This window comes from Setaria italica, chromosome VII (assembly GCF_000263155.2).
Source record: "Setaria italica strain Yugu1 chromosome VII, Setaria_italica_v2.0, whole genome shotgun sequence".
Classification (NCBI taxonomy): domain Eukaryota; kingdom Viridiplantae; phylum Streptophyta; class Magnoliopsida; order Poales; family Poaceae; genus Setaria; species Setaria italica.
This window is the reverse complement of record NC_028456.1, coordinates 33,545,762-33,659,073: the sequence shown is the minus strand read 5'-3', so window position 1 is coordinate 33,659,073 and position 113,312 is coordinate 33,545,762. Positions and strand designations below refer to the sequence as shown.

The following is a 113,312-nucleotide window of genomic DNA, read 5'->3' as shown; positions in this document are numbered from 1 at the left end:
TTCAAAAAATTGTTTCCATATTCTCAAGTTTTCAACCGTCTCTGACTTGATGCATCACCGACTCAGCTTTCTCTGTAATCTGTATGACAATCTCTTCACCACAGGTGCGTTTATTTCTTATTATTAGATTAGATGGCAATCACGGCGTGACTCTGCTTTCTGTGTGATGCCTATTTCAGTTCCAGCTTGTTGAATCTTGTTTTTCATGAATAATTCTAGTAGAGCCACGAGAGAAACAAGGTTCCTCCAGGTCGATGCTCAATAGTGTGGTATCTCTCTCTCAGTTCCTCCAGCTGAAGATTCATGATGGATGATCATTTTTTACAACGAGAGTTGATTTCTCAAACCAAACTCCTCCCGTGCTGTGCTCCGCCTTGGCCAGCTTCAAACATTTCTAGACATAGACATAGACATGGTCACATGGATGGATTATAGCACGTGAAAATGACCCTATTTTTAGGTCAAATGTGGTTGTGGTCTACTAACAAACCTAACCTATTGGTGATTGGTGGTTCAGCTGCAACAACCCACAAAACCACAAAAAAAAAACCCACAAAACCATATGGCTTCCTCCTCTTGTAGACTGATCAATTAGGTATGCATATGGATAAGAAAGAAGCTGCATGTCCTTCCTATAATATGTATGATCCTATCCACCATGCATGCTATTCGCATGTGCACAATCCTAACCAGAGTTAGGACAGGCAGAGCTGAATGGGAAGCGTACGATCACAATTATTTTTCTCGATCACACGGATTCATAACCAAGTTCGTACGATCTTGATTATCTTTTGCAGAAAGGAGTGTTAATTGGGGCCAACCAAGATTAGACAAACAAACATGGGGGGTAGAGAACTAGAAAAGGCTGCACATGATTGTGCAAGTTGACTGCAGAGCAGCAGGCCTCTCTTTCACACACCCCTCAACCTTTGGAAAGCTACTTCCATGAGAACCCTTCCAAATTCCAATCTTCCCCAACTCCCAACCTATTATAAGCTGCACAAATGGATAACTATGGATGGCACTCACACTGCTCTATATATTTCTTTGCATATATACTATACTATATGTTAAGCTGTGACCTGGGTAGGACCAGCACTCCACTAGTAGATTGAAAATGTACCAGCAGCACTTGTTGCCTCACTCAACAAGACCACATGCTTGAAGCTTTTACCTTTACCAATGAAAGGGAAAGGTTTGGAAAAGACTTTTGTAGCATTCGGCAGCTTTCGTGCATAGCTTCTCACATCGCAAGTGCCTTGCAGCCACGGCAAGGCAATGATGTCTGAACTTCTTGTTGTTTCTTTGATGATTGCTCAGAAGACCCTAGTGTAGTTGGCATTCCTACACCTTGTGGATAAGGTTAATACTATAACACTGTATGTGCGCGCGCGTATTGACTATGGTAGTGCTACTTCTTGATCTTTTTGTAAGGTGTAATTGATGTTTCACTTTTTTTTTCAAACCAATCAAATTTATGCATATCTGATGAGGAAACAAATTATTTCCTTCATTCTATAGATTTTTTAAGCTAATAAAGTGGTTCTTCATGGTGCAAGAGATACCCTTTTGCCCATATTCGCATTTATTAGTTGATACATTATCATTTGTTTTTCATTCCACTGATGTCCACTTCCACATTCGAGAAATACACAACAGAACTAATTGTTCTACATCCCTAATAGTAATACCCCCGTGATATATGAGGTCACTTCTCCAAGAAAATGGCTGCCCCTCAAGTGCACACCAAGAAGGGTGGCATCCCTTTTTGCCCAATCGGCTAAAAGGAAGGAACAGGAACGGATGAATCAACTAATGGCCGACAGCAGTGCCCCTTGAGTTCCAGGCTTACGTAGCCTACTACCCAGCCATCAACCTCGCGATAGAGCTTTCTTTTTTTGAGCAAATTCTCGTCGGCAACGTGATGTGCGTCTATCCAGTCCATCGCTGCAGCCGTAAGCCTGACCCAGCGTTGCGTTGCACGCTGCAAATACATGCTTCACTTCACCAGTCAAAAGATAAAGTGAGTACTTTTTTATTTCATTATGTGTATTAACTTCCGATCATAACTTTTCTTTTTAATATAAAGATATGCAGCATCCTAGGAAAAAAAAACATCGCATGCTCACATATACATAAAGTGGCAGCTTACTTAAATGAAAAATATATACTTAGCCAATTATGAGATAGAAATATAGAAGCTGCAAGCATTCAATTCGTTAAAAAGGTTTAACTTGATAAGAGGAGGCTATACAATACACAAAAAGTTCAAAATGTGGAAAACAAATGGTTTTTAATCAGTATCCTACTCCATCTATTTTTAAATATATGTTAAACTAATTAGCTTGTCCTAAACATCATATATTAAAGTACCAACTCATCAAAAGTTGAGCTAACCACAAAAAACGTTGGGCAATATATACTTCATCGCAAGTTCGTATATACAGATGCAACGAGAGCTACAAATTATACCTCTCTTGCCTGCGATCAGTAATTTTGTGTCATAATTACTACTCTCCACTTTGTGCTTATATATGTTGTGCTTGTGCAAGAGATAACCACGAACATTAGAATTGCCTTTTTTAATTAGTTGATCGTTGCACATTGAACTGCAATCATCACTTTCGGTAATGGACTAAAGTATCTTGCTTTGATGCGATTTGTCAAAACGAGATCTTGCTTTGGTGCTAAGAGTATATATGCTTGATGATGTCACCGCATACAATATAATGAAACATCATTAGGACTAATGAGCGAGTAGGTAGCCTGCACGCGTACATGCTGCATCGATGCTAATCATACTACGCTGCTCACTCGAGTCCCTTATTAGGCATTGTTTAGATACATGGTAGTCACCTTGAATCCATACTTTTTAAGAGAGGGATTAATGAAGAAATTAGTTTATTTTCCATACTAATTCATGCGCATTGGAAGATAATGGTGTCATCCAAACAGACCCTTAAAAGTACTCCCTATGTCCATAAATATATGACGTTTAGGATAAGCTAGTATGTTAAAAAATGAATTGTCCTAAACATCATATGTTTATGGACAGAGGATATATTAATGCTCCTTTGTCCTTAAAAAAACAGATCGTGTTGCAAAACGCAAACATTATGAATATTTTTTTGCATCTGGAAATAAATACGGGTTTACAAATTCTAATTCCTGGTCACGAAATCTAGACAACGAACTTCTCTCAAATTGGTTGAACCGAGATAGTCTTTGACACCCTGTCTAAGTGGGATGTTTTCGCTGCAGAACAAACCATACAAAGCATAACTGAAAGATCAACTGCTATCTCTAAAATTATAAACAACCTACCTTTCAGTGACAATAAGTAGATTTTTATTATCGTTGAAAATGTTGGAACAAGATTATCTGTGGAATCATTGGAGCTTGTGCAAATCTTTGTGCACTTACGGTGACGAACGCAACAGGGGATGCGACATGCTTGCATGAGAATAAGCATGGACCCCAAAGTGAGATCCATCAGCTCAGGTTCTCCCCTTCCCTCCCACTTTAAGTAGATTCCATCCAGCACTACTATGGCCTGGTTCTAATCCACATTTTGGATAAAGGCAAAGAACAAGGTTTAGAGCCATCAACATCAAGGGCATCTTTGTCATTTCCTTGCAAAATTCACATCGACCAACTAAAGGACTTCTCCTTCGTCTAAGGACTCCTCCTTTGTTTAGTCCTTTCGGCTGAACAATTTCACGTCGTGAGTGATGTAGGAAGCATGAGAAAATGGAATATACTAGGTCTCAATGCAACTAAGCTAATGCTGGGATCTGGTGCGAGAAATTTCAGCTGTACCAATTCCTAGAAGCACTTTGTCTTTGAGATGGGGTCGGTGATTATGGGAATTAATTAAACAATCCCAATCAAACCCTGTCCACTCCTCTTTGTCGATCCCAATTGTTGTCATTATTGACTTATTGTACGACTATTACAAGCTCAACTTGAGGATCAAAGAATGTGCTTAGGATCAACCTCGAGGAATACATGCAATTTCTTAGTTTTAGTGAGGTGGTCGATACCCGTCTTATACTCCCAAATTAATGTGCAAATATTTATCCGACAATAGCCGCGAAAGACAAAAATAATAATAACAATGTAATAGGACTAATTACATAAAATTCACAAACACTATTGTTATGGTACAACTATTGCGATAGTAAATCGCTGAATGATTGGATCAAATAATGATGCTTAGGATCATCTTCCACGAGGAACTAGCATTTTCCAACTTCTGATGAGATGTTGATGTTTGGCTGAACCATTCAACAAAATGATTTGACAGCCTGATACCCATAAACCAAAAACTCAACCATAATAACAACTAGTAATAAGAGGTTGAGTAATAATCTCACATCAATAATGTATTACTTATTTGCAACTAGTACGATGACGGTTTGACCAAGTTATTTTACTTAGGCTACTTTAGGACATATTTCGTTAGGATGTTGGTTGCCCAAATCTAGATTCAGTGTCGGTGATCGTATGAGTAGGTTTCACGATCAACTTATTCATACACAGAAAGCCGGTTTCCTTGCTAATTAAAGGTAAATGTTTATATCAAATACAATGTACCTCATTTTTGGTTATGTTAGGCACTAATTTATTGATACCACGGCTCATAGTGTTCTTGCAGTATGATAAATGATATAGTATGTCGACAAACCTTGGTTATAATAAATAGGCTATGAAAATGACTTCACTTAGTCTAACACCGGCGCTCTTGGAGATTGTCACTTGATCTACTTGCTGCTAAAATATTACTGGTACCAGTAGAGTGCCAGCACTGCTTAATGATCCATTCAGACGACGTTCTTATCCCATCTCATCATACTAAATGCACGGGCCCACCTGTCACCTGTGCAGAATCTGCGAGAGACCTTCGTGGAGTGCACGTAGCACACACCCGTTCAGAAAACCACATTTCCACGTTCACGCAACCTGCCCACTCCATACACCACGTTCACCATTCTCCTCCCACTGACATCCGGATCCACACAATCTCCTAGGCAAGGACCAAGCCCACGGCCCACAAAGTAATCCTGCCACGCGGCCGCGCATTTCGCAACAAGGCCCCCGTGGTCCAGGACATCCTCGGCCCGCAGCGATCTACGAAAAGACGCTTTTGCCCCTCTAGCGCCCACGTATTCTCTTCCTCATACCTCGCGCCTGTCTTAAGAGCTCTCTGTCCTCGTCTTCTCGCACTCCTATCCTTCTCGCCTTCGACTGCCCAGCGACCCCACCGCCGCGAACCTTCTGGAACACGCGAGCGAGCTGGCGGGCGGGCGAGACTTCCGTCGGCGAGGCGAGGCTAAGGAGGAGGGAGGGGCGGCGATGCGGGGCAGGTGACGTGCTGCGCGGCGGGGGAGGCGGGGATGGTGGCTGCGGCGGCGGCGGCGGAGGGTGGGCTCGGCGGGGGCGTGGAGGAGGGCGTCGGGGAGAGCTCGTCCCCGCCGCGCGACGCGGCCCCTGTGCCCGCCGGCTCCGGCGGGAGCGGAGGTGGGGGAGGCGCCCGCGACATCTGCGGCCAGGTGCTCGACCGGCTCGTCGCCGACGGCCACGCGGAGGCGTCCGACCCCGAGTTCCGCGACAAGCTTGTCGCCCATTTCGGGCGGCTTCCGCACAGGTGATCCATTAGCTCGGCCTGCTTTCAGCTGCCACATCTTAGGTTTGCTGTGGTTTAGAGCTCGTGGTTGTGGAAATCCGTGCCCATTGTTTCGATCAAGGAAGGTAGCGTGGTCGTTTGGGCTTGGGCTTTTATGTGGGCATCGCGAAGCTTAGCGGTGAGCTTCGTCGTTAATTTGTAGCATGTTTGACCAATTGACCTTTGAGTTAGCTCCTACTGGTGCTCGATAAGCTAAGGGAGTGTTGTTTGACTCGGCCATGGAATTGGAGTTGACTCGGTACTGTTTGCTTGGGGACTGGATGGAATTGCACTACTTTTATGTCGGATGGTGCCTAGCAGCTGTGTCTTGTTCAATTTTGATCTAGTGTGTTCTGGGATTAAGCTAAGGTTGGAAATGAATGGAGTGAACAGGTTTATTAATTTCACTAGCAGGGTGGGCTCATTCTGTTCCAAAAAGGAAAGCTTTGATCCTTTGCCTGAATTAGTGTTTCACTTGCTGCTTGCTGATTTTGATTGAATGATTGTTCTTCTGGGAATCTGGGTGTCTTTTTTTTAAGAAAAAGAAAATTTTGGATTGAGTTGAGGCATAATTGGCTGAGTTTTGTGCTAGTTGAAAGCATCTATTTTAGATCTATGGAAGCAAAACGTTCTGGAATTAGCAAATATTCTTAAAATGGCTAGATTCCAGAGAGCAGCATGGCACTACAATTGCAAACTAGCCTTTAGTCTTGTTGTTTACCTTTGTATTGAGCACAGTATTCAGAAACTGGTCCCTTAGTCTTGTAGTTTACCTTGTATTCTTCGCTTGTGGGGTACTTCACTTTTATGATAGTCATATCTGCAAAGGAAGCTGGTAGCTGCAGTCACTATTTTTGGATTAGCATTGCTAGGCCAATCAATTAATTCTTTCATTGTCTTATTTGTATAATCCTAAACTAACATTGTCTCTTCTTTTGTTTTCTCATGCTGCAGCTATCAGCTGGATATCAATGTTGACAAAGCAGCTGATGTATTGGTCCACCAGAACGTCTTAGCAGAAGCAAAGGATCCTGACAGGCGCCCCGCGTTCTATGTCCGTTTCTTGAGGGTAAAGCTCTTTCTTATGCTGGTTGAGAGTTTGGACAGTTCTACAAGCAACTATATGTGCTATATAACAGTTTTGCCTACTTTTAGTGGCTAGTGGTTGCAAATTTATTTTATTGCTGCCGAAGTTAGTTGGGAAAAAACTAGTAGCGCCAGTTATTGGTTACCATATTTCTCACTCTAGACGAACAGTCAACACCTTACCCTTTGTAGCAGCCATTTTCTGCCAAATGAATACATGCTTGGCAGTAACTATAACTCAGCCTGTGTGGTACAACTGGTTTGTGGAATAGAAAGTTCAATGTGTATTCATGTTGTTGTTTTCTTTTTTTGCATAGAGCAAAAGGGTGTTTGATATTTTGAAGTATGAAGGATAGTGGATTTAAAATGCAATACTTACCAGTGGTAAGTTATATATGGATGATTTTGTGGAAATTTAACTACAGTTAGATAGTTAATATGTAAATGAGTAGATTCGCTTGTTTTGTTGGTGCTAAACTGCTAATTTATATTTACAGTACACTTAATAACTTGCTTGCAAAATGTGAACAACGTAGGGAATGACTGGTTTTGACTAATATTCATACAGGCTAACAGGCCCAAAACCTACCTTGAGCTGAGCCCAGCCTGATACTTTTTTGTTCATGTGATTTTAGCTTATATATTAAGAATCTTCACAACCTAGTATATTAGGGATTTGGAAGAGAGGTCTGTTAGCTTGCGATTTTATCTTTCCCTTCATCTCTTATCGAGGCTAAGTGTTTTCCAGTGCATTAATGATTGCTTGTCTTTAGTATCACCAATAGAAATTGGAGTTGTCAAATTGACTCTAAACTTTGATCAAAGATTGAAGATGCGGATCAAGCATATGACTCCGATGCATCTGAAGAAGGGGATGATGATGGTGATGATCTCTCTGTAAGGTAGATGCCTATGATATGTGCTGCTTCGATAGATTTTAAGGATCCCCAAGTTGGATGCTACGTGACTAGTAACATGTGGTTCATTGCTTTTGTAATCTGCACTAAACAAATGTCTTGCATTGTCTTCACTAAGCTTATGATTCTTCCACATGCTGGTTGAGTAGTTGTACATCTTATGGAATATCTTTACATCCTTGGGTAATTGTAATGCATTGTATTATTGAGTAACAATTATGTGCTTCACAAAAATGAAAATCAGAAGACATGCTAAAGAATTGATGAAAAAAAGTGTAAAGTGTATATAATAATAGGTGGTGGAAATAAGAAATTTCCTTATATGTTAGGCTCCATGTTTGCAGTGAATTTGGTGTTCCAAGTCTTGGAGGATCAGAAGCCCTTTTTGTCTTTTTTTGGGTCTGTGCATAGAAAAAAGTAGCTTTTAGTTAATTTGGTCTGATCAAAGCTCTGTATGAAGGTACAACTCAAAAACCCTTGCATAACAGTTAACTTGGTCTGATGAGCAATGAGCAGCCTTTGTATCACATAGTTGCCTGTTTCCTCTGCCTTCCTTCTAAATATTGCATTGCATCTTAAGGGTCGCGGCCCTTTAAATACAAATGCATTAACATTATAGTTGTCTTTGATTTGACTGTATGTTGGAGTCACACAGAGGGATGTTGGCCTTTGTACAAAGTGCACATTTACTTCTGTAGACCCCCCCCCCCCCCACCACCACCAAAAAAAAAAATACAACTACTCATGCATTTTCAATTGCATGAACAACTATGACATGCCCAAGATGTATTTAACAGAAAACTTTATTTTTGAATGTACTAATCTTTACTGTCTATATTTCACAGGCAGGACACAGAATATACTCACATTCATGAGATTGTTTTCTCCACAATTGACAAGCCTAAGCTACTTAGTCAGGTCAGCAGTATTATGTGCCTTTTAAAACTATCCTCAACTCTGTAATACATTTTTACAAGTAATAGCATTTTTCAATAAATCTACAAAGCTTTACCACTGATTATTTCATGCTCAAGTTGTTTGATAATTGATATCTAGAATCTAGTTGGAGTACTTCTGGTTATATTATATCCATGAATCCATGCTTACAGCCTTACACCCAAGATATCTTATTGAAGGACTTTTTTTGGCATTCAACCATGTATTACTGTACAAAATATGATATTAATAATTGGTCATTTTGCTCACAGTATAGCATCTAACGAAACATGTTTTGCAGCTGTCTGCGTTGCTATCTGACATTGGACTGAACATCAGAGAAGCACATGTTTTCTCAACCCATGATGGCTATTCTCTTGATGTTTTTGTGGTTGATGGTTGGCCTATTGAGGTGATATGTTATGTCCTTATCATGGCATTGGTTGAATTGCTGAGGGTTGAGGGATTGATGCATTGGGATTTGGGAGTTGTTCCTGGACTTAGCCCCCATCTTGCTTGAGGCTAGAAGGATCTGTTGTTCTTGTTAGCACTGTGACACTGTCCACTGCCAGTAATAAGATTCATCTTGAGCTATGGCAGCCTTAGCAAATAGCAATGTTCACTGGTGCACATTTAACTGGGATATAGTTTATTCTGAATAGTTATATCTGCTACTAAGTTATCACTTTGTGAAGTAACAAGCCTCATGAAATTTCCAGTTAGACCTTTGCAATTACTTCCTGAGGCATTAGTCCTTCTTGACATCCAACTTCTAAATTTGGTAGAAATTTTCTGAGGCCTACAGTGCCTCTATGTGCATATAGAAGCAACTCAACATCCATGTTAAGTACTGTTGCACTAGATGCAAGGGTTTGATCAGAAATCTGCTTCCATAGCTCATGGTGTACACGTAGTTTGTAAATAAATAAAACTAGGATTAGTCAAGGGGTCATCCCAACCCAATCTACTAGCATCCCTTATTGCTTGGACATACTTAATGTAAGATTACCTCATTGAGTTGTTTTGTACTAGGTGTACAAAACTTTGCCAAAATATAGTGATTTGTCATCAACTCTGTTTGAGATTGTTTTCCTAGTTAAATATGAATCTATCTGTTGCCTCCCAACACCAGGGGGGTTCTGGCTTATGTCAATCGATTAGCTAAGGCATTCTGGTGCTCTATTACTCTTGTTTTCACAATATAAACCCGAACCCATCATACGTGTATACCAGGGAGGCTCCAAGTCTTCGAAAGTTTGATGGGAAATGACCACAAATACCTCTATTAGCTACAATTATCAGTGCTCTTTCACACTGTTAAAATAGGGTTAATGAGTGGCAAGGTAGCACTAACTGCAGCCATGTTTTCTTCCCTGGACTTATGTTTTGAAACAGCAACTCCTGGTAATATGACTTGTATTGTGAAACGAAGGGAGTATCTGTACTTCTCAAATTTCCCTCCAATGATGCTAACTTCATAATTTTATGATCAGGATACTGATGGCTTGCACAAAGCACTGGAAGCATCCATTTTAAGAAATGAGGTGATTTCTGAATAATTCATGTAAATATGCAATTTATGATTGGCAAAGTATTAGGCAGGCAGGCCCTGCCTTGCTTGTGGTTGGTGTGGGAGTCAGTATGTATTGTTCCTTTGTCCAAAAGACCAAAACTAACAACACATTTGCTGGTTCTTTCTGCACACAGGGTTCATGGTCTGGTGGTTCATCTCATTCCTCGGCAGCTGAAAGAACACTGCCCTTCCAAGTTAAAGGTGGTGAATGGGAAATCGACAAACGACTTCTTAAGATGGGAGGGATGATTGCTTCTGGTTCTTGTGGAGACTTGTGAGTCAAGTTTATACTAATAACAACTTAGTTGCTGTATTCAGTGGTGCTTTCTTTTTACTGTCTTATGCCTATGTGAAGGTATCATGGGACTTACCTTGGTGAGGATGTAGCTATTAAAGTTCTAAGGGCTGAGCATTTGAATAAGAATGTTTGGAATGAGTTTACGCAGGAAGTATATATTCTAAGGTATCTAACATATTGTTGGATCACTTATGACTTATGTGATGTACTTAATATCTTATGTCCTACTAAAATTTTTTGTTGAAATGATTTAATGATGTATGGCATGGCTTCACCTTCCACACTTTTCAGAGAAGTTCAACATACAAATGTCGTGCGATTCATTGGTGCGTGCACAAAACCACCGCAGTTTTGCATAATTACAGGTGAGATTTATGTAGCATCTACTGGATGTAATAGGAACCTACATTGTTTGTCGTACAGAAAATCTGACCTGAATATGTGCAATGCAATGCCCTACTTTTCATAGCATTGGCCTAGTATAACTTGCAGCTTTCAAGGATTGCTAGTTACTTGCTGAAACCAGATTTTCCCCTCACTTCATAACTGATGCCCTTGTAGGTTTTGGCATTTTAGTAATACTAACAGTTTCTTAATTACCTTGCAGAATACATGTCTGGAGGAAGCCTGTATGACTTTGTGCACAAGCATCATAATGTCCTAAACCTCACAACTCTCTTGAAGTTCGCAGTTGATGTATGCCGAGGGATGTGCTACTTGCATGAAAGGGGCATCATCCATAGAGATTTAAAGACTGCCAACCTTTTAATGGACAAAGATCATGTATGTAGCATTGAACTATTTACTTTTGCATTTGTGATGGAGTTGTTTAGGGGAGAAAAACGGGGTAAAAAGAATACTGGTAGCGAAAATTTTGGATTTGTTGATGTGCATTGTCTTTAGCTGTGTATCATCTGTATTATGGGGCTTAAGGCTATGCATCATACAAATATTGTAAGTTTGTGACAGAGACTAAAGACTACTCTGACTGATGAATGATTTTGTTGCTTGTTTCTCTAGGTTGTGAAAGTGGCTGATTTTGGTGTAGCTCGGTTCCAGGATCAAGGAGGTATCATGACAGCTGAAACTGGAACGTACAGATGGATGGCACCTGAGGTACAGCTCTATTTGCTGGAGTAGTGTGGTTGCATATTACAACTTACCTGACATAGAAATTCAGATCTTTTGAATCTTGGCGTTCTAAAAGTTTCAGAGCAAGCTGCTGATAGAAGCTTTTCATCTCAAAATACACTATGTTGCTTAGTTTGAGATATCTATTGTTCATATTGCTTTAAGTTGAGAATTCATATTGCTGATAGAAGCTTCCCAAATGATTAGATGTTTAGACTCTTGTTCAACAGTTTATCTTGACTAGTAAAGTGATGAAAATGTTGAATTCCTATCTGATAAATCTTTGGTGCTACGTGCTTAGGTTATAAATCATCAACCCTATGATAATAAAGCAGATGTGTTCAGCTTTGCTATTGTTCTTTGGGAGCTGATAACGTCTAAGGTAAAGTTGTGCTTATTTCTGTGACTAGTTATAGTTGCCTTTCACAAATGATGCAGTTATCACTGCAATTGCTGAATCTTGTTAATTTTTTTTTATTTCTGGTGTTCCCAGATCCCATATGATACCATGACCCCACTCCAGGCGGCTGTAGGTGTTAGACAGGTGGGTAAAAAAAAAGATTACTTGTTATGGCATACTATTTGCTTTGTGAAATGCGCTAAATGTACTGTCATACCAGGGACTGCGCCCAGGACTCCCAAAGAAAGCACATCCAAAGCTGTTGGACTTAATGAAGAGATGCTGGGAAGCTGATCCATCGAACCGGCCTGTTTTCCCAGACATCCTAGCCGAGCTAGAGGATCTTCTGGCACATGTTCAGGTATGTCGAGAAGCAATCACATTTGTTTCTCCTTAGAGAGAGGAACCCTAGCCAAACCCTGTCCATTTCTCTCATGTAACACTGTAATGTTTTCCACCTCTTGGACTTGGACAGGGAGCTTCAGGAAAGACGGTCCAAGATCCAGCAAATAACTTGAGCACGAAAGATTGACTCCCCATGCACATACCTGACATTTTTCTCAATTCGGTGATTTGGCATATTTAGGATTCGGGTCACTAATTATGAGGAATGTAGCATATCTTTTTTTTGTTGGTTTTGCTTTGTTGTACATTTGAACAAGCATCTTGGGGCCTAATTTTTTTGGTCCCCTTTCTCATTGTTCTTACATAGAGGAAATTGGATCGGCCTATCAGTTTACCTTGCCTACCTATGACTGATAATTTACCTCATATAATGAGGGTCAATGTTTGACCTTGAGCCATTTGCCATTTCCAAGAATGCATAATGTGCTATTCACGTTAGTTTGCAGCTTTGGAATGAAAAAAAGGCATGGGAACTACTGTTGGATGGGAGAATCGTTGGTCAAAAGTTTACCATGTTGTTCAAATGTCGGAATTTTTGGGGATTAGAATGTTCATCTGAAGTCCATCCTCGGGCAACTGACAATAGACGATATAGTTGCTGCAAGACTTATCTAACCTTTTGGCGGAGTCACTCGTCTATCTGATGCATGCACAAGCATACACAAATATTATCACAAGATGACAAGATACTGAAGCAACGCGTTTCAAGTTTCAGAATTGGTGCCATAATCTGCTACTGTAAAATTGAATTGAATTGCTCGTATTCATTTCAATTTTACCAAGTCGCAGAAGCTCCAACTCAAGCAGATGTTTATGCTACATTTCTTCCTATAATAACCGAACGTGCAATGTCAATTGATTTGTTTGGCTAGAGTTTCATAAACCGGTTATAAATGACCATTTCCACCGTTACTCTGAATGGTAACAGGCTTGAAATCCAATGAGTAAATGCTTTTAGCTACCAATGCCCTTAAGGAAACGAGTCTAGCAATATTTGAGAAAACAGAGGAACGTGATTCCTCTTGTACATGTAAACGCCTGCACGAATTAGATGATAAGACCCGTTTAAATTCAAGCACCCATCCGTGTTTGCTGTGCTGCTCGAAGAGTTAGACAAAATAAGGCATCCTGTTACAGGGTCGGCAAATAAAAGCAGAGGCACGACAAACAGGTCAATTTATTTAAGTTCATGAGAACTGAAATGGGGGAGTGCGAGTGTCCAACGAAGTCACACGTCAAATGTAGTAGCATGCCATCATCACTTGAGCTTGTCAAGGAGCTTTGGTGCCACCTGTAACACAAATCACAACATGAGTTGCCGACAGACTGATCAAAAGTCAAGAATGTTAATTTGTAACCATTCAACGAGCAGGCGATACTTACACACTTGTCAACGCATGACCAGTAGTCGAAATATTGGCCGGTGCAGTGCTTCTGCCCACTTCCATCGTTCTCGACTCTCTTGACACACCTCTGCGCACAAGAAGGCTAGCATTAACACCAAGCACACGAGCTTAGCAAGTAAACATACTTCACAGGAAAAGCCTCAAGATCACGCTTGCCAACACTAACATAAAACAACACAGTGGTTCAAAATTCTAGCACCGTGTTTTGGCTATAGAAGACTGGAAGATGAAAACCAAACTGGTATATGGTAACCACATCCTATCTTCTTTCATGATTCAAATAGCATGTTTGTATGATTATACCATCCGGAATTCAATCTTGCACCATTTGACTCGGAACATATTATTGACAACATAATAACAGAAACTCCTAATTAGTCTGCTACAGGATGACTAGACAACTGAAGTGGACTCTGGGAATGCAAAAAGAATGCCAGGAAATGTAGATGGTAAAAGGATATGTATGCACACTTTATAGCATACTAAGTTATAGACTTAAAAACTTGTAGCTTCTAGCAATATTTTAAGTAAAGCTTTGTCATGAACTGATGCGCAAGAACAATGCCAAACTTAGCGCTCGCTCTGTGGTTGGAATTATTGAATTGGCCTTCTAAGTTCTCTAAGACAAATATATACACACCTCATACTCATACAATGATTTTACACATAGTGGCTTGCAACGTTCCTCGAGTTTATTCTTCTGATCAACAGGCTCAGCGTCCGCCCTGGAAGAACATAAACCAAGCTGTTACAAAACCACATGGAGAAGGAAAAGATTGTTTTTCAAGCATTTCAAGCATAATCCAAGACATTGTGCAATATGATTCAGAAACTACAGACTACATTTAATCAGCAACAGGTGCAATTTGAAATTCCAAAGACATTAAAATTTGGTTCCGTCCCCTTCCTCTTTTTTCTTGTAAAACAAAATGTCAAATTGTAAATGAAACGATATATCTAAACTGAAAACATCGTCAGATAAAATTCCCTTCCCAAGATTGAGAACAATAGATACACTGATCACATGAAAACGTTACAAACACAAAAAAAACCTACATCAACAATTTGCATTTACATATAAAAATTCCAATTTGTTGAACCTTCCGAAGGTAGCTTATCTGAAGTTCTGAACCCAAAGAACAAAGCATTTGCATAATTTGCCTCCTTTGGATTGGAGGAATTTTGGAGGAAAAATGGAGGGTTCCATTTCCTATAGGATTGAGCACTGTTCATGCCTTTGGAATGAAGGATTGGAGCATAGGAAAACTGAAGGAAAGTTTCCTATGCTGCTCATTTCATCAGAAAACAACAGGAAAAAAACATCCAGTCAGACATCTTTTTTTCTTTCCCCTTCACGTGGGAATGAGGCAAATGACCTTGGCTGCTGCTGATAAAGTCTCTGAGCAGCACCCATTAAGGTTTCCATTCTATTAGCTTAGCTACTGCTATTGGGGATTATACACTTCATAAGATTTCCATTCCTGTGAATTTCCCATGCCCATCCAAACACCTATCTTAGGAAAAACTCCTACATTTTCCAATCCTACGTTTTGTAGTTGCATTCCTATAGAACTCCTACGTTTTTCCTATTCCTATGTTTTTGCAATCCTATGTTCCAAAGGGGGAGTAAAATCTAGTAGCAACATCAGCAAGCCCGTTACACATGGCACACTAAATTTATGCCGTGACTTGTGGCAGATGTTCACTGAGTAAGCGGTCACACACTTAACTGACTTTATTCATCTCAGTAGGTCACAGTTGGTGGAACAAAATTATCCCTATCTCAATTTACGAAAAAAACAAGAGAGTTGAGAGTACGGCTAACATGAACACTGACCAGGCACATATACCACCACCAAGTCCAGAAACTGAATCAGTTCAGAGACATCTTGAGAAGGAAGGAATGTTGAAATGGCACTCGTAAGATCTTGATTGGATTTTGTGGGCTAGAACACTACAGAAGAAAACGTCCAGTAATTCTAGATTTGCTGCTGACACACACAGCGCAGACCGTGGGGATCGAGGTTTGAACCAATCAGGACACGCTCCGAGGGGATGAATCCGCTCGCGGGGATACAACATCTATACGAAAGCACAAATTTCTCTATCCAGCTTCACGAATGAATAGAAATGCCAGCTGAAGCTGAACATACTCTCTCCCTAACACGATCACGGATCACACACACTGATACGCAACCAATCTGTACAGGGAGGAACAATACCGACATGGCACTCGTAGGATCGCGAGGGAATCCCTGGTCTCGTGCGCCCAGAGATGCTGAGACCCGATCCGGTGGGTGGGTGGGGGTGGATTGTCTAGGGTTACGAGAGGGAGGAGGAGACGCCGAGGAGGAAGAACTGGGAGAGGGGAGAAGGACGACGACGCAGGAAAGGGTTGGTCGTTTAGCTGGGCCTGTCTTGAGGAACTTGGGCCAAATATTGGGCAGACCGGATCATCCCGGCCCAGATGAGGGAATTGAGCCCGTATGATCCCTAAGGTTTCACAATTTTTTAGGCGAAATGGATGGTTTTGTCGTCTCAATCATGATTCTCATCCCGAAGGTTCTAGCTGCTGCATTGTTACTGCTCCCTTGACACCTCTGTCAAGAAAAGAGTATAATTCTAGCTATAATAAGTGTTTGATATATATATATATATAGATCTATTTATCTATATATAATCAGAAATGCATTTTTTAGGATGGAAAAGTAGGTTGGAATCCTCGCGTGGTGAGCGTGAAGCATCAATGGTGAAGAAGCACTTCACGAACGCACAATAATCCGTGAATTAACATGAGCACGAGGGAATCGATCGAGTGGGCGGCGTACTCATTAAAATGCGCGCAGATCGGCTAAAGATGGGCGTGGTTCACCCGTGAAGCGAACCGGATGCGATCCGTCGATCCATTATATTAATTTGGAGGCACGTATGTGCTATGTTCTAATTAGAAGGATTAAATATAAACTAATTATAAAACTAATTGCAGAACCCATGTGCTAATTTGTGAGATAAATCTATTAAACCTAATTAATCCATCATTAACAATGGTTACTGTAGCACCACATTGTCAAATCATGGACTAATTAGGCTTAATAGATTCGTCTCGCGAATTAGACTTCATCCGTGCAATTAGTTTTATAATTAATCTATATTTAATACTCCTAATTAGTATTCAAACATCCGATGTGACAGGTGATAAACTTTAGCCGGAAGTATCCCGGTTTCGATACCTCGTGCTACAACTACTCCCACCCCCGCCACTGCTGACGCGAGCTGTCTTGACCGGCGGCGGTGATTTCTTTCCTTTTCTCTCGATCTCCTCCCGTGCTTGCACGAACCTTAAAACTGCTACGATCGATCGATCGGGGGTGAGCGAGAGAGGAAGGTTCCAGTCCTTCGCCGCACCATGCCCATCTTTAATTAAGATCAAGCAAACTATTTTCGATCGACCGATCAGATCAGCCGCAAGCTCTCTAGCTAGCAGGCTAGCAGCTTTCTTTCATGCGTGATAATGCCGGCCGTAAAGCAAAGCATCGGTCGTTCTGCTGCATACTTGCATGCGTGCACATGGGACCTACTACATTACCTAGCAGGGCCTTGCAATGCGTGATCCCACGATGGTGAAGATATCGTTCCAAAGGAAAAGGAAAAGGATCGAAGATTCAGTTTGGGTTCTGTAACGACCTCTTGTATCTCACAAGAAAATAACGACCATTCATCGTGACGGAGAATTTTTATTTAGGAATTTATTTATCATTTTTAACAACAACGCATAGTACATGGCAGTCTCAACTCTCGACGCTTCTTCTCACTTCTCAACTCTGTATTTTGCATTCTTGCCAACACCACAAGCAAAGACACCGTCTTGGCGCCTGGCTTGCAGGACAAAGAGGTGACGAGCCATGGGATCTCTCTCGGACACTGTGTTTGTGCCGTGGGGCAGGGCATGGACGTGCTGTCTGAACTTGCTACGCACAGGATCCATGGGACGCGAGTCCTGCCACGTGCACGCGCGTGCAGCTTTGTCGATCGAACGAACATGGCACGCACTACTCGCCACAGTACGCAAGAGACCAAGAATGAAAAAGGCGGTGGTGTCGTGACCCCCAACTCCCCTGGCAACGCACGCACGGACGCAGATGTCTTTTTTTTTTTGTTTTGCGACGTGGAGTATCCGGGATCTGCCTGGTTTTATTTGTAGCTACTCCGTAGGCGAGAACATGCCCGTCAAGTTTTGTAAGAAAAGAAACAAGCATCGTCAAATTCGCTGGCTTAGTGCCATCCATCGTGCAGGAGACTTCATCATCAAACCCATTGCAGAACAGCTGTGCCATACCCGAGTGGCCATTATATAAATGTAAACTTGATTGACGAAATAATTCAGGCACAAGCTGGAAAAATATTATTTAAATTTTCGATCAATCAGGGCATCAGGTACAAAAGCTGGACAGTTGATCGAAAAGGCAACACCTGGAATGGGGTGTTCGTTCGGTTGGGTGAGCGCAGCAGGCCCAAAAGCCGACCCAAGCAACATCCAGCGAAGAACCAGTTGGACTTGGACCGACCGATTGGCGGGCGCGCACGTACTGATGCTGCCGCACGGGGCCCACCTAGGCAGATCGGACGGCGGGTGCGCCCTCCGCGTCGCCCATCGTGCGGTCCAGGTTGTCTCAGCATCTCCAGCTCATTCCAGCCTCAGGCGGCTCTTTGGGGGGCCTCTATTTATTTTTTCTCTCCTTTTTTCGACTCGCTCTCATTTTTCTCCATTTCTTTTTCTTTGGTACCGGACCACAGGTACATCCAGTGGAAGGAATATAATTGTAGTTTTCTATTGTGTAAATAGCATTGTCTCTGATACACAATAGACATGAAATACCTTGGTGCCGGGGTTCTCACTCTTCTAGCGATGCTGTTTGATTCTTAATCCAAACTCAAGATGCTGAACTGAAATCATAAAATTTCATTATTACAAATTACCCTAAAGGAGTTGTTTTTATTTCGCTTTCAATTAAAGTTCTTCGCCTTCAACGGTGTGGTTTGTTGGAAGTTAGAAGCATTGGCTTCGTGGCATGGACCTACTTGCAAATAATTTCCTCCCAATTAAAAGTTTTTTTTTTTGCAAATAATGCCTCTTTTGATGCCATCGCCTTTTCTAGCCCGTGACAACCGGAGTTCAGGAGATGCATAACTGTCTTTGAGATCCCCTTTTATTTATTTTTATTTGATTGCAAACTAATTTTAGTTGGCACTAGCCAGGATGGGCTAAATAATTCTTGAGATGTTGGCCTAAATAATTTTCAGAAATGAAGTGTCCTCCACGTCTCCATGACAAAAAAAAATACTCCATGTTGGACTACAGTCTAAAAAAAGAACAGAGCTGTAACATGATGATTTAAAAAAAGAAGAACATTTGAGACCTCTCTTTCATGCTGAAATTATACCTTGTTTTTTTCCATTCTTGTTACCGTGGTCAAAAGGAAATGTTAGATACTAACTGATAACTGAAAAATAGATGCATATCCTTAAAAAAGATCTCCATTTGGAAAAAATATGATAAACACGAAATTCGTAGACGCCGAACATCTGAAATATTATTCAATTTTTTGGGGGAAAAAAATACACGCCTCGTATTTCAAACCGTATCTGTGTCACGGACCACGCATCAATCGAGTCCACGTACCACCCATCCCTTCCCCTCCCCTTCCCCCCCGCTCTTGTATAAACTCCACCACCCCAGTCCTCGGGGACGAGCGCGCCGCCATCCAGATCCAGCCGCCGGAACTCCGCCCCCTCCGCCGTCGGCCCCGTCGCTCCGACCGGTCGGCTTCTCCCTTGCTGGTAAGGAAGCCCTACCTTTCTATGGTTGTTTTTTTTATTTCATTCTGTTCTGCGGTGGATGGATCTCCTGTTCGCTGCGAATGAGCGCTCCAATCCGAATCCTTGTTGTTGCTGGTATGGGTGCTCCGATTCGTCTATCTCGTGGCGGATTTATTCGCTGCGCGGCGGAGTAGTAGTTGGATCAGTTTGTTTCCCAGTTTTTTGGTTAGGATTATGAAGAAAGGTTTATGGGGAACGGAAGGTTTACGTGCCACAATAAACTGCAGCAAGCAGCCTCACTGGAAGTGGTAGCTTGCCTGCAGAATTTATTTGATAGGATTACCTTTCACGGGCTAAATAAGCAGATTCTGATTAGTAGGAGTACCCTTCTTATGCTTGAATCTGTTGATGCAACAGAACAACTGACCAGATGGCTGACGGCGAGGACATCCAGCCCCTTGTCTGCGACAATGGCACCGGCATGGTCAAGGTTTGTGCTGCTGCTCCTCATCGGTTCATACAAATCTGTGGTCGGGCATTCACAGTACTGACCGTAAAGTGACGCCTGTGTTCTTGGTAGGCCGGTTTCGCAGGGGATGATGCGCCGAGGGCTGTCTTCCCGAGTATTGTTGGACGCCCGCGCCACACCGGCGTGATGGTGGGAATGGGGCAGAAGGACGCCTATGTTGGCGATGAGGCCCAGTCCAAGAGGGGTATCCTCACCCTGAAGTACCCAATCGAGCACGGTATCGTCAGCAACTGGGACGACATGGAGAAGATTTGGCATCACACCTTCTACAACGAGCTCCGTGTCGCGCCCGAGGAGCACCCCGTGCTGCTGACCGAGGCCCCCCTGAACCCCAAGGCTAACAGGGAGAAGATGACCCAGATCATGTTTGAGACATTCAATGTGCCGGCCATGTATGTCGCCATTCAGGCTGTGCTTTCCCTCTACGCCAGTGGACGCACAACAGGTGTGCAAGTGATTATCCATTTTCATGAAAGTGCATTTTGAGATGTATAAGGTTCTTCCATCTCAGCTGGTAGTATGTTGTTGTTCCTGCAGGTATCGTGTTGGACTCTGGTGATGGTGTGAGCCATACCGTGCCAATCTATGAAGGTTATGCCCTTCCGCACGCCATTCTCCGTCTTGACCTTGCTGGACGTGATCTCACTGACAGTCTGATGAAGATTCTTACTGAGAGGGGTTACTCCTTCACCACCACTGCCGAGCGGGAAATTGTAAGAGACATCAAGGAGAAGCTCGCCTATGTGGCACTTGACTATGAGCAGGAGCTTGAGACTGCTAAGACCAGCTCCTCTGTGGAGAAGAGCTATGAGCTGCCTGATGGGCAGGTGATCACCATCGGGGCAGAGAGGTTCAGATGCCCTGAGGTCCTTTTCCAGCCTTCATTCATTGGTATGGAGTCGCCTGGAATCCATGAGACCACCTACAACTCTATCATGAAGTGTGATGTGGATATTAGGAAGGACCTCTATGGTAACATTGTGCTCAGCGGTGGCTCAACCATGTTCCCTGGTATTGCTGACCGCATGAGCAAGGAGATCACTGCCCTTGCACCAAGCAGTATGAAGATTAAGGTGGTGGCACCACCTGAGAGGAAATACAGTGTCTGGATTGGAGGGTCCATCCTTGCCTCCCTTAGCACCTTCCAACAGGTCAAGATTTACACTTCTCTGTTGCTCAACTATCAGATTTTCCTATGTTGCAGTAGTTGCACTATGCTTTATTTTTGTCAGTATACTAACAGTATGCTCTGATGTTTATATGGCAGATGTGGATCTCGAAGGGTGAGTATGATGAGTCAGGCCCAGCAATTGTTCACCGGAAGTGCTTCTAAGCCCTGGATTCACCGTCTTTCTGCTTTATTGGGGCTGTTCTTTTGTCGAGTCCTTGCCATGTAAGCTACTGTGTTTGAGATTGCTGGGGTTCCATTGAGCTATATTGCCGGATTTGTTGGTTGGGTCAAAACCATGTACCTTTTAGACTCTGTTCAGTGGCTGCTATATTCAACCAGTGCTGAATCATACATTGTGTGTTCAAGTATCGCTTTGATGGCAAATTTGGTGCCAATGTTAAAGAGTATTGAACTATCTACTAGCATGTTCTGTAATAGTTTTTGAATGACTCATTATCATTTCTCTTGTACATTCATTCTGGTTATGACCTAGCGGTGGTGTCGCCCAGTTAGTGTTGCCGATTTCTGATGTGGTTTTCCATGTGTTTTGGAGTTATATTAACAGTGTCCCCATTGATGCTGTGGCTCCTAGAATAGACTCATTGGTGTTTCGTTACTTTTGAGCATACACAGATGCATGGAAATGATTCCTATCATTGGTTCATCTGCCTGTTTGGCTATTTGCTGTTTGTAATCAGTGTGCTAGATTTGCTGCAGATTTCTGAGTGCACATTCTGCTGCTTTGTTCATCTGGTACCGAAAAACATGGCATGTTGGTGCCACTGATTTCTGAATGCACATTCTGCTGGTTTGATTCGTCTGGTGGTACCGAAAACGTGGCGTGTTAGCGCCACTGATTTTCTGAACGCATCAAAGGCAGGAACATGCGCCTGTACTTGGAGAACATGGGGTGTTGCTTTGTGAAGAGTTGCTGGCTGTAACTTTTTCATGTGCAACCATTGATTGCATCATGTGGGTTGTGACTTTTGTTCAGATCTGTAGCAGTGTAGCCTTTGATCTGCTTATATGTAGGAGTTGCCCCCTCTTTTCCAGTTCATGTGAATTGTGATTTGTGATGAGTCATTTTCAGCTCTCCTTTCCGTGTGTTCTTTTCGACTGTTTTTCGTGGATGGTACGAGTTCAAGGGGCTTTGGTTGCTATTGCTTGATATTTGTGGTGCAAGTTTACTTGAAGTTGCACACCACAAAAGCAAGTGGAAAGCATGGATATGTGTGGATTGGCTCATGCCAGAACTTGTAACGAATACGTAGCCTGTCGCTGTTAGGTGTACGGTTTGTGTGGCTTGGCTGGCTATCTTTTATCGATCAGCCAGCAATGTGTGGCTGAAAAGGTGAACCGTATTTGCTTTCTTCTCCAAATCGGAAACGTGAGGTCTAGTTTGGATTGCACCCTAGCCAATTCAAATAACAAACTCAGTCCCTTTAGAAATTCAGATTTTTGTCCCCCTTTATCCTAAATCCAACGCAATAAAACTCCTACCAAATTCTTGCACCCCAAAAGCAGCTCACCATAACTTATGTTGTTTAAAACTTTGAATCTGATGTTACCGGGAAATAAGAAACGAATACGAATGAAACAAGGCAAACGGTATTCGAGAAATTATTTAAAAATTTAGAAGGTCGTGATCATTACCCCAAATGGGCCAAACTGTAGCAGTCTCACTTGTATGTAACGGGCTCTTATCTCGCGGGCCTAAACAACGAGGCCCAAACTCTTCAAAATTGAACCCGGTACGCGTAACAATCAACTGTGCCAGTGCGAGTGTCTTTCTTTTCGGCGCCGCCATCGCTGTTGCCTGTTGCTCACCGGCGGGCGGCGGCGGCCGCGCTCACGGCAAATACCTTGCAACTAGGCTCGCTCAGAGCAAATTCAACACATCCCTTTCCCCTTCCCACTTTTCAGCCATAAGAGCGCCTTTAGAAGCATAGGGTTGATTAGGTCGGGGAAGAAATGCTCCTCCAAAGATTTTTCTTGATTTTCAAATCTCTTCCACCAACGGTTTTTCTAGCCCCTCTCCCCGTCACTGTTTGGAAGTTCTATCCCGGTCGCTCCTTGGTATAAAAAACCCTGCCACTGCAGCTGCTGAATAACACGCGTGTTACCCGTTACTGAGCATAGCAATGCATTTTCCAACAAACCCGATCGCTCATTGCTGCTACAACCAACACGCCAAACAGAAAAAAAAATCTCTCTGCAAAGCAAGGTATGTACAAAATTGGTACATAGCAATCTAGTATAAAATATCCCTTTGCGACCAGTGCGATCGGACACGTAACAAGGTACATAGCAAGGTACGTAACATATGTTATCGACACTTAACATAAGTTTTTTTTAAGCAAATGAAGCGAAGGACCTTCCCCAACCATTCTCTTTGTGCCTCATGAATCTCTTCAATATTAGATTTAGAAAGCTGCAGCACTGGAGTTAGGAAGCTGCAGAAAAAAATGAGAAAAAAATGTAAAATCAATGACACCAGTAGGGAACAAAATTTTATGTTTTATATATGCAAATAGAGGATTCAACCGATACTTGAGCAAGGGTACAAAACTGAGAAAGGGAACATATCCGAGCAATCTTTTTCTTCGACCAAATCAGCCGGACACTTGATTTTTGGTGCCCACCAATATTTTTCTGATCGTTTCACTTTAGAAAACTTCATTTGCATCAACCTTTTGTTCATCCGATAGCCTTTCCATGGCATCCACAATATCAATACATTTCTCGATTGAGTAGTCTTCTTCACGTCTCTTCTAATTTTCTAGAGTTTTTTCAATCTAATCCTTTCTAAAGTCAATGTAATCCCCAAGTTTTGTTGCCATCTGACTTTGTTTGCGTTTCTTTCCACCTGTAACATCTTGGTCATCTGAATTACGACTGGCTGGAGCAGATTGAACTTCTATGCTTTCTACACCACCAAGACCAACATTGAGTGGATTTCTATCTATAGAAGCCATGCTATGATTGCTTTGCTCTGAGATACTTCTTTGTGGAGTGGGTTCAGCTCGCAGCTCACTTCTTTGTGAATTGGGTTTAGCTCGCAGCTCAGTTCTTTGTGGAGTGGGTTCAGTTCTTTGTGGAGTGGGTTCAATTGATGCAAAATTTAAATCCCATGTGGTCGCACTTCCTATTAAATAAAAAATTAAGGTAACAATATCAACATCTTAGCATCTACAATAGCGAGAGTTGAAACTAGGAACATGATCTTATAGGATAGCAACTTCATCAGGTTAGCATCAACAGGTTATAATTAAATTCAGAAAACAGTTGTGCATTACCTAATAAGCAACATAGTCTTATAGGATATTATTTGTTTCGACCACTTAAGTTGAAAAACAACAAAATCAGTAGTTTTGACTCGATATTATTTATCACAGTTTTGACCTTGGCAACTACAACATTAGAATTGTAAGGCCTTAACTCAATGCTAATAGTCTAACAAACTTGACCAAATCAGCCTAAGTTAGCTGACAGACTGAAAGCATATGATTAGATGAAAGCATTACCTTCATATGATTAGACTGATAGCTTAATCACTACTTTATCAGAGGACATTTAGAAAAAAATCAGTTCTAATTTCACGGCAATGAAAGCATTACCTTCATAAAATAATTCCAAGCTATTATATAAAGGAAATTACTTCTTGCGGAACTTGACAACTTTATGGTTATCCTATTGAAGTACAACAATAACATATAATTAGATGGTTTGTATAAAGATTAGCTGTTATATAAAGGGGTTGATTCTCCATTTAAGAGATCTAACCTTAATCAATTTTTCCCAACCTTTTGGTTCTGCAATGATTATACCCAAGGTATCGTTCCAGCCAACACCACTTTTCCTCACTTCTTTTATTATCTTATAGTTTCCTTTTAGCTCTTTCTCCTTTTCTTGCACTTGCTGCTTCGTGAAATATGCCATTGGAAATATATCATTGAATTTGTTTGTGATATTCCTCCAACTTTCTGTTGTCTACCCACTCCTCCAACCTTCTGTTGTCTACCCATTCTGTCCCTTAAACATTGGGATGTTGACAAGCTCTTTCACAATATCCACAAGTCCCTTCTCATACGTGTAGCTCCATGTAGCCCTTTCCGTTGACATGGCTGGCTCCACGTAGCCCTTTCTGTTGACATGGCTACAAGAAATAAACAAGATTAGATAAATGCTGTCATGAAAACAATACAGAAATAAGCAATGAAGAAAAAAATAATACAGGCTGTCATGAAAATATTTATGCTTCACCTATTTATTACGGGCAGCCCACATCTGAAGAGCAATTTGGTCTCGTAGGGTGGTTCCTTCATTTGATTGCAGTTCATTTGGGCTGTTGTTATCCCCCTTTGGCAACTCAACATAATCAGATGGGTTGATATTATTTGGTTGGTGATCTTAGCCCTGTAATAAGATTGTGAAAGACTACAGCTCCTGCTGGAATTTTAATTTAATTCTCTACTGAATGAAATGCCCCAACTTTCAGAATTGGAAACCACCTTTTTAGCACGCCAAAGGTCCTTTCAATATGATTGCGTAGTTGCGCATGCCGATGGTTGAATAATTCTTTGTAATTTGCATACCGATTTCCATGTCTCCAAAACTCACTAAGTTGATACTTAACTCCTCGGTATGGAGCAACGAATGAGGAAGTATTTGCGTATCCACCATTTACAAGGTAGAACTTCCCCACAGACACATGAAAACCCTTCGTATGTGAAGACCGTAGGACCCTTGCATCAGATGCAGATCCTTCCCAACCACATGAGATGAAAGTAAAATTTAAATCAAAGTCACATGCACACATCACGTTATGTGACAAGGTTTCTTTCCTATTTCTGTAGGGAGCAGCTCTTTCTTGTGCAATGGTGATAGGAACATGAGTGCCATCAATGGCCCCAATGCAGTTCTAGAAGAAAGGCATGAAGCGAGGGTCTGATGCAATATTCACATGTGTATGGTTCACATTTGGGAGTTTCAAAAATCTATGAGTCAGTGCTGGAATTATATCGAAGAACTCTGTTATTTTCCTATAAATTGTTTCACCACTGTGTTGGAATTCCTTTTTTTAGCCTATCGGTGCTTGCATCATGAGAGAGCATAAATATAAACATTCCCAGCTGCTCCTCAACTCTAACACCACGGGTGTCACGTAACAAGTTTTCCATTCTAAGATAATTTGTTATAACTCTAAATATCTCGGGCTCCATCTTGAACTTCAGTTTGCACCAATTCTCGTGACCTTCCAAGATTTATCTGACCTTTTCAGCACCAGGCAGAGTTAAGGTGTGCTCCAACCGTTTCTCCTCATATAGACACTGCTGAAGTGCGGGGACCATAACTAGGAATAGCTCGTCATCCTCTTCTTCCTCCTCTAGCATGAATCTTCTAACTTTATCCTCCCAAGATTCCATTATCTATATGTATGTATATGGTAAGGAAAGTAAACTATGTCATATGAGATGAAAGTGAAAATTAAATCAAAGTCACATCTCACATGCAACCTAAAAGTGTTTCTCTGCCAATATCTATCAGATTTCTAGTTCTTGTTATTATCAATAGAGTGATCACACTACAAGGGAGCCATTAAAATTATCTAAAGAAAGTTAAATGGCAAAGAAAACTAAACGCCAACAGAAATCAGATGTAAATATTGAGCTAAAATCAGAAAGTTGAGAGAAATAGGACTTTGCAATTATATTCTACAGATCAGCCATAAAGGCATATCCCAAATGTGTCAGAGAACAGGTTATGATCGATTTTCCGATACATTGTACAACAGTTTCTCCAAACAACTAAACATCAGCTTCCACAGAACACTGGAATATAATCCTAAAGAGGTTCTTTTTTTAGAAAGAGAAAAGAGTATTCAAATTTATAGTTATAGGAGCAAAGTTTAAAATACATGTTTAGTTACTCGGAAATCTATGATGAAATCGCAGAGAAAAATAACAAACATAACCAGACAACAGATCATCACATAAATTGTCTTCAGAGATATACCAAATGATCTATCATTAATGAACTAATCAGAGTGTAGTTTGGCCTATTTACAGAACAGTCAGTGCAATAAAGAAATGATAGCTTATTTTGTCTACGAATCTCATGACTAGTTTGAGCTACTATGCGAACATTAGTTACCTTAAATTGAAATAGTAATACATGCTAATGCATTGGTACTTGTTATGAGTAATGTGACCACTAGTTTAAGAATATCCCCGTCACTGCTTATGAGTTTAAGAATATCACCATCACTGCTTATGAGTAATGGTTGAGCTTTCAATGTAACTCTAGTGCACCAAACAACATCCCAGACCAACATATTTAAAAAAAATCTAGTTAAAGTTCAATCAGGAAATGGTTGATTAAATTTGCAGTTGTACCTCAAGGCATGATGGTGGTGTCACCACAGTAGTAACATCACTCTAGGTATAGCTTGTTCTTGTGGTAGAACTTAGCAGATCCTGTTCAAAAAAAATCCTTATTTAGCTACTACATTTCAAAATCTAGTAGAAACAATACAGTCCATGACTTGAGTCCATATAGAAACAATACAATCATGAATGGAACTATGAAAAATGACAGGCTTATAGAGTTTGACATGCATTTCAAATGATTGCAGATTCAGAATAACCACCCTAAAAAGTAGAACAGCAAAGTTTCCAAAACAATCTGGGGAGCAAGCCTTATTATGATAGCAAATAGAAAGCTTATGAACATATCATCCTGACCTAAGCAAGTCAGCACTGACAGGGGCACTCTACACAACTACTAGCTAGCGAGGATTCTTCAAAACATGCCACACGAACTGTACTGTACTGCTATAAACCTGCTCCTTATGATTTATTTCTATGACAACCACTAATGCTCAAGTTTTACAATCTTACTATACGTTGGAGAATCATACTAGCCAACACAAGATTGGCCCCAAGAGAGCATATAAAACAGAAATTCAAGGGACAACACTGAACTCGCAATTCAAGTGACCACACTGAACTGAACCCGTGAGGTGCCATGGATCACACGATTACGACAGAATACTTCAATCAATTAGTAAAGAGACATTTCACGCAAGTACAAACCGCACTACTAGCATACTAGATGCACGAGAGGCTTACCTAGGCCAAGAATGTCCGGTGAAGAGATGAACGGATCTTGGGTCTAGCAGCTTTGAGGTCACCAAGATCTACAAGAATTCAAATCAGCAAGAGGAGTATAATCCCTAGTAAATAGAAGAGGAGGAGAACTCACGGGCTGAGGAGAAAGACGTATGGCACCACCATGGTGGATGCGGAGGTGGAGGCGTCGCTGCAAATCGGAGGTGGAGAGGCGGCGCCTGGACAAGGAGACAGAGCAGCCGCGACGGCGGCGACGCCTGGTCAGGGAAGGCGGAGGGGCGGCGCTTGGATGCGGAGGGGCGGTGCTTGGATACAGAGGGATGGCGACGCCTGGACGAAGGTAGGGGCAGCGGCGCCTGGACGGAGGCAGGACGAGGGGGAGACGACGCGAGCGCTCAGAAAATGCCGCCCGAACCCTTAAGGTGGGCAGGAGCGGGCCCGTGAAAAGGGAAGGGATCGGTCGAGCTCCCCCGGTCCCCTGGCGGATGGATATTCAAAAGGCACGGTTGATTGGCCCCTTTCCTCTCCCTTTCTTCCCTTCTCTCCTCCAGCTCCTCTCCCGCGCGCGCCCGTCGCCTCCTCTCCCGCGCGCCCGTCGCCTCCCGTCCCGACTCCGGCCGTGCACCGCCGGTTCTTGCACTCGTGTGCGGCCGGGGCCGCCACCGTTCCGTGCGCCGCCGGGGCCGTCGCCCGTTTCGGCCGCCTTCCGGGCCTCCGCGGCTGGACGGCGCGCGCCACCGGGGCCGCCGCGGCTGGCACGCCGCGCGTGGCCGGTCCCTCCGCAGCTGGGAAACCGCTGGCCTCCGGGGCTGGACACCGCGTGCCGCTCGGGGCGCCGCGGCTGTGCGCCGTAGCTTGGGAAGAAAGCCAGCAAAGTTGAGGGACTTCTATGCATGACGCAGCCATAACAACCCATCCCCATGGCAGCGCCCTCATCCTCAACTGCCACGCTCACGCCGGTGCTGATCCACCTCCTGCGCGGCGCCTCCGACCTCGCGTCCGTCGCCGCCACCCACGCCAAGCTCTTCAAGGCCGGATTCTCGTCCACGCTCGCCTCCTCCAACCACCTCCTCGCTGCTTACTGCCGCTGCGGCGCGATGAGCCGCGCCCGCGACCTGTTCGACGGAATGCGGGACCGGGATGTCGTCTCCTGGACGACGCTCATGTCGGGGTACGCCGCCTCCGGCAGGCCCCGGGAGGCCATCTCCCTCCTCCGTGACATGCAGTTTAGCGGCGTGCAGCCTAACGTGGTCACCCTATCGACGGCCACCAGCGTGTGCGCGCGCCTCGCGGATGAAGGGCTAGGCAGGCAGGTGCACGCCCGCGCAGAGGTCGCCGGGTGCGCGCGCGACGCCGTCGTCGCCACCGCACTCGTCGACATGTATGGCAAGGCCGGCCGCGTTGAGGACTCGCGCGCGGTGTTCGATGGCATGGCGGCGCCGGCGAGGAACGCCGTGTCGTGGGGCGCGATGCTGGCTGTGTACGCGCAGAATGCGCTCGGGAACGAGGCGATCCAGCTCTTCGCCGAGCTCAGGATAAATGGCAGTGGTCTGGCGCCCAACCACTTCATGCTGTCCAGCGTCGTGAGCGCGTGCGCCAGTGTGGTACGTCTCAGCATTGGCAAGTGCGTCCATGGTGCAGTTCTCCGGCTTGGGCATGGAAACAACGAAGTGATTGCGGTGGCTCTGGTTGACATGTACTCCAAGTGTGGGTGCTATGAATACTCAAGGAAGGTGTTCGACAGGATTGAGCAGCCATCCCTCATCCCGTACACCTCCATCATCGTCGCAGTAGCAAAGTACGGCCTTGGGAGGTGTGCACTTGCTTTGTTGGGTGAGATGGTCGATCGAGGTGTGCAGCCAAATGATGTCACTCTGCTTGGCGTCATGCATGCTTGCAGCCACTCTGGTCTCGTTGACACTGGCCTCCAGCTCCTCCACTCCATGCAGAGCAAATACGGCATTGCTCCGTGCCCCAGCCACTACACATGTGCGGTTGACATGCTCGGTAGGGCAGGGCGGTTCGAGGAGGCATTCGAGCTGGCCAAGGAGGCTCAAGTTGCAGGCAATGAAGCCCTCCTTCTGTGGAACTCCTTGCTTTCAGCTTGCCGGACACATAAGCGCTTGGACCTAGCAACCTTGGCTGGCCAGAGGGTGTCAGAGTTCAACCAAGATGTAGCAGGTGGACTGGTAGTGATGTCAAATGCATACGCTTCAGCTGGTCAGACTGACAACGCTGCTGCTGTCCGGTCAAGCATGAGGCGACGCGGCATACGGAAGGATCCCGGGTGCAGCTGGATTGAAGTAAAGGATATCCCCTATGTGTTCTATGCTGGCGCAATATCATGTGCTGGTGCAAGGGCAGATGAAGTGCTGATGTTGCTAGATGAGTTGGAGTGTAAGATGAGGGAGAAGGGTTACAAAGGGAGATTAGGGAGTGCTAGAGTATCTGATGCCCATGAAGATGATGGGGATGAAGGGAAAGGTGTAATGGTTGGAGTGCATAGCGAGATTTTGGCTTTAGGATTTGGTTTGCTGGTTGTCCCAAAGGGGATGCCCATCAGAGTGATGAAGAACCTGAGGATGTGCTGTGACTGCCATGAGGCGTTCAAGCTCATCAGTGGCATTGTTGAGAGGGAGTTTGTGGTCAGGGATCTGAATAGGTTCCACCATTTCGAGATGGGTTCATGTTCTTGCAACGACTACTGGTGATTGAAGTTTGCAATTGAAATGGTTCCGATCTTTCTGGTAGGAAAGGAGAACGACATTAACAGATTATCTTGGTGATTATCGTTTGAGGGAGAGGAGTTTGAATTGATGTAAATCCAAATTACGCGTAGGCATCATGCGGCGGGATGAACAGTAGTTGCCGGATGTAAATCCAAACCCATCACAATATTACATTAAAGATGTTGCACATTATTGCCGGTGCTGTATCACGCACCAATCAAGGACAAAAATCATTCTGGGGCAACAATAATAATCCCAAAGACAACCGCGAAAACAAAAAAGCCTCGCTACATAATGTTTCGGAAACAAAATGGTGAAGACAGGAAGAACGCCGCAACACGAAACGACGATGAACGAAATCCATGTAGTAGCTAGAACGAGAGTGGAAGCCTCTGCAGACATGGAAACAGAGGCGCAGCAACGTCAGTACCAACCTGAAGGAGCCTGATGGAGACGGCCACTCCCAGAAATAGAACCCAGTTTTATTTGTCTCAACTGAAAGGGGAAAAGGAGACGAATAAACACGGTAAGCAAGCAAAACATTTTAAGGGCAGCTGAAACAATGGAAACGCTGATCTCCAGCCTGCATTTGGAAGGCACGTTGGCTGCTTTTGTGACGGCAGCCACGGCGGCCTCCACTTCTGGATCCGCAACGCCCTCGAGGTCCATCTTGACATGGACCTGCTTCAGGCTGCCGAGGTTTCCGAGGCCAAGCTCCGGACCTGCAAGTGCAGCTCCCAGTCCCAACGCGTTGTACTTGCACCGGAGACGGAGCTTCCGGAGCTTCGGCATGGCCCTCTCCTTGAATGACAGGCCGGTGACGGTGATGGCTCCGTCACGGCGCTCTAACCAGAACAGCTCCAGGAGCGGGAACCCAGCTTGGCCACCGATGACGACCCTTTGCTTGTCGCTGTCTCCGGAACGTAGCTTGAGGATGATCAGGGCACGTAGGCCCCCGAGGATGTCCAAATCCTCGTTGCTTACCGTGGCCATCCCAATCTCCAAGTAGGTGAGCCTGGGGAGTTCTGCTCTCGCCATCGTCTTCGGGACATGGGGGAAGTAGTAGTGTGAGCAGGCCAGCTTGAACTCCCGAAGTTTCGATGACGGGCACCAGGACTCCACCAGGAAATCGAGGGAGCAGTCCTTGTCAGCATCGAGGCACAGATGCTGAAGCGTGAGCTTGTTCAGAGCATCGACCAGGTTCTGCTCGCAAGCTGCGCAGTCCTTGTCACCCTTCTTTAGGCTCCACTTGAGCCCAAGGATCCTTAGCTTCAGCAGCTCGCCGAGTTCCTCAACTGCTGCTGCGTTGCTCTTGCTTACGTCCACCATCGACAGTTCCTGCAGGTTCTTCATCTTGCCCACGCCGCTCGGCAGCTCGACGCCTGTCACCAGGAGATGCGCCAGCCTCTGGAAATCACCATCATCCACCGCCAATTGCCGGACCCTCGTCGGCCTTATATCCAGGGTCTCCAAATTCTCCAGTTCCTCAATCTGTTTCGGGAGCGCAGGTACCCCTCCTCCAAGCCCCAGGTACTTGAGCTGGAACAGCTTGTGTATGCCCTGGAGCTGGTGTTTTCCAACGGGTCAGCGTACGTCTTCCAGATCCAGCACCCGCAGAAAGCGGAAGTTGCCAGGATCATGTTTCTCTTCATCGCGCCCAAAGACGGTCAGAGATCGGACGTTTGAGAGGATGCCACTGCTTGGCGTTGTGGGTTTCACTTATAACTGGTCGTCGTACTGGAGAGACAGCCGCCGAATCTTGTCATGTGGCACGACGCCGACCAACTGAAGACGACAGGGTCACAAAGTTCTCCTTGCCCAACAGTGAGATGATGAGCTCACGGACGGAGTCGTGGACAATGTAGCATCTCTCCCCATTGTCTTGGGACAGGCAACGGCTGGATCAAGCTGCTGAGATGCTTCATTTCGTGGACATAGCTAGAATCCATGCAAGATGAAGCGACTGTCTCTTCCTTGAGAGTTGTTACGATTACCCGGCTCCCTTTGTTGTCATCAGGGAATGCACATTTGATGACCTGCCATCTGTCTTGAATCACATCATCAATTACAATCAAGTACCTGCATCAATGACACGAGAACACGGGTTAGCATGGGCCAGGAGGTTGTGTACATATAGCCATTTAATTACGGCGCCCTTGCCTCAACAAACGCATACAGCCGCCCGAACCCTACTTCTTAGTGTGTCTGATCTTTGGAACACAAAAGGAGAAACAAAACAATACCAAGGTTCAATTTCTAAAAACAAATCCTAGAGTTCTTTGAAAAAGAACATGACATGCCTCCAAAATATATCTATATATCTGTATATTATCTTAATAAGGGAGTTTTGAAATATTCCGATAGCAACAAAAAAATCTTCGTTTTTTCTATGAAATAAGCCAACATGTTCACCGAGAGGAACTATAAATCATCATTAATAAAAAAAAGAAAAATGAGCATATACACCACTAGATTTTATGATGATCTAATGGTCTATATTAAACCAAAGAAACCATGCCTAATACAATTAATAAATAATAAATTCATATGGAAAAAATAACATTTCAATTTTCATTTGAAATTTAAAGTAAAGTACCTAAATAAAGTGTCCATGTAAAACACAATTAGCGTAGCCCAAAATTTGAAGTAAAAAGGTATTAATTTTATCTCCATACAAATTGGGAAGTAAAATACCTCTATCATGTCAATGTTTAAAAATAAAAATCGCCATCAACCAAAATAAAGAAAATAAGGAAAATGAAGTGAGAGTGATGGACTCGGCCATCATCTATGGGAGAGATAACGGGCTGGGCTTTCCACGTGGGTTGATATAGAAGGAAGAGGAGATTTCGGCCCATGACGAGATTTGATCGAGAAATGATTTGTCAATTTGGAAATTAACATAGTGAATACGGTAAGTGAACTGAATACGTGAGTTACACGTCATATTTTGATTTGAATGGTTTTGGAAAGAATATAAAGATTTGATTAAAAAAGATCAAAGAATTGAGTCTGACTCGACGACAACCCTATCGAAAGACGGGATTAAGAATACACTAAATGATTGGAGGCTATATTATATGAGACTTACACTAATCTTTGTCCATAGCAATGCACCAGTATATTTCCTACTTATAAACCTACAAATTGAGAATCAAATCAATAATTTAGTAGATACTTAAATGCAATTGGAAGCAACGGTGAATGTAGAAACTTACCTTTCGTCAATCATAACTACTATGATTTTCATTTCAAAGAAATACTTGCAGTGGATTATTATAATCTTGTTCATGATTTCTTTGTGAATAGCAACGCTACCACAAAAATGGATCTATATTAACAGAACATTACAAATAGTGAGCCAAAACACGTAGTAACAATACTGCAAACGGCTAACATTCTGACTGTCAGATATAAATGCTCCAAATTCACTGTTTGGGCAAGCACCGTATATTATTTTTTTATAGGCGAACAAACTATATACACAATGCAAAAAAAAAGTTAGTACTAAAAATAAAATATAAAGAAAAGAAAAGAAAAATCAGTATCACCAAAAATAAAAAGAAAAGAAAAGGAAAAAGAGAGGAAAAATTAGAAATAAAAATAAAAGCAAAAGATAAAATAGGAAGGGAAGAAATAGATTTAAAAATAAAATAAAAGGATAAGGAAAGAAAGGAAAAATGAAAAACGAAAATAAAACTACCAGGTGCTCGTCTCCGCTGCTCTTGGGCCTGCCGGTAAGTGATGGTCCAAACCGAGCCGGCCCACGTACTCATTTTGTCTTGGGGGGCGACAAAATGACGACAGGCTAGGTGCGGCACCTTCGCGATTGGTTTGATGCCAATAGGGTTTTGGCAAGTTAAAAGTTGGGTAAAAATTTGTCAATATTTAAGCAGAATAAATGGAAGATGTGGCAAATTTGTGTACCAAATCAAGTAGTGGCCAAAATGTTGGTTTGCCAAAATTTTAGCATGCCAACATTTTGGTAGCAAACCAAGGAGGCCCATAATTTTTGTCCGCAGCACGATAAATTTTTTCAACTGGTTCGCCTTCTGCATCTCACTCCCTTAGATCGTGCAAATCACCGCCTGACCCGCCTAATAATCACTCACGCGATGTATGCTGGCTTGGTGCATTCTTCAATTCGTATAGTACATGCAACGAGATTTTTGTTTACTTTTCTTTTCCTTATTTGCTTGCCTTCTTTTTGAAATAATCTTTGCTTGCCTTCATCGACGCGTGATTGAAGCCATCCTTCAGCACATGTTCATTCTGTACTGCTCTTCCTGCATCCATCAACGTGATTGCCCACTTCGTCCCTTGGAAAAAAAGGGAACAGCTGGCCGCCGGGATCTATATATGATCGGCTCCCGGTCGGATTGTAAAGCCGCCGACAAGATCTATATATGATCTATATATATTTTAAAAGCCTGCAAAGTATCCTGTGGACAAATCTTTTGTTGTTATTCACTTGTTACTTTTGTGCAAGCAAGTACATAACTCTGATTATTGATCGCTTCTTATCTCGAAGCCTTTGATAAAACTCATGTTTTTTTCTTAGCTATGCCAAGGATATATGCAAGCTATATATAAGTGAAGTGAACTTGGAGCCAAACTGCCAATTAGAAAATAGAAATACTAGATCGATACTCTTTTCATCTTTGTTTAATATTCAGCAGGCACTGAAGCTTCATACTATTTGGTCAAGGCTTTGGTAGCTTCTCATTGTATTATGCGTCAAAAAATCCAAAATGGAATACATCTAGTCATGCAATTGTCAGTTTTGGTAAAATGTCTCTCGATTAGCTAGATTATTCACCTATTATTCACCTTGGGTGTCTTGAGACGGCCCCGATCACTTCGGGCACCATTCATATGTTACAATTGAGAGCATCATTTTTTTTTACTCTATGATCCTCAAAACATAAGGTTGCTTTCTTATATTCAGACAATTTCTTTGTTGTTGGAACTGCACTATACTTTGCTATCATAAATTTATGGGTGATGTGAGATTCATGAGCTACAACCACAAAGTCCAGAAACTTAACCCTGGTCATTTTGAGAATCGATCAATGTCTTGTCCAGAGAAAGTTTTATACATTCTAATCGTCATATCTATTGGACTGTGGATTTCAATTTTAAGTGTAAAGCTGAGTGATGCTTTGAAGAAGTTTGAGAAGAATGTTGCAACTAGAGATTCCATACCATTTTCCTCTTCATTTCTTAAAGTTCACTAATCATTTCCATAACTTTATATGGGAGCTATAGTGTATCGAATTTGAACGTCCATTTCCAACCTTGCTTTTAATTTGCCTTGTATGGTTTATGGGCCGAAAACGTCCTTCTTGATATGTAGAGTAGGTACTGCAATTATGCAAATATGTAGTATTACAAAATTAGGTAAATCTAGTGGGAAAAGAAGAAAAGAGCCTAGCCTTCCTCACGCGTTGGGCCAAACTTGGCTGCTTTGCTTTGCTGCCTGCTTCCGTCTAGCTAACTCTTTCTTCTATTCCTCTCCACATGCATTCCCCCCCCTCTCTCTCTCGGCCTTCCTTTCCTAGTGGTGACGGCAGGGCGAGTAGCGCCGCCCTTGGTCAGTTCATCGTCGGGTGGTTCGCCGCTGACGAGCATTCGACGTAGGTATAGTAGTGGATGCAGAATTTTATAAACATGTGTACATAGATATTCATATTTTATTTCTAAATACATATAGTTTACTATGTGATTTTACAAGCGAAATGTCTTTATTTTAAAGAAACTAACAAACTTATTGAAGCACACATGCTTTATATGCTTTGAGACCACATGTTCAGTGGTTTTGTTGAGCTGTCTCATATGGGTTACAAGTCATGACACATCTAAACAATTCTCCAAATATTAATAATTGATCATAATATAATTGTGCTAACCAAAATACAAAGTATGCTATTGCTCCCACATGACCTTATTTATTTTGAACATATACACATCCATTTTTATATAGAAATATCAATATCTTTTCTTTATAAAATCTATTATCTAGAAGCATCTTTACAAGCAATAAGCTTTACATGATTTCTATATTATTTTTGAAGAATTGTATATCTATTTAATTTCAAAGATATTCTAGAAGTATTCTTTGCGAGGTAAATATTTGACATTCGGCATGTTATGTAAAAATTCTAAATATTTTTATCAAATAAGGAATGATGACCATTTATAATTTCCATTGGAACAAATGATGTGTACATATGCTGAAATATTCTATAACTTTACCGGTGTAACATACAATGATACATGGGAAAATCATTTTTAATGAAGTTTAATTTTATGATTGCTTCTCTTAGGTACTGGTACATGTGTAGTCAGCCTCCATCTTTTGCAAATCAAGGTGCTAAGATCATCCGATAGCTGCATGATCAATGGTGTTATTTGCGTAGGCACATGTAGAGCAACCGATAAGGTATATACTTATGGTGTTATGCAGACTCACGGTGTTGATGAATGACAACATTAGGGTACCCGGCTGCCCGGCTCCATGACGGAACATGGAAAGATAAATAACGTTACATTAGGGTCATACAAATAAGGAAATATAAGAGCATGAATGAATGAATTTATGTGAAATGAATCTTGTGTAGTCTACACCGCTTCTTGCACCCTCGTGTGGTGACGAAATCCATCTCATCTCAAAATTGGATGAAAGAAAATTGAACACTGGCGGCGCGCAATGATAGGACATGTTCCAATTTTTTTTTGAAAAATCCTCTACCAAGAAAATTTGCCAAATTTCTTAAAACCCCAAATCCCAAAGTTGATGGGTTAAGACTGTGGGGATCAATTACCTTTAGGGTCTTGATGCTATCGTTGTTGTTGATGTGTGCATTATGGCTCCACAACTACAACTCTACTCGACGAGCTCTCTCGTATACATGTTCTCTGTGATCAACCTTGCTACTATGTGGCATGCTCCATTGCACGACAACCTTGTGTGCACTTCCGGTAGACTTTAGGTTATCGTCGTTGCATATGGATATGCATCCAATCTCATTCATTCACTGCCATTCGACAGCTTCCATCGCTCATACACATAGTAAGAATGGACGAGAATTCTAAACCCTAACAAACTTTCCTCTTCCTCCAATCCATTCGGCTCCCTGACATTTGCCAACATCGCAGATGCATGCATACTCCTTCGATGGGATCTCTCGTGGCACCAAAATGTACATACACATGCATAATTTGATTTTTGGGTCCAATGGTTTTGAATTTTGAGATTTTCTTAAGTTATAAGGTTTTACGGTTCCTTGAGTTCGTGTGTGTATTGATCTTCATGGTTTCTTTTGAAAAGTTTTAGAAATTTAATACATTTTCTAAATACAAATTGCTTTGATTTGGTGTTCCGTTCTGTGCTTGCCTTGTGTGTGGCTCGCGAGGTAAATGAGATGACTTGAGCTGCTAACAATCTGAGCTGAGATAGATTTTTTTTCTTATTTTATTAACAAGCTAAGTCGAGCCGGTTGTAAGTCTAACCGCGAATCACTAAAAAATTACGTCTTTGCTGGAAGACACTGAGGGCTAGTTTGGTAAAGTTCTGATTGTGGCTAAAACAGCTTCAACTGTGGCCTCTCTAGTGAAGCCGAAGTCATTTTGAAAAATGTTTAGCAGAATGACCTCTTCATTTTCCGTTTATAGATATAAAATGTTAAATGTCCAATATGCCCTTACATATTTGATACAAATGAGTTTTATTTTTTTCTTAATCTATAATGCAATTTCATATGTGATAAAAAGATTAGTAAATAGATTGATGAATATATTATATAATCCTTTGTTTACTTGATTCTATTTACGTATGATACCTTTTTATGTTTTTTCTTTTTCCACCACATTTTTTTTCTTTTTGACGCTCCATTCTATTCATGTATGCTACCTACCCCTGACTTGACTCTAATCGGCTCAATCATAGTTATTAGAACTGGACCGACGGTTCAACCGGTAAAAGATCGATCAGGCGGTTTGGTTCGCTTAAAAGACCATCTATGCAATCAGACCGGTACAAAGCGGTTGAACCAGCCTGTTTTTAACCAACCGGCAAACCGGGTGGTTCTATACGAACCCGACGGCTTTTGCTTCCTCTCCAGATTAGTGTCCCTTTGGTTAGGCTTTTGAAAGTGCTTTGGCTTCCAAAAAGACAAAAGCTAACTAAAGGGGTGGGTTGCGAACCACCGACTTCAACAAAAGCAGCTTCTCTTTAGTTCAATTCTCACAGCACCTGAGCCCCTGCTTCCACCAGGCTGTGGCGTCCAAATTTTCCTCAAAATTACCCACTGCCATCGGTTATGAGCGTACCGATTCGTCCTCCTCCTCCCCGCGACAGAACACACACGCGCGCACGGGGATGGACTGCGGGTTCACCGCCCCACCGCTGCCCCACCGTCGGCTGCCCTCCCCACCGGCGGCGCCCTCTCCGACCGCTTCCTCTCCTCCCGACGGCGATTCCAGGCGGCGGCGGTAGCCCTCCCCACGCTGCCCCACCGTCGGCCACCCTCCCCACCGGCGGCGCCCCTCTCCGGCCGGTTCGTCTCCTCCCAGCGGCGATTCCAGGCGGTGGGCGGCCCTCTCTGACTCCCTCCTCTCCTGGTAGCGGCGCAAAAGGGGGTCCGCGGCGGTGCTACCTCCTCCCGATGATTGGTCACCGGCGGCTGTCCTCCCCACTCTGGTTTGCGGCCGCCGCTCGCGAGGTCGCTCCCTGATTCGCTCCGCCGCCACTCACGATTTGCTCCTGATTCGCTCCGCCACCGCTCGCAAGGTCGCCCCGCCACCACCAGGGTCTCCGCCGCCGCCGTGGTCTCTGTCCCGGTCGGTGCGCCCACAAGGAGGCATCGCGCCTAGACCGTCGAGGCCCGGCCGATGCGCCCAGGCCGGTGAGCCCCTGGCCATCGCTGCTCCTTCGCGCCTTGGCCAGGGAGAGGAAGAAGAAGGGACTGACGAGCGAGGTCAGCTCGTCAGTGAGAGAGGGAGAGAGTTGAGTGAGGAGGGCTTAACAATTTCTCAAACAATTTCTCAAAAGCCACAACTGCTCAATCAAACAACTTTCGGATTTCTCACGGTCCACACCTCACCACAGTTTTTGTATGATTCACATCCCACGACTAAGACACGGCTCAACCAGCCACATCCTTGTCGCTCCCACGTCGGCCCAACCAAAGGCCCAGGCGTCCAGCCCAAGCACCCTTCGGCTCCTAAAGTCCGCTCCGCTCCGCTCAGGTGCCGCAGAAAAGCGCCGCCGCCGCCGCAGTCCGTCTTCTCCAACCCCGACCGGCCGAGCCGCCCTCCCCCTCCTCCCTAGCGCCCGCGTGCGCCTCGCAGCTGAGCCCCCTCCTCCCCGCGCCTGGACTCCGGCTTTCGTTTCCCAGCGGCCAGTTTTCCCTTTCCTTTCCCTTTCTCCGCTCCACCCTCTCGGCCTTATTTCCTAGCGGCGACGACAAGGCGAGCAGCCACTGCCAGGTCTTTTGTCGCCCGACCATCTGACCTTCGTCGGGCGCCGGCGACGAACATCCGACAGGTACGCCCACCTATTCCCTTCCTGCGGTGCGGAATCGAACCTCCAAACCCTGATGTATGCTATTTATATTTGGATCTGACCATGTATTCTTCAAAACTTCGATTTTTTTTCAAGCAATTATCGGGTGTACACATGTACACCCATGTCCTAAACTGGGTCCGCCCCTGCAGAGGTATGCCTTCCCATCCCCTTTCCTTCTGCTGTGCGGAATCGAACACCCAAACCCCATGCTATTTGTATTCGGATCTGACCATGTATTTGCTTACTACCCAAACCCCATGCTATTTGTATTCGGATCTGACCATGTATTTGCTTACTGACTTAGATTTTTTTGCAAAAATTACTGGGTGCACATGCGTTGGTACCCATTTCCCATGTCCTATACTGGCCCCGCCACTTTCGTAGGACTTGTTGGTACCCAATTAAGGCGCGCGCGCAGCTTATTTTGCCTGTAGGGTTCGGCTGAATTCTGTTGAATCTTTTGCTAGTGCAAGTAGCTTTAGCTCCTCTGTTAAGTGTTGCTTAATTTGATTCTATTGAATCTCTTGAAAGTTTTTAAGGAAGTCTCGCTGTATTTCAATATGGTACAAAAAGTAATTGACTAATTAGTAGGCGGCTGTGTGTTTGCTAATGGTCTGCTGAGTGAGCCCATGATTTCTTAACTGATGCAGAGATGGAATTGTGCTGTATGTGTCCATTGCTTATACCTTAAATAAGTGGCTCTAATAGATTAATGAACCATTTAACTCTTGAAGCATAAGCAGATGATTTTGATTACAATGATCTCTAGGTTCATAGAGTTATTTGTGACCTTTGTGGTCTTGTTGGAGTATTCATGTAGTCATATCTCGTACGTGTATTTTGCTCAACACTTCACCTCAATTATTTTCTCAGGTGGGGCTGCAAGACCAATAAGGAGGTGCTTGCGCCAATCTCTTTGCTTGTATATGGTAATAGAAGGGAGTATTAATGACTGCATGTTCCTTTGGTCAAAATGGAAGGAAATAACCTACCCTCTGGAAGCTTGATGCAAGGAACAAATTATGGTAGTTTAGACTTGCATCACAACCACATGCAAATGCATGCTCCAAACTCTGGAAACCAGGGCTTCAACCACTCTCAGATGCCCAGCAATTTCCCCATTCATCTGAATCAGGTTACAGATTCTGATCAGCTGTCTGAATTTCAATTTGGAGAACATGGCAAGGCCAACCACCATCACCAACACCACAACCAGCAGCACACAAAGATTAGCATGAGCGATGATGAGGAACATGGTGTCAATGAGGATGCCACTGATAGCCAGACCGGCAAGGGCAAGAAGGGCTCGGCATGGCATCGGATGAAGTGGACTGATTCAATGGTTAAGCTTTTAATTACTGCAGCATCTTACACCGGGGAGGATCCAGGAGCTGATTCAGGAGGTAGGAGGAACTGTGCAATGATGCAGAAGAAAGGCAAGTGGAAGGCCATATCAAAAGTCATGGGTCAGCGAGGTTGTCTTGTATCGCCACAGCAGTGTGAGGATAAGTTCAATGACCTCAATAAGAGGTATAAGAGGCTTACAGATCTCCTTGGTCGGGGTACTACTTGCAGAATTGTGGCGAATCCAGAACTTCTGGATAGCATGGCTAATCTCTCAGATAAGACAAAAGATGATGCAAGGAAGATATTGAGCTCTAAGCACTTGTTCTATGAGGAGATGTGCTCCTACCACAACAATAACCGGTTTAGTTTACCTGAAGATCCTGCACTTCAGCGCTCATTGCAGCTTGCTCTGAAGTGTAAAGATGAGCATGATACAAGGAGGAGAGCGAGTGGAGATGCTGATGAAGATGATCAAAGTGCGGACACTGATTATGAGGAAGAGAATGATGATGAGCATCCCGTGGTGCATGTCAATAAAGGGACCCTGCCTGTGCATAAAAGAATGCGGTACATGGCGGATCAGGAGGATGTAGGTTTTGGCAACTCTTCCAGCTCACATGACTGTAGCAGGAGATCCGATCCCCTTAGCATTACAGTGGATATTAACAAAGTTTTCCCGGATGGAACTAACTTAGCTTTGGTGCAAAAAGACTTGGCTACACAGTCTGCGGAGATTGAGAAACAGCGCATGGAAATTGAAGCTGAGGCGCTGGAGCTTGCAAAGCAACGCCACAAGTGGGAGAGGTTTAGTAAGAAGAAGGACAGAGAACTAGAAAAGATGAGGTTGGAGAATGAACAAATGAAGATTGAGAATAGACGTTTGGAGCTGGAGGTAAGACACAAGGAGCTGGAGCTTGAACTCAGGCTAAAAGGGAATCGCAGTCAGGCGTGGCACGATAACATCTAAAAATTGCAAAGGCTGACTTGCAATACGGTAAGCTCAACCTCTCGTAAATTGCAAAGGCTGCTAGGTGTTATTTGGTATCACACACTTCACTCATCTTTATATTTTTTTTAGTTTACTGTATATGTTATGTTACAGAGCAAGTTCAACGAGAACTTGAAACAGCAATGCACGCATAGGGATCCATGCTGTCCTAGTGTCCTTGAGATATCTTGGCTGATGTACCCTAAGAGTTATAATGGCTTTAGTGATTGATTTTCGTTATGCTTCTTAATAGCCATGCAAGCCTTTGTATATTCACAGTTTCCAGAGATTTCCATAGACTGGGTCTTTGATTTTTTATGTTGTGGTCATTTACATCCTCAATAAAGGCAGAAAAGCACAGTAGAATCTCAACATGTGTTGCAAGTAAACACTTTACTGATCAGTTGGAGACGTTTGCTTCCAAATCAAAATGGCTGGGAATTGCCAAAAGCACCTTACTATGTTCCTTCTGCCTGTCTTCAAGGAAGGCAGAGCCTGTGCTAGTGTTATTAAAAAAAAGAAATAATTCTTTTTTCCCCCTGTTTTTCCCCTTGTTTCAACATTCTATCACTTTAGTAATGCACACTAATTTGAATTGCTGGAATCTTTGATGAAATATATAATCTACATTGCAGACTCCCAACAAAACTTAATTTTGATATATCCTTTTTGTCCTAGACATATTTGCACTTGCTAATCTGGTAAACAATATATCAGAAGTTGGAGTTTCTCAAGTATTCCCAATCCTTGTCAACCTATGTGCCGCATATAATTTGCATAAAGATGGAGGAAAAATTTACTCGAGTAACTAAGAACAAAGTCATACTACCCAACTGAAAATGATATATATCCTACACAAAGAGAATACAGGATCAATCATCAGTATTATGAGAAATGGCCCATTCTCCTGTTGTATTTGAAAACCTATACTGAAGCACTGTAATGTAGCATGTGAATCTGCTGAATGTATATGGAAGCTATACTTTTTTTTCCTTACTGTGATTTATGTGGTGGGGAATAAAAATGCTGGCTAAATTTTGTGTTGGGGTTTCCATAGCGCTGTCCATAAGATATGTCCTATGACTCTATGAGTATCATCCTGGTACAGTGCAGAAGTAAAACTTTCTAGCATCAGAGGCATTTCACGTGTAATTTGTCTCTGTTCAGTTTGCCTGAGGCAGCCAGGTTGCTTCATGTGCTGATACTTTGATAATGGTGTTATGAAATACCTTACTTCCACATTCAGGACAACTGAAGTCTACCGACGGCAAAGAATATGCTATGGTCCACACAACCTTACTTGTCGATTGTCATGAAGCTATACTGTCGTCTGATGCCATATTATTTTCGGAAATGCAAGCATACACTGTTAAAGTTTTTCCCTAATGTTCTTATCCTGTTGGCCCTTTCAGGTTGCTTATGGCATTGATGTTAGAGTAGAATACTGCAAGAAAGTTGACAAGGATAGCGTGGAGCCGCTCACATGCGCTTTTTCTAGGGGTTGCAGTGGAAAAGAAAGGATTTTATGATTATAACGATGGTTCCATCCAAATTTTGCTTCTTCCTTGCAGTATCCTTTGTATATTGCAGCGGCCGATTTGTACCGTAGTAGCTCCGAATTCTATATCCGTGCTACGCTGTTATTTTGTCGTAAATTTCCACGTACAGCTCTAACTGTAACATGGTCAGATTGTTCATGCAGAATTTCAACAGCCATTCAGTCCAGCCCGGTTTCCTTGTATTCAGTGTGTAGTTCCTTGATGGAGGTCAACTGCTTCTTTAGTGTTAAAAAACCGGCCTGACGTCTCCTAGGCTGTGAATTTAATTCCCATCATATTTCTGTTTCATGCCTATAGTCTATTACTCCCTCCATTCTCATTTGACAGGACTATTTCATCTTGACACAATGTTATCATCTACATTATGTCACTACGTACTTCTTGTTATCATATATATGTATCATATATATGCACCTCGATATCAATGTTACCATATATATGCACCAATTATTTTTTAGGTGAGTTACTCTGCACGGAAATCAAACAGTCATCTGTGTCTGAGGTGGCAACTCAATAGGACAATCGAAAGAGAAAATTTTAATTTTGCAAATAGTCATATTAAAATAATTTTGCAAATAGTCGTATTAAAAGAGAATGGAGGGAGTACAACAAAAGGAACATATCTAATATAAATAATAAAATAGAGAAAAAATAAAGAGAATAGAGTGTCCTTGTTCTCCTATGTCCTATCAAATTCGATTAGATTAGAGCCATTATGGAAAACAAAAATTTGTATCCTTTCTTGGCTACCATACAGGCTACAGCACGAATCTTCTCAAGCCACAAAGACAAGAAGTTTGAGCGAAACCTTCAAATTTGTTTTCCCCCGCTGTTATTTCTTTTTTGGCAAAATAGATATTCTGCTCTTGACTTAAGGATAAGTTCGTCCTTCAATTTCAGATCGGCCAATCTAGTCTCTCAACTTTCATTTTAAGATCAAACTCATCCTTAATTAATGTGGCGCTTCATGTTGGCATGATATTATTGTAAAATGTCTTTTTTGCTATTGACTATCCTTCTTCCCCTCTTTAATTTCCGTCGCATGGTCTCAGCTATACATGAGAAACTGGTCGGTGCCATTGTTGCACGGTGTACATGTGCTTAGGTTGCTGCGCTGACACATCCGAGATCATGGTTGCAGATTCAGTACATCGAATGTTTAGTATATGATTAGATACTAACCAGCAGTATTAAATATGGGTTAATTACAAAATCAATTGCATAAATGAATGCTAATTCGCGAGACGAATCTATTAAAGCTAATTAGTTCATGAGTCGACCATGTGTTACTGCAGTAAATATGTTCTAATCATGAATTAATTAGGCTTAATAGATTGATCTCACGAATTAGCCATGGTTTATGCAATTAGTTTTTATAATTAGTTCACATTTAGTCTTTCTAATCGGTATCAAACATCCGATGTGACTCGAATTAAAAATTAGTCCATGGATTTAAACACCCCCTTACTTACAACATCCCCTTACTTACAACCATGCCAGTGGGTAGAGTAGAGTAGATAGATGTAGATGTAGGCTGTAGGGTGAGTTGGAGTGGTACCGGCAATATATTTATACATGAACTCGCGTGGTGTCCAGCTAGCGTTCTAGGCTGTGACTGTGGTCGGGTGGTCGGCGGTAACATCAGCTATTTAGCTGGAAGTTGACGACGGAGAGGTATGCACGGGCATGCGGTAAAAATGATGCATGTTATGCCGAAACAAAAACTCAAATTGAGCAGTAACGAACGCGTAGCACTTGCAGCATGTCCATTCACTCGTTACACTGCGTCATGCACGATTTAGTCGAGGGAGAAAGAGGCAGGGTAAATAAGATTTTTCACATTAATCTCGTATTAATATGGAGTGCTACCATCAGTACAAGTACGAGTTTAATCTAAAAATGAAAAAGTTGAGGAATTAGATTGAGTTTGACTAAAAATGAAAAAGTTAGGAATTGGATTGGATGATTTGAAAGTTGAGGAATGAATTTAACCTAAGCGACCTAATTTTTTTTTTCACGCAACACACAAGTTTCGCGGAAAACGCCCTCACAGGCTGGTGTTGTTTTGCGCATGTCGCACGTGACGTCGCGTCGCCCCCCGCAACACTTGTCCAGCCACCACCACTTGTTCTTTCCTTCGCCTCCTCTTCCTCCTCCCGTCGTCTCCTCCTCTTCCTCCCCCTTTCCTTTCCCCCGTTCCCCTCCCCAACGCCGCACCCCCCCCCCCCCCCCCCCGGGCGCGGCCTCCCGTAGGCGCGGCTCCGTCCCGGCCCTGCGCCCGCCGCGCCGCTCGTCCCCCGTCCCAGGTGCGTGTCGCGCGGATCCGTGCTCCTTCCCCGCTGGATGCGTTTCGGTGGTTCGTGGCGGATTCGTGCTGTCGGAGCGGGGATTGGGTTTGTGAGAGGTGGGAACGAGGGTTGTCTAGCTGGGACGAGGTGTTTTACCTTGTATTTTAGCGGAATTCGGGCGGGATTTGGTGGAAAGTCCGCCGCTTTCGCTGTGATTTGGGCTCAGATATAGCTGGATTTGGGCGTGGATAGGTGGTTCATGTCGAATAGTTTGCGGGGTTAGTCTTAGCTGCATCAGCTGAAATGCAACGGGTAATTGTTATGCGTGGGTATGCATATGCAAATCTTTCTATTGTGGCTAAGTTTTGTGTAGACTGTTGAGATTACTAGAAATCAGAAAGTAGACGTCTCAATTCAATGTATGTTGAAGTATTAGATTGCAACTAATTTGAGCCCGTGGTTTTGATGGTCAATAGTGCACCGAAGACCTAGAACTATGGCTATCACTTTCTCCAATCTCTACTGTTGTTTTAAATCTATATTGGATTATTGGCGATGTTACTGTAGCTTTGATCGAACAAATTAATTGATATGTGCATTGCTCGTTCTGGTGTGTTCATTCCTACCCCCCTTTTTTCTTTCTAATGGAAATCATCACACAGCCTTCTTTGAGCTACCATCATTTCCATTCCAGCTGCACTTATCTGTTGCATATGGTGGACATGGCATAATGTTGGACGAGTGACCCATTCCAATATTACTTTTGTGATGATTGCTATATTGTGTTGGCGCAAAAAGATGCAAAAGGAGGATAGGTTCTCCCATGTTTGAAGTGACTGATTGTACCAATTGATTTGAGAAATTGTACTGTGATGAGCTTCAATATTATAGTCTTATACTCTTATAGAAGGTGTTTTCTCAGAGTTTTGCCTCTGGGTTGTTGCTTCTTTTTTTGGTAATTTGAATTAAGCTTCTAGACATATCATTGTTCTTACCTGAGAGGCAAAGGCTAATACTAGCTTTTTCTTCTTCTTTTTTGTCTGGCAGGCTCATCTGTTTAGTTCATCTGGACTGTCATTACTTGGCATCTTGTTTATACAATCATCGGAGGAAGTTTTGATGTTTCAGAACAATTGCGTTTGGTGTGATTAACCTTTAATAGATGTCCTTCCGCAGCATTGTGCGTGATGTAAGGGATGGACTTGGGAGCTTGTCTCGAAGAGGGTTTGAGGTGAAACTTCTGGGCCACCGCAGAGGGAAATCTCATGGTGCTGTCCATGAGTTGCATGATCCAGCTCCGGTGATCCAGAGCAGTTGCTGGGCTAATTTGCCCCCTGAATTGCTTCGAGATGTAATCGAGAGGTTGGAGGCCAGTGAAGCCACATGGCCTAATAGGAAGAATGTTGTTTCTTGTGCGGCTGTTTGTCGAACCTGGAGAGAGATGTGCAAAGAGATTGTTAAGAATCCAGAGTTTTCTGGAAAAATCACTTTTCCTGTGTCCCTCAAGCAGGTGATGATGCTCTCTTTGATCCCTACATGTTTTATTTTTCTTCCCTTTTTTTGATAATTTTAGCATATTTTTATATATTTTTGTATCCTTACTGTAACTTGTGTTTGGGAAGTAGTACTATTAAAATAAAGGAAACAAGGAATAAAATAAACCACACTTTTCCTATTCACTAATATTGTTTTGTTTGTTATATTCAGCCTGGGCCTCGAGATGCAACCATCCAGTGCTTCATCAAAAGGGATAAATCTACCCAAACGTACTACCTATATCTGTGTCTTAGCACAGGTAAGCCTTTTTAAAGTATTGTGATTGTTTGTACTTACTGTAATTCCTTACACCACATCATAGCCATCAGTCCTTGTGAGATGCTTGTGGACATTTTAAATAATGCAAGATAAATGACCATCTTTCTAGCTATGCTTGAATTGCTGAAGGTACCATTTTACCCTAGATCCACATATGCTTAGACCTTTGGTACCAGCATAGTAGTTCAGTAGTTGTCTTGTTATTAGATTATTATTTACGTAACACCGTACTACTCATGCTGTCTTTTGTGCATGCTTGTGCACGTTTTTCATGTTCGGCGTGACTGGCATTCTTGACTGCCTATCTCAGGAATTTAGAGAACCAGTCCCTCTATGTTGCTCTTGCAGAACATGCACTCTGTTTTCTTTCCAGAAGCAGTAATGGCAGCTGATCTGTAAATAAAGTAAGAATAGCAATTGTTTCTATCATGTCTGCTAAATCTGCATTTTCCCCACTAACCAACCCCAATGAGGTGCCCCGTGCCCGTCTGCGGGGATTGGAGACTTTAAATGAATGTGTCAACATGGTCAACCTATATTTCATCTGGATTTAAGCATTATTGAATCCATCTTCATAGCAGTTTAGTTGTTGGAATCCAATGAATTTAAACCTTTACACTTGCCCAGTTGGTATTCTATCACTCACTCAAGGCTGAAACAGAATACCAGTTACCAATACTAGGAATTGGTGCTGGCATGCTGCTATCAGATGTCAACCATTGTCTGTTTCCAATTCATTCCTTATTCTTAGCAGGCGTGCTTGTTGGTACCCTTTATTTTTTTTGCCAATCTGCTGCTATTAACATGGTCTAGCATATTTTTCTACAGCTGTGCTTGTTGAAAGTGGCAAGTTCCTCTTATGCGCAAAACGAACCTCCCGGCCAACCTGTACAGAATATACGATATTTATGAACTCTGAAAATATATCTAGATCAAGCAAAATGTACATCGGAAAGCTGAGGTACTAACTCATATAGACCAAGGTGTTTTTAGAAGTTACGTAATCATTTTCTAATCTGTACATATCACTAATATATCTATGGCATTGTGCATTTAGGTCAAATCTCCTCGGCACAAAGTTTGCAATATATGATACCCAGCCTCCATGCAATGCAGCACAACCAGGGAAAACAAGCCGTAGGTTCTACTCCAGGAAGGTGTCGCCAAAGGTCTCTTCCAGCACCTATAACATAGCACAGGTTTCATATGAGCTGAATGTCTTGGGTACTCGGGGCCCTAGGCGGATGAACTGTGTTATGCATTCCATCCCTGCCTCATCCCTTGAGGCTGGTGGCACTGTTCCATGCCAGCCAGACAGTGTCCTCACCCGCCCCCTTGATGAGTCATTTGGCAGCATTTCCTTCTCCAAGTCATCTGTTATGGATCATTCCATGCGTTTCAGCAGCACAAGATTCTCCGAAGTCTCCATGGGCAGCCACCGGATTGGAGACATGGCATTGGGTGACAATGATGAGTGCAATGAGAGGCCATTGATTCTCCGCAACAAGGCCCCAAGATGGCACGAGCAGTTGCAATGCTGGTGCCTCAATTTTAGGGGCAGAGTAACAGTCGCATCTGTCAAGAACTTCCAGCTTGTAGCCGCAACACAGCCCTCTGCTGGGGCCCCAACCCCGTCACAGGCTGCCCCAGCACCGCCACCAGAGCATGAAAAGGTGATCCTACAATTTGGGAAGGTGGCCAAGGATATGTTCACAATGGACTACCGTTATCCACTCTCAGCCTTCCAGGCCTTTGCAATCTGCCTGAGCAGCTTTGACACCAAGCTGGCCTGCGAATAAAGCCATCGTGGCCGAAGAATCTATTTCATGAAGACGGCGGCCCCGAATTTTGCTGGGCCGCCATTCTGTTGTATGTTGTTGATGCCTTCTTAACTTCCCTAGAAAGCTGTGTTTTAGCCATTTCCACCTGATCTACAGCTGCTGCTGTGCTGTCCTGATTGTTTTGTTTTCAATAGCTTTATTCTGTGGAGTAGCATCTTGGCCTGCCCTTAACTAGTCGGCAGATTTAAATTGGTTTTCCATACTGTTGTATTAACTGAGTGTGACATTTTCGTTGTGCCTAAACTCTGACTGTCTGCCTGTGGTGGTGGCATGCAACTGTGCATCTTGTAAAATTCTGAAACGCTTTGTCATAAATCATAGCAATAAAAGAGTTAGCTTTCATTTTATTCCAAAACTTTGGCTCGTTCTAAATGTATTTCTTGAAGTAAACTTGTATCCTCTGCCCCATGTATGCTGCAGATCCACGTATGTTGTGCATCTGATCTAGTAAAAGCTTGCCTGGATTGAACATGCTCTTAGGTGAGGAACAGAATTCCCTGAAACTGCATTGCGTAAGTTGATTTTTTTTCGAGTTAATTTCACAAAATTATAACTATACATGTCTAATCTAGCTACCACGGAAGTGTAACTTTTAGGTTCACAAAATAATTATAGATTTGTGAAGCTATTTTTTTTAAAAAGAGAATTTATCGGGCGATTCCTTGTACAACCAATAAAGTTTATTTTGACAAATTTGGAGAAAAAAATATTCGCAAATTTAATATCAAAATTTGAAATGTAGATGAACATACATGGAAGATCCATCATTCATTCCCCGTAGAAAAATCAAGGAGCCTCTGAGGCCCGTCTGAAATGGGCCCAGTTTACCTGAGGCCTCTGGCCCATCAGGTTTCATGGCGGCTCCTCTCTTGATCTCTTCTGGTCCAGGTGATTCCATTTCGTACCCTCGTGGCAAAAGCGGAAAGCCGGAAAGGGTTTTTCCCAAAACCCTGCAACAAATCGCAACCGCCGGCGTCGATCGGCGCAGCCGCCGCGGATCCTTTCCCGCCGCCATGTCCCAGATCCTCCTCCGACGCCTCTCTGCACACTCCCACGTCATCCGCGGCCACGGGTGCCGCGGCCTCAGCTCCGCAGTCTACGGCGGCGGCGGCGAGAGGCGGCGGGCCTCGGCTCTGCCGCCGCAGGATGAGGAGAACCGGGCGGTGCGGGTGTCGGTGTGGTGGGACTTCGAGAACTGCAACATCCCCACCGGCGTCAACGTCTGCCGCGTCGCCCCGCGCGTGTCCGCCGCCCTCCGCGCCGCGGGCATCCGCGGGCCGCTCTCCATCACCGCCTTCGGCGACGTGCTGCAGCTCGCGCGGTCCTCGCAGGAGGCGCTCGCCGCTACGGGGGTCTCCATCTCCCACGTCCCACGCAGTTGCGTGCTCGCACCCGCTCCCCTACCCCTTTATTTGTGCTCCGTTCCGTTTCATTCCCTTCTTTTTGTGATTTCTGGAAGGCCCTTTCTGGAACGTCTACCAGAAATTCCTTACCACAGGCTTGTATTTCATATATTTCGCATCCATTGGCCTGTTGATTCCAAACTTTTGTTCACAAAGTTTGATGCCAAATTTAGTTGCCTACCAATCGCAGGGATGTCAATCGTCCTGTTGTAGGTTAGAATTGGAAGAAAAAAAAACACTTTCTAGAACCGGTTGGATAGATGATGGTTGTGAGTCATATCACCATTTTGTTATAAAAGTAGAGTATTTCTGTTGGTACTGGAACTTTCTTTCCTTGTACATTTCAAATCCGATGATTTATTGTACTCACTTTACCTGGAGTTTATGTTCTCTGTTGCAAGAATTAAAACTTAAGATTATTATTAGATGAAATTAGCATTCCTTTTTTAAGGAACTATGGAAATTTGTTGCTCCTACTGACCACAAGAAGTATTTTTTTGGGTGTAGTATGAAAAAGCATATTATTGTTTGATATGGACTCAGATTTGTGATGAAGGTGTCTCGTGTCTTCGTTAGGCAACACTACTTTTTCATTGATATTGGTAACACTTCATTCTGCATGGATAGTATATTGCCTATAGAATATTGTATGTAGGGGTCCTATCGTTTTTTATAACAAGAATTCTTGTTATTGTTTTTTCTAATATGCTTTTAGTACTGGAAAATTGGGGATGGTTTGGATATTATGCATGCCATATCAGTTGGTACCTGGTACCAGTTATACCTATCATTTGTTGAGTTCAATACGGTGTAGGCATCTCCATGTGATTACTTTGATGACATTAGGTACAATTTTAAGTTACAGAAGTTGCATTGGTACCCTCAAAATATTACAAAGTTGGCATTGCGTATTTTCTTTTTTTTCATTTTTTTCTTATGTAGTGTTCTGGTTATTTATTAGTATGTACTAACAGTATTATTTCGATAATGTAGGTGGGAAGAATAGTTCTGACCGTTCCTTTATGGCTGATCTTGTCTACTGGATTGCTCAGAACCCTCCACCAGTTCATTTTTTCCTTATATCTGGGGATAGAGATTTTGCAAACCTCTTGCATCGTTTGCGAATGAGCAACTACAATGTACTGCTTGCTTGTCCTAGTTGCGCTACCAGTAGTGTACTGTGCAGTGCAGCAACAGTTATGTGGCCTTGGGATGCCTTAGTTAAAGGGGAGGATTTCTTACCAAAACGTTTTAATCACCCACCGGATGGTTTACATGGATCTTGGTATGGTCACTACAAAGGAGCCCTGGATGATCCCTTCCTGGAGAAGGAATCAAAGGAACCCATCAAGGTACCATCTGATTCCGAGCATTGTTCAGTACGATCTGATACCAAGCATGGCTCAATCCCCAAATATGTAACCAATGCAATTCTGGAGGCACTACACCCATATCCTCAAGGGACGAGCCTCTCACATCTCCGAGATCTTCTTCTGAGGAACAGCATTCTTACAGGTACAGATTTCTTTGGCCACAAGAAATTCTCTTACCTTCTTCAATCAATGCCAGATATTGTTGAATTGGTAGATCCTCCGCCTGGTGAAAACCAGCCGCGTGTAATTTTGGTCAACAAAAGAGTGCTGAAGCCTGGTGATGGAAGTTGTAAGACCCTTAGCTCAGCTCAATGTAATGTCAGGGACAATAACCTCACCCGAACACCACAAAATGATAAGAAGCATCCATCTTTGATGTCAACCCCTGAAGTAAATTCTAAGCCACTAAGTTCTTCTCAAAGTATTGACAGGACCAGAAGCTTCACAGAGAATGTAAATGAAAATCCACCTACATTTTCTGTCTCATCTTCCCCATTGGTTGTGCTATCTGAGGACAAAAAGAAGTACCAAACGGCTGATGCGAGTGCACAGACAGAGTCACCAACAAAGCACACGGAAGTTGATGAAAGGGTTACCCCTGGAACTCCCTCTTCCTCAGAGGCGGCAAATGCTGTTAACAAAGATGGACTCCTTAAAAGGATCTGGATACTGTGGAATGGCCCTGAGAATGCCAAGTCTGAGGTTTCTCAAAATTGTGAAAGCGCTTCTGCTGAAGTGGTTGATGATTTGCGAATGCCTCTGCAAGAGCATAATGCTGATAACTGTATAGAAACTTCGAGGAGGATCCATAAGACCTCTTCCAAAGATGACCTCTCAAATGGCACCAATAGTACTGCAGCAGTAAGTGCTAATTTGTCAATTTCATCTGGCGATGACAATTCTGAAAAAATAAAGAGAGATCCATCAATTCTTGAAAATCCAGAACCATGCAGTAGACCTGCATCTGTTTCCACAGGTAAAGCTGGAGAGAAGGATTCTTCTGAAAAGAATAAGGGCATCTTTAGCTGGGCTTCGAGGTGGTGGACATTTGGAAAATCAGGTGCAGATAATAGTAGAACCGACAGAAATGTTGCTGATGAACCAACTGACTCAATTGAAGAATTTGAATCTTCAAATGCTTCAACTTGTGGAAGAGAGCAACAGGTGGTTAATGAAGTATTTGCAAAGGCTCACTTGTGGGATGTTTTGGAGCAACAGTTATCAAAACCTCTTGGGTCTGAGGTTGTTTTGAAAGCGAAGACAAGGTAAATCTTTTCCCCCTTTAGATTTTAACTAATGCCTTCAGGTTACATGTGAGCTTATATGTATGTAAGAAAAGCTGTTGGGGATTAGATCTGGAATTCGAACTTATGCAAATTTGAAGCCGGACTCATGGTCAGCACAATATACATATGTTGTTTCCTTTTTAATGTTAGAAGCAATAAATAGATCTAGTAAGCAGAAATAACTCTCAACTCTGGCACATTTGTGCTAGTAATGCCAATCGTTTCTATCATTCTATGGATTGCTTGCTAGTGGTTTTGTAGACTGATACGGGCAAGGCACAGTTATTCAATTTGTCTTTGATTGCCTAAAAACTGTGGTTTGTACTGTAGTTTTCTAGAGCAAGTTATTAGCATGATGAATTATATGCTGTTCCTCAAGTCTATTTCAGGGAAAACAATAATCCTCTTCTGCAATTACCTTGTAAGCTGTAGGAAGAGAAGAGTATAAGATGAGGTGCATGTGATGATTTCATTATGTGCCATTAAAACTCAGCATCACCTCACGTTTTGAAACCTTATTATCTTTTCTTACTTGAGAGCATACATCAATCCTTATATATTTTTCCTTTTCAAGTAGAAAAGGATTTGTGAGATGATGTGCAAAATTATGTTTGGCTTATTTAAGGGAAAGTAGTTCTTATATGATGACTTTTCTTGTTCAGGGAGGAACTGGCACAAGGATTGCAGAAGCTAGGTTGTTGGCCTTTGAAAGGCCTCTTTGAGAAAGATCTGCATCATCTGGTACATTTGTTAATTTCGGAAAAGAAATGGATTGAAGAAACTACTTCAAGAATTTTCCCTTTCCGTCTTACCCTCCCTCACAGGAGAACATGTGTTCCATCGAATTCCAGCAAGTCCGCTGCTCTTAGTTCCATTTTTATCAAGGGGAGGCCCCAGAAGGGCAAATATGTGGATGATAACAGTAAGAAAAGCAAGCCTCTTACTAGGGAGGAGATACTGTCAGACTGTCACAAGGTGTTGAAGGAGCTTGTGTCGCAGCATAAATACGGATTCAACATCAGCATTTTCAAGCTTCGCTTTGCTCAGAAGCATGGATATGAGCTTGATCATCATAAGCTTGGGTATCCGGACCTTGCATCACTGTTGCAGATTATGCCTGGTGCAAGGATAAAATTCCCAAGGGTTCTACCTGCGGAAAATGGGAATGGCCTGCCTGGCAGCAAGGGAAGTGGAAACAAAAACAATGGCGATGACTTGACCTGGGAGGAGCTTGGTCCTGTATCTGCCACTACTGAAACTGCTGCTGCGGAGGTCGATAAGGAAATGTGCTACCGTCCTCCCACTCCTTCAGATGATGAATTCTCAGATAGCGACAATCAAACAGACCAACATCCTAGAACAAATGCTGAGCAGAGCTCGCTTCTCCAAATCATTGATTCGTGGAATAGTAGCAAGGATGATGTTTGTTGCAAGAGACCTCAAGACATTGACGGGCTTGTGGACTGTTCTAAGAGCAACCCGGATCATCTTGACAATCTGGCGGCAGGGAACGAGCAAAGGTCTACAAGGCTATCACGGAAGCAGTACTCTTTCGTGTCGGACTCTGAAGAAGATAAAGAGAAGGATAAGCTGGTTGAGAGTGTCCTGGGCAGTCTGCAAAAGGCGCAGGGTTCAAAGTTGCGAAATTGAAGTTTTGTTATATGCAAAAATGGTGATTTGCTTCTTTTGGCACCCAATTGCAGCTGTTGGCCTGACATCATTCTGAAACCTGTCATGGTCCTTGGTCGTTTCTGAAACAAAGGTTCACCGTTTGTGGTCACACTCTCAGCAAGCAGCAGGTTATGTTCAGAAGCTATAGTTTGACAGGAGTTATCTAACATTCTTTTTCCCAATTCAAGGGAACATGCTTATCATCTCGCGGTTGACTGTCATCGAGACAACCCCGAGCTTCGGTTAGCGAAACTGTTGGACCAAGCTTGTCATTTCGTCCGCCTAGATCTTAATAGTACTGTGAAATAAACAGGAGCAGCGCAATTCTTCCATGAAGTTTCATTGATGATTGGTAGGGTACTATTGTGTACCACAAACATCTGGCTAGAGAGCATGACTAGCTCCTGCTTTCTTTTTCTGCGTTGTGTTTGTAGCTGATAACACGCGGTTGTGATGCTTGCATGTGTTGGTATCCCACGACCAAGATTTATTGCTGCGCGTGAATTCTTTCTTACTAATTTTAGTAGTATAATAATGGCACAATCTGGTGTCTTGAGGATACTTTTCTGAAATCCTATCCAATCTATCCTAACCTGTGCCACGTTGAATGTTCATTGTGGCTGTATCGTAGTCGTATTGATAGTTTATTGATTTCTTTGACTGGTCGTGCTTTCTGCCCGGAGTACCATACGATGTTTTTTTTTCACTCTGTTCGTTTGTTTTCTTTGGAGCCTGTCATGCCAGAGGAATCCATGGGAGCCAGAATGCCAGATATAACAAGGCAACCTGGCGCTGTCACAGACACCAGGTGGATGCCATTTGATGAGCCCTTGACCAGCTTTGCATCAACTTTAATCTTGCCAATAATAATAATAATAATCTGCTCTAATGACCCAGCGCGCCGCAGTTGGCTCGTCGTCGGATCCAGGATGCATGCATGCGAGTAGCGTTGGCAATTGGATTTGGATCATCCAAAGGATGCATGCATGCATCGGCGTCGCTCAACCCGTCAAAGTCATAGGTGATGCGTCAGCACGGGCAGGGTGGCCAATGGGCGTCTTCCGCGTGGAGCCTAGCCGGCGCTCCTCTGGTTCAATTCGATTAACCTGGCAGCCTACGTCACCAGGGTCCACTTCCAGGATTTGTTGCGGTGGTGGTGGTGGCTGTAGTGCTAGTGCAGCTGTGCAGGGCAGTGCTGCTGCTCCATTTGACCGGGAAAACGAAAGGAAAGCGAGGCCGTTGATCAGCGTCATCAGCACACCTACCTGATTGCTTATGGCATCGATCAACGGATACATCCACACGCAATGAATTTGTGTTGGGTAATAACGATTGCCAAGCCCACAAGACGAGCGGCCATCTAAGCATGTGTTAAAAGTTCTACGGTCCAACGTTTGTTTGGTGTCATGCTCGCTAATAAAAAAACAATTGCCTAGATGCTGTCATGCATGAACTATCACGAGATGTTAGCGTGTTAATTCTTGCTCATCATCATATGGCTATGCAAGGCCCTATTCACCATGACTTTTGCTTGTGTGGAATCTACTTTACGGTAGGTGCATGATGGTGCAAGATGCACCAAGACAATTAGCTCATTCGCGTATTTCATTTCCTCGTGATCCGAAAAGATGCATTAAATTGATCACAAGCTGCTACCAAGAAACTGCCACATGAATTCAAAAGAGGTTTTACTTGCAAACGCAAGCACACCTGAATTCTCAGCTTACCACAATATCGTTCAGATGATGTCAGAAATTATCGTGTCAGTCGCGTAATCAACCTTCTGATGACCAGAGGTAACTATCAGAGAAAACGATCAACTGCTTGTTCCTTTCCGGTGCTCTGCCACTTGCTGCTGACAGATACGAAAACGATGGATTAGAATACGACTTGTCTGCCAGCCCAGCATAATAGTAATAAAAAACAAAATATCATACCCTGACAGCCACTAGCATGTGGGACCTACCAGCCAACCACCGTCCGTACTCGCACGCAACCGCCACGTGCCCCCACCCACCGGCCGCGACAGTTTCAACTGACATAACTGCCCCACCTTCCCCTCCCCTCGCGTGGGTCCCGCAGCGGTCAAGCCCGCCCGCCGATCTCCGTGGACCTGCGCCGCGACCGCGTCCTCTCCCGGAACTGCCCCTGGCGTGCGGCGCACCTGCCGGCGCGCGGGTCAGGGGTAGATCCGTAAACCTTCCGGTCCCAAGCGTAGGCTTGCTTCTTCGGGTCTTCTGGAAGGGAAAGGTGGAAGCGTTCCCGTGAGCGGTGGGACCACGCCCTTGCGGAGGACCTGGTCCGCGGGCCCACGCGTCAGGCGGCAGCGCGTCCACGGCGCGTCGCGGGCGCGTGCGTGCGGTGTGCCCGCGTCGCGTTAAACTCGGTTTTGTACTGCCTGCAGCCTGCCCTCGCAAAAGGAACTCGGTTTCTAGTACTAATCATAACCGCGCTTTTAGTCTCGTTAATTGCGCTTTCTAGTACTAATCCTTTTTTTTAGTGAGTCGGACTCGCGGTAGCTGAAACTGAAATGTGGAATGTGCATGGAGAGATTTTCAAACGCCACAGGAAATTTGAACGGAAAGGATGCGTGTGTTTACATGTGCGGCATTTTCATGACTTTTTTCTCAAAGAAAAAAAAATGCATGCTTCGTGGTACTTGTCTGTATTTGTATAATTTAGTTTAAGCACGCTACGTGAATTATCATTGATTTTAAGGGATACGAGGCTTGGAGTTCTTGGGAGCAAATAATTCGTTATTATTACTATGGGTGGAGATATAGGATCTCTTTTGACCAATGGGGGATTGGAATCAAGCACAACGCCCATGTTGTCAACGACATGGGACCAACTAATAGTTGGACACAACACAACCCACATGACAGTCCTTTAGGGGGAAACATGTCTGATGGCTGACACCAAAGATAATGCAAAATAAGTGACTAGCAATAATACAGTACCGCATTGTACAATGACCTTTCATAAGGACTGAAGTGCAAAACAACCACCCAAAAACGTGAAGAGTAGCCAAATGCATCCCCAGGGAAACATTCCAGGCACGGAAGAATTTCGCAGGCTATAAATAAACCAAGTCTCCTCCCCTTCCATTTGCATCCATTTGCATCATGCCCATCTCTCCTATAATTAACTACGATTTAATTGCCTTAATTTAACTAATCGCCCCCTAATCTCGCGGCCTCGTATAAATCCGGCCCACACCCCCCGCTCCTCCTCGAGGTCACCCATCCCCATCGCGGAGCTCCCCCGTTCCCCGCGAGCCTCGCCACGCCACCACCACCACCACCACCACCACCGGGCGCGCACCCGCCAACCCGCTAAGCCCGCCCGCCCAGACGAGATCCGCTCGGGCCCGGCGGCGAGAGGGATCGCCGGAGGCCAGGCCATGCCGGTGACGGACTACCAGGGCTCATCCTCCTCGCCCTTCTCCTTCGGCCGCTCGCTGCTCTCACTCCGCAGGGACACCACCGCCATGCCGTCGGGCGAGGAGGCCGACCTCGAGGCGTTCCAGCGCCACGTCGCTGTCACCCTCGCGGAGCTGGTTCCCGGGGGAGAGGCGGGAGGGGACGCCGCAGCAGCAACCGCCGGGGGCGAGGAGTTCCTCTCCGTCGCGTGGATCCGGCGCCTGCTCGAGGGCTTCGTCATCTGCCAGGAGGAGTTCCGGGTCGTGGTGGCCCAGGCGCGCCGCCGCGGGGCGCTGCCCGCCGCGGCCGAGAAGATGGTGGCCGAGTTCCACGAGCGCGCCGTCAAGGCGCTCGACGTCTGCAACGCGGCGCGTGACGGCGTCGACCAGGTGCGCCGCTGGGAGCGCCTCGCCGACATCGCCGCCTCCGTCCTCCGGGCGCCAGGGGAGATCCACGAGGGCCAGCTCCGCCGCGCGCGCAAGGCGCTCTCCGACCTCTCCGTGCTCCTCGTCGACGACACCGCGGCGTCCGGCAGCGGCGGCGTCGCGTCCTTCCTGGCCTCCCACCGCAACCGCTCCTTCGGCCGCGCGCGCGCGTCCCCGTCCCGCTCCGCGGTCTCCAGCGCCACGGCGTCGGCCTCATCCTCCCACTTCCGCTCCCTCTCGTGGAGCGTGTCCCGCACTTGGTCCGCCGCGCGGCAGCTGCAGGCCATCGGCGCCGGCCTGGCCGCGCCGCGCGCGCACGAGGCGGGCCTCGCGGCGCCGGTCTACTCCATGGGCTGCGTGCTCCACCTCGCCGCGTGGGCGCTCGTCGCCGCCGTCCCGTGCCCGGACCGTGCCACAGCGCTCCAGGCGCACCACCTGCCCGCCGCGCCGCCGCGCGCCGCGTTCCCCTGGGCGCCGCCTCTCCTCACGCTGCAAGAACGCCTAGCAGAGGAGGGGAAGCGCAAGGACAGGCGCCATTCTTGCGGTCTGCTCAAGGAGATCCATTCGCTCGAGAAGTCCACGCAGAAGCTCGCCGAAGCAATCGACGCAGCCCCCATCCCGCTCTTCGGTGACAGGGAGACCGATGTGCGGGAGGCTGCCGCAGAGCTCGCCGCTGTGTGTGAAGCCATGAGGGATGGTCTGGAGCCACTGGAAAGGCAGGTGCGCGAGGTGTTCCACCGCATTGTCCGCAGCCGTGTCGATGGTCTCGATTCGTCCATGCACAATGCCGATTGATTCGCCAATCAAAATTCTGCCTTCAATTGGGCAATGTGGCGATCGTAGGTAGCTTTTCTTGCTCTTGGTTTGCTTGTTTATGTTCTGGTCGTATTAAGTATAAATGTGTATCTTCTTGTAAAGAAGGGATTTGAATGCGGCCATCATGATGTACAGATGGCTGCTTATTTCCCATGTTTTTGATGCTGCATTTGGTATATATTTCGTCAAATTTTGTTTGATCCGTGTGTTGTCAGCGGTGACTAAATTCACATTAACTTTTCCAGAGTTCTCCACGATCACTTAAGGAATGTGATCTTCTTATGCTCCAGAGTCTTTCAATTGCTTTGGTGATATAATCCAGTTGGTTCATTCTATTGTTCATGGAGGCTTCATCTGGTCGAACGAACTATCTTTGTTTGGATTCACAATGAATCAATCTTGTTTTGTTCTGTGTGTTCTACCAGCACAATCCGTTTCTCGCTACTTAAAAGCAATTACCATTTTCTTTGGGAATGTGGGAATGCTCAATTGCGATTGCTAATTGTAATCGTTTATGTCCTGCTGGTCTCTGCTAGATTGGATCTGATCAATAGGTAACCGAAACTGTGAGGAAAGGCAGTCTTCCTTCTTGAAATGCAGCTGAATTCCACCATCATCTACTGATTACTTGTCTGCCACATTTCGGATACTTCACCCGGCAGTGTGGTCATGCAGAATGGATGATCAGGACGAGGATGGAGTCATGGAGAGAATGGCATGGGAGAAGGTTCTGTTTTGTTTGGGCACCAGCCAATTCAGCGTCCAGATGTGTTGTTAGCGCTGTAATGTAAACCTGTGATACCCGTCAGTGCCGTGAGCTGTCGGGGCCCTTGCCGAATTGTTCTTGGTCAGAGCTGTTTCAGCAGTGGTAGGCTCGCGCAGCTGGTGCCGCAGCAACAGCAACAGGCCGTCCCTCTCCCCCCGTGGTCCCCCCTACCGTCGGTCGCCGTCCCTGGCGTCACGTTCGCGTCGGCGGCGACAAATGGGCCCCCTCCGCCCGGCGCGCGCTCCTCTCACATCACCGGAGGTCGGCACGACGACCGGGCTCGGCTGCGGCGGACCCTCGCAGTCGCAGCGTTCGTCCCCTTGACCCGGTGCTGAAAGGACCAACCACCTCTGCTTTTCAACAGTCAAACTGCTTACCGGCTTACCGCAATTGATATTCTGCCTGTTCTGGACAAGGGTTCAGACGTGCAGGCAACATCACAACCAGTGACCAGATCATGGTGGTCTCCGCTGCCACCGGGAAAGCCAGCATGTCACGCACATACGCAACACTGACCCGAGCACCGCACGGGAAAAGGACGGCACGACAAGCAGTTTTGTAGAAGCAGATCCAGTCATGGCAACATGCCAGAACAAATACAGTAGCTTCTCCAGAGAGAAACAGCACCCTGGGCGGCTGGACCATCCAGATCCATCAGGATTGCATGATACTCGTCGGCATGTTACAGGTCTCAGTGACGAAAAATCAAAACGTAAAACGCTTATTTCGGCATAATAAGCTCACTGATTGTTAGCACATCCTAAACTGCAGTGTTAAATACACCAGGCAACAAGGATTATGAATTCACAGCAAAGGTGACCATCTACAGCACTATGAATGGAACTGAAAAAGAATAAGCTATTTATACAAATCGAATCTAGCAAGCTGGAAAACAATTGCTGCTAGGATCTTTACAGCGGTACCCGTCTCGGTGTTGGATTCTGGTGGAGCATTTATGCTATGCAAGCTTAATTTTCCTTGCTTGGTCAGTACTCAGTAGTGTGCACTATTGGTTTGGTATGTGGCAGTATCACAGAGATGAGCAGCAGTCATCATCGGAACAGATCAGGGAAGGACCACATGATGAACTTGGCGTAGAGGTCAGTCTCCAGGAACTCGATGTGGGCTGCTCTGCCAATCATGGTGTTTAGGCTTCGACCTTGGTTGGACTGGTCGAAATTCACATCACAGCGCATGAATATCCGGGTGTCGGATGACGGCGCACGGATCTGATCTAAGCAGTTGTTGAGCATTTCTGTGAAGACTTGGCCCTTCCTTGAGGTGTCAGATGATGCAGCTGGGCAGAGCTCGATTCTCGCAGAATGATATGGTACATAACCATCCTGGAAGAAAGATATATGAGTCATTACTCACACAACATGCAATAAGTACAACAGATGCTAATGAATTAGCGCAGCAATTTATCACTCCACCCCGCAAGTTAATTGAAACTATTGGACACAAGAAAAAGGAATCACCTGTGGTGAGGACAGCAATATGATATTTTTGAAGTTCTCCAAAGTTTTTAACTGTATCAAGGACAATGGCAACAATAATAGTTAGAGGTAAAATTCATCTTGATGTAAATAAAATCTGACATACGTTGTAACAGATTGAATGGCCAAAGTTACTCAAAAGCGAAGTAGGCTGACACCATACCTTGCAAAGCTTATAAAAGTACGTATTCTGGGGGTCTTGATCATCGCTAAAAGTCAGTTGATGGATGCATTGCGCTCCCTTGAGCTTTTTCAGCAGCCAGAGTCCAGAATTGAACAAAGAATTTGAACTGTACCAGTAACCCAAGTGAGGTCCGGATATCGACATGTAAGTGTGGAGGTTTTTCAAGTATGGTTGTAATGCAGGTTCTGTTAAAATGGACAAAAGAAATAATCAGCAACATATATATCAGTTGTTTCAAAGGATTTCTTAGGAAAGTTGGAAAAGACCTGCCAGGGCACTTCTAATGATTATGTTCCCAATGGAATGACCGACAAAGCTTAACTTCAGCTCTTTGCAGCCTCCATATCTTGAAAGCTTATCCACTTTCTTTTTCAGGAAGGCAACTACTTCCCCAGCCAACCTGCTACCCATTTCTTTGAAATCCCCAGATGTTTTATCTTCATTAGCCTCAGACATTAGGCAATCAGCTCCAGGATCCAATAGAAGCCATTGATTTCTAACGAGACGTAAATCCAAATGGTGACCCTGTTTATTTAAATCAGAGTAAGGTTCAGATAACTACTACTTTTAACTCGGATCAAACTTAAAACAGATGAATGGAGCTTGCCTGAAAACCATGCACAAAAATGACAGCTCGCAAGATGCGTCCACTTTTTTTACCAGCACTACTTTTGGCTGCCAAAGAGTCTCCTTGTAGTTTAGGTAGCACAATGGTATCCTTTTGTTCAGAAGCATTCAGAGCCAGATCCTTGCCGGAACCATGTTGTGGAACAACCATGACATGTTGTTCTATAAGAACAACAGGAACACGTGATGGATCAGCATATATATGCATATCTTGAACAGACTGTGTATTGATCTGCAAAATGCTTCAAATCAGTAACATGGTTCAAAGGCAAGTTTTGTGCTTGTAACTATTCTCTAAAGAACAGGGTAGTGCCAAACCTTCATTTGTGCTATGCTTTTCCTGTGTAGGTCAGCCCGTGAAGCAGAGTTTTGTACAGGCTGCACATATGTATAGACTGTTCAGTAGAGATAAGAGTGATAAATACTAGTTATGGATAGAACTAAAATGTCTGAAAGTCTACTGTAGACATTCAAGAGAGAGAAATTACATCATCATGGAACTTCCTTGAACCAGAAACTCTAAGAAGCGAATGACGGTGAGATGAGTCATCATTCATACTCCGCAAATAGCGATGAGGGATCTCAATTTTTGAGTGAACAGTCCATATTGACCATTCTGCCTTCCTGTCAATAGCCCAAACATCGTGCAAGTAGTCCAATATCTTTGTTTTGTTTGCCCTGAATAGATCAAGAAAGCGTTGTCGGACATGGCAATACACAGCCACTAAAACACTGCAAATACAGGATAAACTCAATTGAACACTTGCCTATGAAATTTCAAGAATGCATTCCATAGAAGTGAAAGTTGACCGCTCACAGTTAGAAACAGCTCTAACAGCTCTTCCTTGGGAAGAGCATACAGCATAGAATCTTCTGTCCCATTAACCACATCATTGGGTCTCTGCAGAAGCCGAGAGTAACACATTTTAAATCCGCAACTTTCTTATTGTTTAAGATAATCCTAGATCATCATAAGCAGAAAATGAAGCATACCTCCAAAAAGTCATGTAAAATTCCAGCCAACTGTCCAACACCCTTGCCAGTTGCAGGGAACACTTTACTAGAATTAGGTAGCCCGGAATTTGACGGATTAACTGGCTCATATTTGCCAAGATTCAAGTCAGCACCATCTAAATCATCTATTCTCTTCCCAATAGCATCACTGATTTTCTTCAGTTCCTCAAGCAACATTTTCCTAGATGTTAATAATGCCTTTACAATGTGATACGACACAGGACCTAAACCTTCGTCTGGCACCTGCAAATAAAATGCAACTTTACTTAAACGTTCAACCAAAGAGAATAAAAACATAATAATCAATCATATTAATTAAGGCTGCTGGATCCAATTATTGGGAAATAATGCGGAACATTTCAGCATATAAAAATGATAGCACTTAAATGATTATTGATGCATCATAAAATATCTACTCTAGCAGAGAATAAAGGTTCTGACTGATGATCCTCCCTGGACCCCTAAATTAGGAAGTTAATTGGGCCTGCAGAGTTTGATCTGAGACATTTGTTTCAAACCCAACACCTGGGGATCGCAAAATTTTCAAGAAATCCTCTTCCCATCCGAACTTCTGCGGGTTCCCCATTTTCATCTCTGCAGTCGGTATAGGTTTCAACCCCATCCCACAAGAGTCATGATGGGAGTGTGCAATAATTATTTCTTTATTTGTGGATTCAAACTCCAAGTGCTTAGATCCGGAATACCACTATATTTGAGCTAAGCATCATAATGTGCAGTTTTATACAGTCATTACAGAAGTAATTCACAGTACCCAGGTTGTTAGGTAGTTAGAACGTCAAATAAGTATGGCATTGGACCGCCATTTTCAAAAAACATTAAAGCTAAAGCTTCACAAACCTGTGTACCTTCAATGATGGTTTAGTTGCACCAGCTTTCAGGTACACTATATGTAATGTCAGATCAACAAGCACAGAGTGGAATGCATCAAAGTGAACTGGACAGTAGGAGTGTAGACCCAGGAGTGCTCTGCGTGGGATCCGAAATTCATGCACAGCTGCTGAAGATGTGACACTAGAAGCTTGAAGCTCAGACCTAGTGCTCAGAAAGGCAAAAGCATAATCAGTATTGCTAAATGAAATTGTAAATACAAGTGCACTTTAAGTATACGCAAAATCTTGGAAGAGACATCCCAGGTGGTAAAATGTCTACTCACCCATTGTCAAGTGTTGGGGCATATATCAGCTCAAACTTCAACATCACAGCCGAAGCTGCTGGACCCTAAAAATAAAGCAAACACCCTAATAAGGCTACAGTACATGAATGTGATTCAGGTACAATAGAGATTAGTGAAAATGCCAACCTCCTCTTCGCTGTTGAATATGTTGAAAGACACCATAACCGAGAGATAGATATCCTGTCTAGCATACTTGATCCGAAACGGCTGTGTGTAGAAGCTATTATCGACATCATCTATTTTCCAAATGCCTAATGCATCATCCGCACCAACATCAGAAGCTGCACAATCCACCTACCATGTCATTATCTATTAGCTAAAAGATTGACAACTGCAGAGAACTTACAAAAGAATCTTACGATCAACAGCAACCAAAATCCCGTGAGATACTGCTTTAGTTTACAACAAAGCAAGATATAGAAACACATCAGGAGATAGCAAAAAGATAAACACTACAAAATTATCATACAAGATCATACAAGTTGAAGAGATGATCCAGGACAAATGTGTTCACATTCTTGATAAGCACTCTAGCAAAAGGTTTGACAGGAGCACAATCATGGTCATCCTTTGGCTGTGTTTTCAGTAGTTCATCATCATTTTAACACCAAAAGTGTACGAGAAAATTTTAACACAAGGAAGTGCATTCCTGAGCTAGCACAATTTGACTATAAGTTAATACAGAAATGAGCATAAGCATTTACATGTCAATTGTTAGATATGCTCTGAGTGGCACGTGGCAACTATAGAAGCAAACGGATATTATTTATGACACAATAGTACAGTTATGTTCCATATCCAGCTACATGACAAAAAAATTTACGTTATCAGAGTAGAATTAGATGGAAATAAAGATGGTTTGGTAGTTTCTTAACATAGGGTAGCTCTGAAAAATCACAATTAATACTCCCTTGTAAATAGCAAGTTTCTATTCTCAGCATCATACACTAGGGATAGTATCAGGCACTACTACCGACAACAACCAAACAGTTACCAACTGCATGCTAGCATAGTACCAGTTTAAGCATTCAATTCTACTGCAAGCATCTTGAATGTGAAAGATATCAGACCAGACAATCAAATCACACCATTCAGTGCCCATAGAGAGATGCACACCTTCATATTGTACGACCCTGGCAGGTGAAGCTGGTGTTTTGTTGCCACCTTCCTCCCACATTGCACTAATTTTCATCTGATACCATCTGCATAATCCAAAGTTCATCTCATGAGAACATTATCTAAAAAATCTCATGAGAAAGAAAAATCAATGCTAAAGGTTTACACTATACAGACAAGTGACAAGTGCTTCACATGAGGTATCAAGTGAGAATTGTCTGCACATTACTCAAGGACAAAGTTTGCAGTGAGGGGAACAAAATTGTGGGCAAAATCAGAATTCGTCAGTTGCGAGAAGAAGTGTCCGAAACAACCGACCAAATGAGAAAGCTAACAAAAGAAATGCAGAAATGCTCGCGAAAATCCAAACATGTAGCCTAGAAATACGTAATGGTCGTACCCTTTACCTCAAAGCACTAGGAACTTTTCGTGCTCTCCCTAAAAGGAAATAAAGAACCTAAACCCGAGAAAACTTTGACGAGAAAAATAAAGACGAAAAGCCATAATTCTCACCCTTGCTGGAACAGATCGAGGTTGTGGAAGCGGTGGATGTAAATGGCCACCTCGTGCACCGTCTCCATCACGTCCGGCGGCCTGAAGCAGATCACCGGCCCCTTGCCCCCAGCTACCGCGGCTGCTTCGGCTGCGGCGGTGTCCGACCGCCACGACGCCGGCGAGACCCTCTTGGCCGCAGAGCGCGGGCTGTCCTGGACGCCGCCGCCGACTAGGCACCTCATGCGGCCGAACATCCGCGCCGCGCCCGCCGCCCCGATCCGCGCATCCCTCCCTCGATCCCCGCGGACGGAGAGCGCAAGGATCCCTCCTTTCACTGCCCAACCCTAGGGTACAGAGCTTCCGGAGACTGGCAGTAGCAGAGCGCGGCGGCGGCGGCGGAGGAGCACGGCAGAGTTAACCACTTGAACTGCGACGGCGTGACGATGAGACGTGGGGCCTGCGCGGCGGCGGCGTCGGCGGCAGCGCTGGGGTTCTGCTGCGGCAGGACAGGCCCCACTCCTGAGCGGGGAATTGCTAGTTTGCAGATCGGGAGGCGAAGCCGGCGGCGATGGAAGGACGGGGGCACCTAATGACAGCGGGGCGTGCAACCTTGGAGGCGGCGGCGGAGCCTGACTGGCTGGCTGGCTGGGCGGTGGGCCCCGCTCGCCGGCGCGTGCGGAGATCGGAGGCGGAGCGGGAAAGCGGTGTGGTGGTGGAGCAGGCGAGAAGAGGAGGAAGGAGACAGGTGGGTGCGGTGATTTTAATGGCCGGATCCTTCCACTGACAAGTGGCTCCACACAGGCGCTGAGGCCCAGCAGCAGCAGCTCGAGGCATGGCCGGGGCCCACTCGTCAGTGGGTCGGGCTCATCGGGCAGCACGTGCAGCCGAGGGAGTGGACGGGAATTAATAGGGCCGCGATGATGGCCGTAGCTGTACAGGTTCAGGTAGGTGGATTAGGACGGGTACGCGGGCCCACCTGTAAGCGACCGTAAAATGGCAGCCGAGCTCCTCCTTCCTGGAAAGCTTCCTCTTCACGGCCTCACGGGCGGGTGCGCGGCGGCGGAACGGTATCCAGTATCCTCCACCTGAAAGCGGGTTCTCGTAGGAAAACGCTTTCGCTTTCCGAGCCCGGGGGTGGGCCCCGGCACGGCGGTCACTGGTCCAAGGTCCCCGGCTGGCAGCGTTGCCGGAGTCTCCGCCGTGGGCGCCCCCGCGGCCGCAGAGAGACGAGCGGGCCTGACGTGGCTGGTCCCGAGGTGATGGCACCCTAGTAGCTCTACGATGCCAGGACAGAAGTCAGAGAGAGGAAAAGAGCAGATAAAAACAAAGCAGAGAAAGGGATTTCTTTCTTTGTTGGAATTTGGGAGGATAACCCTCGACATGTCACTGTCTTGCTATCTCATGGAATTTGAGGGCGTGTTTGATCTTAGGCTAAAGTTTAACACTTGTCACATCGAATGCTAATCAAAATAATTAAATATAAGTTAATTATAAAACTAATTGCAGAAGTCCTGAGTTAATTCGCGAGACGAATCTAATAAATAGTTACTGTAACACCACATTGTCAAATCATAGATTAATTAGGTTTAATAGATTCGTCTCGTGAAATAGCCTTCATCGGTACAATCAATTTTATAATTAGTCTATATTTAATACTTCTAATTAGTATCAAACATGTGTCACGATTTTTAATTCACATAGTATAGCACGCAAACGTACACCAGCTACACGTACGGTGGTTAGAAAAAACCCCTGCGGGTACGGTGTCTCATGACCGCCGTGCGCCGTCGCTGGCCCCACGTGCCAGCGAGACGCATGGAAAGGGCGCGACACGCTTGGTCGGGGGCCGCGCCGATCGAGCCAGCCCAGGCTGCCGCGGCGAGATCCGGACGCGGCCGGTCGGACGTCGGAGGGAGAGGGAGGGATCCAGATTCCGGAGGTGGGGCGCGGTGATGATCGCGGCCGGTTAGTGGTGGCTGGCGCTTTACCGGACACCGCCTCGGGGCCCGGCGCCGCGTGCGGCACATGACGAGAACATGCTCCGTGTCGCGGGGCGGGAGCGGGAGCGGGAGCGAACGGGACGGGACGGGCGGATCCGATGGGAATTCGCGACGGATAGCGGAGGGTGCGGGATGCCGGCGTGCCGCCGTACTGTGCCTGATTGATCTGACGGGGAAGATGCCAGCCGGTGGGAATAGCGAGTGATCCGCTGCCGGTAGCTGCAGCGCCCGGCACGGCAGGTCAAGTCTCCGACCGTGGCGAGTTGATAAGAGCATATCTCCAACAGTACCCAATATATTTACTCCCAATAGTTCTAGATTGGGCACTTCCAAAAAGAATTTGTGCACAGAAAACAGCCCATTCTCCAACATTGGTTTCTATTTTTAACTCCCAAAATCTTCAAAATATGCCATGTCATTCTAGGTGGGGCCTCTTACCCTTGAAACGAAGCCCACGTCGACCTTTTTCTTCTTTGTCATGGCAAATGCTAAACAAGAAATCCTGCCATGTTCACGAAAAAGAACAGAAATACGTTGAAAGCCCATTGTTATTGCCATGTGCAAAGTTAATAACGAAAGGAGCTACAAAGAAACTGAAAGGATGGGCGGCGAGCACCGGCAACTGTAGGACCCATGTAGGCAGGCGACACCGCGACAGAAACCAGGCGACGACTGACGATGGTGACAGGACCAGAGGCAGGGGTGCAGATGGGAGCATAGGCTGTGTAGCCGATGGGAGCCCAGCAGTGCACCAGCACGGCGTCGGCGGCAGGAGCGATGCGGCCACGGGTTCGGCGCAGTGGAGGGCTCGATTTAGGAACTGGATCGTCGTGAAATCGGCGATTGTGGGTGCCGAGGACGGGCGCAAATTTGGCTCCAGATGCCGCGTTTTGGGTAGGAGTAAATATTAGGAGTTAGTTTTGGAAACTGTTGGAGTTCGATTTTCGTAGCCAAGTCCAAAATTAAGTTATTGGAAGTAATTTTTGAGATGCTCTAAAGAGAAGCGCGCGAGGGTCCTTGTTTGCTCTCGAGTACCCTGCGCGACGTTCTGAACAACTTCGGACGACGAGAATGGCGAGAAACGACAAGGAGATGGATATAAAGTTGGGTGTGCTTCCTCTGTGGAGAGAGGTGCTGGCCTAACGGCAATCAGGATGACAACAGGAGAAAGCTACATCATTTATGATACCTCACCTATTCACGGTGTCCATCTCACCCTCTAACCTAAATGTTGGTCCAATTTAATCCCTCCACCTACCAATACTGGTTAAATTAACCCTAAGCAGGTTTGTATCCTGTTTTGATTGGAGTCAATCTGACGTGGAAGCTAACTTAAGCGGTCGGTTTACGTGGACGCTAACTTAGAGCGTGTTTGGAACTGTTCTGCTCCAGAAAAAATAGCTCCACTCCACCAACTCCACAAAACTTCCCGCCAAACACGTCCAGCTCCACAAACTCTAGCTCCAGAAAAAATGTGGTTTGGCAGGAAGTGGTGCTCCAAAAATAGTGGTTTCAGATGTCCTCATGGAGTTGTAGTGTATTTACCCACCATACCACTGATTACATAAGATACCGGTTCGCAAAACAAAATAATCGCTCCCGCTCCTCCCGTCGCCCCCTTCCTTTCTCCCCTGTTCACCGCGGCCGCGCCACCCTGCCATCCGCGGTCGGGTCGTCGTCGTCGAATGGGTCGCGCTGCCATTGCCTCCTCCGCTGGCTGTCAGGGCACCGCTGCCGAAGCACAACGGGGCGCTCCATCGGAGCCCGTGGGGTCGCTCCTCCGCCGGCCGTCGAGGACCCGCGATCTCTGGCGCTCGCCAGGCCGCTCCTCCGTGGCGTCGGGGCTGCTCCTCAACCCCCTCGGGCACCACCACCGCCGACGCGTCCTGCGGAGGCCACGCACGCCATTGCCACTCGTGGGGCCACGCCACCGCATGCCAGGCTAGGCGGCGCCACGATGTTGCCAGTAGGGCTGCAATGCTGGCCACGGGAGCGCCGCACCGCAGGCCAGGCCAGGCCGCGCTAGTGGTGGAGAAACCCAGCACTCCCTCTCCCTTCTCGTGGGCTCCGATCGAAGAACTCCTCCAATGTACACTGACGCATGGGTCCCACAATACAGGGGTATAATAGACAATGCACATAAAAATATCATGTTCCTAGAGCTGGAGTCCTCTCATTTGCCAAACAGGTGCCACGGCTCCATGTTTCCGTGAATTTAGTGGAGTGGAGCTGAAGGAAGGTGGAGTTGGTGAAGTGAAGCTGTTTTTTCTGAAGCGGAGCAGTTCCAAACATACTCTTAATTAATCGAGCTTACTTGGACTGCAGGAGGCAAGCTACCAAAGTGAGCCGAGCCTCCTGTCTCTAAACGCCGCATGCGTCGGCGCCCATCCATCCACTGCTGCGCACAGTTGGGCACGCTCAAGGCATGAATTTTGTCACCTATCCACGATCTGAGCCTGATCGCTTATGACCGCTCCTCATGCATGCGTCGGCGCCCATCCATTCCTAACGGGGTGTTTGGATCCCCATGCTAAATTTTAGTCCCTGTCACATTGAATGTTTGGACACTAATTAGGAGTATTAAACATAGGCTAATTACAAAACCAATTTCACAACCCCTAGACTAAATCGCGAGACGAATCTATTAAGCCTTCATTAATGATGGACTAATTAGGCTTAATAGATTCGTCTAGGCTTAATAGATTCGTCTCGCGATTTAGCCTAGGGGTTCTGCAATTAGTTTTGTAATTAGCTCATGCTTAGTCCTCCTAATTAGTATCTGAATATCCGATGCGACACAGATTAAACTTTAGCTCCAGATCCAAACACCCCTTTATTCGACTTCCAGTCTTCCATCATAGAAGACAAATGAACCAAGCCACAGGACGAGCAGGAGGTTGCAACAGGGAAGATGATGACTAAGGGGTTGTTTGGATACGAGGTGTTAAACTTTAACAGTGTCACATCGGATGTTCGGATGCTAATTAGAAGAACTAAATATGAGCTAATTATAAAACTAATTGCAGAACCCTGTGCTAATTCACGAGACGAATCTATTAAGCCTAATTAATCCATCATTAGCAAATGGTTACTGTAGCACCACATTGTCAAATCATGGACTAATTAGGCTTAATAGATTCGTCTCGCGAATTACACTCCATCTATGCAATTAGTTTTATAATTAGCCTAGGTTTAATACTCTTAATTAGCATCCAAACATCCGATGTGACGGGTGTTAAACTTTAATACTTGGTTGCCAAACAGGCCCTAAAGGCTAGTAGCACAGATAGCAAGGAGGGACCATCGGAATGAGCAGCAGCAACCTCAGTTCTATATATTTTTATGATCAGCACGTACTCCTTGATCTGCTTCAATTTGTATACAAGGTTAAAACATGCTGTGGCGCCTTGACCTTTCTTTGGCGAACAAACATTCGGTGGCAAGAGAGGCCCCTTTGCCTTAATGAAATGAACGACATCCCAATGTTTTTTGAACATTATTGAAACTTCAAATCGAATAGGCCATCGAAAAATATCACCAAACACAAGAGTTTGATGCCCAGCCGATCCAAGAGGAATACTCTAGAAATGTCAATTTTGCAAGCCATTTTACATCCATCACTTATCACAAGAATAATACTGTCGTAAGCATCTCTAGCCAGGTTCATGGTCACAGGAGATCTATCTTCCAAATCATCAGCTACTAATTATGCCTTGGCCCTTGGCGTATAAAGAATTCCTGATGCTTACTGACATGCGGTGTACACCAGAGCTTTAATTTACTAAATTACTTGCATTTGTGACGCGAAAAAGAGTTGCAGGGTGGGGACGAACGATTATGCCAAACTTACGTTTCGCGCCAGCTTCTTATGGACGCCGCTCGGCTCGAGTGGAGCGGGTCCGCTCTGGACCTCTGGTGGCATGAGGCGCTGCGGCTCGGCATGGACTCTCTCTGGTTCCACGTCATCCGTCAAAATAATTTTACTCCAGTCAAACTTGTGTCCACATCAGCAAAACAGGGTACAAAACCACTTAGGGGTTAATTTAACCTAGTATTAATAACTCGTACAAAACCACTTAGGGGTTAATTTAACCTAGTATTAATAGGTGGAGTTAGGGGGTGGGATAAACAAAATGAATAGGTGAAGGGAGTAAAATGGACTTTTTCCTTTACGATTAGGGCACAATATTACAATTCCTTCAAAAAAAATTTGCAACTATCTAGATAGGGACAATGCAGACTCAAAATTACAGATAATGCAAAAACGAAAAACCCACAATCGTGCCATATGCATGCCTCCTATTCTTGAACGGTTTCAAGTTGCACATCTAAACAGCAGATCGCCACAAGATCTCCGAGACAGCAGCATTTTAAATAAGTCGCTTCAAGCTGGCATAACAAGAACAGCACATATGAAACCACCACGGGCACAGGCGTATCACTCTACATCAATATTGGGGAAAAAACAATTTTATTGTTACCGAACTTTGTTCACCTCTTTCCCTGGTTCGATCCAAATAGGTCCAAGAGGAATGAACAGGGTGAAACCAATAATCGATGGCAAAACGCCACACCATCTGAGATGAGCATCCGCATTTCTTACAAACCATATATGTAAAAAAAACCCTAAAAAACCATATCCATTTAATCTTTATTAAGCACCCAGTCTCTACATTTACAAGCTTGGCGGCCAGCAGAGAACCTTATACCTGTGCTATGATACATCTTACTAGCAGGGCAAGATCAGGAACTTTACAAAGAAGTCACGTTTTCAGGAACAGCTAAGGCATAATATTTCTGTAAGATGATAGTTTCCTCTCTAAGCCATGGGCATCTTCAACACCACCAAAATAACACCACCCACTGTGCAAACATGCTGAACGCTTCTGGAGAACAAAGTGAGCATGTACATCTGGAGCTGCGATCATCTCGACTGCACCACTCTATAATGAAGAATTAAGTCTTCCGGCTTCTTCCAAATATATGTTCTCACTGTAGCCAAACTCATCTCTGGCGATAGAACCTGCTTCATACAGTACACTTTAGCGCAACAGCACAAAACAGACTGTGCAGCAAATTTCTTTGGAACAAAGCCACAAATATAAATCAAAACATCACTCTACCCCATCAGTTGCGGAGAACCTATCATTACAACACCTTTATGTAGGTAGAACAGGAAGGGAGAACATGAATTTTTGAAGATAAGGTAAAATTGGCTGCAAATAAATTTTTACATTGCCTATCATATATGATATGCAAGAAGAAAATTCCAGGAAGATCTCTATGATTTATGAGGTCAAACTGGAAAGATGTTTTTTATGAGTATGTGGCAGAATTTACTGAAAAACTAAGGATTTTGACAAGTGCGTGATGTGGATTCTGCTCAAAGGTGCATCTGTATACAGGGTTAAAAACATGGGAAGCTAAAAGCCTAAAAGTAATACCATAATCATAGGAATCTATTGATGGGGAGAGTGAAGAAAACTGGAAAATATCTTGGGCTATTGTCCAAAACATTCATGGAAATCCTCTACAGGTGACAAAACAATCTTGTTAAATATTTTGTGCAATATCTTTCTGCAGAAACAGGTCTCCCATTTGTTCTTAATGTAGGTAAAACGGACATCTAAATATAGAATGCAATGACTATATTTAGAAAAAACTTGCCTGGTTATTGCACAATATCTCTACACATGGCTTTAGTTTTTGCCATGCCTTTAGTCCAATCCGCGAAGAACTATCTAGCGCTGAGAGCTGCGATTGACCAGAACTCAATCCCATAGCAAATGTGCTGTCAGAGCCTCCGTCCAATGGTTTTTCAAGAACGAGTTTCTCGACCACATAATTAGCTACCTGTACCACGAAAGGGAATATACTGTAAACTTTGAGAGTAACAAGGTAGCTTATAAAATGGGGAAAAATATTTCATAATGATAATAATAAATTACTCCATAAATACAGGGTCCTGAAGTATTTGAATGATTCAAATATTGCTATTTCAAGGTTGCATGCAAATGTATACAGTTAGCTGTTTTAACGGAAACATGCAAACATGGTAGTAAGCTATTTTGACGTCGCAAATGCATGCATGCAAAACATATTGGACTATTGACACACAATGGACTCTCCACACACAGAGCTGATTCTTCCATTCACCGCCAACAACAGCCTCTATTGTTCATCGTGTATTGGGGGATTCACCATTTTACAACATCTTGCATTTGCTGTGGATCAATGATGTTGAGAACATCTTACTTTGTGAATCCGCAATATCCGTGGAGCACTCAGCTTGCCTTGAGTTATGTTCGGTGCTGGTGATCCCTCAGCAGGATGCAAATAAAAGCCGCATCTGCATTGAACAAAGGAAAGAAACATCAGGAACAAAATAACACCATGAAAGCCATAGTAACCTAGGGTGCACCCTCTATCACATTAACATAGCAGAGAGCATCATCCAAAAATCTTCATTTGCTCATATCTTCCTCCTTTTTTTAAAGCATATCTTCCTCCTTTCCAGTAAGAAATAAATAAGACCCATGGATGCTAATGCATGTGTGTGTGCAAACATCTCAGTAGCTCCCCGTAAATAACACATAGTCACAGCATGGAAATACTATGAAAGCACCCCACAAGTGGAATTGTTCCAAAGACATCGTACCATAAAGGACTTTAGAATCACGGCAACTTAAATTTAGAAAGGGAAGGTGCTATTATATTCCAAGTTAATCTATCTCCAGCGGAAAACAAGGTTTCAGATATATCAGGGGGTGTATCATCTGAGGATAAGAGGGAATTGAAATGAGCACTTACTTTGTATTCTCCTTTGGATAACGATTGTGCGTGACACAGTCAACACACCACCATGGGAGATCACCCTCAGTTCCATCCAAATCAGTAATTCTCTTTCTCCAGGGCCCTCCACTAGAACCTTCCGTGATAATTGACGGAGGCGAAACCGTGGAAAACTCAAATGACGGAAGCACATGAGTTGCATGGTTTTCGGTCCCATCATCCACCTCGGATCTTGACCGCGGTGAGTCTTTTGAAGGAAGATCCTTCCCTGATGAACTATCACCATTCGACAAGCTATGTGAACCAGACTTCTGTTTTCTTTTACTCCAATGAACTAGCAAACCACGAAGGGTCTCCTGAGCCAAATTAATCTGCACAATTTAGGGGGAAGAATTCAGAAGATGAGTTTGGTGACTTTGGTCTAGTCAGTATCTCACTTCACTTGACAGCAGGTAGCAGCAATCAGATTTTGCAAAAAAAATGCACTCTATGGAAATATATGTTGCTGTACAAACCTTAAGGTCTTCTTGTGCTCCAGAAACATTTAGGTCAACCGCATATATTTCTGCAGAAAAGCATTGTGGAGTATCCAGGTGTACAGACAAGCATCCCAATCGAGCATCCATGGTGAACCAGGCAGGTATGCTTACCTAATAATCATTTAGCAAAAATTACACAGTAATAGGTGGCTAATTTTAGCATAATATAGAAATCATGGCATTCCAGTAATACCATCTCAAACAACTCTTTTTTCTTATCTTCAAAAGAAACCTGCATAATCAAAATGAAGGAGTTAAATATTCTAATAAAATCCCATCAGTTCAGAAGGCATCAAGTAAGAAATGGTGCGCTTACAAAACGGGATACAAATAGGCAATGCTAATAACTAACATGCATGTATAGATCTTTGAGGGAACAATCATCCAAGAAATTAAGAAGAAACAAAAACCTTGCCAAAGTCTTCAATAACAGCTCCCCGGGTAATCTCCCACAGCTTGACAGAACCAGCAGTATCCTGCAGAAAAGGAAATGGGTGCATACACCATGATGCCACTCCTTGCAGTTGAATTAACAACAGGACACGTAAAAGAAATTTTGAAATCACCTTTGTCAGTACATGCCTCCTATTATTCATTATCTCATGCTGAATTATTGCTGGAACTCCTGGGATAACCAAAGATGGTTCTTTGTATACAGGCACCTGAAGTAGAACAGACCACGAGTATTTAGTAATTACCATCAGTTAACAATTTGCTGGCAGGAAAGAATTGAATGGGTAAAACAGCTGTTCATCAGGCAGTAAAATATTAAATAAAGGGATAGCAGAATGAAGGGATTGAAATAGTTTTGGCAGCATCTGGCAGAATGTATGGACAGTATCCATGTAGGGAAAGAAGACTAAAAATAAAACTGTTAAATCACCAGAATACTACACCCAAAAAAAAAGGAGACTTAGTGGGCCACTTGGGAAAGATCTCAAGCTTAAGCTTATTACGTTTCTCCTACAGAACTTATTAGATCATACTCAATTAAGACTTCCAAAATTTAGCTTAAAAAACAAGTTAACTTCTATGTTTGTAATTACGGTGTCAACTATGCGCAAAAGAAACCAAAATTCTGAATACTCCCTAACTATTAAACAAAGCTACTTTACAATGTCCCAGCAGAAACACAAAATGCTTGTGATATAAGAAATATAATTTGACAAAAGAAGACAACTCTCATGCTTACAGGTGCTGATCCCTCTAAAGAAGCTCTTGCCCTTGAGAATGACAAATTCCCAGCTAAGAATGAGCCACCCTTTTCGAAGACCTTTTGGGGTGTGTGTCCTTCAGCTGGCCATCCATAAACAGAAGAATCGGTTGTTGCAACCCATATTGTGTCATCTTGCAGAGACAGCTGTAGAATAGGGTATTCATTTGTGCAGAGTAAGACACTCTCTCTTGTTGACAAATCTGTCAGGTATACCTGCAATACAATGAATACATGAAAGTTCAGATCAAAGAAGCAAAGTGGCTATTCAATACATGCAAGATAATTAACTCACAGATTGGTCTCTTCCACCACTGTAGACATGACCAAATGAAGGAGTGCTTGCAAGTGCCCAAACTGAATCAGTATGCACAGCATAAGAATGGACACAACGCTGCTGTCCTAGATCCCATAGTCTGCAAAGCATATAGAATACCTAAGATGTCAAAACTCAACACAGAATTTATGTCAAGCACATGACAGGGGGGATGGATGGGGTGTTGGAGCTGTGTATTTACCTTATCATCGAATCAGATGATCCTGATAGACAATACCTGAAAAAATTGTTAGAAAAAAAGATTAATTGGTCATTTAATGAAAGCAGACATGACGTAACAGCTCTCAAAATCCCCAGGCCAAAATGAGAGACAAATCCATATTACGACCTTTTTTGGTAGTCATAGCCGAAATCAGCAATTTGACCATCGAAAAAAAAACACATTCAGGTTAAATGTTTAGGCAGCTGTCTCCCGGTCAACCATCGCCATCACGGCCATAATGTGTCACATAAGTCATTCCCACATCAAGCCATTTACGATAACATGAAAATAGATTACATGGCACATTACTCCACTCGGATGGTTAACTGATGCATTGACTCTGCAAACTAATGTCACTATTGGCATTAGTTTGTTGATCTAAACATTTAAGTTCCTCATTTGAACTGATTAATGAAATTATATAGTTGGTGCTTGAGTGCTGACTGACACAACAGAATGTTTCTGGAGTAAACATTATCTGATTCAGACAACACCATAGCTCATAGTAACTATATGAAATCAATGTCAAATGTGAAAGGGGTAAATGATACATTGACGTATAAATCTAAACCATTGTAGGGAAAGGTATGTATAATTCAGTTTCAGCATATCTAACACCACAATAGAAGCTCATTTGCACTATATGCATTGCACAATAAAATTGCGGACCAGGCACACATTTTTAAAAAAAAAGAATAATAGCACCATGCCATGCCATCATCAATAATCTGCTCTTTCATGCACATAATGTAATAGAACCAGTGAACAGTTAACAAAGCAATCCAAGTATTAGCATAGCAAACAACCAGGAAACACAAATGTCTTGGCATTACAACAGATGCAAACTCATACGCACTTATCGCGGGAACTCAAACGTCACTGATGCATTATCATGCATAACATTTAGGATGGAAATGGAATTAAGATGAAAGAGGGTGTGTAAAGAAATGTGAAGTTCAATTTTTAAGTGATGATGTCAACAGCATAGCCTAGATGAATTTAGAAGAGCTCATTTGATAATGCTAGGCACAAACCTTCCTGTAGAATCAAGAAGCAAGGTCCTGATATTGTCTGTGTGCCCCCTCAATTTCATCTTTTTTGAACCTGTCCTGGGATCCCACACTCGAACAACCTGCATAAATTAAAAATATAAGGATTTTAGATGAGGTCTTTTAGAAAATAGTCTACAGATACTGAAAGTTGACTGGTCTCCTAATCACAAAGAAAAATTACATACATGTTCCCAAAGATGAGGAGTGCAATACCTTTTCAGTGCCACCAGAGACAAGAAGGGTTCCTGTATCATTCATAGCCAGTGCATAAACTGAATCTTTGTGACCTTTGGCGGCAATTGGACTGTACCCATGTGATTGTCCATTAGAGGAAGCAATGTTACTACTAGAATTTACATTGCACAGAGTTGTCAAAGCAGGTCCGGAGTTTCCATTAGGAACTTCATCCTCTTTTGCATCCGCAGATTTGGCTACAGGAGCAAGAGCAGCATCAAGGTCCCAAATGAAGACCTCACCACCAAGACCACCAGAGGCGACAATGTTACTCTACAATACAGAGGCGCACAAAAAAAACTGTAAAAACAAAAACAACAAGAAGCTAAAAGTCCCATAGAAAAGAATAAGCATGGATTACATTCTTCTCAGCAGCAGCAAGACAAATCACATAATCAGAATGCTGGCGGAGAGTCCTGGTACAGGCACCATCAGAGAAGCAATTCCACACCTGTGAAGATGGAAATTAGAAGACATGCACACCCAGCATACAGAATTTAAGAAGAAAAGTATTACACAACAAACCTTCAGGGTGGTGTCTGAGGAACAGGAAACAAGCTTCTCACCAACTATGATAGCATCATTAACCTGCACAATAATGAATGGCTTAAAACAACATAAAACACTGAACAGTACTACCATTCCGCTTTACAAACAGAAATTAAGTGTTATAGTTTCAAACTTCTCAAGCACATATATCTACATCCACTGCCACCATTCCCAAACTTCTAGGCATATGTCGACATAGCGAATTAATAATTCTAAAACATATAACCACTCTTCTTTCCAGCTAATGTTGTTTTTTTTTCCAAAAAAAGCAACAAAGGACCTAGCAAATATGCCAAATATAACAGAATTTAGGTCATCCTTTGACATTAGACTCTGTGTCAGCTTTTCTCCAATATAACCGCCCAATGTTTACAAACGGCACAAGAATGTTCCAATTTAAACACTACAGTTCACAAAAAAGAAAAAAGGCAGAAGAAGTGACAGAAAATGACGGAAACCAACTTGAATGTATCAATTTAACTGTTTCTTAATAAAACGTACTTGAAATGCAAATCATAATGGTCCAAATAGTAAGAATCGATTTATGTTAAAATTTATGGATACTAGAACGAATGTACTAGCCTTAAAATGTATAGGCATAAGAATTGATGTAATACATCTAATTCACAGGGATCATTTGAATTTTTTTAAGCAACATAACTAAGAACTATAAACATAATGGTAATTTCTAAAAGGAAAAACAGCTTGAATAAAAAAAGTAAAAAGGCATACCCAATCGACATGTGACTCAAAAGTTGCTGAGAAACTTGCATCCCCATTATTTAATTCCCATCGTTTCAAGGTACCATCTCGACTCCCGCTAAAAAGATAATCACTTGTACTATTTGCAGAACCATTTAGATAAGCCAAGCAGTTAATCCCTGCACAATGCTGAAAAGCAGAATGAAATGTATCAGCAGGACCTAGTAGTGGAACATGGATTGTTCCAAGTCTATGGATCTGAAGAAACAAAATCAAAATATCTGCCATCAATGGCTATTTTTATGTACAGCATACCTTTTTAGCATCAGCATCATTTAGCACATACGTGAAGCGCTTCTCCTTTCTCGGTCGAGTCGAGCCGGCCGTGTTACCAGCACTCCCAACACGATGCATTGAAGGAAGCTATCCAAACTAGGGGCAACTAAACCTACAAACTAGAGATAAACATTTCATAAGGGCACTGAGATCACAAAATAGACAGTATGCTAGTAACGTTCAAACCAGCACAAGCAGAAATAACTTTTTTCAAGTATCTGTTTGGCAAAATTGTGCCTGGAAAAGGTCTGACATCTAGTAGGATCACACCTGTTAAACCGCCCCTCACGTGGAACAAGGGCAATTCGGAAATCAAAATAACGGATGCGAACCACTCCAGACCTCCAATATCAATAAAGACACTTGATGCAGAAATGGAATGTTTCCTAAAGTCGATCAACTGAAAACTTAAAATATGACGCATGTAGCCAAACAAACCAGAAAAACCTATGGAAAGGGCACAATCTGTTCAATAAACGGTTCAATGCAAAAGGTCAAAATCTAAGTCTGCGCCCAAATACTGCCACTTACAACAAGAATCAGGGCAAAATAGAACGATGGCTGCACCGCTAGCTCCCACTTCCGCCCAATTAGCGAGCCCAACACTATCGAATCAACCTCGGCACCAATCAACTCATTAATCAGTACTGCAGCGGTTCAAAACAGTGGAGATAGACCCGATCAGCTGTTAGGTCCGCTGAGGCTACTGCGAGACGGGGGCAAGGTTGGACTAAGTAGCGTGACCACGGCATGCACTACGCAGCAAGCAATCGATCGTCACCTGGGATCGGGCGACGGGCGGCGATCGGCGGCGCGCCGGCGTCGGGATGCGTCCGCGGCCAGTGTGGAGCGGGGGGCGCAGATCTAGGGTTTAAGGCGCCGCGGCGCGGCCGTGGCGCCCGGAGGAAAGCAGCGGGAGAGGCGTAGTGGACGGCAGCAAAGCCGGCGGGCGCGTGAGGTTGGTGAAGTGAGGCGGCTGCAGCGGCGGCAGACGCGGTGGGAGTTGCCGCGGCGAGGGGCGGACGCGACGGGGCAGAGGATGACCGGGGAGGAGGAGGAGCCGAGGAAGGCAGGTGGGTGTCGTGTAGTTGGCTATGACGGGGTGGGCCGGGCCGAACCGGGTCTCAGGACGTTGAGTGACGTCACTTCACGGTCCTGGCTGAAATTGAGCTTATCTGGGCTGGGCTGAGCTGAATGGATTGGACGCTTGCGCTTACGGCATGGGCTGCAAATTGCAGCCTGCAATTCGCGCAGGAAATCGCAGAATCGAGTGGCGATTTGCTTTTTTCGCTCATCTCCACTCCACTGATTCCACTATGAACACTCAAGTTAACAAATACACATGTACTGGGGGGTCAAAACAAAAAAAATACAAATAGACGTATCAACTGAAAGCAATCACATGAAAAATTATTTTCCAGTGATATGATCGTATCTGTTGACTGAATTAACACGTCAGCAGCAATTGCCTCAAGCCGATCTGTTTCCAGTTACTCCCTCTATTTCAAATTACTATTCGTTTTGACTTTTCTATATTCATAGTTTTTCTATGCACCTAGATATATATTATATCTAGATACGTAGTAAAAGTCATATAACTAGAAAAATCAAAACGAATAGTGATTTGGAATGGAGGGAATAGGTTAGTTTAATCTCTGACATCGTGGAGCAGGAGCTCAGGTAAAGCAAGAGAAGAAGCAGGTTGCACGACAATGAGAGGCAATTAATTCGTTGGCTCCAGGAGGATTACAGACAGATGGCAATTAAGTACATGCATATTTTAGTTTGTTTTCGATGGATTTGATTTTATTGCAGTGGAAGATGAAAGCACAACTTTTTTTAAAAAAATGTAGTATTATTTTAATGAAAAATGCGAAAATGGTTGCCCGCAAATTGCAATAAACCTAGTTTGATCAGTGACGTCAATGGTCCGCTGTATATGGTAGCTACAGGCTGCAGCAGTGCTTGAACAGTTTGGAGCAGTTCATGTTAGTCCGACACCGAGGCCAACACGATGGTGGATCATCAGGGGAACGGAACCGAGGCCTTTCCCTTTTTTTTTAATTTCCTTCCCCGTTGTTTTCGCGAGGTTTGGATCGTCTATCAATCTCGACACCCGTGATGTCGCCGGCAAACATCGGCGGGAAACGCACGCTGGCGCGGCGGGTCTTGAATGTCCCGAGCAAGAGGAGCAAGCACGACAGCCCCGTGATCGCGCCTTCCGCCGCCGCCGCCGCATCCGCCTCCGAGGTCGATGCCGCCGCGTCGTCGTCGTCCCCCTGGGCTTCGTTGCACGAGGACCTCGTCCGCCTCGTGGAGTGGCGCGTGCTGGCCGGCGACTTCGTGGACTACGTCCGCCTCCGCGCGGCGTGCCAGCACTGGCGGTCCAGCACGGCGTGCCCTCGCGGCCGCGGCGTGCTCGACCGGCGCTTCCACCCGGGGCACTGGATGCTGCTGCCGGAGGGCTTCCGCCTGTACCCGGGCCACACGAGGCTGCGCGGGCGGGTCCGCTTCTTCAACCTCCGCACGGGCGCCTTCGCCAGCGTCGCCGTCCCGATCTTCAAGGACCACTACGCCATGGACTCGGTCGACGGGCTCCTCCTGCTGCAGCGGGACCACGACATGGCCGTCCGCCTCCTCCACCCCTTCACCGGCGACGTCGTCGAGCTCCCGTCGCTCGCCACGCTCCTGGCGCAGCTGAGAGCGCTCTTCCACCCCGTCGAGGTGGCCCTCATGAAAGAGAAAGAATGCTTGTTATGCATCCTCAGGAAAGTCTGCGCCGCCATCAGTTTGAGCCCCGACGACGACGGAGTGGTCACCGTCATGCTCGCTCTTACTAACCCCATGGCGCCGCGCGTGGCCTTTCGCTACCTCCGAGGACCAGCAGTGGACTCTCGCAAGCTGGGCAGCACGGCAACGGAGAGTGGGAATCTTGTCACTGCAAGGCAAGCTATACTTCCTCACAACTCGGTTGCATTTTCTGGTGGTCGAACCACCCCAGCATGTGGGGAAGAAAGGGAAGCCCTCATCTGAGCCATCTTCTCCGACGCCGTCGTCGTCTCCGCCGCCGCCGAAGTTGATTGCCGCCTGCCCACTGGACAAGATCCGACCCCCAGTGTTTCTGGCAGAATGTGACTCGGAGATCCTGTTGGTTGGCCGCACTGGTAAAACAAGGAAGCATATTCTGATGTACCGGCTCGCTGACATTATCCAGGGGAGGTTCGTCCCGGTGAAATCCATAGGAGGCGCATCCAACCATTGCCCCCGACTCTGTTGTTTGCCTGCATCGCTCGTTCAAGGATCTTGGTCAGTACCATCTCAGAAGTGGGACATGGTCGGTAGCTACCGATGGCCCTTTCTTGCGTGGGCCCGTACCGTCTCCATTCACCCTCATCCACCATATCTACACCTGTCGCGATCGTTACTACTGGTGAGTGTCCTAACACTGTGTTTTCCTACTGTATGTAGTGTGGTTTAATTATATGTTCCCTGGTAACATTTTGGTAACTTAGTGGTAAATGACTTGGTTTATGGCTTCATCATAGGAACAAAGGCCAAATGTACTGCCCAGGATCGAATCCCAAGTGGGGGGGCAAGTCCAGGTGGCGTTTCGGTGTGAGTCTTACAATATCTCGTTTATCTTCTTGTATGCCTTGGGCTCAGCCTAACATATTACTCTCTCATGTTCTTGATTTCCAAATCGATGATCATAGCTTTGTAGCAATTGATTTTAAACAGTAGAGAGAGGCTCTTTGTTTTCTCTCCTTATTTTTTTTAAAAAAAAGATACTCGCTTATGCGATTTTTCTTGTTATCTTGAGTGAAAATTATTGCAGATTGAAAAGATAATTGGCCCTTTCTATTTAGACGCTACTACTCGCTAATTGCTATCACATTCTTCCTTAGTATGTTGCCTGCCATTGCATTGCTGCTTGTATAGCCAGCTTTCTTCTAAATTATTGTTCTACAGCTTTCTTCTGAACTATCGTTCTACTTATTCCTTCACTAGGGCTGAACGCTGAAGGACTGTGGATGTGGATTTCCTCTGCATCTTTCACCAGAATGAACAGAATTCAACTACGATGTCTTCATTTATGTACTGAACTTTATCTTGCTGTCATCTTGTGCAGTATTATGCTACTGTGATATACCTATGTTTGTGTCTCGGTTTCTTGAATAAACTTTTGTTCTTCCAAAAAATTAACTTCTGTTTCCTGACTTTCTGTCATCGGTTCTTACTCGCCTATGGTGCTTCTTTCACCTGAGAAAGAACATAACTATCGTCACAGAAAGATTATTATTCTCGGCTTCATTGTGTTTTATTACTGGGGTTTGTTATTACGTTAACGATGTGCAAGATGAGTACATCATGCAGGATGTGGATTGCCGTGGGTGGTGTCTGGTATTGACTTTGAAACTGAGCTTTGGCGCGTCTTTTTTATTATTATTATTTTCAAGTTTCAAAAGAAAAACAAGACCAAAGTACAGAATCGAGTTGTCCGAACATAAGTTTTAACCTTTGCTTGGTGCCTACCAGGCAGCAACCTCCCAGTGAGTATGCTGGAATGTTCCGAATCTTTAGGAAAAAAAGGGGAACTGAATTTGACACTGAAAGCAATCGATGCCCAATGTGCTACAGAGTTACAGACTAGATGAGCATGGTGACGATCGTACCTCCTTGTTCAAGTATGCAATAGCTACTTGGCAGTAACTGCTAAGAGCAAATCAGACCAGCGCGTTGTCTGTGGCAGCACTGCAACCACGAAAGGAAGTGGCATGCCGCATTGTAAATGAATTGGCAATTAGGCCGGTGACAACTTCACGGATGATTTGTATGGTGTTCGTGCAGGCGAATCCGCAAAACCTGCAAGTGCCAGAGGAGGCTTTCTTTCATGTTCAGAAAACGGAACACAAGCTGCTGAATTTCTTGACTTGTTTCGGAAGATTAGAGAGGCGAAGGTTCAAGGCCCGGCAAAGAAATGGCAGCGATGAAGCGAAGGGAACCATGGAAAACAGCGTGGATGGTGCTCACACGAGTTGAGCTGGAGCGTGGAGATCTGAACAGATGCTTGCAGTCTGAAAATCAGCTGTACGTGCTATATATGCAGCAAACTAGTAGCAATCACACGAAAATTCCGTTTCATACTAGACACCAGGCGTCAGTTACTGACTGAAGGGGCACACACCACACGGCTACACTACTCCACACAACACCACGTCGAGGAGCCGGCCGGCGGCTCACCCGCGTTGCTGCTGCTGCCGCCGCCTCCTCGCCGCGGCCACCGCGAGCGCGAGCAGGATCAGCGCGGGGGCGACCACCATTCCCAGCCCGAGGCCTCGGCGCCTCCCTCGCCGCGGCCGCCGCCCTCCTCTCCTGCCACGCCTCCTCCTGCCGTCCTCAGCACCTCCAGGGTCGTCCTTGTCAGAATTGCCATCCTCGCTGCCTGAAGGAGATTCTGGTGGGGTCGCTGGTTTTGGTGGCTCGACCGGCGGCTCTTGCGCCGGTTCTTCCACTGGCTCTTGGACCGGCGTCTCTTCCACTGCGGGTTCTTCCACTGGCTCTTGGACCGGCGTCTCGTCTGCGGGTTCTTCCACTGGCTCTTGGACCGGCGTCTCTTCCACTGCGGGTTCTTCCACTGGCTCTTGGACCGGCGTCTCTTCCACTGCGGGTTCTTCCACTGGCTCTTGGACCGGCGTCTCTTCCACTGCGGGTTCTTCGGCAGGCGGCTTCGGCACCGGTTCTTCGGCAGGCGGCTCAACCTGTGCCGGCTCTTCGGCCGGCGGCTCTTGCACAGGTTCCTCGGCGGGTGGCTTTGGCTCCTCGGGTTCCAGCGCAGCGGGCGGCTCGGGCTTGGTCTCCACGTCGCACTGGATGTCCACCGGCGGGTTCGGCACGTCGGCCGGCGGCTCCGGCTCGCGGTGCGGCGGCCCGAGCACTTCGATCGGCGTCTCCACCAGCGGCTCCGGCTCCGCCTGCTCGAACACGACGTCGCACTCGATGTCCACCACGCGCGGCTCGGCCTCGACCTCGACCGGCGTCTCCACGGGCACGTCGCGATCCTCCTCCACCTCCACCGGCGTCTCCACTGGAACGTCGCGATCCTCCTCCACCTCAACAGGAGTCTCCACCGGAACGTTGCGGTCCTCCTCTACCTCCACGGACGTCTCCACCGCCACGTCCGTGACCACCGGCACCGGAGTCTCCACCGCCACATCAGTCACCACCGGCACCTCCGTAACCACCGGCACGTCGCGCGGCGGCTCCGGCTCTTCCTCCTCCGACTCGACGTCGACCCAATCCTCATGCTCCAAATCGAGGCTGGACGCCTCATCGCCGAGCTCCAGCTCCATCTCGACGTCGACATCACTGTCGCTTTCCGCGCTGGGCGACGACGACTCGCACTCGCAGCCGTCGCTCTCCACGTCGAGCCGCGCCTCCTCGTCCTCGTCCCCGCCGCCATCCGTCGGATCCGGCCACAGCTTGGGCATGATGATGACGAGCAGCCCGTCGTCCTCCTCGAAGCCGACGGTGATCCGGCCCACGTCCACGCCCGGCGGCACGTCGAACGCGCGGCGGAACCCGTCGACCACCTGCCGGTGCGCCACCCGCACCCTCGCCGCCGCCGCCTCCACCGAGAACGCATCCTTCCTCGCGCACGCGACGGCGACCTCCGTGCCGCCCGTTCCGACGCGGACCTCGACCTCATCCTTGGCGTAGCCTGCACGCGCACGCAACAACCGCCCGTTCACTCTCTTCACTGCTAGCGCACGCCGATGGAAACGGGTGGAGAGATCGATCCGTGCGTACCAGGGAGGTGGGCGAGGACGAGGAAGGCGGCGTCGGTCTCGGAGGTGGCGAAGGCGAAGTCCTCGCCGGGTGCGGGCGGGCAGGTGACTTGCACACCGAGGTCGAGGTCCATGTCCATGGCGCCCGCCTGGCCTGCAGCGGCACGAACGATCTGCCATGCGTGTGGGTGGATTCTTGTGGGTTAAACCTCTCGTGTCGTGTCCGGGGACCAAGATGTGAGCGCCGCGTCTTGAGCGTGGATGTGGGCGGCGGGCGGGGTTGCCTTTGGTAGCACGGATGCATTCCTCTCCGGGGTGGGTTTGGAAGAGATGCTTCGGCCGGCGGCGGAAAGGAGATTGAGGAGATCAGGAGAAGGCAGACTTCATCCGCACGCACATGGAAAGGGTTCATATTTGAATTGAGTCATAACAAAATACATCTGCTCATTTCTTGATTTAGATCAGGTTCAGTTCCATGCTTCAAATTGGTCATAGCGAACATGCATGGAGGCAAAAATCAACATAACAACTTATACAAAATATGAGGGTTCAAAATTAAATTCCATTCGATTATGGTATTGGATGCTCAAATAATGTTACCTATCATGTTGTGTAATGGTAAGTACTACTATAGTACTATGTTCGCAATCATATAGTCTTCCTCCAGAAGAGAGGTTGACATATGGCCCCTCCTGCTGCAAAATGACGAGCTCTACTATGCAAGTGTGTGTAATCCAGCCCGTGCAAATTGTTTTACGTCTCAGTTAATCAAGAGCTGATATAGAATCTTGGGGTTTGGTAGACGCGTTTCTTCTCTGCGAAGATGCATAAGCGCAGAAGCTTCAAGAAGGACAGAGCAAGACCGGAGAGAATATCTCTGACTGGTGCTGTGGTTCATGGAGAATCTGGAGATCAGAGGAGCAAGCTGGATGGCTAAGCTGAGACGTCCAAGGATTCCAATTTGCTTATCTTCAGTAAGCTAGCTGGACTTTCTCGTTTCTCCTGATCGTCGCCGGTCTGATTTCAGCTCGCTCCACGGCCACACAAAGGGCCTTTTTTATCTTTTGTTGCGTTGGTAGTGCTAGTCGGCCCACGGGCCACAACTTTTCTCTATTCATGCATTTCTTTCTTTCTTTCTTTCTTTCATTATTACGACTTGGCTTTTAATTTATGCATCTCATTTTCTAAAAATCCAAAAAAAAATCTGAAAACGCACACCATAATTGGTCATGGAAGGAAATTTTGTAGCATCCTTTGCATGAACAAAAAAGGTTGAAAGTTACATACTTAAAAAAGCAAATGCGCACTCCCCTCTGCGTGCTTTCGCATAGCAGCGACGCACCGATCAAGCAATGTTCAACAAATCATAGCCGATGCAGAGCAGAGCCCCGGCAGAGGACGCGTTGCCTGTCGACAGGAATATGCCACAGGTCAGGGGCTCCAGCCGGCAGTTGTGCGAGGTCGAGTTTGCGCGGCAGCACTCGATGGAGAGTGGAGATGATTTTCGGTGGGTGGGAGTAATCCGCCTTAACTTTCTGGTCCTAATGCAAATGCTACGTTTTGTGACATGTCACAAGGAATCAGGTTGAGTATATTTACATGAACACACAGCACGCCAAGACGCCAGCAACGACTGACAGAGCACGTAACGCACACATCGCATGCTGGACGAGCCGCCTGCCTCACTGCGCCTGCCGCCGGCTCCTGGCGGCGGCCACGAGCAGGATCACCACAGGGACAGCCACCATGCCCAGCGGGAAGCCGTGGCGCCTCCCTCGCCGAGGTGGCCGCCGCCGCGCTCTCCGGTCTCGCCTCCTCCTGGCACCGTCGCCCGTGTTCCAGTCGTCTCCGGTGCCACCCGATGACCCACCGTCAGATTCGTAGTGTGGAGGATCCTCTTGTGCGAGTGCGAGTGCGACTGTCGGTGTCGGAGCAGGCGGCGGCGGCGGTGCCGGCGGAGCGACCTGCGGGGGCGCTGGTTCTGGAACTGATGGCTCAACCGGTGGCGTCTCTTGCACCGGTTCTTGGCTGGGTGGTTCTTCAGCTGGCGGCTCAACCGGTGGCGTCTCTTGCACTCGTTCTTCGGCGGGTAGTTCTTGCACAGGTTCGTCAGCTGGTGGATCAACCTGTGGCGGCTCTTGCACGTGATCAATCACCGGCGGCTTCGGCTCTTCGTGTTCTTGCGTGATGGCCGCCGGAGCCGCCTCGACCGGCGGGTCATGGCGCTGGGGCACCAACTCCATGTCGCACACACAGAGAATCGCTGTCGACATCATGTCTTGTGTTCACTATAGAGGTAGCAAGCTGCTTGCCTTTGTCTGCACGGATGTGCATTTGTCTCCGCGGTGGGTTTGCAAGAGATGCTCCTATGATTCTATGAATAAGTATCATAGACAGTGGGGCTCGTTACATATACATTACATGGAACCCAAGAAAAATTGTGTAATGCTGCCTCTAGATAATATAAGTTCGGATTCGTGTATACTGCTCAAAGTTTTGCAGTTCAACTACATGTATCCTTCTAGCTCAAATTTCGCTACTAAGTTTATCCGAACCAACTAGTATACAAGGTTTAGCCTAATGCTTTTTAATTTAAAAAATCGGAGGGGGACAGTAGAACCGGCATGCTGAAAATCAGACAAAAAAACCAAATCAAGTTTTCCAAAAAAGGGGAATTTTGACTGAACAATTTTTTTTACTGATATGCATCTTTAATGTGGGCAACCGATAAAACCATAAGTCCATAACATGTAAAGATGTATATCAGTAAAATTTGTAAACACTGGCACGTGTGTCATTTCAAATTGCAATGGAAAACATAACATGAAACTCTAAAGACACACAATTACCAAGAGGAAAACAATAGAAAACTTAAGAAACAAAAATGAATGGAAAGGTACCAAGAGGTTAGCATGAGAGGTGTTTATAATTGATGCCTCGTGTATCTAATTTTGGTGCCTAAAGTAAACTCAACTTATTATTTTTGAACATTTACAAAGACCGTAACAGAAGGCAGGTTTTGCTTGCCTGCTAGGAAAATAGATCGGTTTCTAGGTCACATGTTTTAGTGAGACATCAACCTATGTAAACATGCAATGTGTGTTCTTGAAAACAAATATGTAAAAAATCCTCAAACTTCTTCTACTCAACCTGTTACATTTATCCGGTAAGATTGTGATATATCTGACGGACATAATTAACCAAATAGATGAACATGACAGGTCACACGAGAAAATAGTCAAATATGTTTGAGGAATAGAATATATCATATGAAGTTTTATGTCGCGACTTGGGGACTTTCTCATTTGTCACGGCTTGGCAGCAAAACAACAAATCTTTTGCAGGCGGCAGTTGAACGGACAAAAGGAACTAGCAAACATCTTTGCAGGCTACTCTGAATATTCAGAAACTGCCATAGCAAACAGAGTACCGAGACATCTCAATAGGCAGATCAGAAGAGACATCATGCAAGCGTAACCGCACTAGGCAGATCAGAAGAGACATCGTTAAATATATGACGTTTAGTACAAATTAGTTAGCTTTTTTAATGGGACGGCAAAAATTTTGCCGTAATTTTTATTAGGCCTGTACAACAGCCACTACTCCATCTACTACCCTCCGAACAACTGGCTACGGTGAAAAACAAACAAGCAAACTATACAACTGAAAACCTTGGAAAGAAAGCAAAAAACTACGCTACGACTTTGGCGGTGCCGCCGATCTCTCTACAACTTGGAAAAGTTGGACATCTCCTTGATTAGAAATGCCACTTCTAGAGGTTGTTTGGCAACTTATTGGAATGTTCGTCGGTTGTGCTCTTTCCAAATGTTCCACCAAAAGTATAGAATGAGACCATCAAAGAATGATTTTTTGTCCTTCTCAACTTGACACCGGCCTTCTTCCATCAGCTGTATATTGAGTTTGACGAGGTATTGGACAGCAGCCTCCGGAGATCGAACCAGCGAGATGCTCGACTACCAATTTGTTGATCCTTGTGTAGCAATGCCGAATTGCTAGGCATCTTCTCTAATTAAGTATGCTACCTCTTCAGTTGATTTGGATTCATGATTAAAAGTTCTCCTATTTCTTTCCTTCCATATGTTGCACCAAAAATAAATGATGAGGCCATCAAAGGCCGATCACGATTGCTTATCCACTTTTGCTCTGCATTTCTTCCACCATCCATTTACCGAGGGGGTTGAATCACTCGCTGGTAGGCCTTGCAGGCTGTACCACGTTGTGAGCTGGGACCAAACTGTCTTAGTGTACGGGCAATCTTTGCAAAGGTGTATTAGTGTTTCGGCTTCGGAGTTACATAACTTGCATTGGGGGTTATGCGGCCAGCCTCTTTTTGCCGGATTGTTAGCTGTGAGAATCTTCTTGTGTAGCAGGATCCATGCGAAGAATCGACGCCTGGGTTCGGTCTTTACCTTCCATATTGGGCATATGTTTCGTGTCTTTGTCCTGCCTTGAAATCACTCTTTGTTGTGTATTCTCCTGTTTGTGTCCATCTCCATGTGATTTGGTCATCAGCCTCCGGGTCACGTTCCAGTAACTGGATTTCCTCCCATAGATTGATATATTCACGAATTTCATCTTCGATTGCTAGCGGGCAAACCTACACGATCCAGAAATTGTTTCGTAATGCTTGTTCTACGGTGAAATTTTTTCTTCTTAATTTAATGAAAAATGATGGAGCCAAATTTTTTGGTGCTCTCCCATCGAGCCAGCTAGAATGCCAGAAATTCATCCTAGCTCCTTTGCCCACCTTGAGTATCGTTGACGCATGGAATAGATCTTTATCCATCTTGTCGCGGGGTCTCTTGTCCCGCGCATGGTTTATCGTTGTTTCTCCACTGGAACCAATACCATCTCATTCTGAGTGCCCTCGCCAGTCTTTCTAGGTCTAGTATCCGAGCCCTCCAAGGTCTTTAGGTGTACATACTGTCGGCCAATTGATTAGACAATGTCCTCCGTTCACTTTCTTCGGTTCCTCTCCTTTCCATCGGAAGCTTCTTCTTAGTCGATCTATTTGCTTGATGAGCCACTTGTGGGTAGGGAAAACTGTCAGGTGGTAAATTGGTTGAGATGTGAAGACACTTTTAACTAATGTTTCACAGCTTGCTGATGTAGCAGCTTTCCTTTCCATCCTGACAGTCTAGCTTCGACCTTGACAATGAGGGGCTGGATATCCATTTTCCTGAGTTTACATGTGTGCAACGGGAGACCTAAATATTTCCCAGGGAAAGCCGCTACTTTGCCCAAGAAATCCACCAAAGCCTCTGAGATTAATTTGTCAATGCAATGAATGGGGAAGATTTCAGTTTTGCTCAAGTTAACTTTTAGGCCCGAACAATTTCCAAAGGTTTGTAACAGCTGGTGGATGCGATACACTTCTTCTTGGTCTGGGTTGGCAAAAAGTGCTGCGTCGTCTGCGTAGAGGGAGCATCTAAGCTTGGCTACCCTTGGAAGGACTAGATGAATGATGTTTGTATTTTCCGCGAGTTCTATTATTCTATGGAGTGGATCTATGGCCAGGATGAACATCATCGGGGAAAGTGGGTCTCCTTGTCGCACTCCCCGCGCATGTCGGAATTTTTTCCCTGGAATACCATTGAGGAGCACTCTAGAGGTTGAGGTGGCAAGTAGTATCAAGACCTAATCTCACCATCTTTGTCCAAAACCCAGTCCCTCCATTACTTGAAGGAGAAAGACCCAACTCAATGAATCAAAAGCTTTTAAGATATCCAATTTTATGAAAAACGCCGGCCTTTTAGCCTTGTGAAAGGCTTTGATCACACTTTGTATGTAGGCGAAATTATCGTGTATGCATCTTTTTTTGGTGAAGGCATTCTGGAATCGGAGACAAGCTCATTGAGCCTCGGAGCCAGTATGTCCGCTAGCAGTTTAGTTATGATTTTGGCGAGGCTGTTGATAAGGCTAATTGGCCAAAAATCAGATAGGTTGGTGGCATCCTCTTTTTTAGGCAATAGCACAATGTTGGCTTCATTGATGAGGTCTAAGCGTCTTGTTCTCAGGGAGTGGAAGGCCTGGAGTGCCGCAACTAGGTCCGCGCCTATGATGGGCTAGCATTTCTTATAGAAAAGGCCGATAAATCTGTTTGGCCCTAGCGATTTCTCTGTCAGCAAGTGCTTGATCACATTTTTGATCTCGTCCTCTTCAAAAGGATCTTCAAGTTCGCTTAGATTATGTGGTTGGTACCCCAAATTGGTCCAGTTTAGACTCAACGTTCGTTCTTGTACTTCCCCAAGTAGACTCGTGAAGTGTTCATACACTGCTTCTTCCTTTTGGTGATGATTAGTAGTTAGGCCCAGATTGGTATTTAGGATGGGGATGTGTAATTTTCTCTTCCTGTTATTTGCATGTAACATGAACAATCTAGTGCATACATCTCCTTTTCTTATCCATGTCAGTTTAGAGTGTTGCCGTGCCCTGGCTCTTTGGATGGCCGCCAGTCCATCTGATTTGGCCTTTAGATATCTACGAAATTCAAGCTCCACTGGTGTCAATTGTCTTTGTTCCTGCGCGGCGTTCAGGAGAAGGAGGACTTCCTTTGCTATAGCTAGTCATAATGTGAGACTTCCTAGGTTTTGCCTTTTCCATAGTTTGAGTGCTTTTGATGTCCTGATGAGCTTAACATGCATTCGCAGAATGGCGTCCTGCGTGTTGACCGGTTGATTCCAAACCTCCTAAATTATTTTCATGAATCCTGGCATAGACACCCAATATGATTCAAATCCGAGCCCATGGTTAGTAGAGCTTGCAAGTCGAAGTTTGGGAAGAGGGTATGCCATTCTGGTGTTCCGAAGAATCGGTCGATTCTTGTAAATGTCGGAGAATCTTGTTTGTTGCTCCACGTGAATCTTCTGCCCCGTAGGTCTAATTCCATGAGTTGATTTATATCGAGCACTTGCTTGAATCTACTCATTAGTCCTCTATTTAGTATACCATTGTTTTTTTCTTCGGCCTTGTATATCAGGTTGAAATCTCCTACTATTAGCCAACGTTCAAGGACTTGATCTTTTAGATTCTTTAATTCATCTAGGAAGCTCAATTTTTCCTGGTCACTCTATAGTCCGTAGACCCCCGTGATCTTCCAGGACGTATTGTCTGCTCTCATGGTAATGGTCGCAGATAGCGTGTATGTCGTAGTGAGGGTGTCATGTAGACAGAAGTGCCTATCCGCTGCTGCTAGGATGATACCGCCCCTTGTGTCGTTGGTTGGTAGAGCGACAAATTTTTTGGCAAAATCCTGTCCCAACGACTCAGTGATAAGGCGTGTTGTCCAGTGTGCTATTTTAGTTTCTTGAAGACAAACGATTGTTGCCCCTAATGAGATGATCGTATTGCACACGCTTGCTCTCCGTGCGACCGCGTTTAACCCTCTGACATTCCAGCATAACACGTTACAATCTTTTTGCGACGTAGGAACAATGGTTACCAACTAGCACAACTTGACCTGCTGAAGGGTTTGGGCCGATGGGGCTGGGCGCAAAGGCTAGATACAAAGCCAAGCACCAACAAATCGCCGACGCGGGGAACTTGGTGAGCTTCGTGGACGTTGATGCTGGGTCGATCATTGCCCAACCACCGCTGAAGCCGCGGGGCCTAATTGCCGGCCCGATTAATATTACAAACCGAGGAAAGTTCTGAAGTTTCAACTTAAACATTTTGACAAAAGATGACGACTAAGGATGTAGCTGACCGTCCATCTAAGAGGCCGTCAAGTATTCATGCCTCCATTGCCTCCACAGGCGCCGGCGTAACCTTGCCTTTCCTCTTGCTCCTGGGCTTGTTTCCTTGCTCCACCAGAGTTTGGATCGCAACCATCTTCATGCTTGTCAAAGGCTTCTGGAGATGCTGCACAAGTTTATCAAAGTCAGGTTTATCATGATCAGACGTTTTTGGTGATAATTCCCCCAGTTTGCTAATAAGGATGCTTTGTGTGAGCTGAATGCTATCTTTTCCGGGGTGTAACTGAGCTTTATCAGCTAGATGTGAGCTTTTTCTGTGGCTAGGAGTCGGATTATTTCCTTGGCTTTCTTGCTGGATGAGGTTAACTCTCGGTGGTGTGTTTAAAATGGGAGCAACCGGTACATGTGAAATGAAGTTGAGAAAGCTAGTCATGTCATCAACATGACCTCTATCCCCATCAGCTAGCACAGTTTCAGAGTTAATTGGTCTATTTGTGGAGGTGGAGGCATCTTCTCTGCTAGGTTCCTAGGTTTGCACCATTTCAGCAACAACCACTTCTAATGTGTTAGCAGCAGCCGTTTCAGGAGTTTCAACAGTAGTAGCTTCAGGTGGATCACGTGCAATGGCAGTGTTGGGTGTTTGATTTGTGTTTAAAACTGAGTTCATCGTGTTTAGATTTGATGCTTCGGTAGGTTCTTGGATTGTAGGAGGCAGTTGTGTAGGAGGCTCTAGTGTTTGTGCTGGATTAGGTCTGGGATTGTTGTTCACCTCAAACAGCTTGTTGGGGCGGGGACGTGTGTTGCTGTCAATGTTGTCGCAACCCACTGGGAAGGAGATCGGCGTCCAACCTGGCGCCTCCAGCATATCCGGGATGCGCCGGTCCTTGGATGGGAACCCTGCATAACAGTGGGTGATGAGCATTTCTTCTCTCATTGGGTCAATCCTTTCCATCCTTTCCTCTAATCTGTCCTGGGGGATGAAGGCATCATTAGCGACGCACACCACGCTGGAAGTTGTCGTCGTAGTCGTCTCTGTCGCGGCGTGGCCGGTAGTCTTGGCCGGTGCAGTCGTCATGGCCCTGGCCATTGCGCCGCTCGCTGAGGGAGTCAGATGCCTCGTAGTTCTAGAGGAACTCCTGGCGTGGCTTCCTATAGTGTCCGCCGCCTCCACCCGTCCCGTGAAGGAAGGAGAGGTCTCCACCACATCCAGATGGATGTGCAGCTTGTAGTCGTAGGCCTCCTTGAAGCCTCTGGGTGGATCAAGGTGCATCTCGACGAGATTGCAGGGGCTGTCAATGGGTTACTGCTCCTTGTTAGGATCAGTAACGGTCAGCAAAACCTTCTTGGGTATCTTACTTGGGTTGGATGACCATGCCCACAGGTCATAAGTCCATGTGTGTTCTTGGCGGCACGATTGTTCCTCAACGAAGTGGATGGCGCAGTGTTGGCTGATGACTTGGGCCGCCACTACCTCAGACCAGGCATGGACCGGCGTTCTGGCTCTCGGACCATGGCTCGAAGTTGAACACCCTTCCTCTGTTGCGGATGTCACGGTGATGGAGGATGCGGTTGTAGGCTCTGCAGTAGGAGAAGAACACCATGTACTATTCGGGGAAGTGCTTGACGACGCGCACCTCATGGAAGTTGATGTGGAGTTGCTCTTCAAGGGCCTCGATGACGTGGTGCGGTCCTGTGTCGTGCTGTTGCCGTCGAGCCAACAGACTGCCGACCTGCCCACCAGCAACTCCCTCTTGCGCTTGATTGGTCCGATCGCCGTGACCGCGCAGAAGGCATAGTTCAGGTGGGCACATGGGTCTCCCGGGTACGTCGCCATGGGAGTGGCCTCCCCCTTTGCTTCTTGGAGGTAGCAGCGGTCAGCCGTGCGAGTGGCCTGGCCGGCTTGGGTTGAGCGAGGAGGTGTGTAGCTGTGCTGCTGTTGCTCAGGTGGAGATTGCTTATATTAATCTCGCTGGGATGGACTGGAGAGGGCCTTGTACCCTGGCTTCAAACATCTCCAGCATTTAGTTTGGTGGTTGCATCTTGCTACTCTGTGTTGTGTGGAATAGCAATTAAGGCACTTGCCCCTGACGTGCTCCCTGTACTTCTTCTTCCTTTGTTCTTCGTGGTCCGGTTGGTGGAGTGTTGAATCTTCTCTTGAATGTGTTCCAATCTTTTGCCACTAGTAAGGTGGTTTGACTATCTGGAAGCCATGCTCATCCATCTGTGTATCTGACTGCCAGCGCTGCTCTGTCCTCCTGGGCGGCTCCTGATGCCAAGGTTGCTTGGATCGTTCTTGGTAAGCGAGAGATTGCCTGCAATGTTAATCTAACACTCTTGAGCATTCACCACGCTGGAACTTCTAATTGCTTGTGGGATTACTCCTCTCTCTCGCTGTTAGATGCTGTCGCGGCCTTGATTCAGCTACCTGCTCTTTCCCCTTCTCTGAGCTGATGGGCTGCCTCATCTCTCTCCCCATAACTCGCGTACCTCGGGGGGCATGCGCCGTGGTGACATCCACCGGTGGATTCGGCGGGATCTCCCTGCTATCGAGCCGTTGGAACAGATCCGCCACCAGGGGGTCTGCATCCAGGCCATCGAGTCCTGCCCCTAGCCACGTCAAAATGAAGTCAGCCTGTAGACGCAGATCTTGGGCAAGATCCGGAAGGATGTTGTCCTCTGGCCGTGCTTGATGATCTTGGGAAGGAGCATCGTCGTCTTGATGGTGGTCCGCCGCTGGTGCCAGCTCTTGTACGACATTACCATTAACTGATCCCTGTTACCTTGCTTCTCTTGGCGTGGCTTGATCTCATCCCTCCTCGGTTCTTCCACTTCATGGGTTGGATGGATTTGTAGATCGTCACCAGGCGCGTCCGGATCTGTGATGGATTTGGTGAGGCTGTTCGCTGGGGTGACGGATCTGGGCGGGGATTGGGTTTCCGGTGGGTGGTCGCCATGGGAGTCTCCTCTCGTGGTGGGAGCATGTAGAAGGACAAGCTCAAGCTAGTATGAGCTTGTTAGTTCAAAAATAAACTAATATGTTTATCCTAAATGTTATATATTTAAGAACAGAGGAGTATTAGGTAAAGGATTCATAAAAAAAGGATATTATCATTAGTTTGTTAACTGTTAGTTTAATCAGAAGAGACGTCATGCATATGCAGTTATATATGCATCATGTTAACTTAATACTAAGCTCCCAAGCCGGCTACATATAGGAAATATCAGAAGACACCTATTCAGGCTAACCAACAGAGCATCTTATATATGCAGCACATGCTGCACACCCAAAGAAGCAATTGACAGGAGCAAATGGCCAGTTGCTTCTTGCCATGGCTTTTGCTGGCGTTCATCGTCTTCACCTCGTCGTGCTGCGGCCTTAGCTCCGCCGGTGCCGCTGCTGACCCGACCCTTGGTTTCACCGCCGTCGAGCTCACGGAGGACAAGTTCAAGCTGCACAAGCCGTACGACCTGCCGCCGGAGCAGCGGTACGAGTTCGGCAACGGCGTGCGGCGGATGTGGGTGTACTGCACCGACAAGCCCTTCAGCCCCGGCAGCCCCACCAAGCCGCGCTCCGAGATTCTCCTAAACGTAGCCACCAAGATTATCAACTAATCTTGCCCATCAATCAACGCTAATTACATTGTGATTTGCTTCTAAACCTGTTTGATAACCAATCGCGTGAGCTGTTAATCATCTTTTTTTTCCTCGTACGTGCAGGCGACGTACACGACCGGGGTGTGGCAGTTCGAGGGCTACGGCTACGTGCCAGCGGGCACGTCGGGGGTGTCGGTGATGCAGGTGTTCGGCGCGTCGGGGCGCAACACGACGCTGATGCTGCACGTCTACGGCGGCCGGCTCATGTATTACAACGACGAGACGCGGGTCGTCGACGGCGACATCTACGACCGGTGGTTCCGGCTAAACGTCGTCCATGACGTGGACGCCGGGATGCTCACCGTGTTCGTCGATGGCGAGGAGAGGCTCGCCGTCGAGGGACACGGTGGGTACCGGCACTACTTCAAGTTCGGGGTGTACACGCAGACGGACCCCTCGCACTACATGGAGTCGCGGTGGAGGGATGTCAAGGTATACGCCAAATTTTGAAGAGATCAGTGAAGCTGAAGGAATTTTGGGGTTTTGTGTGTAATTTTGCATGGATTTATCTGATTGAAACTGCAATACTACATTTGGTTGTCAAGTGATTAAACCAATGGAGGAAGAGCAAGTTTTGAATGTCATGAGGCAATAATACATGGATACACATTACAGAAGTAATCTAGCTGCCCTGACTCCTTTGAAATGCAATAAGTACATTACTTAGTAGTACATCACCGCCTGTTGGATCAAATTAACATTTTTAACCAAGAAAAGAAAAGAAGACCAAACAAAAAAAAAACAATACATTGCTCAAAATAGAGAGAGAATTGATTAGCTGGAACGAGCGAGCGCCATGGATAGATGCTGTCAACCAAAGCTATAGGATTATTATTGTCATGTCCTCCTCCTGACCATGGACGTGGCGTTGCCGTCGAAGAGCTCGTCGATGATGGTCTCCACGTCCTCGGCGCTGAGTTTGACGTACTTCTCCGTCTGCCTGCCGGCGCTGAAGTGCTGCGAGAAGCGTCCGAGGAATGAGCGGTACGCCGGCACGACGACGGCGGCGATGGAGACGCGCAGCTCCGACTGCAGCTGCTCGTCGCTGACCACCCACGCCCCCTGCGTCCGCTGGATCTCGTCCATGGCGGCGTTGAACTGCTTGAACCTCTCCTTGAGCACCGGCTTCTGCACGTGGCCCTTGACGGTGAGCACGCCGTCGTCGCGGAGCAGGCCCAGTACGCGGCTCCACGTCTCCCGCTGGTAGTTCTTGTGGTACTGCCGCAGGTTCGTCGACTGCTTCCGCGCCCACGCCTCGCCAAGCATGGCGTTGATCTCCGACGAGCCTCGGATCTTCTGCAGCATGTACCGCCCGTTGTTCATCAGGAAGATGTTGCTCAGCGACGGGTCCTTGTACAGCCGCGACTTGGCCTCCAGGTTGCCGTGCAGCAGCTCCATCACCTCCATCAGCTGCGACGCGAACGGGTTGTCGCCGCCGCCGCCGCCGCCGTCCCGGAACACCTGCTCCAGCGTGCTGTTGTAGTCGCACGCGTACTTGAGGTAGTTCATCACGTACCGGGTCAGCGGGTGCACGGCGCCGCCCGGGACCGGCTGCTTGCCGGCGTCGGCGCGGATCGAGCCCTGCAGCTCGCGGAAGATGGCGGCGGCCGACTCGCTCAGGCGGGACCGCACGGAGGCGATCTCGGACTTGAGCTCCGTCAGGGCGGAGTTGTTGGTGGGCTCGTCGGCGGCGAGGAAGGCCTCGACGACCGGGGACGCGTCGCGGACGGCCTCGTACATGTCCAGCACCTTGGATAGCTTCTCGGCGGCGCGCTTGGTCATGGCCACGGCCTCCGTGAAGCTCAGCATGTGCAGCATCACGCAGCGCGCCAGGTCGGCGAAGATGCCGCGCCCTGCGGCGGCGTGCCGGCCGGCGAACACGCGGGTGCACAGGTCGTGCTCCGTCGAGAGGCCGACGTTGATGGCGTGCCGGAACGCCTTGGTCCACGTCACGATCTCCGCCTCCAGCGCCTCCCACGTCATCTTTACAACGTCGTCGATGTTGGACTTCTCGTACCCGAGCCCCTGCAGCGCCGCGTCGAACGCGTTCCGCCGCGCCACCAGGAACATCTGCATGCACTCCGTCGAGTACCCGGCGGTGATCATGGCGTCGGCCATGGCCCGGAGCCGCTCAACGGTCTCCGGTGGGTAAGGGGGCGCGGCCTCCTTCCCGGGGCCGGCGCTGGCGTCCGACGGCGGCGGCCGGAGGACGCACCGGTCGGGCTCGTGGGCGCCCTGCTCGTTCGCTGCCTTGGGGACGCGCGGGTCTTCGAGCAGCGCGTGGAACTCGTCCTCGAGGAACGCCATGGCCCGGTGGAGCACGCCGGTGACCCGGTGCACGGCGGCGGTGTGCTTGCTGCCGCCGCCCTCCGGGCTCTTGCCGAGCGCGGACGCGAGCGCCGCGATGCGCGTGATCGGGGCGAGCAGCGGCGACGGCTCGCCGCTGGCCTCCGCCGCCCACTTGTCCTCGGCGCCCTCCGACCGCGCGATAACCAGCTCGACGGCGGAAGCGAACTTCTCCAGCGTCGCCTCCGAGACGGTCACCGGCGCGTCCCCGTCCTGCCCCGAGATGAACGCGTCAATCTCCGCCGACAGCGCGGCAAGATCCGGTTCCCCACCCGCGGAACCCGCACCGTCGCCGCCGTTTTCCCCATGGCCGGCGGTGCCTTCGCCGTCCTCTTGCTCGTCCTCCTCCTTGATGGCCTGCTCCCTGGTGCCGCCGTGGTGCACGTCCCTCTTGTCGCGGAGGGCGCCGAGGGAGAAGTTGCGGTCGACCTCCCGGGTCCGGCCGCCGTCGTCGCGGGTGGTGGCCTGCGAGAAGCTGCTGCACTTGTAGGGCGCCTGGCTCCGGCTGTCCATCTCCGGTGGGTGGCCGGCCAGGTGGAAGGGGAGGGGAATGGGCAATGGCGAGGTCAGTGGTGGTTTGTTCGCACGGATGGCTGAGGAGAGGAGGCGGTGAGGTGGTGGCAGGAGAGAGAAAGCCGAGCGGCGCGGGAGTTGAGGCGCGCCACGCTTGGAAGGGCCTCTATGCTACCCCGTTTTAGGGTGGGCGGCAACGAGAGGTGCCGAGGTATCCGTGCTCCATCAGAATGTGGGGAGTTTCCTCGAGTAGATATAAATCTAAATACTTCCTCCGTGCATTCCAAATTCTAAATCGTTTTAGCTTTTTTAGTACGTAGATATTGTATGTTCAAGTTCATAATAACATGCATCTATGAACTTAATCTAAAATTTAGAATGGAGAGAGTAGAATTTATAAGGTCAATTAGATAGATTTAGGTGAAATTTGAGGTAGCTGCTCACATTTCTATTTTGTTGCCGTTGCATGCTTGGAATAATCGAAATGGAACTTTCCAAGGAATTAGCCTAATAGTCGATCGCTCGAAACCGGTAATGATTTCATTCAACCAAATAGAAAATGTGGATAAAATTTGATGCCATGCATTCATCTTCTACCTCCAAATGCTAACAAAATCTAATATTTATTAGGATCACTGTAATATGTCCCATATGACGGTCCGTCCACCATATGCGTGCAGTTTGCATGGATCGTGCTCCTCCCTCGTGACTATCATCGTACCTAGTGGCGGAGCTGGAAATTCAAATTTTACCTTATTAGGAGACCAACGGTGTTAATTTTTTTTAGTGCGACTTTGCTTCTTTTTTTTTTGTATGTGTGTGGATGGGGGGTTGGCCCCCTATGCCCCCTGGCTACGCCACTTATCACCATTGGGCTGGATGTCATCCTCTAAGGTTCGTAGTATACAACAATTTAGTCTATGATTTTTGATCGCCCAATATGTATGTTTCTTCCATTTTCTTACTTCATCAGCCAGTGGCCAATCCATCGGCCCTTGGTATCTTCCCCCATCACCCCAAGTGGCCAATACTGCCATAAAAAATCAAAGCTTTCTCTAACTCGGGCAAATTCATCCTTTCCCTAAACTAACACTGTCCAGAACCATAGCTATCGTCACCACGCTTTTAATCATGTGAAATCCAGAAGGCGCGCTAAACTAATGAGTCATGAATGTTCCTATAGCAATGCACCATCTATTGATGGTATGGAGGTGTAGCTGTTGCTGTCCATTATCACGTGGCCCTTGTGTAAGATTTTGTTTCTTTTCCCTTTTCTTTGCATGTCTTGCCCTTGCCCGTAAGTGCTACTGCAGTAGCGTTTGTTTTCGCTTCCTCAATGACAATGCTAGCATGGACCGTAGAACCCTTGCCCGAAAACTGCAAAATGGTTTGGTCGAAGAAGATGGTGCATGGAAACAACAAAGGTTTCCGTTCTTAAAAAAAAACGAAGGTCGTAGTTTCTGACAGATGAATCTACTGACAACAAAGGTTGTGCCGCAGAACGAATACTCCGACTGAAAGTGCCCAGGACATGGCTCCCACTTGCCCACGACGGGGAAAGACAACACACACGAAATGCCTCTCGTCTCCCCAACCCACGGCCACGGGTGATGCTCCAAAGCTGATTTGACTAATAGAGCTCGAGCTCTTGCCACTGGAGCCATCCTCTTGCCAATCATTTCGTGTACATGATAGAAGGCACGACGCCTTGATCAACGTTTGTTTATTTATCTGTATATTCATTTTCCTTTGATAAAAGAAATTCAATAAACGTGCACGATTGATTTCGCCTACAGGTCCACGCACCTATTCTGCATTGCACGAACTTGTGCTTAGCCGGCTGTCCCATGGAAAAAAAAAACAACACTTTGGGGCAGCAGAAGAAAATGAATAATAACATTTTGATTTCCTTCACCAGTTTTAAGAGAAGCACAAGCGTAGCCTCACGTACCAGAAAATATCACACTGGACTGGACTGGACTGCAAGGTTACAAATCAAATAGGAAAAAGAATCCTTTAAAATTTCATTTTCGACTAGTACAGAATACAAATTTGCGAGTCCCCTATCCTATATGTAGGAAGACCTTTCCGTGGGCAGATCACCGGTGCCTTGCCGGGAGTCCGCCTCCACCACTGCTCTTGCGGATGAAGGTGTTCCTGTTCTTTGGTTTCGGTATGTCGTGGATATCCATCACTTGAATGGTCCTCTGCTTTTTCGCTGAAAATGTGAAGAAAAACAAAGAGCGCAGAAGAAAAGATGTCAAGAGAATGGAAACAAATAGCACTTCTTTTGTTACTAAATATCAAAGTGTTATGCCAATAAAAGAATTCTAGTGTTACTCTGACAGTACAATATGATATTTCGAAGTATCAAATGACAAATCAGACTAAGGATTAAACATAATTAAATATAATTTAAGTTCTAAGCCTCTAAATCAACGGTAAGAATGCTAAGTATGGCATTGAAATATTACCATTTTGCGCTTCCTGGTAATTTTCCTGAAGCCTCTTCCGGGCTGAATCTAGCTTCCCAGGATCCATAAGAGTATACTTTTGCTCCCTCATTGTCCTCTGCAGAGAGTATTTATGAACATCACATGAAAGTGTAGGCACTGCTTTGCCAAGTGTAACAGAGAAGCTAAAGTTTCTTCATGATTAACATCTTTTTCACTATTTTGCGTGATAGTGACAGTGAGAAGTCTAAAGATGATAACTCCATGCTGATAGAGTATGGCCTTATTTCCTTTTCCTTTTGACTTTTTGAGTAGGATTGACCTTATTTTCAAGGCACTAGACCGACCCTCTTTAGCTCAATTAATTAAACTAGTTTTTTCAAAATGTGGCATATTTTGGTAAACTAAGAAGGTTCGGTGGTTGGCCTTAGGGGCACCAATTCTCAATTTAAGAAACATAGAGGAACTTATAGTCAAAGACATACAGCTAGAACTGATGATGAAGTAGTAGAATAGTTGCTATTGTTGTTCGGCTTGGTGTTATGGTAAGCAGGTGCAGGGCTTGTTCTTCGCTTCTCCATTGTTGACTCCACCGAATTTTGATAGATAGACCTCTCTGAGCTGAAACCATCTATGGTCCAAAATAAGGTCCATCAGTACATGCCTTGGTCATCGAAAAACACGAGCTCTACTTAAACCTCTTATGGGCTGGATATGGGAACTCACTATGACTCTGTGGGCTAGGGGAATACTTGAAGTCTGAAGCCTGCAATTGCACAATAGCAACAAAGTAAAATTCGTGTTACAAACTGCATAGACGAGCAAAGAATAAAAAGTATAAGAGGCCTATTCATATGGACCATTTCTTATTTCTGTTCGCCATTTTAGTTGCTACTAAGACATGTGCAAAGTATACCTAGGCAGTAGATTTGCTGTTTGTTTGGTATACTTTTTTTTTCACAAAGGTATACCAATTTACTAGCAATGGGAACTGAGCTACAAACACTTTAGCACGATTCTGTCTACATGAAACCTCCTGGAAAAGTGAATTCACTAAAAGCTTATGTGACACAGTTAATTTGCAATTATTATACACAAGAAACAAAGATCAGATACATTGGACGCTGAAATAATAGTTACCTTAGTACTTTGATGGTTCTTGGGTTGGACTTTATCAGGTGAGTCACCATCACCTGCCACCATGAATCAAAGACAAAATTACCACCAAATGCAAATGAATCCAAAAACTTTGGAGCTATACACAATGCAATTGTATGAATGGCACGGTACTTATGATCGAGCTACCGCCATCACCGGCTGAGTTGTGCAGCCTCACCCAGTCATCCACTATCTCCTTCCATTTCCTTCAAGACCAAGACAATAGACAAATCCACAGCAACCAAACAACAATCAGACTATCAGAAGGCACTTCTCGATCCAGTAGGGCACAAACTTATCAGCAGTCAGCTTGTTCTTCACCTGACGAGCAGCTTCACCAGCTGCCGCACTTCACCAGATGGGTGCTTGCGTAGCCCATTCACATGCCGGCCGATGTCCGTCTCCTGCAGAAAACAGAATTAACCAACCTTCAGTCCTTGAACTGCTGCCTCAAAAAGCATCCATCCAAACTATTCCTTTCTTTCGCAAGTCGAACAAAAGGGAAGCTAAAAGTAAGTTTGACCTGGAGAGCCTTGTAGGTGATGTCCATGTCTGCCAGGTTCTGCAGCAGGCTCACCATCTCGTCCTCCGACTGTGACGAGACCACAAAACAGAGGTACAGATTGCAAAGAAGCAGTGAGACTTTCCCCCCTCCTTTTGTCAGCAAAATTGTACTGTCAAAGCCGTAAAAATGGGATCTTTGAGGACCTGGTCGGGGTCCTCCAGGAAGTCCCTGATCGCCAGGATCTTGCTCTCCACGCCGGCGTCGTCGTCGTCCTCGCCGAGGCCGTCCGCGTCAACCTCCTCGTCCGGCGAGACTGGAGACACCGCCTCTGCAGCAGCAGCAGCCTCAGGTGCCTTCCTCGGCTGAGGCGGTGACGGGGCGCCGGCGTCGCAGTTGTGGCAGCGAGCCCCGGCATAGAGCCGCTCGACGATGCCGTCGCGGCGCGCGCGCAGCTCGTCGGGGTTGTCCCGCGCCGCCGCGGTAAGCGCTGCGTCTACGAGGTCCCACACGTCGCCGCCGCCCCCGAACGCGGCCAGTGCACGGCGGAGGCGCCCGTCGGAGCCCATACCGGCGGCGGTCATGGGGATCGGATCCTCGACGGCCCCCACAAGATCCGGTAACGCGACCGGCGGAATCCTCAGAACCAAACGCTAGACTGCCAAACCCCTCGGCGCCATCGCCTTCGGCGGGGGCGCAGCCATGCCGGAACGGATCGGTGGGGTAGGCGGCGATCCGGACTGCAGGAGGAGGGCGAGGCCGCGGATGGGGAATCGGACGGGAGGGCCGGGTGGATCCGATAAGCGAGCTTCCGGATCCGTTAATGGCGCGGTGGTGGTGGTGGGTCCATGTTAGTTAGCGCGGTGCTGAGATTTTTTTAGACAACCAGACCCCTGACCGGGAGAAGATAAAATTACACATAAGTTCATTGCTGAGCATCCAGTGCCCGTCGCCGTTGCTAACCGTCGCTGCCGCAGCCTGGTTCTCCTCTATCTCCCGCGATGAAGAAGATGATCCAGAATAAAGCTTCCGGCTGATTCCCGATTTGATGAAGAGTCTTCAAATTTTGAGCCCATCAACAGTACTATTCAACCGTTGAACACCCTGGGCAAACCCCATTTTCACTGGAAACCGACGCCAGTCGTATCACCGGCAAGTTTCGACCAACAAGCAACAATCCCACAAAGACGACCCGAGAACACAAGCGCGCATATAGGAGCAAGTGAAGCCTTAACCTCCAAAGAAAACCTCCTTGGAGGGGCAAAATCCCGATGAACACGCCACCGGTAAGAGCACCGAGTCTCCTTCGAACAACGGCCATGTTGTAGGTTACGGGATTCAGTGTTGCCATTGACATGAAGGTCATAGACAACCCAAAGAAACACACAGAAGATTCGAACATCGACGCAAAAGAAGAAAACGAAGAAAAAATCGCCAATGCCAAACCTCTCGCAGATGATACTGTCGTTGTGCTCCTCCCACCAACGGACCACCACCAGAACCCGCTCACCATTGACAAAGCCGCCACCGGAGAATCTCAGGAAAGTTTCCAACCCTAACCCTAACCTACACAAACATAAGCTAAAAGGCAAGGGTATATACAATGGCCATCAATTCCGCGACCCCTCCCCACCTCCGGCGACAAAGTGGCCTCCAGAGACGAGAAGGAATCGACGGAATCGATGTCAGAAATTGGAAATCGCCTAGGAGTCGCTCGCGATCTACTATAGCTTTGGAAAGAACTGTCGAGAGGAAGAAGAAGAACAGGATGCACGGTGCTGAGATAGGGATAAAAAATTCCCGAGGGTACATTCCTCGTTCCCGCGGATAGATTTGGCTCGTTTTGCTGTGACAGTCGGGGTTCGGCTTCGTTTAAATTTGTACCGGTATTTCTCCTTAAAATTTGAGAAGTTTGGTGGAAATATGGAAGACCTAACATTTAGAACGTGTTTGAAAGCCTGTAATACCTTCAATCAGATCCTCACGATGCAGGTGCAACAATCCAAGAGAGTTGGATCAGGTCCACACGTCTCTTAAAGCTGCTAAAAAACTGCACCTAATAAAAAAAGAAATGCCAGATTCGTATGTTACATTTTAGGTGAAAATGCAGCCCTCGGCGGCGAGGCGACCCCAGCTCGGAGCGGCGCCGATTTCCGTAGCCTCAAGTCCCATCCTGAGCCAACGGAACAACGAACGGAAACGGCGAGACCAATGCAAGGGCCAACGCAAGGTGACAACACGCACCATATCATATCATCTGCCGATGCGCATCTGATGCGTTGGAGCAATCAGTGGCAGAGCCAGATTTTTTTAGGTGGGACGAATTCCAACAAGAAACTAAACCAAATTAAAAGTACAAACACACCATAATCGTACGAATTCACACTATATTCACCTATAGTCGTGCTCTATTAATGATTAAATTGCTAAAGTTTACAAGCAAACAAATAAGTTTCTGTTTTTAATGCAGCATATCCGACGTGTTGCTGCAGTGCTAGCTGCTAGCGCCTGGAGCAACCTCACTCCAACCTATTGCGGCCTTAGCTGCTCTGCCTCCACGCACTATAATTCCCGGCACCGCTATCGTCGGCTTCTGGCTCTGGTTGGGGTGTGTTGGGCTTCTGGCTACACCGCGTCGTGCACCTGCACCACCAGCAGCTAGGAGGGTTCAGAGCCGCTCGCTGCTCGGGGTGCGGAGCGAGCAACCTGTAGGACCGTGAGCCTGGCTTCAAAATTTGCCATGCCAAATCTTAGGCATGACAATTTTTTTTGGCTTCCAACCAAACAAGTGCTAAAATTTATAGGCTTGCTCTAATTTTGACCGGGCAAATTTTGGAAGCTAACCAGGCTCTTTAAGACAATTAGATTGAAATCGAATCGATCCCACTGCCATCTATATATAATAGAAAAGTCATCATTTTGGGCTGTTGTTTTGCTGTGCTCCTTTAGTCCAATCGAGAGGCCCAATGGCCATAACCCTTCTCCCTTCTTCGGTTGTTAAAGTCGTTGTCTTCATCGGTTCGTCTCCAGGCGAGGACGCTCCACACGCCTCGCAGACTGAAGCGCAGGATCGACGGAGGGAGGTGGGGTCTTGGACGATCTCGCCAATAGCTGGGACAGCCGCCCCACGTCGCCTACAGGGTGGCTCCGCCGAGCAAGTAGAGAAGCATCACGAGTCAAGCACCCATATTGCTAGCATGACCGTCCACAGCCAACTCGTATGGTTCCCTTGCCTGGCTAATGGTTATACTTGAGTAGTCTTCTCTGCACAGTGTGCGACTCGCACCTACCGACACGTGGGCCCACGCATCACTGACCGAGTCACTCAGTAACTGTAGAGTGTAGAGAACGTCACGCAAGTCGCAGTCAAAGCCTCAAAGCTAAGGCAATGCCATGTCGATGGCCAAGGAAACCTGTACTACGTCTGATTGACAGATTAGCAATTAGCAGCCGAGGGGTTGTCGTTGTATAGCTCTGCACTTGGAATCATGGTCTTTCAGTTTTCATGAATCCTGCAACGACAACTTTATGTATCAGTAGCTTGTGAGTCTATGTATGGCACCTGAATGCTCTGCAGCATTCCTCTATGATACCTGAATGATTTGGACCATCTCTTCTTGCTTGGGTGAAACTGAATCGCGCTGATGGCACTTTGACAGATGAAATTAAATTAGCATGCCATTTGGTAGCTGATTCTTTAGGGGTGAGGCCTGAGGTGATGAAAGCCGGGGGATTTCGATGGATGGGAACTGACGACGGAATCTGAAACTGAAGCGCATGCAGGAGGAAGAAGCATGGCCAGCAGCGCCTCAAGGGGCCAGTACCATCCGCACAGCGGTCGCGCGGTTCCGGCGCAACGCTCGTAGCTTCGGGAGCAGATGAGCGAGAGGTTGCTGGTGCTAGGGCTTCATAGGGGGGTTTCAGGGGGCCGGCTGGGGCTTTGCGCTTCTACGACCCTAGCTGCCGCGGCAGAGTTCCGCCGCCGGCGCCGTCAAGAGAGCTTGGTGCCCAGAGATGATGTGGGGAGCGTGTTCGCCGCAGATACAGCCTGTAGCTCAGCGTAGCGGCACGGGAACGGTTACAGATTGGAGTTGGCTTCACTACCGTTCTCTGCTTCATGGTGTCCACCGACCACCGCTCAACCACGATCGCGGGCGTTGCCTCATTAGCTACCGCAGTTGGGTCGGAGACGAAGACGAACACGCGCTCAGCCACGGCCCACGCAAGTGCTTGGCTGCGTTGCACGCTGGTTGGTGACGCCGGCGACTGCACGCCAAGTGCTCGACGCGTTGGCTGCAAGGGCTTTCTGGTGCAGAGAAAGAAGGTCGTTTCCTCACAAGGACACGCGTTCGCATTAGTTTGAAACTTTGAATTGTATGACATCCAGGCGAACAAATCCTTTCATATTACATCCCCTGTTCTTGGCGTACAAAAAGACTGAGGAACAACGTAGCAGCGGCGGCAGCTGCTACGCAAAGAAGCACGACGGAGACGATCCCTATTCCGTTCGTCTTCACCTTGCAGCGGCGACCTCGCCGCGGCCGGCGGCGGCTCGTGACGCGCGCCCCGGGGTCTCTCATCACCACCTTGCTCCCGAGCAGCACGGAGTTGGTGACCCCTTGCACGTTGTTGTTCACGTATATGTTGACGCAGTGCCCGCCGCCGCAGCCGCAGCAACGGTGCCCGCCGCCCGCCGCCGCCGCCGGCGCGGCGCGGTGCGCCACGGACATGGTCGCCCCCGTGCTGGTGCAGCCCTCGGCAGCGAGGCGTCCTCCCCAGCTCGGAGAGGCGCCGCCGTCCACAGCTCCAAGACCCATCCGGCCTGGAGGAGAATGGAACGGCGAAGAGAAATGGCAAGCCCAACCACAGCGTGACACCGGCCGTGGCCAGCATCTCGACGACGACGCTGCAGCCTGTTTCACTTATAAGACCTGCCGGCCGGCCGGAGAGCGTTGCGTTGCACGTGAACGTTGCTTGCTGTGAGGCGAAGGAAAGCATATAGAATCCGTGCTCCGTGGCCAGAATCACCGTGCCTTGAAGCTGGAGTGCAGGCAAGGCATCAGGCGTTAGGCACCGGCGCAGGGCAACATTTTCCAGCTTCCATCCATGCATCAACAGGAACAGAACAATATTTGGGCTGTCAATGTAAGGACGAGCTATCTGACTAAGCCTCTCAGTTTTTTTTTTTTGATACGAAGCCTCTCGGACTTGAACATGTAGGCTGGCCACAAACTGTACGCTTTTTGAAAAAATCTACACAAATTTGCTGGTTTTGGACTTTTGGTGTCAGCTCAGCTGCTTCTCTTTAGTTTTTTTAAGAGAAAGTAGCCAATTCTATCTTTAAAGTTTGACATAGGCTGAACCAGGTCCATAAAATTGGTCTGCAAATTTTAATCTCAGTTTAAAATATGTTAAATTCCTTATTTTACAGGATCTGAATATCTTAAATATTATTAAATTACAAAGATTATTTGAAATTCCTTTGTTCCCATTTTGTGCTTTTACTATCTGCTTCTTCAAACTTTTGATTGGTAAACTACTTGGAGAATTGTTGGGATTCCCTTTGCATCGGTAAACTCTACGGACGTGGACACCGGCGGGACATGAAAGCCGCGACGCCGCCGTGAGGAAGTAATGGGACGCGAGCGAGACGCCGCCCGTGCCGCATGAAGAAGAGGTGGGGTTTCCCTGACGCCGGAGCAACAGCAACTTTGGGGTGGTAGCTACGGCCTACGGCCACAAGCGGTCACGGCCGGCGGCCCCGGACGCGGCGGAATCCATGGCACAGGGCAAGATGACGCACAGAGGATCAACATGTCCAATCGCCCTCTGCGTACGTCAATCCAGATTGCGCCGACTGTCGACGGGCGTCGCTGACGGCCGATCGACGCCGTCTCCTTTCCCCGCGGCTATCGATTGCCGGCGTCCTCGAGCAGCGCGGTCGCCGCCGAGCTCCGCCATCCGACTCCGGAGACCGGAAACGACCAAGTCAGACTGCGACCATGCCGAATCTGGACCGCACGTATCCGATCGAACGGCCTACAGGTACCCAAGGGGTGGACGGTAAATGGAATACCGTCCACCCCTGACCCGGGTTAGTGCCTTGGCTCGCCAGAGCGCCGCCGCGTTCCCACCGCATACTTGCTCCCCGTGGCTGGCGACGTCCATGGCGTGCCCGGTTGCATCGAGTAGGTAGAGGCGCAGGCACCGGCCTCTCCGACACCACCTACGACGATGCGGGCTCGACGACGCCGTCCTGTACCACGCGCTTGTGCACGACTCCGATCCCGACGATGCGACGGCGCCGATGAGCTGACGCAAGGTGTATTGCTCCGGTGGCTA

The 113,312-nt window shown here is 46.0% G+C and overlaps 16 protein-coding genes across 23 annotated transcripts; 8 read left to right on the top strand and 8 right to left on the bottom strand.

Annotated features, from left to right (window-relative positions):
• The first annotated feature begins 5,243 nt into the window (after positions 1-5,243).
• On the top strand, positions 5,244-12,826 carry LOC101780071 (serine/threonine-protein kinase STY46). The gene is made up of 15 exons (XM_004977262.3): positions 5,244-5,647; positions 6,620-6,734; positions 7,577-7,653; positions 8,514-8,586; positions 8,906-9,016; positions 10,098-10,148; positions 10,312-10,451; positions 10,533-10,640; positions 10,767-10,840; positions 11,083-11,258; positions 11,496-11,591; positions 11,908-11,988; positions 12,100-12,150; positions 12,227-12,367; positions 12,482-12,826. The coding sequence occupies exons 1-15, from the start codon at positions 5,397-5,399 to the stop codon at positions 12,536-12,538; spliced, it is 1,602 nt and encodes a 533-aa protein (XP_004977319.1). The 5' UTR covers positions 5,244-5,396; the 3' UTR covers positions 12,539-12,826.
• Positions 12,827-13,381: 555 nt separating this feature from the next.
• LOC101779670 lies at positions 13,382-17,765 on the bottom strand. Its single transcript, XM_022828572.1, has 5 exons — positions 17,630-17,765; positions 16,040-16,310; positions 14,458-14,542; positions 13,795-13,884; positions 13,382-13,702 (listed from the first exon to the last, which is right to left on the bottom strand). The coding sequence occupies exons 1-5, from the start codon at positions 17,763-17,765 to the stop codon at positions 13,670-13,672; spliced, it is 615 nt and encodes a 204-aa protein (XP_022684307.1). The 3' UTR covers positions 13,382-13,669.
• Positions 17,766-19,499: 1,734 nt separating this feature from the next.
• LOC101779009 (actin-7-like) lies at positions 19,500-21,810 on the top strand. Of its 2 annotated transcripts, XM_012847176.2 has the most exons (5): positions 19,500-19,655; positions 20,052-20,124; positions 20,215-20,608; positions 20,701-21,314; positions 21,431-21,810. In XM_012847176.2, the coding sequence occupies exons 2-5, from the start codon at positions 20,065-20,067 to the stop codon at positions 21,494-21,496; spliced, it is 1,134 nt and encodes a 377-aa protein (XP_012702630.1). In that variant the 5' UTR covers positions 19,500-19,655; positions 20,052-20,064; the 3' UTR covers positions 21,497-21,810.
• Positions 21,811-29,008: 7,198 nt separating this feature from the next.
• Positions 29,009-31,214, top strand: LOC101778597 (pentatricopeptide repeat-containing protein At4g15720). The gene has a single exon (XM_004977258.4). The coding sequence runs from the start codon at positions 29,385-29,387 to the stop codon at positions 31,173-31,175; it is 1,791 nt and encodes a 596-aa protein (XP_004977315.1). The 5' UTR covers positions 29,009-29,384; the 3' UTR covers positions 31,176-31,214.
• Positions 31,215-31,564: 350 nt separating this feature from the next.
• On the bottom strand, positions 31,565-40,058 carry LOC111257972 (disease resistance protein RGA2-like). The gene is made up of 4 exons (XM_022828571.1): positions 39,949-40,058; positions 33,188-33,272; positions 31,764-32,759; positions 31,565-31,585 (listed from the first exon to the last, which is right to left on the bottom strand). The coding sequence occupies exons 1-4, from the start codon at positions 40,056-40,058 to the stop codon at positions 31,565-31,567; spliced, it is 1,212 nt and encodes a 403-aa protein (XP_022684306.1).
• Positions 40,059-40,388: 330 nt separating this feature from the next.
• On the top strand, positions 40,389-44,943 carry LOC101777650. Of its 3 annotated transcripts, XM_022828630.1 has the most exons (4): positions 40,389-40,740; positions 40,855-40,912; positions 41,635-43,102; positions 44,509-44,943. In XM_022828630.1, the coding sequence occupies exon 3, from the start codon at positions 41,735-41,737 to the stop codon at positions 43,073-43,075; it is 1,341 nt and encodes a 446-aa protein (XP_022684365.1). In that variant the 5' UTR covers positions 40,389-40,740; positions 40,855-40,912; positions 41,635-41,734; the 3' UTR covers positions 43,076-43,102; positions 44,509-44,943. The 3 variants fall into 3 exon arrangements, with proteins under 3 accessions (XP_022684365.1, XP_012703139.1, XP_012703140.1); XM_012847685.2 differs by lacking the exon at positions 40,855-40,912 and having other exon boundaries at positions 40,390-40,740; XM_012847686.2 differs by lacking the exon at positions 40,389-40,740 and having other exon boundaries at positions 40,757-40,912.
• A 1,913-nt stretch (positions 44,944-46,856) lies between these two features.
• LOC101776975 (tubby-like F-box protein 14) lies at positions 46,857-50,954 on the top strand. The gene is made up of 5 exons (XM_004977254.4): positions 46,857-46,961; positions 47,991-48,453; positions 48,651-48,738; positions 49,587-49,719; positions 49,816-50,954. The coding sequence occupies exons 2-5, from the start codon at positions 48,106-48,108 to the stop codon at positions 50,555-50,557; spliced, it is 1,311 nt and encodes a 436-aa protein (XP_004977311.1). The 5' UTR covers positions 46,857-46,961; positions 47,991-48,105; the 3' UTR covers positions 50,558-50,954.
• Positions 50,955-51,503: 549 nt separating this feature from the next.
• On the top strand, positions 51,504-56,924 carry LOC101753882. Its single transcript, XM_004978268.3, has 3 exons — positions 51,504-51,976; positions 52,996-54,640; positions 55,324-56,924. The coding sequence occupies exons 1-3, from the start codon at positions 51,613-51,615 to the stop codon at positions 56,309-56,311; spliced, it is 2,997 nt and encodes a 998-aa protein (XP_004978325.1). The 5' UTR covers positions 51,504-51,612; the 3' UTR covers positions 56,312-56,924.
• A 2,357-nt stretch (positions 56,925-59,281) lies between these two features.
• LOC101776555 lies at positions 59,282-61,237 on the top strand. The gene has a single exon (XM_004977252.2). The coding sequence runs from the start codon at positions 59,736-59,738 to the stop codon at positions 60,972-60,974; it is 1,239 nt and encodes a 412-aa protein (XP_004977309.1). The 5' UTR covers positions 59,282-59,735; the 3' UTR covers positions 60,975-61,237.
• Positions 61,238-62,456: 1,219 nt separating this feature from the next.
• On the bottom strand, positions 62,457-68,626 carry LOC101775892 (protein FAM135B). Of its 3 annotated transcripts, XM_022828092.1 has the most exons (15): positions 67,907-68,626; positions 67,394-67,479; positions 66,637-66,666; positions 66,404-66,558; positions 66,257-66,321; positions 65,949-66,135; positions 65,062-65,325; positions 64,836-64,969; positions 64,557-64,746; positions 64,387-64,446; positions 64,049-64,300; positions 63,708-63,966; positions 63,421-63,626; positions 63,240-63,290; positions 62,457-63,104 (listed from the first exon to the last, which is right to left on the bottom strand). In XM_022828092.1, exons 1-15 carry the CDS (start codon positions 68,140-68,142, stop codon positions 62,814-62,816), a joined length of 2,466 nt encoding a protein of 821 aa, XP_022683827.1. In that variant the 5' UTR covers positions 68,143-68,626; the 3' UTR covers positions 62,457-62,813. The 3 variants fall into 3 exon arrangements, with proteins under 3 accessions (XP_022683827.1, XP_004977307.1, XP_004977308.1); XM_004977250.4 differs by lacking the exon at positions 66,637-66,666; XM_004977251.3 differs by lacking the exons at positions 66,637-66,666; positions 67,907-68,626 and having other exon boundaries at positions 66,404-66,571.
• Positions 68,627-74,342: 5,716 nt separating this feature from the next.
• On the bottom strand, positions 74,343-82,917 carry LOC101774938 (WD repeat-containing protein 48). Of its 3 annotated transcripts, none has more exons than XM_004977247.3 (18): positions 82,626-82,917; positions 81,824-81,963; positions 81,539-81,697; positions 80,783-80,845; positions 80,619-80,708; positions 80,237-80,530; positions 80,006-80,103; positions 78,951-78,986; positions 78,728-78,848; positions 78,412-78,648; positions 77,786-77,881; positions 77,630-77,695; positions 77,413-77,451; positions 77,196-77,330; positions 76,699-77,051; positions 76,144-76,237; positions 75,556-75,741; positions 74,343-74,911 (listed from the first exon to the last, which is right to left on the bottom strand). In XM_004977247.3, exons 2-18 carry the CDS (start codon positions 81,920-81,922, stop codon positions 74,813-74,815), a joined length of 2,265 nt encoding a protein of 754 aa, XP_004977304.1. In that variant the 5' UTR covers positions 81,923-81,963; positions 82,626-82,917; the 3' UTR covers positions 74,343-74,812. The 3 variants fall into 3 exon arrangements, with proteins under 3 accessions (XP_004977304.1, XP_004977305.1, XP_004977306.1); XM_004977248.3 differs by having other exon boundaries at positions 81,824-81,956; XM_004977249.4 differs by lacking the exon at positions 82,626-82,917 and adding an exon at positions 82,376-82,497.
• A 4,064-nt stretch (positions 82,918-86,981) lies between these two features.
• On the bottom strand, positions 86,982-89,064 carry LOC101774548 (fibrous sheath CABYR-binding protein-like). The gene is made up of 2 exons (XM_004977246.3): positions 88,652-89,064; positions 86,982-88,562 (listed from the first exon to the last, which is right to left on the bottom strand). Exons 1-2 carry the CDS (start codon positions 88,767-88,769, stop codon positions 87,082-87,084), a joined length of 1,599 nt encoding a protein of 532 aa, XP_004977303.1. The 5' UTR covers positions 88,770-89,064; the 3' UTR covers positions 86,982-87,081.
• Positions 89,065-90,311: 1,247 nt separating this feature from the next.
• Positions 90,312-90,872, bottom strand: LOC105914798 (early nodulin-75-like). Its single transcript, XM_012847514.1, has one exon. It carries the CDS (start codon positions 90,870-90,872, stop codon positions 90,312-90,314), a length of 561 nt encoding a protein of 186 aa, XP_012702968.1.
• A 7,028-nt stretch (positions 90,873-97,900) lies between these two features.
• On the top strand, positions 97,901-100,448 carry LOC101753067 (citrate-binding protein). The gene is made up of 3 exons (XM_022828570.1): positions 97,901-98,046; positions 99,725-99,935; positions 100,062-100,448. Exons 1-3 carry the CDS (start codon positions 97,901-97,903, stop codon positions 100,446-100,448), a joined length of 744 nt encoding a protein of 247 aa, XP_022684305.1.
• Positions 100,449-100,561: 113 nt separating this feature from the next.
• On the bottom strand, positions 100,562-103,017 carry LOC101774143 (exocyst complex component EXO70B1). Its single transcript, XM_004977245.3, has one exon. The coding sequence runs from the start codon at positions 102,855-102,857 to the stop codon at positions 100,836-100,838; it is 2,022 nt and encodes a 673-aa protein (XP_004977302.1). The 5' UTR covers positions 102,858-103,017; the 3' UTR covers positions 100,562-100,835.
• Positions 103,018-104,739: 1,722 nt separating this feature from the next.
• Positions 104,740-107,865, bottom strand: LOC101773441 (probable mediator of RNA polymerase II transcription subunit 26c). The gene is made up of 9 exons (XM_004977243.3): positions 107,177-107,865; positions 106,992-107,060; positions 106,790-106,872; positions 106,601-106,674; positions 106,451-106,503; positions 106,037-106,076; positions 105,796-105,941; positions 105,332-105,428; positions 104,740-105,075 (listed from the first exon to the last, which is right to left on the bottom strand). Exons 1-9 carry the CDS (start codon positions 107,552-107,554, stop codon positions 104,957-104,959), a joined length of 1,059 nt encoding a protein of 352 aa, XP_004977300.1. The 5' UTR covers positions 107,555-107,865; the 3' UTR covers positions 104,740-104,956.
• Positions 107,866-113,312: the final 5,447 nt, after the last annotated feature.

Coding starts and splice junctions, on each gene's coding strand:
- LOC101780071 (XM_004977262.3), top strand. CDS start 5,397: ATGGTGGCTGCGGCGGCGGCGGCGGAGGGTGGGCTCGGCGGGGGCGTG. Junction 8,587..8,905: donor AGCCTAAGCTACTTAGTCAG/GTCAGCAGTATT, acceptor CATGTTTTGCAG/CTGTCTGCGTTGCTATCTGA. Junction 11,989..12,099: donor GGGAGCTGATAACGTCTAAG/GTAAAGTTGTGC, acceptor TGGTGTTCCCAG/ATCCCATATGATACCATGAC.
- LOC101779670 (XM_022828572.1), bottom strand. CDS start 17,765: ATGCCCTGCCCCACGGCACAAACACAGTGTCCGAGAGAGATCCCATGG. Junction 13,885..14,457: donor AATCATTGTATGAGTATGAG/GTGTGTATATAT, acceptor TCTTGTGCGCAG/AGGTGTGTCAAGAGAGTCGA. Junction 13,703..13,794: donor GGTCATGCGTTGACAAGTGT/GTAAGTATCGCC, acceptor TTTGTGTTACAG/GTGGCACCAAAGCTCCTTGA.
- LOC101779009 (XM_012847176.2), top strand. CDS start 20,065: ATGGCTGACGGCGAGGACATCCAGCCCCTTGTCTGCGACAATGGCACC. Junction 20,125..20,214: donor ATGGCACCGGCATGGTCAAG/GTTTGTGCTGCT, acceptor TGTTCTTGGTAG/GCCGGTTTCGCAGGGGATGA. Junction 20,609..20,700: donor CGCCAGTGGACGCACAACAG/GTGTGCAAGTGA, acceptor TTGTTCCTGCAG/GTATCGTGTTGGACTCTGGT.
- LOC101778597 (XM_004977258.4), top strand. CDS start 29,385: ATGGCAGCGCCCTCATCCTCAACTGCCACGCTCACGCCGGTGCTGATC.
- LOC111257972 (XM_022828571.1), bottom strand. CDS start 40,058: ATGCCTCCTTGTGGGCGCACCGACCGGGACAGAGACCACGGCGGCGGC. Junction 33,273..39,948: donor GAGCGAATCAGGAGCAAATC/GTGAGTGGCGGC, acceptor TCATTGATGCAG/GTACTTGATTGTAATTGATG. Junction 32,760..33,187: donor ATGACAACAAAGGGAGCCGG/GTAATCGTAACA, acceptor GGAAAACACCAG/CTCCAGGGCATACACAAGCT.
- LOC101777650 (XM_022828630.1), top strand. CDS start 41,735: ATGGAAGGAAATAACCTACCCTCTGGAAGCTTGATGCAAGGAACAAAT.
- LOC101776975 (XM_004977254.4), top strand. CDS start 48,106: ATGTCCTTCCGCAGCATTGTGCGTGATGTAAGGGATGGACTTGGGAGC. Junction 48,739..49,586: donor ATATCTGTGTCTTAGCACAG/GTAAGCCTTTTT, acceptor ATTTTTCTACAG/CTGTGCTTGTTGAAAGTGGC. Junction 49,720..49,815: donor ATGTACATCGGAAAGCTGAG/GTACTAACTCAT, acceptor TTGTGCATTTAG/GTCAAATCTCCTCGGCACAA.
- LOC101753882 (XM_004978268.3), top strand. CDS start 51,613: ATGTCCCAGATCCTCCTCCGACGCCTCTCTGCACACTCCCACGTCATC. Junction 51,977..52,995: donor CATCTCCCACGTCCCACGCA/GTTGCGTGCTCG, acceptor TCGATAATGTAG/GTGGGAAGAATAGTTCTGAC. Junction 54,641..55,323: donor GTTTTGAAAGCGAAGACAAG/GTAAATCTTTTC, acceptor TTTCTTGTTCAG/GGAGGAACTGGCACAAGGAT.
- LOC101776555 (XM_004977252.2), top strand. CDS start 59,736: ATGCCGGTGACGGACTACCAGGGCTCATCCTCCTCGCCCTTCTCCTTC.
- LOC101775892 (XM_022828092.1), bottom strand. CDS start 68,142: ATGTTCGGCCGCATGAGGTGCCTAGTCGGCGGCGGCGTCCAGGACAGC. Junction 66,667..67,393: donor CAGGGTCGTACAATATGAAG/GTGTGCATCTCT, acceptor AAACTAAAGCAG/TATCTCACGGGATTTTGGTT. Junction 66,559..66,636: donor GATTTTGGTTGCTGTTGATC/GTAAGATTCTTT, acceptor TGGATTGTGCAG/CTTCTGATGTTGGTGCGGAT.
- LOC101774938 (XM_004977247.3), bottom strand. CDS start 81,922: ATGCATCGTGTTGGGAGTGCTGGTAACACGGCCGGCTCGACTCGACCG. Junction 78,849..78,950: donor TCATCTGATTCGATGATAAG/GTAAATACACAG, acceptor TATGCTTTGCAG/ACTATGGGATCTAGGACAGC. Junction 77,696..77,785: donor GGAGGCATGTACTGACAAAG/GTGATTTCAAAA, acceptor CCTTTTCTGCAG/GATACTGCTGGTTCTGTCAA.
- LOC101774548 (XM_004977246.3), bottom strand. CDS start 88,769: ATGGACATGGACCTCGACCTCGGTGTGCAAGTCACCTGCCCGCCCGCA. Junction 88,563..88,651: donor CGTCCTCGCCCACCTCCCTG/GTACGCACGGAT, acceptor GTGCGCGTGCAG/GCTACGCCAAGGATGAGGTC.
- LOC105914798 (XM_012847514.1), bottom strand. CDS start 90,872: ATGGAGTTGGTGCCCCAGCGCCATGACCCGCCGGTCGAGGCGGCTCCG.
- LOC101753067 (XM_022828570.1), top strand. CDS start 97,901: ATGGAGGATGCGGTTGTAGGCTCTGCAGTAGGAGAAGAACACCATGTA. Junction 98,047..99,724: donor GTGCGGTCCTGTGTCGTGCT/GTTGCCGTCGAG, acceptor CTGCGGCCTTAG/CTCCGCCGGTGCCGCTGCTG. Junction 99,936..100,061: donor CCGAGATTCTCCTAAACGTA/GCCACCAAGATT, acceptor TCGTACGTGCAG/GCGACGTACACGACCGGGGT.
- LOC101774143 (XM_004977245.3), bottom strand. CDS start 102,857: ATGGACAGCCGGAGCCAGGCGCCCTACAAGTGCAGCAGCTTCTCGCAG.
- LOC101773441 (XM_004977243.3), bottom strand. CDS start 107,554: ATGACCGCCGCCGGTATGGGCTCCGACGGGCGCCTCCGCCGTGCACTG. Junction 106,873..106,991: donor TCACCTACAAGGCTCTCCAG/GTCAAACTTACT, acceptor TGTTTTCTGCAG/GAGACGGACATCGGCCGGCA. Junction 106,504..106,600: donor TGGCGGTAGCTCGATCATAA/GTACCGTGCCAT, acceptor TCATGGTGGCAG/GTGATGGTGACTCACCTGAT.